This window comes from Nilaparvata lugens, chromosome 7 (genome assembly GCF_014356525.2).
Source record: "Nilaparvata lugens isolate BPH chromosome 7, ASM1435652v1, whole genome shotgun sequence".
In the NCBI taxonomy this organism is placed as follows: domain Eukaryota; kingdom Metazoa; phylum Arthropoda; class Insecta; order Hemiptera; family Delphacidae; genus Nilaparvata; species Nilaparvata lugens.
Window position 1 is genome coordinate 41,849,368 of NC_052510.1, and position 130,697 is coordinate 41,980,064.

Genomic DNA, 130,697 nt, shown 5'->3' on the forward strand with positions numbered 1-130,697 from the left:
ATAATATACCGTAATATTCAAACTGATAGAAGATAGATTAGTTTCCCCACACCTCCGATATCACAGTATAAGATATCAGCTTTATGGAAATGAAATTTTAAAATGATGAAGCCTTGAAATGGGATGGTATTATGAAAAAAGGGATTCTATTAATACAACAATTCTTCAACTATCATCGAATCTTTTTTCTTCTTTCTAGCCAGTTTTAGGCATATGATAAGTGTAAATTGGTGAAAATTCTTCTGACAAGAATAATAAATTCATCACTATCTTCAATAACTAGATAGTTCTCTTGATTATGGCTATTATTTTTAGTCTTTCCCGTGTATAGGCTATTATGAGCATTTTGACTATGCTGCATATAGGAATTTGAAAAAGTGATTATATTAATATCAATAATTACGATATAATAAACTTTATGCATTTATTAATAAATAGAAACTTCTCTTGCTGCATCATGCAAAAACTAGTGTTGCCCTTGGTTTCACTGTCTCTTTCTGTAGCTATATTTCTCATCCTTATTGAATGCAGTTCTTTGTTGAATGTGAAGTTTCTTCCTCTGCTGTATCTCTTCCTATAAGCCTCCAAGCTTTCTTTCTCTCTCACTCTCTCTCTCTTTTTCCTAGAATTCGATTATTTGTTGAGTTTGTATGGTTTATCACTGTATCTCTTCTCTCTCTCCTAAAATGCAGTTCTTTGTTGAGTGTGGCGCATGCATTCGTTGACCCGCCATGAAAATGCACTTGGCAATGCACTTTTGTTGTTGCACTTTCTGTTGTTGCATCAGAATGCACTTAAATTATTATTGATAGAGGGCGTTTGAAGGTGCAGCTCGCATTGGATGCAGTCGTTATGCGTGATCATAGTTAATAGTTGGCCTTCAACATGTTTTCTGTTGTCTATTTCCTGGATTTTCACATTGAATATTTTTCTCTAGAAGAGGAACAGATAGGTTTTTATTCAAAGGAATAAAATACTTAACGGGTGAAAGAACTATTGAAACTGATGGAGCAGCATTTGACAAATAATTTTGGAATTCAAATGAGAAATTTATTGGCCAACTCACTTTTTAAAAGTAGTTATTATTGAATTGTGATGTAAATGTTTATTGATGTATTTTTTTTTTTTGATGGAAATAAATTGAATTGAAATTGAAATTGAATTGAAAGAATCATATAGGATGAAGTTGGAAAGTGTCTATGATTCAACATTTAACTATTAAAATTTCCATACTGGACGAACAATGGGGTGGATAAATATGGAATGTGATCCTTATTATAAAAATATTAGTTTCCAGTATTTTATCCACCCGGTATGATTTCCTTGAATCTGGACTCATAATATTGAATAATGAAACACGAAAAAGATGATAATAGTGAGTAGCTGAGAATCTGTGAAAATTGAAAAAATGGAAAATTGATTCAAGGATATTTTTGCGATTGAACACAAAATTTATTTTCTTTTTTTCCTCCTAGGACTTTCATATTATTCAAAATTGATAAGTCTCCTGTTTCAATATTCCAGTCAATATATGTGGGCACTTTTTTCTGTTGCGTACCTATCGCTATCTTCGCCTACCTATCGCGTACCTTTTTTCTGTAGCATAGGCCTATCGTTCCACAAAGTTTCTGATTTTTAACGAAAGGTCACGAATGAGTTTATCAATAAAGGCATCCCACTATGCAATGAAGGTATTATATTTATTGCTAAATTTCTAGTCGTGCAAAAAGGAATTCGATGAGAAAGGAATCCTTTTCTTTGAGGTGAAGGCATATTTTGTTCCATACAAACCGTCCTTTGACAGAGATGTTGAGAGGAAAATGCTCGGTGGAGGAAATATTCTGAGCTCCTCAGAGAAAACCAATAGTATTCCATCTACTTTGAGAAGGATTGAGATTATTGGGATGAGGGAGAAATATTTCAATATCTTCATCATTATTTGTTTCTTCTATGTTTCTCCAACTAAACTTCTCACCCGCTAACAAAATCCCACTCTTCCTCCCCGATAATGCTACAGTTAAGACAATCATTATATTCCATCAATAATCTCACTATCATTCATTCCTCCTCCAAATCTCATGAGTAGCACCTGATGAGCAATATTTTCAATTATTTATTAATTCAATCCAGAAGTGTCGGTGTGATTTTTTCAAATAATTTCAATAAAATTGAACTATTGCTTCATGCTGGAAAGTTATTGAATAATTATGAATATGTGATAATGGTTATAACATTCAATAGCCTAATTGTAATTGTATAATAAATAGAAATAATAGGCTTATACATTTATGGGATAGGCACATTAGATAGAGACATAGACACACAGATAAACACATTACCACGTCTGAACTACTTGACTGATCAATTTGAAATTTTGCATATCAATTATTCTAAATTTACCGAGGATAGCTATAGGACTAGTTTTAACTCTTCGATGTCTCAGTGGGTCGAGTTTTGAAGTTTGTCAAGTTTTTAATAAGACCCTTGCGTAGCATGGGTTACCTGCTAGTACTTGATAAAATTCCAAATCATGATTTTTGATTTTTTTTTCATGCAGCCTATTGCTCTTTTGGTAATATTAAATTTGATAATCAATCAATGCTAATACAGTGATGGATATCTAGATAATCATTTCAGTAGTATTGCTGTTCTATTATGTCTCATAACTCATAGAATATTAATTCCATATTGAAATGCAATAATAATCTACAATATCTATCATTGTGGAAATCCACAAATCAGCAAACACTAGACACATTATAATACACCTCCAAATTTTCCTCTGCAAAAAAATGTTTTATAATTTTTTTTCAACAAGTACCAGTCTACCTTGAAGTGGAGCTCGAAGCAGAATAAAACTACTATCATTCCGCGCATGTGTAGTACGTCGTTTTGAAGTAGTGTGAACAGAAGTTCATTGTCCCATATTCGCCACACTACTCCAATAACCTTGATCTTGTTTACTAGCTTCTGGCGACCTTCATATTATAAAAAGAGTTATCACACGTTTCTTATTTCTCTCTTTATCTTTCCTCATTCACTGATTTATCCTCTCACTCACTCATACGTCATACAACTTCTCAATCAGTCAACTGTTGAGCTGCGTAAAACTTCACACACCAAAGGTTATAGACCTTTGTATTATTTTTGAACACCTACTACACTTTTCTCGTAATTTTTGGTACTGTGATAAATACCGGTCAATGTACTGACAAGTCTTTGATGGTGTGAATTATTTTTACCTGTCCCCTCCACCATCCAATCATTATTGTCAATTTCAGTCTGTGAAGTAATATCATAAATCATTATGTTGTGAGTGCAATAAAACTACAGACAGATGACAGGTCAATGACCCTCACAAATAAAATCAATAAATTATTCTTATTCACTGGTTTTTGAACACTCTAGTTATCGAATAGTTGAGATGGATTCTAATATGAATATGGTATATAAATTATTATATTATTATTTAACAAGCATTGGAATCATGAATTACCTTCTCTATCAGTTTGTAGCTCTAGCCTACTTTTTGTCCTGGAATGACTCTAACTTAATTTTAACTTGGAATTATAAAAAAGTAATATTATTTTATATGGAATCAATGCAGGATTTTTTACAGAAATATTATTTTTGGATTGTTGTAAATAGGCCTATGAAAGATCGAAATATTAAACCTTCCGGTGAAAGCGTTCTTTAGATTAGATGGAAGATGTATTTTTGATGATGAAGTAGTATTAATAGCTTAGTATTAATATTATCAAAGTAGCTTAATATGCTCTTCCATTATAGAAAAATTCTGCTTCTACCACTCGTAAATTGGGGCGCTGTAGAAAAAAAATCTTCAGTACGGTACCACACCTCAAGAATTGGAGCCAAATAGAGTCACAATCTGATTCGAAATTATTATCCTGTACACGATCTGTCAATATCTGATTATTATAACACGATCTGTCGTGTGAAAAGTGGTATTTTACAATGGAAACCTCTATTCAAGATTATTTTCCGAATGTTTAGCCAGAGTGCGCAATAATGACCTTTGTCAACCTACTTATCTGCCTGTCGCTCTGTTTGCACATCCGGTTCAGTACTCCAAATTAAGTCATAATCTCATTCAATTCAAAAATTAGTATAATCCTGTTGACATAATAGGAGCAGTCGCGTACTAATACATTATTGTATTAATATTAATAACTATTACATGGTTGTAAAGCTATTACAATCTTTACTTGCTTCTGAGTATGACTTGATCTTGTTGACTGAAACATGGCTGAATTCTGGTTTTTCTGATAATGAGGTCTTTGATGAAAGATAATATGTAATCTATCGCCGGGATCGCCCCGGAAGTGACTCATGTCGGGGAGGGGGGGTTCTGATAGCAGTTCGTAGGCAAATCCGTTCTGAAGAGTGTGTCAACATCAACTCATCTTTCGATTGTCGGAGTTTTGAGAGCTTGATGATTAAAATATTTGATAGGGATGGTCCTATATATTATGTTAATGTTGTTCACTTCCTCAACTCTGCCAATTCTGAGAGCTATGGAAAGTACTTTGACTGGTTTGAAGGATATGTCCACTTGATTGGAGATCGACTGCTTATTACTGGTGACTTTAATTTGTCTGAGGTAACAGATTGTAACTATGATCTTCACGATGGTTCAATAGCAGCTAAAAGGTTGGGACATCTTCTAAATTTCTTCGACTTGAAATCAATCAATGAAATAAAGAACTCTAACCTACGCACTCTAGATTTGGTTCTCTGTGGTTTACCCGTTATAAACGTTGAGCATGACTCTAATGCACTGGTACCAGAGGATATTAAGCATCATCCAGCCCTGAATCCTGAATATAAGTTTGATGACTGAGATTTCTGTAAAACGGCGATCGCCCATTAATGCTCCTCCTGTCTATGATTCCCGTAGAGCGGATTATTTCGCACTGTGTAATTTGCTCAGAGATTATGACAGGAATGATTTGTACAGAATTGAGGATGTTGATGCGGCCGTTGACTAGTTCCACAGTGTCATTTATGAGTGTTTCAATGCCACGATTTCCCTTAAAAGCATCTCAAGTGAGAGGTCTAAGTATCCGCCTTGGTTCACTCGCCAAATAATTGACTTGGTTGAGAGGAAGAATGTGCACGTGAACAGCGATCTTCAGTTCGTTACAAAGATGAATTTGTGAGACTGAGAAGAGAACTGAAGTCTTTGATTGCAGTTGCCTATTGGAATTATTTGCTGGAAGTTGAGTCTGACCTCGGTTCCAAATCCAAGAATTTTTGGAAGTTTGTTAATGATAAGCGCAAGTCTGATGGTTTTTGTGAGAAAATGACTCTGCATGACAAAAATTTCGTTGGAGATGAAATTCCTTCAGGGTTCGCCAATTATTTCGGAACTGTTTTCTCACCAGTCACCAAAGCGCGCTTTGAGGAGGGTGATGGGATTGAGTTTTTGCACGATACAACCAATAGTACTCTGGAAATTGCATCATTATCGGAGAAAAGGATTCAATCTGCAATCAGGCTCCTGGGCCTGATTGTATTCCTTCCTTCATTGTTAAGGGTTGTGGTGAGCTGTTAATAAGACCGTTGAAATATTTATTTGACCTGTCACTGAGAAATGGAGTCTTTCCAAGAAGATGGAAGGTCTCAAAGATAATCCCAATCTTCAAGTCTGGCAGGAGAGATGACATCATGAACTATGGACCAATCAGTATATTGTCTGTCTTTGCTAAGGTTCATGAAAGAACTCATTATGATGTGATTCTATTGTATTCACGACCAATACTGTCTGAAAATCAGCATGGTTTTCTTCCTGAAAGATCTGTTGTAACAAATGTACTGGAGTTTACAGTATCTGCCTCCGATGTACTTGATGCCGGTGGAAAAATGGATGTGATCTATACTGATTTAAGCAAAGCCTTTGACCATGTTAATCATTGTATATTGTTGAACAGGCTGTCACAGCTGGACTTTAGTAGTGCTTTGGTTGATTTATTCAGAAGTTACCTGTTTCAAAGAATAAATTTTGTAACTGTTCAAGGAAGGGCGGCTTCTCATGCTTATTTCAGTACATCTGGTGTCCCCCAGGGTAGCAATCTGGGGCCCCTCTTGTTCTTTCTATCAATAAATGAGTTACCACTTCAGATACCCAGCTCCAAGTGCTTGATATTCACTGACGATATGAAGATCTACAAAGAAGTCAGAGGATCGAATGATTGCTATTCCTCGCAGGCTGATGTTGACGGAGTTGCATTGTGGTGCCATGTGAATAAGCTTGATATCAATGTAAAAAAATGTAAATGTATGACTTTCTCCAGAAAGGTTAATCCAGCTCGTTATCCCTACTCAATCGATGGTGTGTGCTTGGAGAGGGTAACAATGTGTTGATCACATCATTGGCAGAGCGAATAAGCTATTGGGGCTTTGTTCTGAGAAACTCTACTAGCTTCAATAATGTTGAGACTGTTGTAACTCTCTATCAGTCGCTAGTCAGAAGTGTCCTTGAGTACGGATCTATTGTCTGGAGTCCCTCTACTCATCAGGATACATTAAGAGTCCAACAAGTACACAATAAGCTTCTTTGCTTCCTATTTTATATGCAATTTAGAAGAGCCTGTCGCTTGGGGTTTCCTTCTGGACGTTTGAGATCCCTTTTTAATATGGACTCTTTGAGGGCTGGACATTACAGGTTTTCATTGTTGTTTGTGGTGTCACTTTTGAAAAATTACATTACATTTAATATTCACCCGCTCTCCTCTCAAGGATTGGTTTCCAGGTACCCACGTTCAATGTCAGAAGAGTTACCTTTCAAGGATCAAGGACCCTTCATAACTTCTGCTCTCCACTTGACAGAGTTCTGAGGCTATTCAATAGCGTTTGTGAAGGTGTTGATGTGCATGGCCCTGTTAGTGAGGTTAGAAGACGTATTATTGGGGCTATTCATCATTGAATTTGAATTCAGTTTCAGAATTGATTCAATTAATATGATGTCTGTGATTCTTATCAGTTTTATAGAGTTGATCAAACCTACAGTTCAAATCCCTTAACTTTTATACTTGAATATTATTTGTTGTTGTTAAAACTTTTTCTTTTTTCTTCTCTGCTTCCATCAATTTTCTTCCCACAGTGGCACATGTTTTTCCTTAACCTGTTTCTATGCTCAATTGCATGTATCCTTTCTATAACTTATAAGATAAGTTAGATTAGTTTTTATTCTGTATTTATTACTTATGCTTAGATTACTTCCAATTAGGCCTACTTATGCTTTCCTCATACTTATCAACTCTCTTATGTATTTGTGAATTGCATGTATTGTATCTCTTATTTTTATTTCTTTTAGTAACTCACTTTATTCGATTGTAAATGGTAGTGAAGACTGTTTTGGGCGTAATGGCTGTAGTATTTTTTTTTTGTTCTGTAATAATAATAATAAATTATTGAACATGTACTATAGCAGTTTTAAAAATTTTCAGTCAATCGGTTTTTGAAAGAGCTGAGAAAACTCTGAAAACCTTAGAGGATACTATAAATTGATAATTACAATTAAAACAATGGAGTTTCATGCATTGAATAATTTCTTAATAGACAAAGATAATTCAATGAATAAATATACACCCCACTATAAATTATATGTGTTGGGGTATAAGTTATTAGTTGCTTGTTGCGTGTTATAATTACTATTTACAAACTCCATTCACTGATATGGGATTGAAGTTTTTTATAATGAAATAAGTGAAAATTCATAATACAAACTGAATTTTGAAATAAATAGATAAATATGAATGTTCTATTAAGGATAAGAAAAAGAAAGTTAATTTTTAGAAAAAAGAAAAACTAGTAAAGGAGAAGAATGAAGAATAAATAGTTTCAATATTTACAGTCTAACTAAATTTCCACAATTTTCTACTCCAATATCAACTGACCAGGAAAATAAACTTCTTTTGAACCTTTGCCTATTGAATTCTTCCCTAATGTAACTTGGTATTGAATTGTGAATTTTTTGTCCCAAATATATTATGTAGTTTTTTTTGCCCAAATGTAGTGTTCATCCTTGGTACTATTAAATTCGTGTTTCTCTGCCTTGTTTGATGGTTGAGATCTGCCAGTCTTATGTGTTCGTTGTTTCTCCTCATTCGCGTGATGATAGCCTGGATGTAGAGTTTTCTTACACTCAGTACTTTACTGTCCTTGAAAAGAATGTTCGTTGGGAATTGATTCTACTTGAAGCCTATTATTTTTAGTATTTGTTTTTGAAGTTTTATAAAGAGGTTCAACATGTATAAAATTCGTAGCTCCCCGAAAAATTATTACAATCGATTGCACTAAAGAAAAAAAATCTGGTGTGGTACACTCACACAACTTTCCTTGCTCATTGAACTGCAAGCCTCATTCTCAAACGAGAATAATTTAGGGGAATAACATAATGACGATTGGCGGCAACATATTCGCATCTACGATCAGACTACTGTATATGTGTATATTATAATTGTTTTCAGAGTACTTTTTCCTTTGTGTAAATTGTGAAATTCGATGATTTTTTTAAAAAGTCGTCAAAACAGCTGTTCTACAGATGAATAATATCTTGACTATGACTGTGCTCTTTTTATAAACTGCTCTACCTACCTCATGCACGAGAAGGAGGTTACAAAGTCCATTTCTCAAGGATAGGGTGGACCCCCAATTAGTTTCCCAGGAAAAAGACTCATGCCAGTTGATAGAGCTGATAAATAACTATACAGGGTATGAATTTGAAAAGTAATTTTTCTCAAGAATATTATGGAGCTCCTGAAATTTTCCCAGAAATGAGACTCATGCTAGTTGATAGGGCTTATGAATAGCTATCCATGGTATAAATTTGAAGAAAATCGTTAGAGCCGTTTCCGAGAAAACCGTGAAAAACATGGAGTTTTAGTCATTATCCGCCATTTTTCTCATGAATATTACGGAGCTCCTGAAATTTTCCCAGAAATGAGACTCATGCCAGTTGATAGGGCTCATGAATGGCTATCCATGGTATAAATTTGAAGAAAATCGTTAGAGCCGTTTCCGAGAAAACCGTGAAAAACATGGAGTTTTAGTCATTATCCGCCATTTTTCTCATGAATATTACGGAGCTCCTGAAATTTTCCCAAAAATGAGACTCATGCCAGTTGATAGGGCTCATGAATAGCTATCCATGGTATAAATTTGTAGAAAATCGTTGGAGCCGTTTTTGAGAAAAACGTGGAAAACATGGTTTTTAAGTAACTATGCGCCATTTTTTCCGCCATCTTGAATTGAATTTTATCGAATTTCTTATTGTCGGATCCTCATGGTACCAATATCAAACCTCAAGTTTGAAATTTCAAGTCAATCGGTTAATTAGGAATGGAGTTATTGTGTTCACAGACATACACACATACACACACACACACACACACACACACACACACACACACACACACACACACACACACACACACACACACACACACACACACACACACACACACACACACACACACACACATACACACACACAGACCAACACCCAAAAATCATGTTTTTGGACTCAGGGGACCTTGAAACGCATAGAAAACTTGAAATTGGGGTACCTTAATTTTTTTTGGAAAGCAATACTTTCCTTACCTATGGTAGTAGGGCAAGGAAAGTGATAAACAGTTTTTGATGTCTCATAGTTGAGGATTTTACGGAGTTGATAGAATTTGTAGAAAAGCTTCCTGATCCGGGTAATTGATAGATTAATGTGCTTGTCTCATTTGAATTTGTTGTCCACTATTGTTCCCAAATAATGTTTTATTCCATTGACTTGTTGAATTGAAGGGCAATCACACGGGTTGTTGGTGCTTCCACAGTGGTGTACAATTATTGAAGAATACGTTGGTCTCGTCCGTACCGTCAGAGAAAAGGCTAAAAATTTCGTTTTTGTTGCATTTACTGTGAGCAAATTTTCTCTCAACCATTTATCGACTTTCATCAATTCTTCCTGTGCCAGATTAAAAACATCCTCCCAGGTGTTTCCTTCAAATAGTATACACGTATCATCAGCAAAAGCTATGATTCTCCCTCTTATCTTAATTGAACATAACTCATTTGCATATGCCAAATAAAGAATTGGCCCAATAATTGGGATTCCTTGGGGAATCCCAAACTTCATCGTTTCCTCTGAACTCAGATGTTCTTCATCCTTGACTTTCTGACGCCGGTCACAGAGGTATGATCTAAGACATTCTAGAGGAACTCCTCTAATTTCCATGGCTTCTAATTTCTTCAAAATTAGAACATACTCAGAGATACGTCAAGTAATCAGCGTTTTTCTGCATTTTCTCACTTTTTTCAACAATGATTGATAGGAAACATTCCAATTTGATACACAGGTTCAGCTGAGGAGGAAAAATTATGTATCAGAAAGGCTCTGGAATAACACCAAAGATAAGCCCAGAACCACTGTTTTTTATATATTTTCTTGCGATCTCTTAGCTCTTTCGTGACAAAATAGACAGGAAACGTTCAAAATGGGTACTGAGGTACAGAATCAAAAATCTTTATGTTGGGAGGACTTTGATATTTTGCCAGAAATACACTCAAAATTATTGCCGTTTTTCCATAATTATCTTATTCCTTTATACAGACATTGTTTCAATTTGATACATAGTTCCATCTAATATTTTTTGGGTTAGGAGTACCTTTTCAGGAATAACTGAACTTAGATTTAAAATCCGTTACTAAGTTTCAAGGGAGCAATGCCAAATGAAAGCTGATTTTTTATTATGCAGCCGTTAGTCCAGGGCTTTACAGATAAGGCAAGGGAAGCGAGCCTGCCGGCTAGTACTACATAAGATTGAATCTTATAAATAATTATTAGTTCATATTAATATATTGATGTAACGATCAATTTACGGTAGTTCATTTATTCGTTAAGATGACTACCAAAAACCAAAATGTACACCTCCAACTTCAAAATCAAAACACACCAAAACCCACATGTTGACTTGGTTGCTTGTTTACCTTGTGGCAGAGAGTGGATGAGAGAGTGAGAGTGAGAATGAGATGAGTGAGCGATTTGCAAGGTTGATTGTACAAGTTCAATGTCAAGCATACCCCCTCCCTTCCCCCAATCAACGCAACAAGAGTCACTAGGCCAAGCAAGGTCAGTATTAGCACTGCACTAACTATATTGCTCAATCTTCATATGATTCAACCAATCAACAAACCGGGGTTAATGACACGTTACGTAACGCACTGAACAAGTATTCACTCACGAGCATTTCCTACAAAGTGCATGAACCCCTTGAGGGGGAGGGAGAGTCAAGTACACCTTGAAGCTAGCCCTGTAAGTGCAAGTACTTGTGTGTAATATAAAAGCACCTGTTAACTAAGCTCAAGCATTAGTTCACCAGTGTACCTTCGATTGGTTAGTTGTATTAGGGGTTTGGAGTGTTGTCAGTCCATCTTACCCATCAAACTAATGAATTCATCTCTTTATATTAGTACTAATAGTGTCTCTTGGTGATCCCAGTAATAAGTGTGAAATTTATTTAGAAGCATCAAGAACACAAGAATCAATCTTCTATATGCAGGTCTATACATCCAGGAGCAAATTTTCCATTCTCCACTATTGAACAAAACATTTTTATTTCAGGTGAGTTAAATTCAATTAAATTAATGTAGATTATTTATAATAAAATATAATTATAACGCGAGTAGAATATAAGTTGTCTCATGATATGTGGAATAATATGTGTTGTCTTTTTATGGAATGTTCCACTCATTCAAAAACTTAATCCCTAAAAATAATAGTTAAAAATCTTGAATGCTTTTTCATCAATCATTATCATTGTGAAATTTCTTAATTGATTATCAGAAAAGGACCTTGAACATTTTGATGTTCATTAAAGTCGTGTTGATGGCTATTGAATACTTTAACTTGTTCTCCTTTTATATAATATATCTTCAGTCTTCAGTCCCTGCTCATCCCTTTCTCTTCCCCTATCATTTCTCATCTCTTACCTGATTATCTATCTCTATCCTACTTCTAGATCCTAGCTCATGTCCCCTCTTTCACTCTCTCCACAATATCCATTCCATCATCCTATTTCTTTTTCCATTCCTCATTATCTGCGCTCTTTCGTTCTACACCATATTATCCATTCTATCTGTTCCTCTTTAAATTTCATTCATCTATGAACAGTAGATAGTTTTATCTTCAAATCGATCAATAATTCTCCAATAATTAGTTTCCAAAAATCCAATCCATACTTGAATCAATATTGTTATTTTTATCTCCAGATACTGTTTATGATGAAATGTAGTGGGAATTTATCGATAATGAAACACTAGAATATTGTCTAATAAATAATTACATACATGTTTCAATATCTTGAAATGGTGTCAAAATTCAAAACTTAAAAAGGATTTGAAGAAAGTTTACTACTCATAAATATATTATTTATAAAATATTTGAAGATTGAGGTTAGATAGATGTATTCACAGATCGGTGACCTAGAGATCGATCAAACCGAAGAACGTAGAATCTGACCAAAACCCCTTGGCAGAGCTTTATTGCATTCGGATGGTGTGCAATGTGAAAAAACACCCGTCCACGTGGCTAATTATTAGTTAGCATGGAATTAATATTAATATATATAATATTAACTAGCATGCAAAGAGCATAAATATAAAACCAAATAAAAATAATTTAATGTATTCAGGAAATAAGAGTTACCAGGCGCATGAATACCTAATAAAATTTGCATGCACCAATAGTAAAACGGCAGTTAATAGGCGGCAACTGTAGGCCAATTCAAAAATATTTATATATATTTATATAATTGTAGTAGATTTTGTGTAAAAATTTGTGTAATCTATGTTATCAATATGGCTCGAATGCAAAGAAATTATTAATCATATAATCTAAGCAATATTTTGGCATTCTTTGTAAGATCTATTTGAATTTAATGGCGGAGGATTGAGATATTTAAATTTTATGCTAATTTGAAAGTCGGAAAGAGGATCTGTAAAACTTGAGAAGGAAGAACCAGCACTCGCCAGCCAGATGCCACCATAAGAGGACCCCAAATATTTTAGAGCGAAGTACCTTATTAATAATTTTGTAAAAATTAAAGTTAAAGTAAATTATTAAATTTCTTAAAAGACTTCGTGATGCTATTGTGAAGCAGAAGTCATTTTTCATTTTTATTAAATTTATAACCCCTGGAGGAGACGATTCCGGCTACCATATTCCCGGACCGCATGGAGTTGGATCGACATCGGCGGCTTACAAGAAGATTTTCGACACGTGAGTGATTTAAATTTGAATTTAGTGATGGGCGCCCTAGTGCTTCGAAATAATCTGATGATCAAAGCTAGCTCGCCGAAAGGGTTATTATAAATTAAGAAATTAATAAGATTAATACTTGCGCAAGTAAAAATTAGTATTAAAGGTATCTAATTGAAAGAAAAATATATAGATCAATATTTTAGAAATTTCTATTTAATCAAAGAAGTACGAAATCTAGGCTATCAAACGTATGCATACAATATTTAATTTTTGCAATACAATTTGCGATAATTTATCATAGTTCTAATTCACTAGATGAATGGCTCTACCTATTCCGTCAGGTGCCGAATCTTGCACCCTGAGATAAAAATATATATTCGATACAAATAAATCTACTAAATACTAGAGATTTTAATATATAGATATATTTGGATATTAGTGGCTAATTTATCAAGCTGATCTTAGAGCACATATTTATGATTGAATTATCCAAGCCGACAAGTATTAGCAAGTACATGTCACAGCTACATGCCAAAGATTGCATATGATTTCAAGATAAAGGCACATGGTAATGATTCGTGCCATAAATCTAGAATATAAAGTTAGCCTGTGATATTTTTATTGATTTCAAATATTGTTCTATTTTTATATTATATTTTTTATCGCTCTATATATATTTTTTGCCTCGACTGATCTTTGCATTATTTGTACAATATATGTGTAAAATTTTCATGGTGTGCAATTCATTTTATATTCCTCATCTCTGTAGTATAAGTATCATTTATATACATATATATATTTATTATTATTGAATTACAAGAGTTATTGGAGAAGCCCATATCTAGGCCTATCAAGATTTTTTAAGACTGAATACTATTAGAAAAACCACGCCCTAATTATATTAAATCTCATGCTTTACCGACTGATGCCAAGCAGGAGGCTAATCGTTATTTTATATAAAGAATAACGTGACATAAATACATGTCGTGCCAACGTGGGACTGATGATGAGAGCCAAGCTCATTGAATAATTACTTGAAATTAGGTCAATAACCATAGTGAAAATTATAGATAACTTATACGAGTTGTGAGGAAAACTGGCGAAGGAATATTTGTATTACTTTTTGGGGAAACAAGAGCTTTAAATAGAGAGAAATTATATGTTTTAAAGAAAATTTTATATTATTAGTACTGTGAAAAATTACATGTTTATAGAGAGAGATTATATTTTATAAGCCTAAACTGCTATTACTTTCTAGTCAAAAATATATTAGGTGTTTAAGCCGGTTGGAAAATAAGTCGCAGCCTGTAAACTAGCCAAGAATAAATCAACAAAACATTGAGGGCGCTAGAGCATTGTAAAAAAAAAAAAAAACTTAAGTATAAATACCTGGTTGTAAGAGTATCCAAACACATTACACATCACTGTTCACTGTAAGTCCCGGTTGTGTCTCTTTTTTAAGCATTTTCGCTTATCATTTTTATCACTGTTTAATTAGCATTTATCACATTTGACATAATGAATCACACTCCCGCAAACTCTGAAGTTTCATATATGTACGGCGGTTGCACAGATCCCACTTTGTCGACTCCGAGCACATCAAACCCCACCACGGTAGATGCCAATACGCCACGAGAAAGGGAACCAGGAAGCGTCGGGTCGATAATTTTCGATCCACCAGGTCTGCAACCTCTATCCTCCACTCGAATCGACGCCGCTGACACACCATTGAATCAACGGATAGTAGAGATCAATTTTGAAGGGGGCGAGGAGCAGCCTGCAGAACCCGCATCGCCGGAGGCCGAGTCACACCTGGGCAAACAGAGTATGTTTTCAACCACAGAACTAGATCCGCTTCAAAAGGTAATAATGGAACAAACGAGTAGCACTTTCAACATTATGTTACAAAAAACAATGGATAGTATGATGCAGGAAATTAAAAAGGAGATTGCTACAGTAAAAGAGGAAAATAAACAGACAGTGGAACAGGGCATGAAAGAGACCACAGGCGCTATAAAATCAGTAGAACAACGGTTGGATAATATTGAAACTAAAGTAGAGAGTCATAGGGAAGAGTTAAAAGCAATGATAACCCTACAAAAAGAAAGTCAAGATAAAGTTACGGCAGGATTATCGGAAAGGTTAGATACGGTTACATGTGAACTCAATGAAAGGATAGACAACTTAAATACACAAATCACTACACCTATTCAGGATATAACAAATAACATTAAGGCCGATTGCCACCAAGAAATCCACAAACAAATTACCGTTGCCAATCAAAACTTAACAACTACAGTTGACAAAAATATTAACAATATTAAGAAATACAAAACAAACAGATTAATATGTCCACAAAAATGAACCAACTGCAAGGTAGCATCAATCAAAACACTGAAACCTGTAAAGCTTTAAATGGAACTCTACTAATTCAGAAATCCACTCTGACTCAACTAAATCAAGAAATAAACGCAAATAAAATTACACATGATAGTCAATGGCAGATAACACAGGAAAAAATAATAGCATTGGAAAATCATATTCAACAACAACCTCAAGGAATTCAAACAGACAACCTCAACGTACATAGTATATTACAAGGACTAGGAAAATTTGATAACACTGATCGCCATTTGCAACCTCAACCATTCATTGATCAGATAAAATTAGTACAAACTCTTGCACCTACCTCTTGGAATTTTTGGCGTCTCCGTTTGACTAATTTATTGATTGGCGAACCCCTGATGTTTTTTCGGAGTAGAGCCCATGAGTTTACATCATTGGATGAGTTTGTCGCTGTCTTCCTGGAACAGTATTGGAGCAGAAGTAAACAGTTGGACGTGCTAGCGGACATCATATCATGCGATTTCAACCCTAAATTAGACGGTGCATGTACCACTTTCGTCACTGCCCTACAGTTTAAAAATTCTCAATTGAGCGAGCCCATTAATGAATCGGCGTTAGCAAGCATTATTTTAAAGAAGCTACCGTATCAAGTTAGAATGGCACTCGCCACACAACCCATTACTGATTGCAAGCAGCTAATTAATCATTTATATGGCATACAGTCTGCAATGGCAATATCAACCCACCGCTCAGACCAGAGATACGCATCAAATCAGCATAATTCAAAATTTAATCCGCATAACAGCCAAAATTATGAACCGGTATCATATGATCGCTACCGATCTGCTCCCCAATTTGAACGCCGCTATGAGCACAGGCAAAATGGTAATTGGAATAATGAAAAATTTCAAAATCGTACAACCAACCACTATGCCCAGCAGAGCAATCGTAGGAATCACTATGATGGCCGTGATCGATTAAACTCACATAATAATAATACACAAAACAATTACAACAGAAATTATAAACCACCACCTCAACAAGTAAGTACAAATTATACACTAGCACATGCAATAGGTTTGAATCAACAAAAAACCCGGAACCCAACACCCAACGACCCGCCACCAGATATACAGAAAACTACAGCTAATAAACCAGGACTATATGATACCCCCGATATAACAAGCACAAGCTCAAATGAAACAAACCAAGAAAAGCAGGATATTTCAACGTCATACACCACATTCAGAAGTGATTTACCGGAAATATTATTAGAAGAACAAAAGCCAATACCAGATAAACCACCACCAAAAACCAGCCGCAAGTATCAATCCCTACTAAGCATCCTGTTTCCCGACGAAGACCCATCACCGCCAGAGAACACAAACAGCCGCCAGGAGAAGACCGCCACCATGCACCCGCGCAATGAACCTACAACCGCCTATCAAGGGACACCACCGAAGCAAACCACTGACCCCATGGAAGAACGAGAGGACGGACTACCAGATAAGAGGAGCGACCACCGTAAGGCCCGGAGACGGAGGCGCCTGAGGACACCGGACGGCCGACATCAGGACGAGGAGGACGGCATTCGGGAGAGCATGCATCGTAAGGCCCGGAGGCGGAAGAAACGGAGGAACCGCGCGCGCCGATGGAGGCCGCATGCACGCTTCAAGAGGCCAAGGAGGATTCCGGACCGGTACCAAGGAGGACAGGAAGAGATCGCCGACGTCATGCATCCGCGGCATATTCGTTTCAAGGAAGATGATCAACGATGTGACCGGAAGAATGGGCTAAGGAAACGGGATAAAAACGGATCGAATGAATGGGATAAAAACGGAGCTACTACTATGACTACTACTGATTCATGCCTGGATAAAAATAAAGTGGACTATTTATGGAGGTTGATAAAGGCTAGAAAGCCAATAAGATTGGAAGAATTAAAAAATAATATTAAAAAAAGTGGAAGTACCTGGCTATATGTTGAGTGATTATATTGTTGGGAAGATGATAAATGTTTGGATATGGTGTTTAATGTTTGTAATAATGGCTGTGATATTAATAAAAGACTGTGTTGTGGATAGGACGAAAAATATTGTATTGTTGTTGTTAAATGGATCTATTATTGATGATTGGAAATTTAATATTATAAGAATGTTTATTGTTACAAACCTAATGAGTTATAATGAGCCGAAATTAAGAATACTAGATGAAAATAATGAAAGGAAGGATGAGTTAAGAGTACAGATTGATTGGAAAAAGAATGGATTAAAAGGAATTATCATAAATGAAGCTTGGAATTATTTAAAGGAATACACCAGATACCGGGGTTTTATATTCATGAAGATAAATTAATAATAGGACAGCCTCAACAATCAACAAATGGATAGCAGATAACCCAACCAGCCTACAGTGTAGCTACAAGCAGAAAGCCTAAAGATACGGGCAAACCACAACAATTCTACATGAAATATCATCGAATTTCAAATAAATATGATAAGAAGTCAAAGGAAAACAACACTATCAAGCCAATTACTAACCTTCCTTAATAAATTTAAAATTGGTATAGGACCTCGTGGCAACAATCCAATGTTTTAATTCCTTCCAGCCGTCAGAAGCCTGCAATAAGGAAAAGAACAATTTTTAAATATGTAATTAATTATATACATCAGATAAAAAAGGACACAAGCGGGGATAATAAAATTAAAATTTGTTAATTACCTTTTTAAGAGAAAAAATTGAGCAGTTAGGTTAGTTATGAAAGTCGATAGCAAATTCTGCTGTAACATGTAACACTATGAATTGTAGAACAGCGAACAGCTGACCAAAGCCACCCAAATCAAATGAATGTAATATCTGTTGAACATATGTTTATAAAAAGAATTACTGTACCCAAGAGTTATTTATTATTGTTATTTATTATATTTATTAATGTCGATATTTATTTATATGTTTTTATATTTATTACTTTTAATTATGCCACGTTTGTTACCTGAAAAGATTTAAAGTGAATACCAATTACCAAAACCAAAGAGCCATTAGCAAAAGAAAGTATTGTACCTGATGTATAGAAAATTATTTATATTAAGACCTAAGAAATACTATAAGATATAAGCCCAGAAGTTTATGAATCGAAATTATTGTCTAAAAGGAATCATTTATGAGAATTATGAAATGTGTGTAGTTAAGTTGGCAGCCCTGCAAGCGGCGAATTCAAAAATTACTGTGTTGTAAATGGTGTCAGGAGGAGTGCGTTTAGAAGTTTATATTTATGATATTTTTATGTGTGTTGAGGAGGAGAATTTGTTATTGTTTTTGATAAAGGTATAAAGGAGATGCAGCAAATATGACTGCGAAATGTGATAGAAGTAGGAGAGTATAATTTATAAATAAAGTATAGTGTATATCAGTGTATTTGAAGGGTGGGTTTTCATTAAAAACATTGTGATTCTCAAATATTTTGAATTCAAACCCAGGGGCGTGTGTAAAGGTATCAAATTTGGGTAGATAAAAAGCCCTAACAGAAATAATAATAGGTCTAAAAATAAAGTAATTGGCTAATATCGCCAAGCAGATAATAATCAAGATAAGATAGCATCAGCTTGTTCTGGCTAAATGGTACAAGAACTTAAAAAGGATTTGAAGAAAGTTTACTACTCATAAATATATTATTTATAAAATATTTGAAGATTGAGGTTAGATAGATGTATTCACAGATCGGTGACCTAGAGATCGATCAAACCGAAGAACGTAGAATCTGACCAAAACCCCTTGGCAGAGCTTTATTGCATTCGGATGGTGTGCAATGTGAAAAAACACCCGTCCACGTGGCTAATTATTAGTTAGCATGGAATTAATATTAACATATATAATATTAACTAGCATGCAAAGAGCATAAATATAAAACCAAATAAAAATAATTTAATGTATTCAGGAAATAAGAGTTACCAGGCGCATGAATACCTAGTAAAATTTGCATGCACCAATAGTAAAACGGCAGTTAATAGGCGGCAACTGTAGGCCAATTCAAAAATATTTATATATATTTATATAATTGTAGTAGATTTTGTGTAAAAATTTGTGTAATCTATGTTATCAATATGGCTCGAATGCAAAGAAATTATTAATCATATAATCTAAGCAATATTTTGGCATTCTTTGTAAGATCTATTTGAATTTAATGGCGGAGGATTGAGATATTTAAATTTTATGCTAATTTGAAAGTCGGAAAGAGGATCTGTAAAACTTGAGAAGGAAGAACCAGCACTCGCCAGCCAGATGCCACCATAAGAGGACCCCAAATATTTTAGAGCGAAGTACCTTATTAATAATTTTGTAAAAATTTAAAGTTAAAGTAAATTATTAAATTTCTTAAAAGACTTCGTGATGCTATTGTGAAGCAGAAGTCATTTTTCATTTTAATTAAATTTATAACCCCTGGAGGAGACGATTCCGGCTACCATATTCCCGGACCGCATGGAGTTGGATCGACATCGGCGGCTTACAAGAAGATTTTCGACACGTGAGTGATTTAAATTTGAATTTAGTGATGGGCGCCCTAGTGCTTCGAAATAATCTGATGATCAAAGCTAGCTCGCCGAAAGGGTTATTATAAATTAAGAAATTAATAAGATTAATACTTGCGCAAGTAAAAATTAGTATTAAAGGTATCTAATTGAAAGAAAAATATATAGATCAATATTTTAGAAATTTCTATTTAATCAAAGAAGTACGAAATCTAGGCTATCAAACGTATGCATACAATATTTAATTTTTGCAATACAATTTGCGATAATTTATCATAGTTCTAATTCACTAGATGAATGGCTCTACCTATTCCGTCAGGTGCCGAATCTTGCACCCTGAGATAAAAATATATATTCGATACAAATAAATCTACTAAATACTAGAGATTTTAATATATAGATATATTTGGATATTTAGTGGCTAATTTATCAAGCTGATCTTAGAGCACATATTTATGATTGAATTATCCAAGCCGACAAGTATTAGCAAGTACATGTCACAGCTACATGCCAAAGATTGCATATGATTTCAAGATAAAGGCACATGGTAATGATTCGTGCCATAAATCTAGAATATAAAGTTAGCCTGTGATATTTTTATTGATTTCAAATATTGTTCTATTTTTATATTATATTTTTTTATCGCTCTATATATATTTTTTGCCTCGACTGATCTTTGCATTATTTGTACAATATATGTGTAAAATTTTCATGGTGTGCAATTCATTTTATATTCCTCATCTCTGTAGTATAAGTATCATTTATATACATATATATTTATTATTATGGAGTTGCTAGAAGTCTTGTGTAGTACAGGTGATAGTTTTGAAATTGATGAATGATTACATCGAGTTAGGTGTTGTTATGCTGCTTTGTATCCTATGCTGTCAATAATACAGAGTGATACAGAACTTATTCAAGCTATTAGGCTCACTAAAATGTTGTGATTAATATTAACTCTGGGCTTAGAACCACTAATAATATTATATTTCAGTCAATCATTAACTGAATATTTCACTCAATGTACAGTATACTGTAGAATAAGTAAGCAATTGTGTATATTGTATCAATATTAATTTGGTTTCTGTTTTTAGATGGTTATTGTATTTGAATAATTGTGTTATAGTGGTATTCACTTCATACTGTCATCAAGGATTGAATGGGGAGAACTGATGTTATGTTCAAGGAATGCTTCCAGTTTGAAGTGTTTTGCACCATAGTGAATTAATTGGAACGGAATAATTAAATCCTTGATGGCAAAAAACAGTAAGAGCACGCTCTTATCCTATTGCACCACTGTATATAATTCATTTTCCAGTTGAAATGAGTGGAGTTCATAGTTTTATTACCTTATGGCTCAAAATTTTCAATGTTCACTTAATAGCCCACTTTTTCACTGATTATTGAAGTTGGTCATTTTGATTCATTTAATTAAATGAACTTTCTTCATTGAAAACCGTCCATCTTCGGAACAAAAATAATCATATGTGTTTGAAGTGTTGATGGAAATGGATCACTTTTGGAGATGGAATAGTAGGGTCTGAACCTGTTTTCTCGAAAATTGTCGATCATTTTATGATTATGTGTACGTATGTAATTGACGGATAAATAAATGATTTTGTGTGATCAAATGCAGTTGAAGGTGGCATTGACGTTGGAAGAGCTGTCGTTTGTGGTGAAATGTCCGCTTCAAGGTCACAGAGGTGTGGCGGTGCAAGAGGCCGGCATATGGGACAAGGAGGTGGCCATCTATGTGACCACACTGCCCACGCTGACTGACCTGTTGGGAGGAGATTCGGTCGCCCCACGGCTGATCGCATGTGGGCCTGGTGGCCAGATTGTGCTCCAGGTATGTAAAACACGCTCGATATTTGAATAATGTTTTTAATTTTCAGTTGATTAGTAGTCAGGTAATTATTTTGGGGGAAAATTACGTGAAAGTCTAAGGAGTGCTTCCAATAAAATCAGGGATTTTTCTCTGGGATTCATTCACTGGGATCATCTTTTCCTCTTTTCCTCTTCTCCTTTTTCCCACTTCTTCTATTTTCCTCTTCCTTTCTTAAACGTCTCAAACGTTTTTCTAATGAAAATATTCCTCAAATTAATAAGCATTCTACGCTATTCAGTTCAGCCATCTCCAGTTTTAGCCGATTGGGTTGGAGAACTCGCTCAAGAACTGTTGTAGGCATTGTAATCTTTAAAACCTGCAACTTCCAATTCTGGTACACGATTTGATGAGAATTATGAAAACAGCTAAATATTCCTCTTACCAGAAAATATCTTTTCAATAAATACTATGCATTCTAGGTACATTGGTTCCCCTCATCTATTCCAATTTGCATCGGACTATTTTTATTCATGCGATTGACTCTAGACACTAAAGCTTCTCTATTCAATATGCATGAACAAGGAAGCATCGCCCCTCTTTTTATACGCTGCAGCATTCAATTAAAACAATAATATCAATAATAATGTTAGTGAATTATTATTCTATACTGCAATGAAACTCACTTAATAGATGTCATCATTCCTTACTAATAATACACCAATACTGACCGTTTAAATTGAATGTAACCAGCTTATAGCAATCCATGTAGTTGTTTCTCATTCCATAAACGAAGGATTGAGTTGTGGATTAAAATGAATGAATGAATTATATTCATACAGATTTTCAACCTATAATCATATGTACGTATAATCATATATATATAATTATTCACGTATATCCCAGGATATGTCAACCCGCGGTTACAAAACGGTGCCGCGTCTCGTGCAGTTGGATTATTGTCACAGTGTGGTGGCCGTGCAAGCGGTTGCCAAGCTCCATGCGGCGTCGCACGTCGCCATGGAAACGGGCGTTGGTGACGTCACTCTGGCTGGACGGGAGGTGCTCTACTGCGACAGGCTTGAGAAAGAGATGACTCAGCATCTTGCGCCTGTGTTCGCGTGTCTCGCTGATGAGGTAAGGATCCAATAATTGGAATAGAAGGATTGAGAAAATTTGACTCGGAACTGAGAAGGAAAGATTATATTATCATAAATTTTTCTTCCCATTTCTTTTAGAAAGTTGATGAAATAATTTTCTCATTTTTAAACGGAAAAGTTCAATTTTTCAAGTTTACGATTCTTTATGATTTCATGTTTTAACATCTTTTGAATCAGTGAAATATCCTAGTCTCCTTCCAACTACTTCACCCCCTTTTTATCTTTTCTTTTCCTCTTCTCCTCTTCTCCTCTTCTCCTCTTCTCCTCTTCCCTCTTCTCCTCTTCTCCTCTTCTTCTCTTCTCTTCTTCACCACTCCTCCTCTTCTCCTCTTCTCCTCTTCTCCTCTTCTCCTCTTCTCCTCTTCTCCTCTTCTCCTATCCTTCTCTTCTCCTCTTTTTCTTTTTCCCTCTTCTCTTCTCTTCCTCTCATCCTCTTCTCCTCTTTCCCTCTTTTCCGTTTTTATAATAAATTTTCTAAATTATAAGAATTTTGTAATTTGATTGCATATTAAGAGATGTAGGATCTCTCTATAATTGAAAGAATAAGACGGTGATGCTGTCAACACCACTATATACTGAATATTAATTCAGTTTTTAAATGAAAAAGACTGAGAGATTGTTAAAAAACCACAGATTTTTTAACCGGTTTTGGTTATTACACCATTGTCAATCTCTGATAAACTACAGTATTTAAAACTTGTCAAACTCTGACAATAACTAATTAAGTTATTGTTGTATTCGACAATTGAATGATGAATTTGATTTGGTTCCGATTTGAAAAAGAATCAAGTAGATTTTTCTAATTTTTCTTTTGAAAACAGCTAGAAACGTGGTCAGGCCTAGAGCACTACGCCACAAAGATCCGCTTACTGGCTGCCAACATCTTCCAACACTTGAAACAAGCAGCCAAGCCTTCACAACATTTTAACGTGCTCAACCACGGTGATCTCTGGGCCAACAACATCATGTTCAAGCATGACAAACATGGCCGACCGCGCAAGGCGAAACTCGTCGACTTCCAGACATCTCGCTGGACTTCTCCAGCTCACGACCTCCACTATTTCATTGTCTCCAGCATGGATCACGATTCCTGCACCACAAAACTGGACAACTTCCTGGAGGCCTACATATTAACCCTCAACCAACACCTCGAAACCATGGGCTCTCAAAAACAGCTGACAATGCAGATTTTAGAAGCGGATCTGAAGCGAACTGCAATTTATGGGTTGTATGTGGCCGCTAGTACTGTAGCAACCAAAATGGCGGATGAAAATTTGGATTTTGATTCTTGTGAAGGTGATTCGAGCCCCTATCTGAAGGCTATGAAGAGTATACGCTACAGGGAGATTATGCCTGGTCTATTGGCGTATTTGGAAAAGTATGGTGTATTTGATTAGAATATTTCTTCAACATTTTCCCTTAATGATGAGTTATTCAAATCAATAGTTCAAATCTATAATATATATGGCTATATTTCGCAAATAGTAAGGCATTCATTAATGTCAATGCTTACTTTTATTTTTACTCATTGTTATGATTATCTTATTGAATGACTATACCTATAGTTTCCACGTTGAAACATGAACTTCGAGAAAACATTATTTATTTAAAAAAACATAGTTCTATTCTTGTCACATCCACATTCGTTAGACTTGTACACAGGAGCGCAGTTTCGTGTATAGTGTTCAATAAAATAATGTGTATGTGACAATAATAAAACGGTGTAGCCTAATCTCCATAATGTATCAATTCCACATTATCAATAATTCTTATTCAACAAATTTTATCATTAAGTCTTATTTCTCATATTCACGTTTCCATTACTGTATATTATTCTATACAGAAATACAGATCAATGATAATGTTTTTTTTCAGTGACTATGAATCTTTCATGAATATTTTCGTTTCTCAGTTTGAAAATAGATCTCGTTCCCTTTTAATTTAGTGTGAAAACTTTTCATAAATTTTTGGTTGTATAGATTACAAGTTAATTTTTATTGTTTCTCAGTTTGAACGATTTATTTGATAATAGAATCCACTGATATTTTTGTGATGAGAATGTCACTCTTGCATGTACCTGAAATGCTTCAGCTTTGAATATTAATGTATTTACGAAACTGATATAGAAAAAAATATTATAGAATAAGAAATGGAAGAGTATATTACAACATCTTAGAGAATAGTTTCATTGTTCATAGAGTGTAAAGCCTATCTGTAATTGTAATGTTTGACCGAGAAAAACATGAGAAATGTGATTCTAAGTCGGAGTAGGAGTTGCACACTATTTTACAGTATTAACTATGTATTCAATACTAGGCTAACTGGGAATATTCGAATGTAGGCTTATCGATACCTGAATATTCTCATAACATACTAGTTAGACATTATTAGACCAATTATAGTGTATCATTTCTGCAGATGTACCTGAGAAAATGTGTTATAATAATAGTTTATAATCAATTATTGATGCTTCAAAATCGTTGTATAAACAAGATGTAAGTTTCTTTTAATAATTTGATCATACTAGATCAGAGTTACTCCTCTTAAATATGGTATTAAATATAGTATGGTATTAAATATAAGAATGGTATACAGTATTCATCTACCATTGTGTTTGTAACTTACTAATCTCGAGAGAATATCCAATAAAGTTTTGCAAACCAATAATAATGGATCATTATTCAACTGCTACTCCTGAATCCATCCACAAATATACAACTTACCAGCAGTGGCGTAGCGAAGCGAGGGCTCCAGGCTATAATCCCCCCTCTCATAATCCCAACAATTTTAGATACAAGATGCACTAAGTAAAATTACCTCCAAAAAATGTGTTTTCAACAATATTGTTCGCTGAACGTTGAAAATTATTAAACTCATTCAAATTATTTGCGATTCGCTACAGCAATGACAAAATCTCATTGGCGCTATAATGAAATGACCCAAATGTGTAATTCAAACACACGTAGAAACACAACAAGAAAAAATTTACAATAAAAATAAACACGAAAAATCAATTGCCAACATGGTAGGTTATGCTACATAAAATAGACATGCTATGCCTCACCAAGGCTATGGTTGTCAATATAAAAGCCATATAGAGGGCAAAAACAGTTTGATGTTTGGATCGAAAGGTTCGTGGAAAAGTGGAAACCAGCGAGGAAAGAGAAGAGATGGAAAAGAAAAATGGTAACGAGTCCACTAATAACTTAATACTCATAGGTATTGAAAGCAGACGAATCTAAGAAACAATGGAGTTAAACAATGGCAATAAGTATTAAATTAATTTTAAGTGACTGAACTTACGAAAGACAATTTCAGTACTCACTGTTCCCCTATTTTGCTTTCTCTGATACCAAACACGAGAAGAGCTCTGCTCAATTGTGTTTTAAAGATAAAAGGTTTGTGGGGTTGAGTATTAGCTTTTAAATAACAATATGTTATTATTTGGAATGTGTTGATAATTTTTACTTTCCTTGCCCTATTACCATAGGTAAGGAAAGTATTGCTTTCCGAGAAAAATTAAGATACCCCAATTTCCAAATTTCTATACGTTTCGAGGTCCCCTGAGTCCAAAACAGTGGTTTTTGGGTATTGGTCTGTATGTGTGTGTGTGTGTGTGTGTGTGTGTGTGTGTGTGTGTGTGTGTGTGTGTGTGTGTGTGTGTGTGTGTGTGTGTGTGTGTGTGTGTGTGTGTGTGTGTGTGTGTGTGTGTGTGTGTGTGTGTATGAGTGTATGTGCGTCTGTGTACACGATATCTCATCTCCCAATTAACGGAATGACTTGAAATTTGGAACTTGAGGTCCTTACACTATAAGGATCCGACACGAACAATTTCGATCAAATGCAATTCAAGATGACGGCTAAAATGGCGAAAAAGTTGCCAAAAACAGGGTTTTTCGCGATTTTCTCGAAAATGGGTCCAACGATTTTGATCAAATTCATACCTTGAATAGTCATTGTTGAGATCCATTAACTGCCACAAGTCCCATATCTGTAAAAATTTCAGGAGCTCCGCCCCATCTAGGTAAAGTTTGATTTTAGATTTCCAGTTATCAGGCTTCGGATACAATTTAAACAGAAAATTCCAAAATGGAAAAGATTTAGCATGAAAATCTCTACAATTAATGTTTTGTAACATTTTCACCTAAAATTCAAAATAAGCTCGAAATTCGAGAAAATATTATTATTTCAATTGCAAACTGTTGGCAACTGTTGATTCTATTAAACTATTCACTATGAAGAGATAGCAGACTTCATGTGTCTCCAGCGTTATAGTCCTGTCACCAGCTGGCTTAGATCTTTGAATAGTAGTCTTGAGATGCGCGGGAACACTAGCGTCAGGTGATTAATTTTCATAACGGCAAGGAAAGTTGTGTGAGTGCGCATCACCAGATTATTTTAGATAATAAACAGAAATTACGAAAATTTAAAATTCTCCCACAATATTGAGATATCGCACTAACGAATGACACCCTACTTTAGGCCTCACTCCACACCACAGGCGCAGTTGGCAGTAGTTACCTTAATCCTTCACCTTTCAGTGCCCTTCTTTGCCCTTCTTTGATTCATTCATATTGAAGATTTTGTATGAAAATATCGTTCTCACAGTAGCCAGGAACCATGATTGGTCGCTTTCTGATCATGTTCTCTATCTTCATTGCACATTTTTTATTTGTTTTTGTATGAAATGTCTCATAAATTTGAATTTCCAGAGAATATGAGCAACAAATGAGATGCGATGTTCAAAACAGCTTAGAAAATAACGAACTTGAATAAAATTCAATTTATGTCAGTACATCAAGTTTTCAGTACGTCATGATTTCAGTATGTCAAGGGTTCATTTCGTCAAGTTTTCAGTTTATCAAGTTTCAAGTGAGACAAGTTATCATTTAATTAAGTTTTCAATTTATCAAGTTTACAGTTTGTTGAGATCTCATTTTGTAAGTTTCTCAATCTATTGAGTTTTCAGTTCATCAAGTTTCCAGTACGACATGTTTTCAGTCTGTCAAGTCTCACGAGTGCTTCAAAAAACTTAAAAAAAATGCTGTATATCGGTACACTATTTCATCTACGACCGGTCAAGCAAAGAATCACATTGCATACTTTCAAGGTTAGATAGAAATCAACCAGCTAGCCTATATGGTAGAAAGATTGAAATAACTATTGGAACAAAGCTACTCAGAGAGAGTTAGCGGTTCAAATTCAAATATGTTTCATTGCTTCAGGTATTTCACAGTGATACAAGAATTAAACTTAATATTACGAAATTCCTTCACAGAGACTAATCGTCTGCGAGAGTTCCATAGACAACACAACGAATCACAAACTAAAATGATTACAATAGAAAATATGAGCTTAGGAATAAAATAATGATAATAATGAGTTTGATACAAACAGTACACTTAAAATACTGACAACAAGACAAACTGGAAACTATACAAACTGAGAACATGAAGAACTGAAAACTCCATTAACTAGAAAATTGATGAACTGAAAACTTGGCGAAATGAAAACTCGACAAACTGAAAATTTGATAAGCTGAGAAATTGATAAACTGAGAACTTGATGAACTTAAAACTTGAGTTAATAACTTGAAGGGCTAAAAAAAGGGCAGCAAAAACCTGACGAATAGAGAATTCGATGGAATAAAAACGTGCCGCAATGAAAACTTGACATACTGAAAATTTCATAAACTGAGATCTTGAAGAATTAAAAACGTGTAAACAGAAAAATTGATTTAGTGGTAACTTGACAAACTGAAACCTGCTGACAGCATCGGGAACCGTGTTTTAATGTTCAAGTCGTTGCATAATGTTATCATTATAGTATACTTTTTAAAATCCATTGCGAAAAGACCTCTGTTTTGGGGTTGATTGTAATGTTCACATTATAACATGGTCTTAGATGAAATATATTTGACCGTGTAATGAGCTCCTTAAAGAATACTGGATAAATTAATCCAAAAAGCCTTAAATATAATAGCGTTTCGCACTCATCGTAGGTATTTGAGGCTATAAATAAATCTCCATATTTTTGTGGATGAATCATTTCTATTTACAAATCAAATCCTCCACGCTGTTCAATATGCTGCAGCCTCATGGGAATCACATCGCTGTAGGTCTTTGTCCTGAAATACTTCTTAAGCACGTCATTTTCGGTGATATTCTTGAAATCATCCTCACAAAGGTCTTTCAAATTCAGTGCGTCTTCAGGATTGCACAGGAAAACAGGAAGGTAGGCAATAAGTACGTAGAGGGCGAAGAAAAGAAACTCGTCCATTGCTTTTTGCAAGCTTTGCATGCTCAGCTGACGGTCCACTCTGCACTCGAGCAGTGCTTGGTTCAGCTCTTCTAGATAGATGGAGAGAAGCTTTTTGTAGCTGGATTGTAGGACCTGGAAAAGTGAATTATTCAAGTTGAATTATTACAGAGAGATTCGTGTTTCGGAGCTTTGGAGCTTGAAGAAATTATACAAATCATAAGAAATTACTTGGAGTTGTCATAAGTACTTATTTTTCATTTATTGAGAAACTGGAGGAACATCGTTGGTTCTTATACCAGATACATAGTTCTGTGAGAACGGAGATATTAGTTTGAAATCTTTTCAATAAAATGCCAAAAAAATCTTCCAAGAAAATTCATTATTGAATCATGAAAGGATATAAACTTGAACTACTTTCTTGGTGAATGATCTATATTTGAGAGAATAGATGATCATCATTAACAAAAATCAACAATTATTAATATCAGATTTGAGGTATCGGGATAACACTCGAATCACAGCTATAAATTGTAGATTGCTATGTGGTGAGGTGTGAGGAAAGTGAAAGATGGCGTTCCTATAAGTTTAACTGACTTTATAATCATTTCAATCTCACTATAGGCATAGTTTTCCTTTGCAATAAACTAAAATATGCAAACTATAAATTTTTCAAAATGACTAATATTTTTAACTTGGAAAGTCTTAGGATGATATACTATGCTTTTGTACAGTCTTTAATTCAATATTGTTTAGTTGTATGGGGTGGAGCCTATGACACTCACCTTCTTAATTAATGTTTGCTTCAAAAATACATAATTAAGACAATTTAAAAAAAACCTAGGTTATATTCAAGTGAATCCCTCTTTGTTGAATCCAATGTAATGACAATAAGGCAACTTTATTTCAAAAGACTTCTTTAACATATTGTTAAAAACAAAGAAACATTTATCAGAACTGACAAACTGTTTTATAACTTAAGACCTGACACATCTTTGAAATATTATTATCCACGATTCAAAGTTGAGCTTTATGAGAAGACAGATCATGTATATGAGCACTAGATTTATAAATATTCTACCATTTGATTTTAAATTGAAAGTCCGAGATAGAATGATTGATACTCTGATTAAGGAGAGGTTCTTTTTTCCATGGGAGCGGAATGGTGGTAGTGTCAATTTGATTTGTCTTTTTTATCATTTAATTTTGTTTTTCATTCGTTTTCAAGCTATCTATGTATTTACTCGGTTATTCTTTTTAGTTGATCTACTTTTTTCAAGTTTTTATTTATTCATTTATGTAAATACTCCCACCAGCGGGCAAGATGTTTTTTCTTTTGCTGGTGGCGCCTAAAAAATTCTACTTTATCTTAGGTTTTCATGATTAGTCAAGTTCTATTCTATGTTATTTCTTAGTTTAAGATATTGTATTTTTGTTAGACTTGTCTATTTCAAATTTTTGTGATGTATGAATTTTTTGGCAAATAAATTTCAAGTTTCAAGTTTTTTAAAGATAACGGACTCATGTTTTTTTCTCCGTTCTACAGCTAATGTTCGATTCTCTCAAATCGAATGAAATTGAATTCCAATAGTCCATTCTGATAACAACCGATATAATACAACCAACAACATACATATCCATGAATACAGTATTATTATTATTATTATATAGAACAGTCAACTATTGATAATCCAAACTTTCGATAATTCAAAACTCTCGATAACAAGTAGAGAGTTTCTAGTCTCTTGAAAATCTCTAGATAATTCGAAGAAAATCAATGTATTTTTGTACGTTCAATAAGAATTGAAATACAGAGCCATTGACGAGAACAACACGCGATAATTCGAGCTTTCTAATAACGCTCAATAACTCAAACTTTCAATGAGCTGTAATGCAGTTCTATCAGTCCATCTTGTACATAAGTAAACAACTTATAGAAATTATTCCTATTGTAGGATAGTGTACAGATGTTTCAAACTGAGAAAAATCGATTGAAAAATGTCTTTTTTCCATTAAAAATTCCGATAATACGAGCTCTTGATAATTCAGTTTCTTGATACAAATGTTCTTTCTGGCTCCTTTTATATTCGTATCATTCTGAGAGATGACTGTGATTGCATTTTAAGACTGAAAATGATGGGAGGACTCTGATGTCCTGACTTCCCTGATAAAAATATGATTTGTGCTTTCGTATTTTTACCTCATTCTTTACGCTGCTATAAAGGAAGTAGGTGAGATCCAAGGCAGGACTGTTGTAGCGAGGGATCTGCAGATCTATCAGTCTCACATCTGTGGCATTCTGGTTATCACTGTACTTGAACAGTATGTTGGTGCACCACAGATCACCGTGGTTCAGCACATTGAAAGAGTCCGTTTCATCCTTGTTTGGTTCCATAAGGTCGGCAATAACTGTCCATGATCTGTTAGGAAAAGATTTGGGTTCAATTTTTGGTTTTGTTAACAGAATTTCATTATTCTCTTTTGCAAAGAAATAAATTCTTCATAATTATATATTTTTATCATTATCAGTTCTTTACAGTGTCCGGGATGAAATTTTTGGTTTTCGATGTTCAATTTCAGTTTTCTGGACTTAAATTTTTGTTTTATAGCATAATTATGTTTTATATTTGAATCTCTAAATAAACAATAATAATCTGAATAATAGATTTGAACTCAATATTTCAGCTTCATAAACTGAACCAAAGATTTATTTTTCTACAACTGTGCGTAAAAAAAAAATTTACATACTCAATTCTCCTCGTAAAACAGCTTATTTCTGAGGAGAATCTACTTTTACGCTCGCTAACCATCCGCGCATGCGCAGTGAATTTTCTTTACACTCGCAAATCATTCGCGCATGTGCAGAAGAGTTTCTTTACGCTCGCCAATCAGCTGATGGTAAGCAGCTCGCCAAAAGGTCAGATCTTAACCTAAAAAGTCGGTAATTGTAACTCCGCCGATATAAGTAATTTAACAGGTTTGGGCAGTTGTAGGAAAAATTTTGTATGTAATTTGCGCATAATGCTTCTTGATTGCTCTTGCAAAATTATCACGCTCCACTTCACGTCGTGTGATAAAGTCGCGCATTACGCTCCTAATACATAAATAGCTATTTTGTTGATTTAGTATATGACTGAACTTGGACCAATCAACCTGATGTTTATAATAGTTGGAGAGAGGAATATTGTTTCTACTTCGAAACATCGATTCTCTTTGATATATCGGTTGTATTATCGATGTATGCATGATTGTAAACCTTAGACCAGTTATAGAATAGACACGGTCTATTGTATACTTTCATACTGAAAGTCGATGAAGCCAACATCTACTGCCATATCGCCAAATTGTGATGTCATAATCGTATAGAAAACTTTTCTGTAGAGTTTATTTTTTATTTATTTGTTTGTTTACAATTTTTTCCATAGCAAATTGTGTCTATTCCAGCGGGAGCGCAGAGGGAGTTTACCATTCTGATAAATCATAATTTTTCTACAACTGCACGTAAAAAAAGAATTTACATACTCAATTCTCCTCGTAAAACAGCTTATTCCTGAAGAGAATCTACTTTTTCATCCCACTTGGATGTAATGAGCTGGTTTACGTGCGTCATATGGAGGCCGAAAGTGATGGTTTTCTGACCAGGCCGGTAAAATTTTTACGGCCCTAGGGCTGTAAAGTAACCTTGAAGTCAGCTGATTCTGATTTGATGTGAACGTGTTTACAAAATAGTTTATGAAGCGGAATCAGTTTATGCTTCTAGAATGGAATGAAGTATTCTGCAATATACTATCATTTCATTTGGATGAATGAAATACAGATAAGATATATATTATAAACTATTCAAATTCGATTTTCAGAGTAGGATAGAACTTCTAACCTAAACTTCCTAAGTCGATGACAACAAGCATTGTTGACGTTGACATTCAGATTGGCCAAATTTCAAGTGTGCTAAAACAGCTGATCAAAATACTTTTCATTATTTGTGTTTATAATTCAATAATTAGAACATTTATAATAATATCATCTTATTGTCATTTGAAAGAATAAAAAAGTATAAACTCAACCTCCCACATAATTGAACATAATCTTTTGGGTTATTTAGACAAATCAGAATAAAAAATAAAAATACTTGGACAATTTTTATCCTGATATTCAGATTACCTCAGATTTGCTAGAGCTATTACCTTTCACTTTTGCTTTTGGAAGTGCTTAATGAACAATAAATTATTCTCATTTATACTGTTTATTTTTCTGTGTGGCGAAAAATAGCATTTGCACCAAGGGCAAAAATGTTTTTCCGGCTCTCAATCTTTTTCAGTCCGAGGCCGTAGGCCGAAACCGATTTCGAGCCGGAAAAGTCTCATTTGCGGCCCTAGGTACAAAATATACTATTTCGCTCGCCAACCATCGGCGCATGAGCAGTAGATTTTCTTTACGCTCGGTGTTCATTCTCGCATGCGCAGAAGAGTTTCTTTACACTCACTAATCAGCTGATGGTAAGCAGCTCGCCAAAAGGTCAGATCTTAACCTGAAAAGTCGGTAATTGTAACTCCGCCTATAAGCCGATATAAGTAATTTAACAGGTTTGGGCAGTTGTGGAAAAAAATGTGTATGTAATTCGCGCGTAATGCTTCTTCATTACTCTTGCAAAATTATCACGCTCCGCTTCGTGTCGCGTGATAACTGTTTTGCTCAAGCGATAAAGTCGCACATTACGCTCATTACTACATGAAATTGCTATTACAAAGCGAGACTGAACTGAAAGAAACAGCCTACCGGCTAGTGAGCGCGACGCACTCAAGTGAAAGAAATACGAACTGAACGAGGAGCGCGCGTCCAATTCAAAAACGAAAAATGAAAACTAGAGCTGGCTCCAACATCCCCCCCGGCTGAAAAGCTATTTTCAGACAAGGCTAGAGAACAAAGAAACGAAAAAACAATGAATAAACGACGAAAGAAATAAAAATAAAACAAAACGAGAATAAAACAAAAAATGCAAAAGGAAAATTATTGAGTAGGCAACGGATACAACTTTGTAGCCGGCCTTTTGAAGCGACCATTGGCGCACCGCACCATAGCCACTCGAACGACACCGTCAGCACCGGGAAATACTTCCTCAATCACCCCCAGAGGCCATTTCAACGGTGCGACATTTGGTTGATCCACTAGGACGATTGTACCAACCGTGAGAGGGGTGGAATCCTTACACCATTTCACACGGGTTTGTAATTCATGTAAGTATTCTTTGCGCCAACGACTCCAGAAAGACTGAACCATTTGATTGACTAATTCAAACCGATCCAAGCGATTCATTGGACGATCTTCCACATTTAACATAGGAAGGTACTTAAGAGGTGTCAAAGTGAGAAAATGAGCCGGTGTGAGGGCGAGGGGTTCACTCGGATCCGCGCTCATTTGACATAACGGGCGTGAGTTAAGTACAGCCTCAATTTGAACTAAGACAGTGTTCAATTCTTCGTAAGTCAACAACTGGTTACCAATAACTCGAAACAGGTGTGACTTTACTGATTTTATATTCGCCTCCCAAAGACCGCCGAAGTGAGGTGAACCTGGCGGGATGAAATTCCACTCAATGCTATGATCAGCAAGTTCATTCTGGAGCAGGTTTTGATATTCCTTGGAGTTCAGCATCCGTGACAATTTTATTAGCTCATCATAGGCGCCGACGAAGTTGGTACCATTATCGGAATACATGACCTTACAAGGACCTCGTCGAGCAAGGAAACGGCGAAAAGCTGATAAGAACATTTGGGTCGATAAGTCCGAAACTAATTCAATGTGAACGGCTTTAGTTGCCATACAGACAAAAAGACAAATGTACGATTTAAATATGAAAGGATTCCGACGCCTGGCCATGGTGATTCGAATGGGTCCACCATAATCAACTCCACATTGGACGAATGGTTTAGACGACAGAGTTCTACAGGCTGGCAGATTGCCCATTTTCGGCGGTGTAAGAGTGGGACGATAGTGAAAACACTTGTTACATTTTCGTACATGACTCCTTATAAGGACACGGGCTGATAAAATCCAATATTTTTGTCTCAAAATAGACGCCAATAAATGAGGTCCAGCGTGACAGTGCTTTTCATGAAAATAATCAATCAAAAGCGTGACCAATGGATCATTTTTCGGTAATATAATCGGATGACAGCTGTCATAATTCAACTCAGAATTTTGTAAACGTCCACCCACACGAATAATATCATGATCAAGAAAGGGTGACAGTTGTTGAAGATGAGAAGTACATTCTACCCCAGCTTTCAATTCCAGTAATACTTTCAAAAAATGAATTTTTTGTACGACTTTACACAAATGTTTTTCTGCCAAATCGAAATCCAATTCATGAGGTTTAGGCAATAGACGAAGTACTTTCAATATTAACACCATGATACGCAATAGACGTTGGTAGTTGGAACAACGAGCAATTGAAAGATGAATCGAATTAATAGATGAATTTTCCGACTGTACTGCAGTGACAATTGAGTGAACCTTGACCTCAGGTAGACACTCTATAGGTTCCAGATCGACCTTGACGGGCCAATCACTCTCTTCTAACATTAGCCAAGAGGGGCCAGACCACCACAAATCATGATTAATTATTTCAGAAGGGGATAAACCTCTCGAAATGGGATCAGCTGGGTTTGAATTTCCTGCCACGTGTAACCAGTCGTTGATAGGACAGTCTTGAATTTTCGTAACTCGATTAGCGACGAAAGATTGCCATCTAGATGGACAGCCCCTGATCCAATGTAAGACAACAGTTGAATCCGATAATGCAACAACGCGAGTCACGTGACAACGAAGGCTCAAAACAGAGACAACAACCTGTATTAATTCAGCGAGCAAGAGCGCCGCTCATAATTCAAGCCTAGGTATGGATAAAGTCTTAGATGGCGCGACTTTTGATTTAGCGCACAACAATGTGATAGTTGCAGGTTGCATATCCATTTGAGATTTTATGTAGATCACACCACCATAACCTAAAGTCGATGCATCACAGAAACCAATGACAGTAATTTTCGAATCATTCATCACTCCTAAATGATGTGGTATGAAGAGATTGGACAATAAAGGGAACTCCTTCTGACATGTCTCCCATTGAAGCGCAATAGAGGGAGGTACTGAATCGTCCCAATCAAGACCAGCATTCCATAATTGTTTAATTAAACATTTAAGAAACAAAGTTAGGGGTGACAAGAGTCCCAAAGGATCAAAAATGCGTGCTACTACCGATAAAATGTGACGTTTGGTAGGAACAGACTGATTAGGATTCACTGAAAAACAAAACGAATCACTACCAGGTTGCCATTTCAAACCTAGGACAGCCAACAAATTTCCCATCTCGAAATCTTTAGACAAGGCCGATTTTTCATCTTCCGAGAAATCATTCATCAATTCAGGTGAATTGGAACTCCATTTAGTAAGTTCGAATCCGCCTCTCTCGAACAATTCTTTAGCCTGACTACAAAGACGATTTGCTTCACCTAAAGAAGACACACTTGTCACCAAATCATCCATAAACATGTCACTCGGAATACGAGCTTCAGCATCAGGGAAATTTTCACCTTCTTCTTGAACAAGTTGATGGACAGTTCTGAGAGCTAGAAACGGTGACTCACTCAGACCAAATACGACAGTTTTTAATTCAAAAATTTGTATGGGATCATTGGACGAAAATCTCCATAACAAACGCTGAAATTTGCGACACGATTCATCGACAAGAATCTGTCTATACATCTGCTTTATATCAGCAGTTACAGCGATAGGAAATAACCGAAAATTGACTAACAGAACGAAAATATCCGTTTGCAACTTGGGGCCGATATGAAGTATATCATTCAATGATACTCCAGTAGTAGTTTTCGCGCCTGCGTCAAAGACAATACGCAAAGGCGTTGATTGACTCTGAGTTTTGATTACAGCATGATGAGGTATAAAATAACCACTTTTATCACTCTGATTTTTTATCAATTCCATGTGTCCTTGTTTGAGATAATCCAAGAGGACATCGTGATACACTAAACGCATGTTTGGATCACGTGCCAGTCGTTTCTCCAAACTGATGAGTCGACGTTCTGACATAGCATAAGAATCACCAACACAATCAGGGGATTTTGAAAACGATAATGAGACAACGAATCTACCCAAATTTTCACGACGAACGGACGATGCAAAATTCTTCTCGCATTCCAACTCATCAGCAGTGAGTTGTTTTCCTACATCTGGAACGCTTTCCACTTCCCAAAATTTTCGAACTAACTTATCCAACGGTGATGTTAGACAAGTCATCAAACACGTTGAATTTTCTGAAGATTGAGTTAAAATAGGGGCTCTACCCATCAAAATATAACCGAAAACACTTTCCAAGGCCATCAAATAATTCGAATCAATTTCCACACGACCATTTCGGAAAATATGAGGCACTAATTCAGCTCCTATAATAGCGTCAATTTCGCTGGGAATGTGATAACTTTCATCAGCAAGTCGAAGACCAAACAAATTTGATAATTTAGAATTATCAATTTTACTAGTGGGAAGCTGTTCCATGATTTCTTCGACAACTAATGGTTCAATGGAAAATTTAACACTAGAATCGAGTCGAGATTGAAGCGTGACAAAAGTATGACCAAAAACTGATTGCGAATTTCCGCCAAAACCATTCACAATTAATTGGAAAGGAGAAATCGATAGTTGCAATTTACGACAAAGTTTACGAGTAATGAAATGACTTTGACTAGCTGAATCAACTAAAACTCTTATTTTGTGCAATCTACCTCTCTTATCAGGTACCTCGACTTGAGCAGTTGATAGTAGAACACTATACGGTGCCGACTTCGAATCGATAGAACAACAGGTAATAGTATTATTTTCTACCTTTTTCGCATCCGAATTTGATGACGAATTTGAAGCATTTCCGAAATGTAAAAGCGAATTATGCTTCTGACTACATTCCTCGCAGTTGGAAGAAGTACAATCTTTACTACGATGGGCTGGCGAGAAACATTTCAAACAGCAACCCTTCTCCTTAACAAAACGAAAACGGTCCCAAGGTGATAACTGACGAAAAACACGACAATTGATCAATTTATGCTTTGTCATCGAACATTTCAGACATTCTGATATTTTTACCGGTGATTTGGTCACTTGCGAATTCGATTGAACAACCAACACTTTGGATTTTGGTATTGGTTTCACTACTGGCTTGCATTGTTTAGACGATTCGTCATGCAGTAACGATTTAATCTGCCTTTCGATGAATGAAACAAAATCAGTATATGTGGGATCATCCTTAGTATGAACTGAAGCTTCAAATGCCTTTCGAGAAACAGGATCTAAAATTTTCAATGCTTGGAACAGAAATATTGCATCAGATACATCTTCACCTCGTAGGCGTTTTAAAGCAGTAATTGAACCACAGAACTGATCGACTATAGAAACTAAACCTGCACGAGACTCAGATTTTAGACAATTGAATTCGAAAATTTGTTTCAAGTACATATTCGAGAGTGAGCGGGGGTCATTGAACCGCTTAATTAATGCATCTCAAATAATTTCATAATTATTAGCAATAGGTGGTAGATGATGTGAAATATTAGCCGCTTCTCCAGATAGTTTGGACACCAGATATTGGACCTTTTGTTGATTTGGAATCGATTTGTTGTCATGAATCATGCATTTAAACATTTCGTAGAATACCGCCCATTTTGATTGATCTCCGTCGAACACAGGAATTTCAATTTTCGGTAAAATATTAGACGAATCCTTATTGGAAGATACAGGTTGAGCCGGGGTAGAAACACTAGGTACAACCTGACTGCGTTTTTTCAATTCACTAGCAATTGCTTCCATATGTTCGAACATTTCCATATGTGAACTACTAAATTTGGGTACAAATTCCGGGTCTTTTTCCATTTCAAGCTCCTGTATTTCCATTTCAACAGCTTCATAATCCTGAACAGTTTTAAGAGTGGAACTATAGAGAATTAGAAATTGTTTAGCACTAGCTTCTTCTTTTAAAGCCTTTTTCGACAAATTGAAAGTACGTTGAATACAATAGAAATATTGCTCAAGTTTAGCTCGTTTGAGCTTTAACTTCTTTTCACTCATGATTGGATATTGGAAAGGTCTTAATGATTTTCATTCACTAATTTTCGAATAAAATTACGAATGCAACAATGAACGATTTTCATTGATGATTCAAGCAAGCAGAATGATAATGCTAGTACAAATTGAACAGAGAAAGCTCAATAGACGAAGCAAGCTAAGCGATAACGTTATCAGCATTGCAAAGTAACGGTTCCGATCGGACAATAGAGATAAGAGTGAACCAACTTGATCGGCTCAATTCATAATGTACAAACAGGTTTGAACCCTAGCATGCACAAACGATTTACAATAAAATTGGATAAGTGCTTGCCAAATATTTGAATAAAAAATAGCCAATAAAATTCGGCCTGGATGACCAATGTAAACTCTAAGGTTCAACTTTACGAAATTTATATTGATTTTAAATTGGTAATCAATAATTTTGATGTAAAGTGGACTGTATTGAATAGAAAAGAAACAAGTGATATCTCTACAGAAACAAGTACATGCAATGAATATATAAAAGAACAACTCACCGAAAATCTGCAGAGTACCTAATGTAATATTTATATTATTGAGCTTACAACTCCCAGGTAAGGTATTCAGGTGTCCCCGAGGTAGGAGATGAATCAAGGATGGTGAAAAGGCAAGCTTAATTGTCATCTACTGTTGGTAAATTCGGCTTCCATCATATAACGTTGCACATATATTTCTGACAAGATATTTACAATGTCTTTAAAGACTATAGATCGGTGAACTTTCCAATCAAAAAATAATAGTTTAAATTTTTCAACTAAAGGGAGTTTGGCAAACACTCTTCCAAACGTAGGTTTATGGTGTACGATTTAACATTAACGGAAAAATAATAATTTGAAGAACGATTTTCTTCTGGGAATGAACGACGAATAATATCAATTCCCGACTCGAGGCAAGCTATTACAAAGCGAGACTGAACTGAAAGAAACAGCCTACCGGCTAGTGAGCGCGATGCACTCAAGTGAAAGAAATACGAACTGAATGAGGAGCGCGCGTCCAATTCAAAAACGAAAAATGAAAAATAGAGCTGGCTCCAACATCCGCCGATATAAGTAATTTAACAGGTTTGGGCAGTTGTAGGAAAAATTTTGTATGTAATTTGCGCGTAATGCTTCTTGATTGCTCTTGCAAAATTATCACGCTCCACTTCACGTCGTGTGATAAAGTCGTGCATTACGCTCCTAATACATAAATAGCTATTTTGTTGATTTAGTATATGACTGAACTTGGACCAATCAGCTGATGTTTATAATAGTTGGAGAGAGGAATATTGTTTCTACTTCGAAACATCGATTCTCTTTGATATATCGGTTGTATTATCGATGTATGTATCATGATTGTAAACCTTAGACCAGTTATAGAATAGACACGGTCTATTGTATACTTTCATACTGAAAGTCGATGAAGCCAACATCTACTGCCATATCGCCAAATCGTGATGTCATAATCGTATAGAAAACTTTTCTGTAGAGTTTATTATTTATTTATTTGTTTGTTTACAATGTTTTCCATAGTAAATTGTGTCTATTCCAGCGGGAGTGCCGAGGGAGTTTACCATTCTGATGAATAATAATTTTTCTACAACTGCACGTAAAAAAAGAATTTACATACTCAATTCTCCTCGTAAAACAGCTTATTCCTGAAGAGAATCTACTTTTTCATCCCACTTGGATGTAATGAGCTGGTTTACGTGCGTCATATGGAGGCCAAAAGTGATGGTTTTCTGACCAGGCCGGTAAAATTTCTACGGCCCTAGGGCTGTAAAGTAACCTTGCAGTCAGCTGATTCTGATTTGATGTGAACGTGTTTACAAAATAGTTTATGAAGCGGAATCAGTTTATGCTTCTAGAATTGAATGAAGTATTCTGCAATAATATACTATCATTTCATTTGGATGAATGAAATACAGATAAGATATATATTATAAACTATTCAAATTCGATTTTCAGAGTAGGATAGAACTTCTAACCTAAACTTCCTAAGTCGATGACAACAAGCATTGTTGACGTTCAAGTGTGCTAAAACAGCTGATCAAAATACTTTTCATTATTTGTGTTTGTAATTCAATAATGAGAACATTTATAATAATATCATCTTATTGTCATTTGAAAGAATAAAAAAGTATAAACTCAACCTCCCACATAATTGAATATAATCTTTTGGGTTATTTAGACAAATCAGAATAAAAAATAAAATTACTTGGACAATTTTTATCCTGATATTCAGATTACCTCAGATTTGCTAGAGCTATGACCTTCCACTTTTGCTTTTGGAAGTGCTTAATGAACAATAAATTATTCTCATTTATACTGTTTATTTTTCTGTGTGGCGAAAAATGGCGTTTGCACCAAGGGCAAAAATGTTTTTCCGGCTCTCAATCTTTTTTAGTCCGAGGCCGTAGGCCGAAACCGATTTCGAGCCGGAAAAGTCTCATTTGCGGCCCTAGGTACAAAATATACTATTTCGCTCGCCAACCATCGGCGCATGAGCAGTAGATTTTCTTTACGCTCGGTGTTCATTCTCGCATGCGCAGAAGAGTTTCATTACGCTCACTATTCAGCTGATGGTAAGCAGCTCGCCAAAAGGTCAGATCTTAACCTGAAAAGTCGGTAATTGTAACTCCGCCTATAAGCCGATATAAGTAATTTAACAGGTTTGGGCAGTTGTAGAAAAAAATGTGTATGTAATTCGCGCGTAATGCTTCTTCATTGCTCTTGCAAAATTATCACGCTCCGCTTCGAGTCGCGTGATAACTGTTTTGCTCGAGCGATAAAGTCGCACATTACGCTCATTACTACATGAAATTGCTATTACATCCTTCTGAAATAGACACAATCTGAAAGTTTTCTATCCGATGACGACGTCACGATTTGGCGATATGGCAGTAGATGTTAGCTTGAGAGGCTAGATTTCCCAGCGTGTCTATTCTATAACTGGTCTTAGTTGTAAACATGCTAAGAATCGACCAGTTCTCGCGTAACCTATAAATAATGCGTGTGTAACCTATATGTTCTCTTGGTTATACTTTTTGTTAGTTTTATTAGTCTTTTGTTCTCGACTTGAGTTTATGTTTTCTGTTAATGTTTGTTTATTTACAAAATGAATAGAAGTGGGGAAGGATCACCAATAAGTGAGGGGACTATATCTAGCGACTTTAGTGAGGTCCACGTTCTAATGACAGTATTTGATCAACTTTGGTTTTGCTATCCTTGTCTATCATTCGACAAAGCCGGTGGTACTATCTTTTTCTAGGTCCACAACGATGCCAATTATGTTTTTGACAGTGTAGACATATTATTAATTAATGCAGAGAATCGGAATCGCTATTCTTCTATCTTTATCCACTGCCATTATAACGTGGACCTCACTATAGTACCTTAGCGACAATAAATGTGGACTTTCAAAAAAAATATCTATATCTTCTACTAGACGTCAGGCACGCTTCACTCGCCATATCCGTCTAGCCAGGGGGCTCCGCCCCCTGGACCCTCGACTGGGTCGTCCAAAAATTAGATCAGCGGGCTCGCTTCGCTCGCCTGCATTTTCCATTTGAGCATGCTTCATTCCATCAGAAAGTCAAAGTACTGAGAAAACGCAGAAAAGCTGTGAAAAACGATGGAAAAACGCTGATTTTGGGCATATCTTTGATGAAATATCAAAGTCATCTTATTACAAAATTTCTAGACCATAGCTAAACCTCTGTACGAAATTTGAACATTTTCTGTCTATTACTTGATGAAAGAACTGATAAAACAAATAAAAAAACCGCAAATTTTGGGCGTATCTTTGGCGTTATTTCAAATTCCTTCTTATGCAACATTATAACACCCTAGCTGAGCTAAATTTGAACATTTTCTGATTAAAGAAGTTGTGCCCAATCAATTTTTCCGCGATAAATGCATTTCAATCTTCAACTTGGTGCCAACCTAACAAAGTCAACTCAACTTAATGCCAACCTGACAAAATTATTAATTTAGTTGCCAGTTAACAACTGTTTCGAAGAGGTACTCTATCCAGATTATAGTTCTATAGTAACATATGATACGGAAATTTCAATTATAATTAAGAGATTGGGAGAAAAAGAATATACATGCTAAACTACGAACTTTAAACCCTTAAAAACAACCCTTAGAGTTGAAATATTGCCAAAAGATTTCTTAGTGCGCCTCTAAAGGGCCAACTGAACATACCTACCAAATTTGAACGTTTTTGGTCCGGTAGATTTTAAGTTATGCGAGTGAGTGAGTGAGTCAGTCAGTGAGTGAGTGCCATTTCGCTTTTATAATTATATATAGATCCCTTCTACTACCAACGTTTTTCACATCACAAAATATCAAGTGGGGTAACTGGGTTACCCCAACAAAATTTCAGTTTTATATAACTATTTTATATCTTTTTCTGTTAATTCATTGATCAAATGCATTACTGAAGCTATTAATAGAATTAAAAATAAATTTCTTTTGTTGAAAAATATATATGTTTTCAATTAAAAAAATGACAGGACAACAAAACTGAGCATTCTATCATATTGTTGTAGGGGAAATATTGTCAAATAATAAAATTATGGTTAAAGAGATGCAATTTTTTTAAATTTGGATTCTAAGTTATCATTATGAATCAGGTTTGGCAAAAAAATAAGAATTGAAATTAAATTGATATTCGATGTATTTTCATGACATGGAATACCAAGTGGGGTAATAGAGTTACCCCTAGGATGAATCTGCTTATAATTTCAAAAATAAGAGGGAATGATTTTATGATGAGAAATAACTGAAGTGATATGTTTTTAACAAGTACTCAACGTTCCAATGAGAAGAGTATCTACAAAGAAATAGACAAAATGTGTGTTGGGGTAGTCCAATTACACCGCTTGGTAGTCGAAGGGATATTTACTGATCAAATTGTGTGATTTTCTTCTAATTTTTACAAAATAAATGGACTACGAAATAGAGTGGTGTTCAAGTGCTCATATATATTTTTTGTGACCAGTCCTTCAGATCAAACTTAGAATATTTACAAAAAACGAAGTTTCAGGGCAAGTTTTTTTCAAAAAATAATATTTTTCAATTTTTACATTTATCTTCATGGTATATTTAAACAATCTGTATACTTTTTTAACAATGTAAGCCTTACTTGGAGTGAATCGCTTTAAAAACAATTGAGATTAAACTTGAATTTTAAAAAACACTTTTGGAGTGAAAATGCAGTCACTTTGGTAGTGACGATCGTTCCGAACTGTTGTTGGTCATCATCATTTTAGACCAACAACAGGTCGAAACGATCGTCACTACCAGAGTAAGTGCATTTTCACTCCAAATGTGTTTTTTAAAATTCAAGTTCAATTTTAACAGTGAATAAGTATGAATATGCAACATAGTAATCACAATTGAGATATCATTATTTTACTAAAACGCTACAATTTCTGCTAAAAACCAGTGGCACTTTTAGCATACACAATGGAAAAATGACCTGGCACTCTATGCTTGAAAAAAACCTTGTCACTGAAAAAGTTAAGGAGAGAGTGGAGACTTGGGAAAAGTGACTAAGAAAGAAGAAGGAGAAGAAAAACCTTCTCATTATGTTTTTCAAGCAGAGCTGAAGCCGAAACCCAGACAAGTTAAAAGCTGAAAAAGAGAAAGCTCACTTGAGTATGGCTTAAGCTACAGCGAAAATTGACAACAGGAATTTCAGAAGTGTTAAGTCTTTGAGAGACTATAGTCTCCATAACAGAATAGAAGAAAATTGAATAGCCTATGTGTGGTCTCTGTATTGAGAAGTGTTTCATGGTGCCATCTAACGGGGAAAGTGAACATTTCGTTCAAAATTGTGACCATACAGTGAATGATTTTTAAAAGTTTGACTAACCTGAATTTGTGGAGAATAAACGGTTGATGGTTCACGGAAATGCCTAAATCTCTAAATTTGTCAATGTTGAGGTTCAAAAATAATTTATTCAGCGTGACTAAGAGCTTATGCCTGTACTTATTAAACACATTACATCGATTTGAACATCATTACTCGATAATTATGAAATATAATGAACTATTCCCATGTAACATTATATTTTCTACAAATTATGTCTCTTGTAATTTTCTGCTACGATCAATAATAATGCTGAATTTCTGATAAAACTGAAGGCATATTGATTATTCTGAGATTCTAGTTACAATTTCTACCGCTAGATGGTAGAGGCATACAGTTTTGTGAATGCTGTATTCATGATTCTGTCACAAGAGTTTGGACTGACCAGCACCAGAGAAAACTTCTATACTAGAAGTGTTTAAAAGTGTATACTATCTGGGTGATCCATTCTGTGCCAGCACCTAATTTCCATTATCAAAGTGAAGTGAAGCATGGTCTGAGCACAGAAAACAGAACCTAGGCCAATATTCCTGTACTCCGTGGTATGGAATTTCATCAGACTAGTTGCATTTCCAATTAAAGTAAAATTTGTAGTCTTCTCTGTTTTTATGTAAATAGCTTCTCAACGATGCGTCGAAGAAAAATTTTCTAATGATCATTCCTCCAGATTCTCTTATAGTGAGAAGAAAATTTTAGTTTCTTATCCATAAGTAAAGAAGGTACACAGCTTTGTAGAATAGTTTTCCTCATAAATTCTCCCGTTTTTGTTGTTTTGTCCCAATTGTCTAATTTCCTAGCAGAATGTTTCCATGAATAATTGAACTTGTTCAAAAGAAATTTTATCGTAAATTTCATGCATTTCCAAGTTATCTTGAGATACATATATCATCTAGGGTGGAGATTGAGGACTAGGCGAACGGTGAAGAGGATGGTGATGATTAGAAGAAGAAGAAGAGATGAAGAAGAAGTGGGGAAGAGTGCCGAAGAAGAAGAGTAAGCTGGCAGTGGAGAAGGAGTGAAGTAGAAGTAGAAATGTAAAATAGAATGAGTGGTTAAGATGAATTACTGAGGGAGCAGAGGGGGATAAACAGGTGATGGGCAAGTACAGCAGAAGAGAAAAAGGCGAATCAAATATTTACTGGAAAAGATTGATTGATTGATTGAATTGATTCTGTCTCCATTAGCAGTGTAAGAAATCCAGGTTATATTGATATGAATAGAAAAAAGAGATAATGAAATTGATGATTATTATTATTTGAGAGTGATGATGGTGAGAAACAGGAGATAATAAGAGAATAATAGATGAGGAGGTTGGATGAGAATTTGAGAAGTTCATTGGTTTGGAAGGAGGAGCTATTCTGGACATGAATAATAAGAGTTATATTCCAATTGAATGGAAAAGACTAAGAAATTGTCAAAAAACCACTGATTTATTGATAATTAGAAAAACCGGTTTCGGTTATTACACCATTGTCAATCTCTGATAAACTAGAACTAAATACAAGAGCAGCAGAATTTATACTAGTAGGCGAGTACTGCTATTGGTCGAGGGCCTGTCATTGGCCTAGCTAGACAGTCTCCTCCCACTCAACGGTGTGACAAAATGGCGGCTTAAGCAACAGAATCGCCATGATAATAAAATTTACTTTCAGTACAAAATAAGAACCAAGAAAACAAGTGTGAAAGATAATAAAACAGATATGTAAATTGAAAAACTATTGACTAATGTATGCCTACAATTTATTAAGTTATTTAGTTATGTCATTGATAATTTCATGATAAAACTAAATTCGTAGTGTTGTATTGGTTGAAATGAATCTGGTCATTTGAACTATACTGGGAATTTTCCTTAATTATTACTCTTGTTATTTCTAAAGCCTCTAGAATATTCTAAGATCTGCCTTTGTTATTAACATGCAGAAACTCAACATTCTCCTTAACTGTGAACTTGTGATTATTTGTTTCATGTTCTGCAAAGTTAGATTCCCCATTTTGTTTATTCCAATCTAACTTTGCAGAACATTTGATAACAAATAATAACAAGTTAACAGTTAAGGAGAATGTTGAGTTTCTGCATGTTAATAACAAAGGCAGATCTTTGAATATTCTAGAGGCTTTAGAAATAACAAGAGTAATTAAGGAAAATTCCCAGTATAGTTAAAATGACCAGATTCATTTCAACCAATACAACACTACGAAATAAGTTTCATCATGAAATTGTAAGCATACATTAGTCAATAGTTTTTCCATTTAAATATCTGTTTTATTATCTTTCACACTTGTTTTCATGGTTCTTATTTTGTTCTGAAAGTAAATTTTATTATCATGGCGATTCTATTGCTTAAGCCGCCATTTTTCACACCGCTGAGTTGGAGGAGACTGTCTAGCTAGGCCAATGGCAGGCGTCCATACCCTCGACCAATAGCAGTACTCGCCTACTAGTATAAATTCTGCTGCTCTTGTATTCAGTTTTAGTTTATCAGAGATTGACAATGGTGTAATAACCGAAATCGGTCTTTCTAATTATCAATAAATCAGTGGTTTTTTGACAATTTCTTAGTCTTTTTCATTCAATATGAATAATTACCACAATATCAACTTCTCAACTACACAAAAAGTATATTCCAGTTCATTCAGATATAATTATTTTGAATATATAGATAAACGTAACTTATACAGAGTGATTCTTAATTATTGTAAAATAATTCAATACGTGATAGTAGAGGTGAAAATAAGAGAAAATTCTCATAAACATATATCCATAAACGCTTCATTAGCGAGTTATACAGAGTGAAAGTTTTCACCCGGAATTAAGTTTCTCTGCTGGTGAAATACACCGATTTTTGGGGACTAGTTTTTGAAAAACTTATGCTGGATTCATATGGAAAAATACCTGAAATATTGAATAAAACTAGTCTGGAAGCTGTAGTGTGAGTAGTTTTTGAGAAAAAAGTTGGAATATGCAAACAATCTAAGTAGAAAAACACAGACTTTTACGTTTGATGCCCAATAACTTTCTTCAATGACCAGTAAACAAATAATTTTTCGCAATAAAAATTGTAGAGAATTTAATTCTGAAAAGAACTATGTAATCTGTGTGAACTTAGTTTCAATAAAAGTTGAATAAAATGTATTCTTATGTAGTACATTACACCACAAAAATTTGCTGTTTTATGAGGAGAGAACTAATAATTCATAGGTTGTAGCTGATTGCAAATAAAATATTCGGTTTTTATGAAAAGTTTTATTTCTATATGAAAGTAGCATATCTAAATGACATCAAACTTATACCAAAAGAGTAAAGATGATGTTCAAAGTGACCACCATTGTTCTGAATGCATATGTTCAGACGTCTTCTCATCGATTGTCGGACCCGTTCAAATATTTCAGGAGTCTGCTTCATCATTTCTATTCTGTTAAAAATCCTTAATCGGAGTTCTTCAATGGTATCAATCAGAGTTTTATATACTAAGGTTTTCAAGTGTCCTAAAGATAAAAATTCAAAGGATTTAAGTCTGGTGACCTAGCTGGCAATGGTACTAGCCCACCTCGGCCTATCCATTGATTTGGAAAGCTGTGATTCAGGTGTTCACGAGCAGCAACACTGAAGTGTGCTGGAGCTCCATCATGCATAAACCAAATGTTTTGGCGAAACTGAGAAGGTACATCTTCAAGTAAGATGAATAGCTCCTTTCTCAAAAAGTTTAAGTAGATTATGTCATTAAGCCTGGTATGGGAGGGAGCTCGAACAGAAGTAGATGATCTCCTATGATTCCTGCCCAAATGTTTACTGAAAACTGATGTTGTGGAGAATTAGGATTGATGGCATGAGGATTCTCATCTGCCCAAATATGTTGGTTGTGGACGTTTACGATCGCTGTTCTTGTAAAGTGTGCCTCGTCGGTAAATAAAACGTTTGTTAAAAAGTTTGGGTTAACATGTTTTGGTTAAAGACCATCGGCAAATACAAGCACGGGGAATACAGTCGCGTGGCGATAGAGTATGAACTTTCTGGAGGTGGTATGGATGTAATTGTTGCTCTTCTAGTATCCTCCAAATAATAGATTGATTGACATTAAACTGCACTGACAATTCTCTTGTGCTTTACTCTGGATGTTCATAAATTTCATTAATAACTTGTTCTTCTAACTCAACAGTCATAGTAGATCGGAATCTGCCTGCATAAGTGTGCTCTTTGGATATCAAAGAACCTGTTTCAGACAGACGTTGATGAATAGAGGCAAAAAACCTTGAACTTGGACATACTCGTTTGTGAAAGTTCTCTTGATACAAACGTCTTGCTTCAGTACTATTACAGTGTCCCATTCCATGAATTGAATGCATATCAGCTAATCCGGAGTATGAATAAAATTACATATCATTTTTTAAAAAGTTAACACTTAACACTAAATCAAAGTGGAATAGTTACAAATAACTGGTTAATATAGATTAAACAAAAAAATCTGGTGTGGCGCACTCACACAACTTTCCTTGCCGTTATGTAAATTGAACACTGACGCTAGTGTTTCGGCGCATCTCAAGTCTACTATTCAAATATTTGAGCCAGCTGGTGACAGGGCAATAATGCTGGAGACACACATGAGGTCTGCTATCTCTTCATAGTGAATGATTTAATAGAATCAACAATAATTTGCAATTGAATAATCACATTTTCTCGAATTTAAAGCTCATTTTCAATTTTAGGTGAAAATGTTACTGAACATTAATTGTAGAGATTTTCATGCTCAATCTACTCCACTAAATTTTTTTTGTTTCAATTGTATCTGAAGCCTGATAATTGGGGATATATCTGCATTGATGGGGCGGAGCTCCTGAAATTTTTACAGATATGTGACTTGTGGCAGTTGATAGAGCTTATCGATGACTATTTTAGGTATGAATTTGATCAAAATCGTTGGAGCCGTTTCCGAGAAAATCACGAAAACCCCTGTTTTTGACAAAATTTTCGCAATTTTAGCCGCCATCTTGAATTGCATTTGATCGAAATTGTTCGTGTTGGATCCTTATAGTGAAAGGACCTTAAGTTCCAAATTTCAAGTCATTCCGTTAATTGGGATATGAGATATCGTGTACACAGACGCACATACACACACACACACACACACACACACACACACACACACACACACACACACACACACACACACACACACACACACACACACACATACAGACCAATACCCAAAAACCAGTTTTTTGGACTCAGGGGACCTTGAAACGTATAGAAATTTAGAAATTGGGGTACCTTAATTTTTTTCGGAAAGCAATACTTTCCTTACCTATGTTTTTTTCTCAAAAACTACTCACACTACAGCTTCCAGACTAGTTCTATTCAATTTATTAGATGTTTTTCCATATGAATCCAGCATAAGTTTTTCAAAAACTAATCCCCAAGCAATTCAGCATCGGTCTATTTCACCAGAGGAACTTAATTCCGGGCGAAATCTTTCACTCCTGTATAGCTCGCTAATGAAGCGTTTATGGATATATGTATATAAGTACTTTTTTCTTTTTTTTACCTCTACTATCACGTATCGAATTATTTTACCATAATTAAGAACCACCCTGCATATTGTTTGCTGGGTCAATATACCTGACCCTAATAAAATAGATTACGATATATTATTAGGTACTATCAAATAATTCACCTATCAATGAGCTTCCTGAACTTGGCACCATATTTCTCTGTCTCTGGCCTGGATTGGAATTCATCAGCTGCCACTTGGAATGTGTTGTTGACATAGCGAGGCCTCTCTTGCCTGTTCTGCTCATTCAGTAGTACTTCTTTGAAGCCCTCCACTAGCACTGGATCCTCCATGTGCAATCTGTAGTCAAAGGAATCAATATCATAAAGAAACAGTATAAGAAATAAATATCGGGGCACCGAGCTTTGCTCGCTATTTTTATTTATTGATAAACAGAACACAATTCTATAAAATAATGATCGTGTTCATATTTCGCAACTGGCAATATAAATTATGTCATCTTATGAATTTCGGGGATGGGATATTTTGATTTTTCACATACTCACTCGCTCACTCACTTTTTACTATCCACAGCTGTTTCAGCCAAGGATGAATTATCCTTTCAATGTCGTTCAGCGAGTTTTCCCAAGGATGAGACCTAGTGCAATCGAATTCTTATATCATGAACCTACTATGTTCCAAATTTCGTGTAAATCCTTAGAGCTGTTTTCGAGATCCGTTAAACATAGATAACCATAAATAAAAATATATACAGAAATTGCTCGCTTAATATAATAGGATTTACGATTGATTCTTAAAATTATCAATTATTGATCACTTTCGACTATCATGATTACATTATTTGAAATATAAATTTTAAAATGTTATCAAAACTGTGGAAAAATATTTCGCCCATGGATGCTAAAGTGTTGCTTCGCGTTTTATGGGCTCAAGCTCATAATATCTAAAATGTAACTATAGACCATAAATATTAAGCTACACACCATATATCTTATTGTTTATGTAATTATAAAACGTTATCAAAACTGCGAAAAAATATTTCGCCTATGGATGCTAAAGTGTTGCTTCGCGTTTTATGGGCTCAAGCTGATAATATCTGAAATGTAACTATAGACCATAAATATTAAGCTACATACCATATATTCACCAAGCTCAGTAAAGAGATTTGAACATGCATGTTCAAACCATGGTAACGCTTCATGAGTTCACTGGAACATCATATAATTTCTATGGCAGTAGTTCAAATAAATAATTCCAGTGCACGCACTTGTAAATCATACCCTTTTTGAACATGTTAAAAGAATGTCTAGACTGGGCTTGTTAGAGCCGGACATGAAAGATTCAGTACAGGGTTGGGCAATGAAGTATGGAAGATTTGAAATAGCTGTAATATAGCCTACGGATTTCAAATGAAAACTCAACTTTATTCCCAGTATGTAGACTACCTTGCATGTTATTGCCATTTCGATAATAAGAGAGGGGAACAAATTGAAACATTAATCAAGTACGGTAGCAACATTGGAAAAACGTTGTCCGTTTTTCACCAAACACTCCTATATAGAAGTTGATGACAGAATGTGCCGTGTGAGAGTTAACCTTGCCTTATCTACGGTACTGTGAAGGAAACATTGATGGATCAAGATTGAGGTTTTCTGTTAAGTCGAAATATTGGTCCTTACTTTTATGAGAAAACATCACTGTCAATACATATCGTTATCTAACAATGCTGTCTGATTTTTTACTAAATTTGTGAAGATGACATATCAACCTGAATACTACATAATGCTTTCAACATGCCAATCATCAAGAGAAAATATTATATTTCTAAGGAAGAAATTCCGTGGTCGCCTTATTACGTTGTGTGCAGATGTGGAGTGATTTCCTAGTTCATCGGACATATCTCTTTCTGACTACTTCCTTTGGGACTACATGAAAGCTCGTGTTGACAACAGAAGCTCACTCACACTTGAAGCCCTGAGTGGAGAAATTCCCCTGATTACACAAGAAATTCGAGCAATGGCACAAACAACGCGCTCCAGAAGAGTATAGATAATCACAATAAGGTCCACATGAGTGTATGGAAAAGCGTAAGCTATCCAACAGATAAGTCATTTTTCGTCCTTGATGGATGTTTTAATTTTCTCAGCTCTATAAACTATCAAAATGTCAACATACAAGGTACATGCACGAGGAAAAAATCAAGACTAAGTATGTAACAGCTATTCTTATTTCTCCAAACTTCACTGCCAAACCCTCAAAGGAGTAAATAGTATTAGGCATATTTCACGAGAGGAAGCTTCATACCATAATACGATGATTGTTATCAACCTGGTCCTATCGTGTTTCTTACCCCTTCATTTCCTTCCCATCCTTTCCCATCATTTCCCATCCTTTCATACCTACCTTCTGTTTACTTTTCCTTATACCTTTGTTACCCTCTGAAGGATTGAAAGTTTTTCCAGTAGGCTACATGAATAACCAGTGTTGAGAAATCCTTCAATCCTTCCCACCCTCTTCTTCGTTCTGCTCCACAGTTCTTGTTTTGGTGTATTGTGATTGTTGTTGATTTGCATGTGTTCATTTGTTTATTTATATTTGTATTTTTTGTGTAAATAAGTTAATTGACTAAATTTTATTGAAAAAGTGGTCTTGAAAGCTTACAAGAATCTAACTTTCAGTATTTCAGGTAGTATTCGCACGACTATAGGCCTCACCTTCAACAGAGAATGAAATAGTAATATTCATATTCTGTGACTTGCAATCCCCAAAAACTCACCTGTAAGAGGCGGCATGAAACCGTGCCACAGTCTTCAGTACTAAAACAGCTTCCTCATAGTTGAGCAACGCCTGTCGGTCTGCCATTTTGAATCCAAGAGCACTCAAATCTTCCAGGACAATGATGTTGGGCCCTGGCAGAGGCCAGTAGCTGTCACACGTTAAGAGGTTGTGGCCGTCACCGTTAGATAGCGCGACCAGTCTTGGAATAACTAGTTTAAACATGTCCTGCTCCTGTTGCATGATACCCAACTTCAGTATATATTGTGACATGCCGCCTGTCTTTGGAATCTGCAATTTTGAATTGAAGTGAAAATTGGTGAAAACACACATATATTAAACTAACAAGGGTTTGGTTGCTACAGCATTATGTTAACAGTATTATTCAGAAGTGTAAAACTCAGGGACGTCCTCTCCCCTCCGCACAATTTAAAAAAAAAAAACATTACCCCCCTCATGTATTGTCAAAAAATGTCGTCAGTAGTTCATTTTGAGCACTGTTGAACTTGATTTTGAGAGATGATTTCAAACCTCCAATTCCATGGATAAAGTCTGCTTCACTCTGTTATTCTCTCTGATGATCATTTCCACCAAATATCACAGGAAATCTTTTCATCATACTATATTATATGAATAGATCATATGGAAATAAAGAATAGTTGAGTTTAATGTGGATAAACATTAAATTTATAGGCATTTTAATTCAACTCCCTCACTAGTCTACTACACAGTTTTTGTGCAATTTGTTGTAGTCTATTATTGTTGAACCTCTCGTTCAATAAAATAATAGGGAACTATCTTATTGTTTATGTGTATTCATAAAACTCCTCAGGGACTAATAATTTTATTCTTTGATGAATGCAAAGACTAACAAATGTCTATAATATGTCTATAAATTGGTCTATAATATGATGTACTATGATGTACTCGCTTCGCTCGCCTTATCCGGCTAGCCAGAGACCTCTGCCCCGCTGGATCATCCAGAAATTTAGGCTCGATTCAATCACCAGTTTTCTTTGAAAACTTTCTCAAGTAGTGCAGGGTTGCAGAAATCTCCAAGTTAATTTAGCAGAATTAAAAATATTTTGTTATTTCCCAATCAGACACTTGCTTAGAATATTATGAGAATTTTTGTATTTCAGTCTTATATTTCATTGAAATTTGAAACGGGAATGATTTGGATAACTTAACAAACATTCATATCTAACCTTCTAAAGTATTAATTTTCTTGAGAATTGTAGAAAAAGACATTGAAAATCAATGAAAAACTTGAGAAAAAAAGTCCGTCTGAAAAAAAGCTGGGAAGCTTGGAAAACACTTTTAAAGTGCTTATATTGGGCGTATCTTCGGCGTAATTTATAATTTTGAATTTTGTAGTATCAAATTTACACATTTTCTCTCAATTGATTCTCGAAAAATGTGAGAAAACTCTGGGGAACGCAAGGAGAACACAGTAAAATTCGCGTGATTCTTTGGCGTTATTCTGAAGCACAATAATGAAAAATGTCAATTAGTTTTGTTTTCAAATTTGATTACTGTCAATTAGTTTTTGAAAAGGCCTAGAAACGCAGGGAAAATTCTACACACTTCCGATCGTGGGCGAAAATCAGGCGTCGGAATCTTGAGACGGAACTCAACTTCTAATACATTTTTATTCCACAGCTGAGCCAGTGTACCAAGTTTGTACATTTTTCAACAATTAATTCTTAAAAAATCTGGTGTGGCGCACTCACACAACTTTCCTTGCCGTTATGAAAATTGATCACCTGAGGCTAGTTACACACACATCGATTTTTGGTCGTACGATATTTTGCCGTCACTATGAATTCTATCAGATTAAACGGAACTTGGCAAACATCATATGTTTGAAATCATCTGTTCAATCTAATAGAATTTATAAGGACGGTAAAATATCGTACGACCAAAAATCGATGTGTATGTAACTAGCCTGACGCTAGTGTTTCCGCGCATCTCAAGTCTAATCTCTATAAGATCTGAGCCAGCTGGTGACAGGACAATAACGCTGGATACACACGAGATCTGCTATCTCTTCATAGTGAATGATTTAATAGAATCAATAGTTGCAATTGATTAATCACATTTTCTCAAATTTCAAGCTTATTTTCAATTTTAGGTGAAAATGTTACAAAATATTAATTGAAGAGATTTTAATGCTCAATCTTTTCCACTCGAAATTTTTCGTTTAAATCATATCTGAGACCTGATAATTGGAAATCTAAAATCAAATTTTGCATAGATGGGGCGGAGCTCCTGAAATTTTTACAGATATGGGACTTGTGGCAGTTGATATAACTTATCAATGACTATTCTAGGTATAAATTTGATCAAAATCGTTGAAGCCATTTTCGAGAAAATCGCGAAAAACCCTTTTTTGACGACATTTTTGCCATTCAAGCCGCCATCTTGAATTGCGTTTGATCGAAATTGTTCGTATTGGATCCTTATAGTGTAAAGACCTTAAGTTCCAAATTTCAAGTCATTCCGTTAATTGGGAGATGAGATATCGTGTACACAGACGCACATTCACTCATACACACACACTCACACACACACACACACACATACACACACACCACACACACACCACACACACCACACACACACACACACACACACACACACACACCACACACACACACACACACACACACACACACACACACACACACACACACACACCACACACACACCACACACACACACACACACCACACACACACACACACACCACACACACACACACCACACACACACACACACACCCACACACACACACACACCACACACACACACACACACACACACACACACACAACCACACACACACACACACACACACACCACACACACACACACACACACAACACACACACACACACACACACCACACACACACACCACACACACACACACACACCACACACACACACACACACACACACACACACACATACAGACCAATACCCAAGAACCACTTTTTTGGACTCAGGGGACCTTGAAACATATAGAAATTTAGAAATTGGGGTACCTTAATTTTTTTCGGAAAGCAATACTTTCCTTACTTGTGGTAATAGGGCAAGGAAAGTAAAAATATGAGAAAACGCTGGGAAAACGAAGATTTTGAGCATATCTTTGGAATTTGAAGATGGTGATAATGGACGATGCTCAACATAGGGGAGATATGATTCACTTATTCAATTCACTATGGATGAATTATACAATATTTCTGGCAAATTAGTGTAAAAATCACATAAAAGGTATTGCGGTCTTGCGGTATAAAAAGAAAAAATGTATGCAATCCTTTGATGAACCCTTGATAAGACTAAATTTTGAGTGTTGATAGATATCAAGAGCTATTATTCAAACAGCAGGGATGAATAGGACTATATACCAATTGACCCATAGATCCAGATTACTAAGATTTGAAAAAAAACATATTCTCATTTTTCCCATCCAATCTCTACACTGTAGGCTATTGAATTTCAATTTTAAATACCTTTATGATGAGTGAAGTGGTCATTTTTTCCTCATGATTGTTGACCGTATAAGTAACTTGAACCCTTATCACGTCACATACATTATTGCTTCCCTTGGGGATGTCACATTTCACTGTGAAGTCACCAACTGTCACATCCGCCTTCAGTTTGTCCTTCAGCATTGCTGCAATACTCTCCTTTGTGAGCCAGTCTGGTTCAGTCATCTTGTCATTCATGCTAAATTGATAACATTAATAAAATTCAGATGAGGTGAAGAATTCGAAAATAAAACGTACTAAAATACAAGTCTGTGAGTACAATATCATTTAGGCTCATAGCCTACCAATAAAAATCAGTTCAATTCATATTTTACTTGAAAAATTTAATCTAGTTGGAGCCTATTCATGTAATGTAGATGAGTTAGTTAAGTTTTGATGTGAAGAGTGAAAACAATGAGATCGATCTATACGTTTAAAAAAATAATAGTCATATTGATATTGGGATTTTGATAATATTCTAGGAATATTATAGTCATAGTATTGCTCTTAAAAAATTGAATTCTATGTGAAAAACAGCAATCTATTATTGATGTTTATCACATATAACAGGATTTTTTCAGCCAAAAGTAATAGGATTGTCGTAGAATACCGTAAAGGATAGATGAAGAGCAATTGTTTCACTCAATGGTAGGATTTTTTGTGACTTATAGAAACACGAATAATGTGGTATATAAGATTCTGTAGTCGAATAATGTATTTGGAAGTGGAATGAGTAGCCTAGGTGATTTCATTGTTTGCTTAGAGTAAGATTCACTGTAATCTGTCAGTCCTATTCAGAATCTATAGGCTTTCAGAATAATTGTCTTGATTCTGTGAACTGTAGTTATTATAATCTTAAGTTGGAAATTCGTTTGATTTTTGAAGTGAGAATGATTCATTTAAAACGTAATTGTAACTTAAACTAGATTTTGATTACCGTATAAATTTTAAAAGGAACAGTTTTGGGCATAAGCCTGTTGTACAGCCTGTTGTACGATCTCATAATTACACATGACTAAATAAATAATAATGAGTAACAGTAATGAAATTATAAATATAGCTCCAAAGCTCTCCATTCAATAAATGCTCACAGTAGTTATCAAAATATTTATAAAATTTATTTTATAACTCATGACATTGAACAAATAAAGATTGAGGATAGATAGTCTATGGAATGGATAAATGAATAATGGTCCAGTAGAATCTGAATTCACCTGTTATTAGGGAGACACAGTATATTCTATTACTTTTGTTAGCCTTCTTCTAATATAGGCCCAGCGTTCATATGAAGAAGGAGAAGAACATGGACATTATTGAATGAAATTTCCTTTCATTTAATTCATTATTTTTATGGTTCATTTACCTATTATTATAAAGTAGTAAGATGCTTTCAAAATGAAATAGGCTACTATTAAGAATTGACATTAAAATGTCCACCATAAATGCAGTTATTATTTTATATATAAAGTAGGGATGTATTTCTAAAATGACATACAATTTTGATTTCACATTATAATTCTCACTATAAATAATGCAATTATTACAAAATTATTCTAACTCAGTCTTTTCGTTGAATTATTATGCAGTTATTTATTGAACAATAATTATCAGTGTTTCTATAATCTTCGAATACTGTTCTTTTATATATTAAAAAAAGTCTGCAATATTTTAAAATCTCATTCCTGACGTACCGGTATATAGGGGTAAAGTAACATACCTCATTTATAATATCATGATAAGCACATAAATTGGGTGTAAAATAACATTATAATATCTGAAGAACTCACAAATTTGTTGATACATAGACTGAAAAGTGATGTTAAGGCTATGCAAAGGCTAAAAATAAACTCTCTACTCGTGATATTTTTCCAAGTTTTCCGATTTGTATATCAAGCTATCAAAATGAAAAAGTTTTCTCAGGAAAACATTTTTTTCCCGACTATTACTTTTTGAGATATGAGCACCTAAAGATTGAGTTTTTGGGACATAACATATCGGTAACAGATAAATCCATGAGATTAAGAGGATAGATCCTTCATGGTATTGTTGATCTAGTAAAACGAAAATTTTCTAAAAATATCAACTTTCAAGATAGTTATTCAATTCACTAAAAATAACATTCAGCTGATTTATTTTTGTAAATTGAATAACTTTTTCAAAAATTGTTATTTTCAGAAAATTTTTGGTTTACTAAATCAACAATACCATGAGGAATCCATCCTCTAAATCTCATGGATTTATACCTTACCAAATTTGGAATGTTCTGTCCCAAAAATTCAAACTTCAGGCGCTCATATCTCAAAAAGTAATAATCGGGAAAAAAATGTTTTCGTGAGAAAACTTTTTCATTTTGATAGCTTGATGGTATACAAATCGAAAAACTTGGGAAAATATCACGAGTAGGAAGTTTATTTTAGCCTTTGCACAGCCTTAATCAATAATGGATAAGTCAAAGTATTTTTTAATAATATGTTTGTCCTTTCCAGAGTTAATAAACGAGCTGTTTCGCTCTTTTGCTTAGTTCTGTGACTCCAATTGGGCATTCCAGATTAAAACTATGGGAAATACAATATTTTTCGATCAACTATATTAACAATTAACTATATTAACAATATTAACTGTCAACATAGTATTGCCATATCAAAAAAGTGCTTGTTACATGACTAGAATTTTATCCCGAACATGATCTTTCATTTTATCCAGACATAAATTGGTTCAGAGAAATGAAAATTATAGTCTACTTTAATCAAACACTATTCAAAGGTCTCTCAGATACTATGGATTATTATGCACAAGAATTTTAAGAATGAAAAACTTTTAAGTTCAAGTTTGTTTGATTCCTGTAAGAATAGTAGAATATTGCTGAAATATTTGAGGTGAGTCCATAGAGGAGTAATTTTAAATAGGAGGCTCTTGTTATTGAACTAGAGCTGCCAGTTAGCTGGTAAACTTCAAAGTGGCTATCTATCAACCACTGCACGAGGAAATTGAAAAGCCTTCCTTCCTTTCTAAAAATTACTCCACTTACAGTAGTTGAGGAACAGCTTAGTATGTCATTTCAACCTGGTTTATTTCATTATAGTCATTATATCTCTGCTATACTCTATTCAATAATAATCTCCATCTAATTTCTATTTTATCTTATTTTTTCTCTGTCATGTAATCCATGTCAGAGGTATTAATTGAAAAAAAAAACCAAAACATTTACAATATGGAAAAAAGTATGTTATATACTTGGATTAATCTTCATAAACTAACGTGTAGCATCCCACTATAGAGTAAATGATCTGATGAATGAAATTATTGCTTATTAGAAGGATTCGTATTGAAAACAAGGTGGAACATCACCTCTTATTTTTTCTTATAAAAACAATGAATAAACATGATATTATTATTATGATAATAATGATGGTTGAGAAGGAAAAAAATTGCAGTTAAGCTCTAGGAAAAAGTAGAGCACTATCTTTTCAAACTAGCTGTATTTGTAACTGTAATCACCTTTGCAAAAATATGTTAATATATATTATTCCAATAACAAGAAGAAGGATAGATCCAATTGAGATTAATTAATGATATCAATAAATGAGAATATTGATGAAGTTTGTAATAAGCTCGTAGAAAAAACAAGGTGCAACAATCAACATCTCTTCGAATCATATTGATTTCAGATTTATTGAATATGTTATCACTCACCTCTTGTGAAACTACACTCGAAAGTGACTCGGCCAATGAACTGTGAGTAGGAAAATGGAGCGTATATCCCACTACTGTCAGCTCTGGAACGCAACTGACAACTGACTGACTGATTATTATTTTGAGTTGCGATGCTCTTAGCACGATTATTTGCTAATAGAAGGCCGCACTACAGTCAGAGTCACTCCATTCTGTCAGCATTTTGTATTGATAGCTCCCCATCCAACCAATGCTGACAGTGAACACTTCCACCACACACGCGACTGCTCAGCAAAGCCTCTGCGATAACAGCCTCTCATTTCATAAGTAGTTTTTCAGTTTTTGAAGACCTTCAAGGTGTTTTGCGAAAGGGTTTTGCACTCTGACAGGTGAATAGAAATCATGAGTTCATTACGGTAATATTATTAGTTGTTTATCTGCAGTAGCCTACCGTATAGTAATGAATTTTAGTATTTCTGAGACATTCCGAGTATTCTTTGAGAGGTTTTTGAACTCTGGTAGTCCAACACAAATCGTTTGTCCTGTGATAGATATTATTCTTTTTCCCATTCTATGGGACTACTTTCAAGTTTTTGAGTTGGGAGGCTTGAGACACAGTCTCTCATTGGTTATGCTTACTGGCTCAAACCTCCCTCTAATTTTCCCTTGTGATGAATCGATTAATATTAATCCTTGCAATCTTTTGTTTAAAGATGTATGCAGAACTGTATCATTATTGCAGCCATGAAGAGTCACACTAATAATATCCTGACTTATGATAAGGTAAAAAACACAAAAGGAATAATGAGAAGAACTATATTCTGAAGGTCGTCGTTTGTGATGTTACTGAGAAAGAAAAATACTACTGATGTAGCCTATGTGAAAAGTGACTTCTCCCTCACATTATCTGGAATACCTAATCATTATTATTTTCTCAGTTGGAAATATAATTCTAGTGAGAAGAATGAAGGCTACAATTCGCTATCGGTTTATGTTTTCATGAAGGACTATATGTTTATAGAAATCATATTTTTTGATAGGCTATTAATAGATGTGAAACATTGATAATAATATCACTAGTCGAGTGCTTTTTCAATTCCTCTCAATAAATATTATATCAGTTGTATAGAAATTGAGTTTTCTCTTGTAATTTCAATTAGTGTCTCAAGCCTCCTTCCATTTGTGTCAAGGCTCTTCCACCCTACAAAAACATAAGGAAGGTGAATATTGAATAAAAATAAAATAAAAGTTCTTATAACAGGCAGGAAATGCACAAATGATACTCGAAGGTTAATAACTAGAGTGGATTCACTGGATGAAAATTTGAATTTTCCAATTTAGAATAATCTAGAGCATAAAACATGAGATATGTCTCAAGCCTCCCACTTTTCCCCTAAAGGTTATAAAAATCCTTGAATTATTTCATTCCAGACATTATTTGTATCGGGTGAACTGGTGAGCTTACAATTGAATGGCAAGTTTGGCTGGAACTAGTAGGGAATAAAATAATATTCTACTCATGGTAATCCTCTAATTCTTTGAATTTGTACTTTCAAGTTGCTCTATCAAGAAAATTACATGAAAAATACCGAATTTGTTAATTTATACTGTATTATATACATTCAAAATGACATCCTGTATTTGTATCTATGACATAAAATGAGATCAATAACCTTCTACAGTATCTTTGAATAAGTATTTACATTTGGAACAGACTCTGGATGATGATCTAATAACAAATCAAATACAGTACACAAATAGGCCTACTATTATTATTTGCATAGTTACACTGCTGAACTCTACTATTCAATATATTGTGATCAATTTTAACAAAGCAAATTGACTATACGATGTAAATTTGGATTCAGAGAGTATTTGGCAAGATCCTATGATATCAATTTTGAGGTTTTATATAATGATTCAAGCTATTTGTAAACAGAATTTGATTCATGGAGCATGAAATGTCCATTTTCGAACAAAACGTTCGGTTATTGAAAGCTGTTAATTGGTATGAAGATGATATCACAAATTATATGAATAAATCTGTAATATAAAATACAATACTAAATTTGGGAGATACAATACTAAATTTATCTAAATTTGGGAGAGAAATAGTACAAGGAGTATCCTTAGTTTTTCTCTCCCAACAGTGCTTCTTTGTAAAAACTTTAAAGTTTTATAATATAAATATAAACAGGATACACACGACACGGATAGATTAAAAACACTTAAAAACTTACATTTAAACGAAAATTTTCGGGAGCTGGGCCCCTTTGTCAATCAACCAGGAAGTCACTGGTAATTGATATTTATATCAATATATACTCTCTACACACTCTTCACAGGATATATATTTTTTACTGATGGTGCATGAACTTTTTACTTTGTATTGGTAATAAAAAAGGATTAGATGACAATAAATAACAGGAACAAACAACTATTTGCTTTTGGAAATCCCTAGTGGAAGAGATCCATAGAGATCAATAGAAAAACTCTATATTGATATCAATTATAGATGCTCATGGATATCAATAGATGTTCATGGATATTTAATAGAAGTTCATGGATATTGTAACAATCATCTCAGGCCTTGGTTTTCTACAGGCAAAGATAGTTTTCGACTTCCAACTTTCTGCCTCAAAACGTACAAAAGGAACCAGCTTATGGCAAAGGGGGTAGAGGTTGAAACAATGATGGTCAAAAGTCTAATGGTGAAATAACCAACGCTGACCAGTGACAAAAGGGTGGCAGCCAGATGCCAGGCGTGAGTGGAGTGCTATCAGATAGGGGGCAGCACCAACTGGGGCAGTGATCCAAGGAGGAACAATGGTTCGAGGGTTGGTGAGCACATGGAGTTGGGAACACGAGGAGACTTTCCGGTGAACCACTGCGAGAGTAAGATGTCTGAGGAGTGAGCAGCATGCAGCCCGCAGCCCTAGGGGCTGAAATGGAGTCCTGTTTCCGGAAAACCACAACCACATCAATACCACCACATTGAAACCACCATTGAAGAAAAATAATTGAAATTCATAATTTGTGATGTAAAGTGAGCAGTTTAAAAGTGCGCGAAAGGCCATGGTCCGCGTGGTACTCATAAAACATAAGGTTAGAGTAATTTTAAGTTGTTGTTTGTTTGCCACACTGGTTATTTTCTTGTATTATTGTTGTTTGAATAGGGTTTAGGTTTTGTGATTCGTCGTATTATTGTGCATTATTCAATGTAAATATTGAGACTCTCAATAAACATTATTATTATATTTCATAAACGGTAAAATCATATTTCATATTTCGGTGTTCTGCTTAACAGAGTTATTACTAACATTTCGAAGGACAGTTGATTCATTTAATCAACATTAAAAATCTCATTTTTTTCCTTGTAAAGTGTCAATTTCAATTTGCCTTTTGCTTATTTTCATTATAATATTATCTAATGATTCAAAATTGTCTTGTGTTGTTATTTCACAAGTATCATTAGATCCCCTCCCTTCTTTATTGTTTTAATCATGTAGTGAAGCAATATAGTTGGGAAAGATGTGTAGTTCTACATTCATTGATTGCTGGGCTGCATCTTTATTAAAGTAATGTACATTTTTTTTATATAGTTCAAATAAATTCATGTCTCTGCTAAAGAGTTATGCTGTGGTAGTTGCTTATTCAAATTTCGAGGGTCGTTCCCTAATAATTAACGTGGCGCCTGGGTTATAAATTTCAAATTTTATATTATCAAATTTTCATATTACTATTCAAATTTAAAATTCACCATATTATATTAAGCGATCAGTAAGTGTAGATCTAGACAATATCAATAAACATCACAGTAAATACAGTCAATGAACAAAAATTATACTACTATAATACAATACAACTTTTGGCTGGAACTAGTATGGGATGAAATAATATTCTACCCATGGTAATCCTTTAATTCTTTGAATTTGAACTTTCAAGTTGCTCTATCAAGAAAATTACATGAGAAATACCGAATTTGTTAATTTATACTGTATTATTTACATTCAAAATGACATCCTGTATTTGTATCTATGACATAACATGAGATCAATAACCTTCTACAGTATTATATGGTATCTTTGAATAAGGATACAAATTGCCAAATTGGATTACAGTAGAAATCACTGTTCGTTTAATGATATCAATAGATGTTCATGGATATCAATAGAAATAATGGTAAATACAGTCAATGAAAATCTATTGATATCACTGAACGTTTAGTGATATCAATGAATGTAAACGGATATCATTAGAAGTAAATACAATAAACAAATAGACATCATGGTAAATACATCAGTCAATGAACATATATTGATTATATTAAATCTTCATCGATATCAATAAGGACCGGTTTCTGAGCTCTCAGGATGATATTACCCATGTCAACAAACAATATGAAAATCACGTTTTTATAATGTGAATAAAAAGTGAAAATGTTAAAAGTGAAAATCAAACATTTTTTCAACTCTCAATTCAGGCTTTCTAACCAACAGCTCGGATGTAAAATCGAATTTCAACCTCTTTCTATCTCTTGTAAAAATCGTTGACAACACACTGTTATCAAGATAAAAAATGTTTCACTCCAATAAATTTGATGGAAAATTCTTTTAGTTCCCTGCAAAAATCGTCTACAATGCACTGTTAACGATATATAGACCTTTTAGGGTTATTTTCAAATGCAGTAAGAAATGAATAAATTCTGGCAGATTTTCAATTTTCCCGAAACAATGTATTTTTAATGACTAATTTGGGTGAACAAGTGAATTTCCAGCACTTTTTTCCTCTTGCAAAAATCGTCTACAATGCACCGTTAATGATATATAGACCTTCTACAGTAATTTTAAATTACTGCAGTTAGAAACTGAATAATTTTGGCAGATTTTCAATTTTCCCAAAAAAATGTATTTTTGATGACTGATTCGGGTCGAGAATTAAATGTCCAGCACATTTTGTCCAATGCAAAAATTCTGTCAGACAAGCCATTAACATGTTACTGACATTTAAAATTAAAAAGAAAAAATAATATTTGATCATGAAAAATTCTGAAAAAATCATGAACGTTGTTGTTCATATTATCGACCTTGTCCTAGGATTTCAAATGATTTCATCCGAAATTTGAAAAGTTATATCACTTTTTCAAATTAGATCACAGTTTATGAGGAAAATTATCTCTACTTTGTAGTAGATGAATGAAAATTAAATCATTTCAAAGTCATTTCACCTACTATTATTTTATCTTACAACAATTAAAAATAATATAAATTATTGCACAAATAATGCAATAATTATGTGCTTTAACTGCATATGTATAGTCATCAATAGGTCTCTACAATAATACTTCCAAATAAGCCTTTATTTTCATGTTTGGTGTGTGACTGTCCTTAATAACTCACTACCGTTTTAGAAATTGAGTTTTACAGTCAAAGAAATATACATATACAGGGTGATTCATAATTATGGTAAAATAATTTAATACGTGATAGTAGAGGTAAAAATAAGAGAAAAGTACAAATAAACATATATCCATAAACGCTTCATTAGCAAGCTATACAGGCTGGAAGATTTCGCCCGGAATTCAGTTCCTCTGGTGAAATACACCGATGCTGAATTGTTTGGCGACCAGTTTTTGAGAAACTTATGCTGGATTCATATGGAAAAATATCTGAAAAATTGAATAAAACTAGTCTGGAAGCTGTAGTGTGAGTAGTTTTTGAGAAAAAAGTTGAAATATGCAAAAAATCTAAGTAGAAAAACACAGACTTCTACGTTTGATGCCCAATAGCTTTCTTTAATGACCGGTAAACAAATAATTCCTTGCAATAAAAATTGTAGAGAATTTAATTCTGAAAAGAATGATGTAAGCTGTGTAAACTAAATTCAAATAGAAGTTGGATAAAATGTATTCTTATGTAGTACATTACACCACAAAAATTTGCTGTTTTATGAGAAGAGAACTAATACACATAGTTTGTAGCTGATTGCAAATGAAACATGTTTTAAATAAGAAATATTTAAATAAAATTATCAGCTGAAAATTATTTTCAGAAATATTTTAGCTCACTGTTGAACAAAAAAAAAAGAAACTGTAAGTTAGGCCTACTGTAACCGCTCTGTATTTTTTGTTTAATCTATTAACCAGTTAATTGTAACCATTCCACTTTGCTTTTGTGTTGAGTGTTTACTTTTTAAAAAATGGCAGGTAATCTTAGACATTATTCATACTCCGAATTAGCTGACATGCATTTAATGTATGGAATGGGACACTACTGTAATAGTACTGAAGCAAGACGTTTGTATCAAGAGAACTTTCCTAACCGAGTATGTCCAAGTTCAAGGTTTTTTGCCACTATTCATCAAAGTCTGTCTGAAACAGATTCTTTGATATCCAAAGAGCACATTTATGCAGGCAGACCCCGATCTACTATGACTGTTGAGTTAGAAGAACAAGTTCTTAATGAAATTTATGAACATCCAGAGAAGAGCACAAGAGGATTGTCAGTGCATTTTAATATGAATCATTTGGAGGATACTAAAATAGCAACAATTACATCCATACCACCTCCAGAAAGTTCATACTCTATTTCCACGAGACTGTATTCCCCGTGCTGGTATTTGCCGATGGTTTTTAGTAAAACTTGTTTACCCAAACTTTTTAACAACTGCTTTATTTACCGAGGCACACTTTACAAGAACAGCTATCGTTAACGTCCACAACCAACATATTTGGGCAGCTGAGAATCCTCATGCCATCAATCTTAATCTTCCACAACATCAGTTTTCAGTAAACATTTGGGCAGGAATCATGGGAGATCATCTACTTCTGTTTGAGCTTCCTCCCAGGCTTAATGGCATGATCTACTAGTCTTTTGGTATAAGTTTAATGTCATTTAGATATGCTACTTTCATATAAAAAAAAACTTTCATAAAAAACCGAATATTTTATTTGCAATCAGCTACAACTTATGAGTTATTAGTTCTCTCCTCATAAAACAGCAAATTTTTGTGGTGTAATGTACTACATGAGAATACATTTTATTCAAATTTAGTTTACATAGCTTACATAATTCTTTTCAAAATTAAATTCTCTACAATTTTTATTGCAGGAATTATTTGTTACTGGTCATTAAAGAAAGCTATTGGGCATCAAACGTAGAAGTCTGTGTTTTTCTACTTAGATTTTTTGCATATTTCAACTTTTTTCTCAAAAACTACTCACACTACCGCTTCCAGACTAGTTTTATTCAATTTTTCAGATATTTTTCCATATGAATCCAGCATAAGTTTCTCAAAAACTGGTCGCCAAACAATTCAGCATCGGTGTATTTCACCAGAGGAACTGAATTCCGGGCGAAATCTTTCAGCCTGTATAGCTTGCTAATGAAGCGTTTATGGATATATGTTTATATGAACTTTTTTTCTTATTTTTACCTCTACTATCACGTATTAAATTATTTTACCATAAGTATGAATCACCCTGTATATAATATTTTCTATAAAAAATACTATATGAGAGCTCACTCTGTTCGGTACCAGACATCACAATCTTGATTAATACACACTACTGCTTCAAATAATAAGTTAGCAATCAAAATAAATATTTCCAAGTCATGATATTATATATAGACAACAGCTTCAAATCATGTTTAAAATTGATATTGATATTTCAAATTAAATAGGTGGTCTACAGGATTCATTGCCATTATAGTTGTTTGTTGTTTGCCTGAATAGGGTACGGTACTAAAATGAATTAATATGAAATAATATAATTTATCCTTTTTGGGAATATCCTATTGTCTGGCTATTTTGTCTAATACCATTCTGTTTGGTTTCAGATTTTTTAAATATTGTGGAGTAGCGTACTGATTGACAAACTACAATATTAGTGGAATATAGAAACTCAAATTTGGCAATAGGTTATTCTGATTTTTTCATTTTCCCCAGATTTTTGTTGGTAAATTTTTCAAGGCTACCCTTCTTTCTCGAACTCAATCAAACGATCAGCTAAACACTCAACAAACCGCTCATTTTCAAAATATTTATTCGCAGAACTACCTCCATCACCACTGAATTCATCCTCAGATACTTCCGACAGATCATAAGCGTCTGATTCATATGCCAAAACGATAGGCAACAAGTCAACCATTGCATACAATGAAAATATTCACATGTCCCTCAAATATTTTTCCAACTCATCCCTGTGTAAACGTTTCCTAATTCTTAATTTTCCTAAATTCAGATTGAGCTCCAATAAATATTCAGTAAGGAGTTTGTTGTATCTTATTTGTAATACTTCTTGTCTAACACTCCCTGTGAATAAATATGTTAGATCTTCAGCAAGTGTATTGTAGCAGGTATTTTTAAAATCAATCAGTCTAACATCCTCCACCATTACACCATCCTTGGAATACTTGAACAGAATATTGTTGATCCGATAATCATCGTGATTAAGAACATTAAAATTAGATTTGTCAATCATTGCTACATATAACAACAAATCCCATGCTCGCTCTTTGTAATCTAATAACTTTGAACTGGATCTCTGCAGTTGAGACCATTTTAACGACCCAGTAGCAGTTCCGAAAAAAAATTTCAACTGTCTCAGGTCCAATTCGTCGAATTCTCATAGGGAGAAGGACATTCTCAACGAGAAGGACATTCTCTCATTTAATCTCAAATCTGTGAAACTCTCAATCAGTTCCGGGGTCTCTTAATGGCACTTAACAGAAACCGCATGAAATTTAGCAAATGCTTTCATGGCGGCTACACTCTCCTCGAACGATAACTGACTCATCCTGTCGGTCATTTTAAATCCTAGAGCACACAAATCCTCAAAAATAAGGACATTCGGAGAAGGAGACTTATGAAGAAATGATGTGAATACCACCAAAAACACTAACTAATTTGCTGGGGACAATCAATTCATAGAACATTTCCTCTCGTTGAATCATTCATCCTGTCTGCATTATAAACTCACTCATTTCTCCTGTTTTCGGTAGTTTCAAAATAAATGATAACATTTTACTGTCTCCAGTAGATTTTTTATCAATTTTGTAGAGAACTGTGGTTCGTAGGATATCGCAAACATAGTTGGTACCCTTGGGTATGGCTGGTGCCACCTCGAACGATTCCACATAAACCTTTTTGTTCTTGAATTTGTCAGATATTGTTCTCTCTAAAACTCCATTTGTTAGCCAGGATGTTGCAAGGGTTTGATTTCCAGTCATGATCTGGAACAATGTATATTATTTGTGGAATAAATTGTGGAGAATATTAAAATTCAAGTTGACTCATGCTATTATATACCTATAAAGGTTCCAACGGTAGAATAAGTATAGTAAGAAAGTTAGAGTTTCTTTTAACGTTTTCAAATTTTCAATAATTATTAATGCAGCATTTTTCAGTTATTAGATATGATTCAGTGAAGTACCTTTTCTTATTTAATTTGGTTTTCAACTTTCCTAAATTCTAAATCCTAGTTTTTGAATATTTTGGACTCAAAATTGGACAAAAATCGTGAAGAGTAAACATAACCTATTTTTGGACGATTTCTAACTAAATTTGGGAAAGGAACAGTTTTGGGCTTTAAGCCTGTTGTTCCTTTCCCATTCATTCATAGTTGAGAATGATATTGTAACCTATGTATATATATATATATATATATATATATATATATATATATATATATATATATATATATATATATGGTATTGATATAGCAATATCAAACCGAAGGCTTTATCATATTATCAATATCATATTTGCGGTTTTATCTATATTCAATTATTACTCTTCAAAATTATTCTCCAGACAATATTATAATCGGAATATGTAACAGTAATCAAGATTCAATATTATTATATAGGACTATAGCCTATACCGTTACTGTGAGACTGCTCTTCACTATGATCATTGTCATAAATAATCTTCGCATAGAATTATATTTAATAAATACCGGTACTGAAAGATGCAAGAAATTAATCTTATCTGCTTTAGGCTATGTTATATTGAGAAATAATATATTGGTTTTTCACTTGAGTGGGAAATTATTATTCTTCAGAGTAATTATCATTTTCAGAAGATTGAATATTATTGTCATAAGACTGAATCCTACTCAAAACATCAAATACAGTACGGTACGTTTTACTTTGATAGTAAGTGCTTATGAGCACAGTATTTAATCAACAGTCGTCACATTTATTTATTTTCTACTCATACAACAAATAAAAATTTTTGACTAGGCTATTCTTAATCTATAGATGTATTGAACATCCGTTATTGCAATGATAATCATGTGCAGCAGTAGGAGAGATTAATGAGTTATTGATATTACACAAGGAGTTTCATAAACGGTCTCGAAGGCGGATGAGGAGTAATCCCAACGGCGGAGAGAGCGGAAGAGCCTAGGGAGAAAACCCAAATAAAATCCAGGGTGGGCAATGCTCTGTAAACTGTGGTGAAAGTAGTTTGCCTAGGAGAAGAAAACTCTACACAAATTGACTGGCCCTCCAGGTTGGGGGTTGAATCGTTAGGCCAGCTCCCTGACATTCACAAAAATTTTACTTGCTAAAAATCCCAATAACAAGCCTCGGAATACGGACTGGAATCAACGGAAACAAAAACATAGGACACGGAAACGATTGATGAATATTGGATGTTGGAACATACAGGGACTGAACACCAAACAGGAGCAGGTGTTCAAAGAACTCCTCCGGTACAAAATGGATATCGCAGTACTGAGTGAAACTAAGAAGAAGGGCCAAGGAAATAGCTTCAAAGATGGTTACATATACTTTTGGAGTGGAGTGGATAAATCAGCTAGGGCTAAGGCTGGTGTAGCCATGACAGTAAGAAAGAACATGGAGAAAAATATAACAGACTGGAATCCTGTAGATGAAAGAATTATTACGGTTGACATGATAATACGGGGAAGAGAGGTGAAGATATTTGGTATTTATGCACCCACGGATGACTCTGATGCAAACACAAAGGAAGACAGGAAAAATTATAATAGAATTAAATTCACAGTGAAAAAGGAAATAATAAAAGCGAAAAACCAAACTTGGGATGAAAAATGTGCAGAAATAAGCTCAATGATTGGAGGATCTAGGTCTAGGGAAGCTTGGGCCACTATAAACAATCTAAAAAAAATTTGAATGAAAAAAGAAAAATTAATCCTATAAGAATAGAACAATGGAAGGAGCATTATAATAATCTTTTGACAGAGCACCGTACTGAATATCTAGAGACAAGAGTAGATGTGGAGGAAATAGTAATAAGAGAAGCAGAGCCAATTAAGTTGGAAGAAATAAAAACAGCACTGCTTAAAATGAAGAATAATAAAGCCCCAGGACCAGGTGATTTGCCTATCGAGCTAATTAAAAACGCCACCATGAGAATGCTGGAACTGCTGGGTGAAATTTTTAACAGGTGTTTGAAAGGAGATCAGATTCCTAAAGACTGGAAGATATCATATATACATTCCATTTACAAAAAGGGAAATCGAAGGGATTGTAATAATTATCGAGGTATTAGTGTAACATCATCCATTGGAAAGCTTCATGAAAGAGTTTTAAAAAATAGAATAGAACAGGAAATAATAGAAAGAGAGGAGCAAAGTGGATTCAGACCAGGCCGTTCCTGTGTGGACAATCTATTCACCCTGAGACATCTAATAGAAAAGCGACTAGCAAGAGGTATGGAATTGCATGCTACTTTTATAGATCTGTGTAAAGCATTTGATTCAGTTCCATTACAGAAGCCTTTTCTCAAACCAAAGGGGTCAAACAGGGTTCCTGCCTCTCTCCAACCCTATTCAAAATTTATATGTGTACTGCTCTAAAGAAATGGACAAAAAAATGCAGCCCAATGGGAATTGAGCTGGAGGATTCCAAGGTACATACATTCCTCTTCGCGGATGATCAGGTAGTTTTAGCAGAAGATCATCAGGACATGACCTATATGATAATAAAATTGATAGAAGAATACAAAAAATGGGGCTTGGAGGTTAACACAGAAAAGACACAATATATGCAGTTCGGAGGCACAGGACAGGATATTGAAACTGAAAATGGATTGATTAGAAATGTTAAGGAGTACAAGTACCTCGGCGTTGTTATTAGTGATGATGGAAGGGATAGAGTAGATATCATGGGGAAGATAAGGAAGGGAAAAAATATGATAAGAGCACTACATCCAATCCTATGGAATAAAAACATAACCAAAAATACAAAAAAAAATATATACCAGGCAATGATTGAGCCAGTCATGACGTATGGGTCGGAAGTGTGGTGTGTGGACAAAATAACTTCTCAAAAACTTCTTTCAGCGGAAATGATGTACTGGAGGAGGAGTTTTGGATTGACGTTGCTGGATCGAATCAGGAATGATATAATAAGAGAGAGAATGAGCGCAAAAAACACGATAATGGATGTCATTGGAGAAAAACAATTGAAATGGTATGGACACCTGCGCAGAATGAATGAAGGAAGACTTCCTTTGCAAGTATGGAATTGGGTACCAGCGAACAGAATAGGCGTGGAAGACCGCGAAAGAAATGGGTATCCAATGTCCACATTCAAATGGAGAGTAGAGGTCTCTTTGAAGGAGACTGGATAAATAAGGAAAGATAACGATTGGGGTGCGAGAAGCGACACAACTGAAGTTGCAAAAACTCGCTATATATATATAGTTTCATAAACATGATCTCTTCCTCTCGAAAAATATAATATAATTAATACAGGTACCGTATGTTTATAGATTTTCATTAATAATTATTGTATTTTTGCTGAAACTCTGCAATTCTATGCTCGGTCGGTTACTCATTACTTCTGAGATAATTTAAGATCAATTACACATCAATGTAGCCTACCTATGACATCATGTGAATAGAATTCCATTCTCTTGTTCAAAAAACGAGAAGATACTGCAAGGAATAAATGTAGGATTTTTCTATTAAATGATTATTCATTATCAGTGGATGAAAATTAAAATTATAAATCATTACAAATATCACTTACCTTGACACTATTATTCTAAGCTCATTCGGAAGAAATATCCATCCAGTTTCCAATTCACTTGTATAGAAGTTATATAGGCAGGCCTAATAATTGAATAAATATTCATAATCGTTCCTAACAGTACAATAATATTTATCAGAACAGATTTTAAAGATTATTAGGTCATGTCATTCTCTGTATTTCAATACACACTCCTCAGCTACGGTACTATGAATTGTGTAGACTGACAATATTAAGAATATTATGTACCTATATATTCATCTTTAAATTATTATTGAAACAAATATCCCAATAATAAGCGAGTCAACTATCTTGGATTATGTATAGCCTACATGGAACACAGTGAAGCATCAAACTGAGCCCAGAGTCTTCTCTGATCTTTGTCAGAGATGCTTACAGAGCACCTGAGACTTATTCTATTTGTAACAAATAAATAAGTACAGTCATATTTAATGAGAGCAAAGCTCCATTCAGAACTGATAACAGGCTTTAACGAAGTAAGTCTATTCTTATAATAGTCGGCCTACTCATTTTTATTCAAATTTTAAAATGTCAGAAGAAAATTCCAATACTAAACATACAAAACTCTAGAAGAGTTCATAGTGTCTCTATGAATCAATAAAGAAAATTATCACTATCATCATTGAAGGTATCCATCAATTTACAATATTTCAACTATTGAGATTCAATCATTGAATTTATATACTATACTCTTCCTATGAATGAACTCTATGCTATGAATCTATGAACTATTCCAGAGTTTTCTATAATGTGTATTTGGCTGAAATCAATTGGTAAAATCATAGTCAATCAATTATTAGTGGTGGTTAGTAAAATCAGTATTGATAATAAAATAGAGTCAAATTCATGATAAAAGTTGATAGAATTAGTTAATACAAGATCATTATTCATACTGATTGGGGCAACTAAAGATAAATTGAATTGTATTTCAATTATTATTATAATCACAAGTATTGTCTCTTTTTAGTGAGATTCAAGTTATAGAATCAGCATGTCCGAATGACATCAGCTTGTATCTGTCATAAGACGAAACAGATAATATCATCCTTTTCTAGCTTTGCACCTTTGCCAAATTAATATTCTGTAGACTACCACTATCCACTATAAAGATATGAGCTACAATACCAGAATATCGAACTCAATAATCGAAAATTCATCATATGATATCATATAAAGAGACAATATCGTATTTTCATTTGGAGTAGAACTGATCTTTTATTGAGAAGGATCAACAATTGAGATTATTTCAGATATACTGATATGACACGAATCATAGTCATCTACTACAGAAGATGATAAAAAACAAAAATTTGCAACATGCATGCAGTTCTGTCATTCCCACTGACTTCCAAGTTATAACTATAATTATAAGTTGATACTCATTAATTATTATATGAATTATTATATATTAATATAATTAAATATGAATTATTCAAAGAAGAATAGTCAAGTCAACAATACAATCATTCCCGATGGGAGAATAATGTAGGCATAATTAATCAAAACACTTGAGAATAATGTATTTTTATTGGTAGAATCGAATTCAATATTACAAAATGATGTTTATATTATACACAGAATTGTATCACGATATAGCTTCCACATAACTGCTTACTTAATTCACATAATTGTGCTGCAATTAAGGTGATTTGAAATATTTATTTCCATTGTTTTACTTTTCATTTTATTATTATGTTACCGTATATTTATTATAATGTTATGATGCATTCCAAATTACAAGTACATTTTTTCATTAGGCTATTCGTATGAAATCAATATGTATTATCAATTTATTCAATGGTTTATCAAATGTAGACCTTCAATAAACATTGTAATTAGTGCAGCAGTGATAGGATATAGTGCAATTATATTTATTATTATTTCCCAAGTCGAAGTTTCATTTATGCTATTTTATCAATAACCTATTAACGATAATAAATTTCTTCAACACCGCCGTGTCATAATATTTGTCTGCATGATGATTAATTACTCAATTTTATTGAAAAAGTTCCAGAAATAATTTTTATTATACTCATTACTCATTCGAACAATAATTCAAATTGATTCATCACTCATGCTCAAAAAATCAAGTTGATGATGCATTACAGTGAATATACTTTTACTGATAGTGAATTCCCTATATTTTTATTGATGAGATGATACGGTATTCTCCATGACATACATTAATAGAGCTCCAATACAGGTTGCTATGATTTTATTCATACCATTAATATATCCAATACTTACTCTCCACATATATCATAGATAACCTTATAAAGTGAATAATGAATTCTATTTTTAAAGAACTTTTACAGTTTCATATTTTTATGATACTTATGCATTTTAATATCACTGATTATTGATTGACACAATCCTTCATATAAGATCTTTATATACAATCTTTTAACTCTTTTATTATATAAGAGTCTTGCCTTATGTATAAAATGAATACTGGTATTTTTTTAAATAACTTGTACACACATGATCTAGTCATAATTGTAAAGAGTCACATATCCTATTGTCATACTAATCATAGGCCTGCTATTACTAATTGTGGAACAATACTGCACTTTATAATATGGCATATCAAATCAATAGGGGAGTCTATAATAGAATTATTGTCACTTTCAATCAGAGTCTGAAAACTATTACAAATATCTTTTTTTTCGTTTATGAGAGTTGGATCTTTATATTTCATGTGAAGGCATACCATACCATTGTCGCATATAAAATTATATAATATGGGTCTTCAAATTGTTGAATTTGTATTGATCGATTATTGCAAAATGTAATATCATACAATAGTCACTGTTAAATATAACAAAGGTGATATGATAATATCATTTTAAGAATAGGTACTCTCAAATTAGAAGATTAGAAGTTTCAAGTATCTATAGAAAGTTGAAAACATAAACTCCTTCAATCTTCGACAGAATGGAGCTTGTACAAAATTTAGGTGTAATAAAATGAATTGATAAATCAATGGTGTCCACAGTAGCAGGGGAAAGACGTAGACTACGTCATTGATATTTTCTATGGGAGGAGGTTCAGAAACCCTCATATAACCCATATTTCTTATGGAGGGGTTCGGTCAGCAGTGTTTAAAATAACTACTGACAACCAGTCTGCGGAAGTTTCTTATTTTATCGGAGAGATACTGAACTTGGATGCTCAGAGGGGTATGTTATCGGGCTAAGGGGGAGGTCAGTGTCACCCCTTAATAAATTGGACGTATTCGATACTTCCTGTTAGAACAATAAAATATTATTCATGAAACAAAGATAGTACCTATCTAGAATATTGCATTATATTATATATTTTATCTGGTTAACCCCAAAAATTAAAAAAAAAGAGATTTCCGTTTTCAACGAATACATGAGCTCTTGAGGCTGGCATACACATTTATTAGACACTCACTTCCACTTGCACCATATTGAATGAGATTTTTCATATTAGATAATCATACTCAGCATAACATAGCAACAAGAACAATACAAAGCTACCAATCTGATTATTTTTCCACTTTTCAAGATAGAAAAATACACAATAATTCATATATTTTTATATTTTAGACCTATCACTGAACTTGAGCTTGATGCAAGCCATAAATAAAAAGTTCTTCATTGGCTTGCATTTTGTATGGACACTACTCTAATAGAGCCAGAGACAAACAAGAAATGAGAAATAATGTTATTTCTTGAATTCACTTGAGAAAAACATAGTTGTTCGAGATAATTCTTACACACAACACATAAATGAGTGATCAAATTTATAATATAGAACATTGATATATTGATAAAATTCAACTTATATATCATATATGAACTCACCTTACAGTATTCTTAACTTCACAATACTAAGAATTAATAAAATCAGTGATTAAATTTAAAACTTATTATAATACAGGTATCAATCAATATATCTTATACATTGATACAATTCAACTCAATATATCTTACAAACTTACCTTACTGTAACTCACTTACTTACAGTAACCTCAACTTCACAATACTATGAATTGATAAAATTAATTTTTTTTAGCATCATGGCCATCCATGTTTGTCAAACTCATTCAAACGACTAGCAAGATTCTTGACAAAGCACTCGTTCTCAAAATACTTGCCCACAATCCCTGCGATACCCTCATCCTTCTTGAAATCCTCCTCATTCATCTCAGAAATCTCGAAAGCTGCTTCAGCCTGACACAAAATAATCGGCAACAAAGAAATCATCACATACAACGCGAAAAATCTTATCTTATCCATGTAGGTTTTCAATTCATCTATGCCCAAACTTTTCTCCACCCCACATTTCCTGAGACATTTGTTCAGTTCCTCCAAGTAGACCTTTAGGAGATCATCGTATCTGGTTGCTATAATTTCAGGACGCACACTTCCATAGAAAAAGTAGGTTAAATCCACGGCGGGAGTGTTGTATTTGCAAATTTGTAGGTCGATTAATTTGACATCAATGGGTTTATTTTTGTCATCGTATTTGAACAACATGTTGGTAACCCAGAAGTCTCCGTGGTTCAACACATTGAAATTGTCTTCATCGACTTTCAAAGACTCAAGCAACATATCCCAGGCCTTACTTTTATAAGCTCGAAACTTCTCACTAAACCGTTCTAACTCAGGCCACTTGAGGAACCCATCAGCGGAGTTGGGGAAAAACATTTCGATCCATTCAGGGCTACTCTCGCGGAACGTCTCGTTGATGAGGATATCTGTGAAACTTTCAATCAAATCGGGTTCTTCTTGATGGGTTTTCACGGACGCAGCGTGGAACTTGGCTAATGCTTTCAATGCTACGCAGCTCTGATCAAAAGATAACAACGCTTTCCGGTCGGCCATTTTAAATCCCAGAGAGTTAAGGTCGTCAAAAATCAGCACGTTGGGTACGGGTGCATCGTAACAACGAGCCGTGAACACGTTTTCGCCGTAAGCGTTCACAAATTTCGGGATAACCACGCTGTAAACAATCTCCTCACGTTCGATAACTCCCATTCTCATGATCATGTCGCTCATGCCTCCTGTCTTGGGGATTTTCATGATGAATGAAGCCGACTCCTTACTACTGTTGACATTGTAGTCGACTTTTGTTCTGAGGATGTCGCACACGTAGTTGTTGCCCTTGGGGATTGCGCTGGTCACCTCGAAGCCGGTCACCTGCACAGGTTTGCCGGACAGTTTGGAAGAGGTGATCTCCTGTAGGAAGTCCTTGGTCAGCCAAGCGGGAGCGAGCGGTTTGTCTGTCATTGTGGCTGCTCAAAACAAAGTTCAAATAAATAAGTCAAGTTATTGTTTGGTTATCAATAAAATAATATCAAAACAAATCTCTATTCGTCAAACAAAATATAATTCAATTCAATTCCAATTTATTCACAACACACAAAAATACAATGAGTGGATGCAATATACAACAAAACAATAACGGTAACAATAACAATGATATTAACACATTAAAAGACAATATTGCTAAAATGATGTGTGCTGGAAGAAACCCTAGTGGAAAAGATCCATAGAGATCAATAGAAAAACTCTATTGATACCAATAGATGCTCATGGATATCAATACATGTTCATGGAAATCAATAGAAGGTTATGGATATCAATACACATCACGATGAATACAGTCAATGAACTTGTACTGTACGTTCAGTGATATCAATAGGTGGTCATGGATATCAATAGAAATAATGGTAAATACAGTCAATGAATATCTATTGGTATCACACTGAACGTTTAGTGATATCAATGAACTTATATGGATATCAATGGAGTAAATACAAACAAATAGACTTCATGGTAAATACAGTCAATGAGCATCTATTGATTATATTAAATCCTCATTGATATCAATAAGGTCAGGTTTCAGAGCTCACAGGATGATATTACCCATTACAACACACAATGTAAAAATCACGTTTTTTTCACGTGAATAAAAAGTGAAAATCAAAATTTTTTTCAACTCTCAATTTAGGCTTTCTGACCAACAGTTTGAATGTAAAATCGAATTTCAACCCCTTTCTATCTCTTAAAAAAATCGTCTACAACACACTGTTTATCAAGATAAAAAATGTTTCACGCCAATAAATTTGATGGAAAATTCTTTTAGTTTCCAAAAACGTCACACTTCAGGCTTCTGTTAATTAATTAAGGTGCAGAATTGAAAGAATTTTCGTCTCCTGCGAAAATCGTCTACAACGCAGCGTTAATGATAACGCTTTGCTTTGATTAATAATACGTTTACTTTTTACTGTATTTTCAAATGCAGTTGAAAACTTTGAATAATTTTGGCAGATTTTCAATTCCCCAGAAACAATGTATTTTTTTTTTGTCCTATGAGAAAATACTGTCAGACATTTAAAATTTGAAAGAAATAGTATTTGATCATAAAATATTCTTTAAAAAATCATGATCGTTCCTGTTCATATAATCAACCTTGTCCTAGAATTTCAAATGATTCTATCCGAAATTGAAAAAGTTATATCACTTTTTCAAATTAGATCACAGTTCATGAGGAAAATCATGCAGTATCTGAATCATACTCACAGAGATTTTTAAATGATTTTTGGTTTTCAATTCAAATAATAACAACAACCTACTATTTTATTGATTCCAACATTATTTCAGTGTCAAGCACAAATGTCCCCCCATGAAAAATCATCAATCTCCACCTGAAATATCAGAATAATGTTTCAATAGCAATAACTTTGTCAATACTGTATCAATAATTTTGAAATTGCCACCATCACTATGGTATCGAAAGAAAATATCAATATACTATCAATATTGATACTATGAAATGGAAATATCAAAGTTTTAATAATCGATATATCAAACTAATTCTATCTTTTTTGGGGTGAGCTGATTCTAATAGCATTACAAAATGTTAGAAATCAGGATTGTATTCCACTTTCACTTATTTTTAATTATGTAATTTGAATAACTCATTTTCAAACAAAGATTTAAATGATGTTTAAAATATATAATTATCGTTTATCGATGTATTGATAATAGTATATCAACATTTTGGGTTTATCGATAGTAGGATGCCGTGGTGGCACGCGGTGGCTGTTTGGTTTAACGGTTTTTGGAATGAGTTGGTTGTTTCTTGTTTGTAATTTTTGTGATTACAAAAGTTAATGATTAAGACAACGAAGATTAAGTCAAGTGATTTTGTTTTTATTGATGTAATGTATAATGAATAAATTTATTATAGGTCTAAATACTTGAATATATTTTAAATGATAATCTTCTCGAAAAGCTATAGGCCCCTCATAACATAACCTCATGACAACACAAAAGGACACAAACATGATAAAATTCTCTACTAAGTTTCTTGAATCATCTGCCAAACAATCGTAACAACATTTATTGGTCTTTATGGAAAGGTCCTAATAATCAATCACCTAAAGAAAAAATCACGTATAAGAAATAGAGAAACAGAAGGATAATATTATTAGAGCCAATCATTGTATTGATTGCAAGAAACTCAACAATCTTCCGTCCAAGACAATAATTGGAATGGATACCGGTGATTTGAAACTATTATTACTTATTATTTTTTCCATTCAGCAACAATGAAATAATGTGATGGAGAAAGATTGAACATGCTTTAACTCAAGGAGACGGCTTCAATCCTCAACTTGAAATAGGCCTACAAACAGTTGATTTTGGATCCTGCATGGGATCCAACATAGACTATATTGACCTTCGATGAAATAATATATTATGAGCAGTAAATAGATATAGTAAGTATTATCAGTAGTAGTATAAATGTAGAAATCAATTTTACGAATTGAGATTCAACAATAAGAAGACGTTCTTTCCATTAAAAGATGAAATCGTTCAACAAAATGGAGTCCATTATCATTCTATTGGTGAGTTGTCATCAACCAATGAGAGCGCGTTGTGGGCGTGGACTTGCATACTCTCACGTGATTGCTGATTGATGGACGTTGAGTGACGGTGAATCTCTGAAATTGGCATTCACCAATAGAAATAACTAATAACTGAATTTCAATTTAAAAAATAGTGGTTATGTTCTATTTTGTTAATAACTTTGGTGTAAACCCAGCTTTAGTCTTGCGTTTTTTTTTATCTTCTCAGCTTTCTCGAGAACTTATTTATTTCCTAGAATATATACTCCACTTTTTTTACACAGGTATGAGAAATTGTGTGATTCGATGACTCCTTATTTTCACGCCAGTAATCAACGTTTCTCTTGGTTTTCTTTGTGTTTTGATTTTTACAACGCTTTTCTCCCTTTTCGACAATGACTTAACGTTTGAATTATAGGCAGCTTTTAGAGAGTCATCATGAATATTTTGAGTTCCGTAAGAAATATTTTATCACTTTTATCAATAGAGCAGCCTATTACAGCCAATAAACAATATTTGAATACACGTTTCTTTGTCACAGAAATTAAAATATTAATAACAAAATATTTCGTGTTTAGTTAAAATTTTTAAGAAACTTCATTGATGAATAAAAAACTTCAGTTCCATACTCAGGAAAAGTTGGATTGGTGAGTTTCCGGGGTAGGCCTATCATCAAATAACGCTAATAACGGTATGTTACGGTAAATTACGGTGCATTTTCCAGTATTTCTATGCGTTCCCAACGTGTTTCTCACTACTTCCCAAATGAAATGCAATGAATATACCCATACTATCTACTACAGGACTATACACATACTATCCATATACCCATACTATCTATCATTTTCTATCTACTAGGCATACACGGACAAGGTGAGTGAATCAATCTTGTCCGCTATTTTTACAATACATTCGTAGAGCGTAAAAAGTAAACTTTGTAGAGAGTAGAGCTTGAACCAGTAAAAATTCGTATTGCTTCTTTTTACCAGTTTAATGATTAAAGGAAGCGCCAACATTTCAACCCATTACATATAATGACATATCACTGAATTTTTAATTATTTACTTAATTGCTTGTGACCTTACTCAACAATAGCAATTATCTGATGCACTCTTTTCCTTTGTGAATCGTCAAATAAGCCAAAATTACGTGAATTGAGAAGTCAAGGTTAGGCTTCGGCCTACACTTGAAATGAAACGTTGTGCTGTCATTATAGTATGAAGTGTGATTCACTGAAAGCTGTCAGTAGAAACATTCACGTTATCTATAAGGAATAATTTTGATGGTTTGAGCTTTGAAGTGAATCTGACCAGAGAGAACCTAATAGATACTCGTACATCTCTGATCTGACTAAGCTTATACCTATAGTACTCTGCTTATGAATGCATGGGCTCATATTTATAGGCCTACTATTCACTTTGTAATGATCTTTAAATGGTAGCAGGTCTGAGCTATATACCTGTATATTCTTATATACAGTTATATAGGTTTATATTCTCTGATTTATGCTGGTTTATTTTCTGGGTTTATTATTGCTTACTTTAAGCGACTAGTGTCTAAGTTGAAGTTTGTAGGAAAGGGAAAACCAGAGCTTTTAATGTTATTGATTATATTCTCACACTATAGTTGAATGATCTCCCAGAGCCATTTTTGAGAATGATTTTCAAGAATATACTATTGATATAAAGCAATCAATAGTACGAACCAATCAGAACGATTGATTTAGTTGGTGCCTAGCCACCAATAACATGAACCAATAAATAGAGATTCTTTTGTTTGGTAGCTAGGTAACCATCCAAACTTGACTGAATTTCATCCAGTCTTCTCTTAGCCTGGAGATCTCCGGTTCAAACCCGCTCATCACCAAACGTTTTTGACCAGGTTACACATTTTATCGGATGGCAACGTTAAATTGTCGGTCCCGGCTGAATAATGAATTGAATCGAATGCTAATGAATTGATCTATAATTCAACTATTGAAGATTATTTTCTAGTTTCTGCTAAAAATTCGACCACTTTTTACATTCTGATCACTTCATATTCGATTCGAATTCTTCTGTGTAACTAGACTATCCTATTGCCTGCAGCATCCTGATTTCTTCTTATCTATCAACAAAATCAACTCAAATCCGTTCTTTCCTCATAGCCAATTCATATCTTCGTAGCAAAGCTGTTTTTATCAGGATTGAGTATGGAAAAATATCGATGAAAGAAACGAACGATGTAGAATCTTATCGAATATGCTTATAGAATACGCAATTTCAATAAAACGGAAATCCCGAATACAACTCATTTCATGGAGGATCAAGAAATTATCATCTCATTACTTCTTATGAAACTTAGGTGCTCCTGATGCCTGATCTATTTCGAAATGCTTCTTCCATGTGGAATTATTGTGGGAGATGGTTGATAGCTATATGGTTATAGCAGTTGGTTGATAAAGCAGTCAGTGTGACAGTCACTAAAACTGAACACTTCCGAGCTGTCAACTCCACTTGACTTTAATGTCCCACTTATAGCCACGACAATTTATATGCTATGATGAAACTTATCTCGACAATAATTGCTCTAATAGCTGTTCATGCTTTTCAATTATTTTACACTTTTCATACGTATTTCACACTTTTTCGAATACGTGATATAATTATAAAGATATATTCTCGCCTTAGAATTCAAATAGTATTGAGTGAGTTCATTATTAATGTTTCTTTGATAGAATAGGAACGATCAATGTTTTGCTAAGGGTGATCAGTACATGAGCTCCACAGGCTTGTGCGTGGGTGATGGGAGAAATCATGATGAGATGGCCATCAGCTTTATAAGTTCAAGTCGATATGGAAGATTTCAGCTCACTATCTATATCTATCATCCTATTATATTAAGCGAGCAAATTCTGTAATATATATATATATATATCGAAAACGGTTGTAACGATTTTCACGAAATTTGCAACATAGTAGGTTTATGATATAAAAATTCGATTGCACTAGGTCTCATCCCTGGGAAAACTCGCTGAACGACATTAAAAGGATAATTCATCCTCGGCTGAGACAGCTGAGACTTTTGTCGTCTGTGGATAGTAAAAAATGAGCGAGTAATTCTGTGGAAAATCAAAATATCGCATCCCCGAAATTCATAAGCTGACGTATAGCCAGCTGTAAAATATAAACACGATCATTTTAGAGAATTGTTTTCCATCTATCAATAAATGAAAATAACGAGCGAAGCGCAGTGCCCCAATATTATTCATAATATCAATTACTCGAAATGTTTCTATCATTGTACTTTACCACTGTTTAGAGGCATCTTCACCGCGGTTGCTCGCACCTTGCTACTGCTGATGAACTGCTGAATTTTCCTACATCATAATCTAATATCGGGGCACCGAGCCTCGCTCGTTATTTATTTATTCACTTTTGATAAACCAAACACAATTCTTTAAAATGATTAGGGAAGTACTAACAGCACATCCCAAAACTGTTTCTTTCTCGAATTTTAATTTATACACAATAAATATTCCAGAAAGTAGGTTATGCTCCGTACACTTGAAAATTCAGGTTCAATTTTCTGGTCAAACATTTGAGAACTGAAAAATTATAATTTAGATTATATACAAATCAAATTAAATAACAAAATAACACTCACTAATCACTTGAAATAATTGTCAAATAATAATCAACTTTGAAAATTATGATATACTCTAGTTTAGGAGGATTATCATGACATGTCAACAAATCAGATTATGTTGATCAAATCGACTAAATTATCTAGTTAGATTAAATTTTTCGCTGATTGAATATTATAACACAGCTGGAAATAATTCTGTCTCTCTCCCACACAGGCACACGCATCTTCTGTTATCGAGAGACGACGAAATTATCATTTGTTTTCCAAGGATGAATTTTCCTTTCAATGTCATTCAGCGAGTTCTCCAAAGAATGAGACCTAGTGCAATCGAATCTTTATATCATAAACCTACTATGTTCCAAATTTCCTGAAAATCGTTAGAGCCGTTTTCGAGATCCGTAAAACATAAATAACCAGATATAAAAATAGCCAGACATAAAAAAACCAGATATATACAGAAATTGCTCGCTTAATATGATAGGATTACGTAATATATTATTCTATTAAAATCGTTTGACGTCTTGAAATTTATAATAAAGGAAAGAACTGGCTTTTACACGTACACGATAGAAAAGATAAGACTACCGCATTCTTTACTATATTATAGATGAAATTATAAATTATATTCTGAGTGTATATTGTATTGAATTGATAAAGACTGTGAGGTTGTTATAGCACCAACACTATGGAACATATTATAGAATGTAATATTAGTACAACACATAGGCCTACCTATCTTTATGATACAATTAGGAGTAGGAAATTAATAATCCAGTTGATAAATTAGTGGAAGAAGGAGAAACGAAAAAGTTGTAGAGATTGTAGATAACAATAAGGAGTTATCGGACTAAGAAGAAGAAGAAGAAGAAGAAGCAAGATATTATATTTGGTTGCCCACTCTGGAGTTGTCAATTATTCATTCATGGAATTATAGAATTGATGGATACTAGTTGAACATAGAGTGTTCCTTGGAATTTTTCAAAATAGTTATCTCTCTTTTCAACTGGAATAGTCCATTCAATAGCCTGAGACGCGAGCGTGATTTTGATTTGGGCTGCTATTATCATTGGGCTCGAGGTTTAAAGTGTGTTCCAAACAGATTATAGAGAATTATACCATTTAAAAATGAATTAATTAATCATCGTCATTAAATTCTAAAAGAGAAGAATGTTCCCTTAAGAAGAGTTGAGTTGAAATTAAATTGAACAAGTACTTGTTGAATAAAATGAAGTATAAAATGTTATCAAGACTCCATTTTTATCAATTATCAATACTCATAATCATTTATTATTGTTGATATCGTTCCTATCAAATCTAAACCAAGGTAAACAAAGATAACTTACCTCAACTCTGCTTTTTCGCAAAAACGGTATTGTGGGGAAAACCACGGTATTTAGATGAAAATATACCGTGGGGAAAACTACTTCTCTTCGGTTTACAACTGTTACTGACTGGGATCTCTTAAAAACGTTTGAACTCTTTTTATTCCTACATGCAGATACACAGTTCTCTCTGGCTTGATAATATTATCCTGTTTTACTTTTAGGAACTTGACGTTTGAGATGGGTACTTGACGTTGCAAAGCACATAGCACTGCTCTGTTGCGTTGCTGATACACGTTTGGAGATTTCACAACATGGAAGAAATATGTGGATATTTCTGAGAGATTATGATAATAAATTGATAATAAGAAAGATAATTTATCACTTGACAGATTTTTTGGAATTAGTTCAAGGTTCAAGCTGATAGACTTATAGTCTCATTATTGAGATTCACTTTAAACAGCATTCCTCATTAATAATAATATCGAGGATTACCACTCATCATTCAACCATTTCTGATAGTTTTAAGTGAACCTCACTAAATAAAAGCCATCACCTATCAAATGAACAAAAACTTATTATCACTATTTACTTATTACATGCTAATTATTGTTATGTAATCAGAATAATCACATGAGCTATAGCCTACCTATGTCATAATACCAGAAGAAATACTCTAGAAACTTTTTTATCATATAATATTATTGTTAATGGAAACAGGGCATGTGTGTACAATGTATTTTCTCAAGATAAGAGTGATGCTCATATGAGCTCAAGACTTGTGCATGGGTAGGGAAATATGGTTAAGATTCACACTCAGATTCCTTCATTCATGTATTTAACAAAACAACATCCAACCAATGTTCTAGCTTTGAAAATAGTTATAAAATATTTAGAAATATATAATTGAAAAATAGTGGTGTGAAATTATTGAACCTACATTTCGTTACAGTACACGTGAGAGAAGATAAAGAGATCTAAACTGTTTGCAACATTGCTTGAGTGGGAGAAAATGTGAATGATAACATGCTTTGATGCTCCAAAGAATAGAGTTTTGAGTGTGTCTCTGAGTCTCATCATAGTCTCTCTATTTCCTATTCATTTGTTGACTATTTGCTGAAAATTAGTGGTGCCAGCTAACAATAAGCTGTTACCCTTCCGTCGGGAGTACCTCGTTTGACTGAGTGGATATGAGGTACACAGTAGTACCACACTGGTCGTGGTATCGTGATTCATCAAGATTTTTTCAAGATTACAAGATAACATTTGTATCTTTTCAAGTAGCAACAGTGTATCAAGCACTCAGGCATTCCTGTCTGTAACAAGTTATTCGCGTGTTTTCGCAGAACCGGTGAGTATTCATACTGTTGCAATTTCATTCACAATTCGCTGTAATTCACTATCATCAATTCGCGTAATCTCTACTATACTCTACTCTCCTGCTCGAAAATAATTATCCTTCTCCATCGTGCTCTTTTTGGAAACAGTTGCGCAATTCTCACTCTGCTTATTTCAATTAGCATGTCCCTCTACTCTTTTTGAAGTCGTGAAGTTATTTTTGTATTTTCTCATTTTTTAAATGGGAGTTTCTCATTTTTTTATTCTTTTCTTTCAATGATGATGAAGAATTAAGTGAATAGAAACCAAGGGAACTTTGATTTCCAGCAAATTAGGATACTTTAGTCACAAATAAATGGTAGCACCAAGGCATTTTCAAATGCATCTCCAGCAATACAACCTAAAAAAATCAGAATTTAAGCTTTAAAGTCTTGTGAAAGTGAATATTGTTAATGTGATGAACATAGCCCTACTTTGAATATTTTGAATAAACAATTATTTTGGGCGAATAGCACCTGTTTTCTCTTCCAAATATTGTAATTTGTTTATTTGAATGAATAGATGGATGAATGAATATATATGTAATTATCATGTGATAAATGAAGGAGACTTAGAAGCGTGAATACTATTACAGTCTCATATCTTCATGAAACGTACCAATGCATTCTGATATCACTAATTATTGATTAGTCTTCATATTAGTCTTGCTTAATGTATAAAGTGAATACTGATATTTTTAGATAACATATACAAACATGATCTAGTCATAATTGTAATAATTAATATTTTCTATTGTCATACTAATCATAGGCCTGCTACTACTAATTATCGAACAATACTGTACTTTATAATATGGCATATAAAATCAATAGGGTAGACTATGATAGAATTATTGTCACTACAAATCAGAGTCTGAAAACTATTTCGAATGTATTTTTTTCGTTTATGGGAGTTGTAACATATTTCATGTGAAGGCATACGTAGGCCTACTATTGTCGCATGTCGCAAATAATTATAATAATATGGGCCTGAAAATTGTTCTATTTTTATTGATCGATTATTGCAAAATATGATTATATCATACAATAGTCACTGTTAACGATAAAAAAAGCTAATATGATAATATTATTTTAGTAATAGCATTTTAAGAAGACTCTTATATGAGAAGATTGGAAGTTTCAATTATCTATAAATAGTTAAAAACATAAACTCCTTCAATCTTCGACAGAATGGAGCTCATACAAAATGTAGGTGTGATAGAATAAATTAATAAATTAATGGTGTCCACAGTGGCAAGGAAAAGACGTAGACTACGATATCGACATTTTCTATGTGGGAGGGGGTACAAAAATGTGTTACACACATTTATAATAATAATTCTTGTGGAGGGGTTCGGTCAGCAGTGTTTAAAATAACTACTGACAACAGTCAGTTTGCGACAGCTCTTCATTTTATTGGTGAGGTACTGAACTTGGAACGTTTAGAGGGGTACGTTATCAGGCTGAGAGGGATGTCAGGTGTCACCCCTTAATAAATTGAATGTATTCGATACTTCCTGTTGGGACAATTCAATATTATTTATAATACAAAGATAGTACCTATCTAGAGTATTGCATCACATTATAGATTTTATTTGGTGGACTCAGGACTAATTTTAAAAAAAGATTTCAGTTTTCAACGAATACATGTGCTCTTGAGGCTGCCATTAACATTTATAAGACACTCACTTCAACTTGCACCATATGGAATGAGATTTCTCTTGTAAGATAATCATACTCAGCATCACAAAGCACCAAGAACAATACAAAGCTACCAATTTGATTATATTTCCACTTCTCAGGATAGCAAAATACACTATAATTCCTCTGTTTTTATATTATATCACTGAACTTGAGCTGGATGCAAGCCATACATGAAAAGTTCTTCTTTGGCTTGAATTTTGTGTGGACCCTACTCTAATAGAGCCAGAGACAAACAAGAAATGAGAAAAAATGTGAGAAAAAATGTTATTTCTTGAATTCACTTGAGAAGAACATAGTTGTTAAGATAATATTACACAACACATAACTTAAATCGGTGGAAAAATTTATAATAAAGAAATCAATCAATACATCGTTTACATTGATACAATTCAAAATAATACGGTATATCTCACAAACTCACATTACAGTACTCTCAACTTCACAATACTAAGAATTAAAAAAATGAGTGATTGAATTTATAACTTATAATACAGGTACCTATCAATCAATACACCTCATACATTGATACAATTCAACTCAATATATCTGACAAACTTATCTTACAGTAACCTCAACTTCACAATACTATGAATTTATAAAATAAATATTGTTTTAGCATCATGGCCATCCATGTTTGTCAAACTCATTCAAACGACTAGCAAGATTCTTGACATAGCACTCGTTCTCAAAATACTTGCCCAAAATCCCGGCGATACCCTTCTTGGAATCCTCCTCATTCATCTCAGAAATCTCGAAAGCTGCTTCAGCCTGACACAAAATAATCGGCAACAAAAAAATCATCACATACAACGCGAAAAATCTTATCTTATCCATGTAGGTTTTCAATTCATCTATGCCCAAACTTTTCTCCACCCCACATTTCCTGAGACATTTGTTCAGTTTCTCCAAGTAGACCTTTAGGAGATCATCGTATCTGGTGGCTATAATTTCAGGACGCACACTCCATAGAAAAAGTAGGTTAAATCCACGGCGGGAGTGTTGTATTTGCAAATTTGTAGGTCGATTAATTTGACATCAATGGGTTTATTTTTGTCATCGTATTTGAACAACATGTTGGTAACCCAGAAGTCTCCGTGGTTCAACACATTGAAATTGTCTTCATCGACTTTCAAAGACTCAAGCAACATATCCCAAGCCTTACTTTTATAAGCTCGAAACTTCTCACTAAACCGTTCTAACTCAGGCCACTTGAGGAACCCATCAGCGGAGTTAGGGAAAAACATTTCGATCCATTCAGGGTTACTCTCGCGGAACGTCTCGTTGATGAGGATATCTGTGAGACTTTCAATCAAATCGGGTTCTTCTTCGTGGGTTTTCACGGACGCAGCGTGGAACTTGGCTAATGCTTTCAGTGCTACGCAGCTATGATCAAAAGATAATAACGCTCTGCGGTCGGCCATTTTGTATCCCAGAAAGTTCAGGTCGTCAAAAATCAGCACGTTGGGTACGGGAGCATCGTAACAATGGGCTGTAAAGACGTTTTCGCCGTAAGCGTTCACGAATTTCGGGATAACAACTTTGTAAACGATCTCCTCACGTTCGATGAATCCCAATTTCATGATCATGTCGCTCATGCCTCCTGTCTTAGGGATTTTCAAGATGAATGAAGCTGACTCCTGACTACCGTTGACACTGTAGTCGACTTTTGCTCTTATAATGTCGCACGCGTAGTTGTTGCCCTTGGGGATTGCGCTGGTCACCTCGAAGCCGATCACCTGCACAGGTTTGCCGCACAGTTTGGAAGAGGTGATCTCCTGTAGGAAATCCTTGGTGAGCCAAGCGGGAGCGAGCGGTTTGTCGGTCATTGCGGCTGCTTAAAACAAAGAGTCGAGTTATTGTTCAATTGTCAATGAAATTATATCAAAACAAAACTCTATTCAACACACAAACATATAATTAGAATAACAATGGTTGGGAAAGAACGGAGAAAAATTGAACATAAAATGAACAATGAAATACCATTAAATAGGATAAAATATAAACATCCCTATTGAACGGAAAATCGCTGGATGCAAGGTTCAAAAAAACCTGAGCGTAGAGGCATAAAGAAAAGTGATGGACAGTTAAAAATTACATGAAAATCAGAGTCTGTTTACTAAGTTAGAGCTTAGTATAGGAGGAAATTTCTCTAGATAAAAGCTACTACTTCCACTACAATCTCACTGCTCGAAATTATGTATTGTATTGATTCAAATTACTAGTTTTCTGTAACTTTTTTATAAACTATTCTCCCCCCTGTCTACCCTGAAATTTAGTGGCAGGCATCATCCTCTTGCTTTGAAAATTTCGCCCATGAAGCTTCTCTTATTCATACCACTGATATAATCTCGCAATACTTGATCACCTATTTTCAAACTGTAGTACATGAGGTGAAATTGAGAGTTCGCGGCCCTCTTCCACCACTCTATCTGAATCTTACGCCGCGATTTATTTACAACTTCATTGCATTTCACACCCCACAAATTCGGTCCAACTATCGGATCCACCCACTCTTTCCCATATTGATGAAATAAATCGTTCGACTCTCTTAACCATCCACTCTTCTTTCGTGCCATTAGCGATAGTTATCTTTCTAGGGAATCTCTAATCAGACATAGCAATTGTTTTCATCATATATTTGGAAAATTTATTAAGAAAGAAGAAATTATAGGGCCGGTTTCTGAGCTCGGGATTTGGCTAAGTTCTAGACTTTAAACAGCTGGAGTAAGAAAATTGTCTTTCCGAAAAGAGGCGTAGTCGTAGTCTTTGTCAAAGTCTTGATGGAATTAAATTTCAAAAACTGAAAAACTAAACACAAAATAAAATAAAGAGAAAATAGTGTAAAGTTCCAGCTATTTCGAATAATTTAGAAATGTTTAATTCGTCAAGGAAAAACGTTTCCAATTACAGAAATGAGAAAATATACAACGAGGCGATATACATTAATACATTGTATAATTTTTATAGGTTATTAGTTGTTTCGTATATACAATAATTAGCCACGTGAGACGTTTAGTTCCTCAACTTGAAATAGGCCTACAAACAGTTGATTTGGGATCCAACATAGACTATTGACCTTCGATGAAATGTATCTTCAGTAGTAAATAGATATAGTCAGTATTATAAGTAGTGATATAAATGTAGAAATCAAATTTACAAATTGAGATTTTACAAAAGGACTACATTTTTTTTATTGAGAGATGAAATCATTCAACAAAATGGAGTCCATTATCATTCTATTGGTGAGTTGTCATCAACCAATGAGAGTGCGTTGTGGGCGTGGACATGCATACTCACACGTGATTGAAGTCTGATTGGTGGACGTTGAGTGACGGTGAATCTCTGGAATTGGCATACACCAATAGAAATAACTACGGGCATTCCATACCGTTTGTTTCTTATTTGTAATTGTGCTATTTCCTCATCCATCATTTCAATGAACCAATATAATTTTCCAATTGAGTTTCAATTGAAAAAAATAGTGGTTGGGTTCTATCATAACAGAATACTCTATTCGATTCTATGTGAATGGGCTATTTTTATAATAATTCAAGTTTATATAAAAAATTTAGTCTTCTGATATCACCTTCAGTCTCGCGTTTTTTTTTTTTTTTTGTATTTTCTCAGCTTTCTCGAGAACTTATCCATTGACTAGAAATTATACTCCAATCTTTTCACACAGGTATAAAAAATTGTGTGATTCCATGACTTCTTATTCTCACGCCAGTAATTGTAATATTTTCTAGTTAGATGATTGTAATCATAATTTATCTTTAAGAATTTTTAAACTTTGTAAAAAGAACATGCATGATAGCCCATCATCATAGCACTAATTCAAATAACCCTGTCAGCAGAAAATTATTCAAAACCTGTTTATCAAATCTTGAAACTGTACTGTTTATTAATTATTATTACTACTCATTATATTTCAAATTTAATTCTTATTTCCTGAGTTAGATTATTTATTTAGCCCTTCAGATTTTGTGTTTGGCACGTTTGTACTTGTTAAGCACCGATCAAAAACGATCATTGAAATAATTGATCCAAATCTGGTTCAAGGAACAGATCAAAGTGGAAATATTAAGTGGGGTCAGATCGAGATCATACGTTCTCTGTCCTTAACTGCTAATATCTCAGCTCCTATCTGTGCCCTACAGCAACTTAGGAATAAATATTCCTACCGTAGAGCAGAAACAGTTACAGCATAAAGAATCGCACAATAGAGCCTGAAACTTGGAAAGATTCCATCCGTTAAGTATCTTCCGAATGGCATTTGGTCTATCAAACCTATCCTAGACCGTCGGAATGTATTAGTGGCGCAATCCCGCAAATTATATGCACCAAGTTCCTTGCTCGACCTGTTTGATTTTGTACACTGTCTACAATACAGGTAATAATTTGAGGTCTCTGAATCTAGTGTCTAGCAATTGCTACACTATGATGCATACTTGCGAAGAATATTATTCTCACACAGATAGTCATTGAACAGATCAAGGGTGTGCAGGAGTTTGTGCCTCCCGCGATTTGGACTATTAGATTAGATCTTATACTGAATCTCTCAGCCTGGTGTTCTATAGTATTCATCCACATACTCCTAAATTTAAGATTACAACACCGAGGATTCAGTGTAAGATTTTATACCTGTGTGACGTCTCCGTCTGGGGCATTATTCAAGTTAAAATCCAGGAGCCCCTCAAGGAGCATTACATAATTAATTTGCCGACTCAACGTGAGGCATTTAAATAGGACCACCACACTATTCATCAGGGCTCTAATAACATGATAATCCTATACTATTAAACTAGCAATTTCTGTTTATATGCTTAGATGTTTATGTTTGTATTTCACCGGATCTCGAAAACGGCTCTAACGATCATCACAAAATTCAGAACATAGTAGGTTTATGATATAAAAATTCGATCGCACTAGGTCTCATCCCTGGGAAAACTCGAAAGGATTTATTCATCCATGGAAAAACAGCTGACGATTTCGTCGTCTGTTGATGATGCAAGTGAGTGAGCGAGTGCATGTGTGTGGGACTGAGAAAAAATTATGACTCCGCTGTTGATCTTTTTAGTCATTCAATCAGGTACTTAATGCCTGTTGTACAAAAGCCGGTTAAATTTTAATCGTGATTAATTAAAGTAGAACCAATCAGATAAGCTATCTTTTTGAAATTGTCTTCTCTGATTTGGTTTACGTGAATTTAATCAGGATTAAAATTTAACATGCTTCTGTGAGAGAGATTTTTGCATTCCACTGGGAATTGATCTCAATTCACTGTTATTAGATAGGAGTGATCCATGGTCTAGGGGATGGAGTGCTTGAATAGTAACCTAGAGATCCCGGGTTCAAACCCCACTCAGAGCCAAAAGTTCTTGAACAGGTCACTCTCATGTTATCGGATGGACACGTTAAACCGTCGGTCCCGGCTGTAGTATGACAGTCGTAAGGCCCATTGACGACTCAAATGAATATATCCAGGCGAGGTGGAACTTCCATCAGGAACTCCCCACCAATAAAAGCCATACGAATATTATTATTAGATAGAACCTTTCTGTATGAACTATAGATATATATTATGGGCCGGTTTCCGAGCTCGGGATCTAGCTAAGTTCTAGACTTTAAACAGCTGGAGTCAAAAAATTAGCTTTCCAAAACGGGGCGTAGTCGCAGTTTTTATAACAGTAGTAGCAGTTTTTATTTTCTCATTTCTGTAATTGGAAACGTTTTTCCTTGACGAAATTAAACATTTCTAAATTATTCGAAATAGCTGGAACTTTACACTATTTTCTCTTTATTTTATTTTGTGTTTAGTTTTTCAGTTTTTGAAATTTAATTCCATCAAGACTTTGACAAAGACTACGACTACGCCTCTTTTCGGAAAGACAATTTTCTTACTCCAGCTGTTTAAAGTCTAGAACTTAGCCAAATCCCGAGCTCAGAAACCGGCCCTATAATTTCTTCTTTCGTAATAAATTTTCTATGCTTTTGTACTCCAGATCGGAGCTCGGTGCCCCGATATTCCCAATAACATGAACCAATTATAGAGATTCTCTTCTTTGGTTGCTAGGTAACCATTAAGACTTTACTGAATTTCAACCAGTCTTCTCTTTCAGCCTAGAGATCCCCGGTTCATTATTGACAGCTTTTCAAAGATTTTTGAAACGGTGATTCTTACTAGACTGGTGACTTATCTCTCTGAACATAATCTAATTTCACCAAACCAGCATGGATTTGTAAAGAACAGGTCAACTAGTACAGCCCTCATCGAGGTTTTTGAAGGTATAATAAAAGATATCGAAGGTGGCAACTACACTTCTGGAGTAATGCTCGACCTCTCTAAAGCTTTCGAGTGTGTAGATCATCAGTTGCTTTTGGAAAAATTAACTAGGCTTGGTTTAAGAGGAAAAGTGCATGATTTAATAAGATCTTACCTTTCTGATCGGTATCAGTATGTTACAATTCATGGTAGTGACGGACAAACAGCTTCAAACCTAATCAGAATAACATCAGGGGTACCACAGGGATCTATTCTGGGACCACTTCTCTTTATACTGTACATAGATGACATCTGTTCACTTGTTCCTCTTAATAAACTTACCTTATACGCGGATGACACATCTTTAATTTTTTCACACAAAAACGTGAATGAGATGGAGATTAATTGTAACTTGATATGCAATAGGATGGACACGTTAAACCGTCGGTCCCGGCTGTAGTATGATAGTCGTAAGGCCCATTGACGGCTCAAATGAATATATCCAGGCGAGGTGGAACTTCCATCAGGAACTCCCCACCAATAAAAGCCATACGAATATTATTATTAGATAGAACCTTTCTGTATGAACTATAGATATATATTATGGGCCGGTTTCCGAGCTCGGGATCTAGCTAAGTTCTAGACTTTAAACAGCTGGAGTCAAAAAATTAGCTTTCCAAAACGGTGCGTAGTCGCAGTTTTTATAACAGTAGTAGCAGTTTTTATTTTCTCATTTCTGTAATTGGAAACGTTTTTCCTTGACAAAATTAAACATTTCTAAATTATTCGAAATAGCTGGAACTTTACACTATTTTCTCTTTATTTTATTTTGTGTTTAGTTTTTCAGTTTTTGAAATTTAATTCCATCGAGACTTTGACAAAAACTACGACTACGCCTCTTTTCGGAAAGACAATTCTCTTACTCCAGCTGTTTAAAGTCTAGAACTTAGCCAAATCCCGAGCTCAGAAACCGGCCCTATAATTTCTTCTTTCGTAATAAATTTTCTATGCTTTTGTACTCCAGATCGGAGCTCGGTGCCCCGATATTCCCAATAACATGAACCAATTATAGAGATTCTCTTCTTTGGTTGCTAGGTAACCATTAAGACTTTACTGAATTTCAACCAGTCTTCTCTTTCAGCCTAGAGATCCCCGGTTCAAACCCGCTCATCACCAAACGTTTTTGACCAGGTTACCCGTTTTATCGGATGGGAACGTTAAATAGTCGGTCCTGGCTGAAGTATGACAGTTGTAACGTCGTAAGGCTCATTGACGGCTTCAATGATAAATATTCTTTATCACTCTTCTCTCTTCTTTTCACTGTTCTGTGACTTTTTACGAGCTCCTTATCAGTGCTTTGATACCAATCAACTAGAATATTCAATGCTCTACTATAACATTAATCTGAAATTAATCACTGAATTAATTTTTCAAGATGAGCTGTAATAATTGATATAGTATTGAAGGATGCAATATTATTATATTAGTACTAGTAGTTCTGCGAACAGTAGACCTCGCTCATGAATACAACTTTCAATCTAATGAGAAGGGCCAATACAGTAAGTACAGTATATTGTGAAGATCTAGTCATGTCATCCATTATTTTCTCCATTGAAAGTGCTAGAGACACTGTTTGCAGGGACACCGGACTTATCAAGGAGGTGCCTTCATATCGTCTTCATATTTACAATATAAACATATATTACAGCCTTTATAATGAATAATTATAAGAAATCGGTCAACTGACGGAAAAATGGAATATGCAGTAGGCAATTTAGATTATGAATCGTCTCACAGACGATGGTGAGATGGAAAATGATTCTAAATAAGATGGTTTGTTGCTGACAATGATAGGACGTTGCTAATGATGTTTTTCATGAAAAGTGGATTCAATATTATGGTTTGTTATGCCTATATAGAATGTTAATGCTCACAAATCGGTTTCCGATCTCATACCAAAAGGAAAACAAAAGACTTGACACTGTAGAGTGACACAAAACTGCACAAAATATGCATACAATACAATAATTATTATACCTGATAAACTGAAAATTCAGTTAAAAAATAACTAAAATAATAACTGATAGCTATGAATATAAGAAGTTTGAGATCAAATGAATGTTCATGATGTTAAATACTGTCTACAACTAAAATAGTTGTTGATTGATTTATTAGTTGATTAATCTTTATGATTATAAAAATTGTCCACAACTAAAATAGTTTAGTTATCTGTAACATAGACAATAATAGTTATCTATGTATTGATATTAACGATTTTTTAAATATAATTTATCCAATTAATTTGATAAATCAATTCAATAACAATAATAGGATGATCCAATTTAATTATTTTATATAGGTAGTCATAATAATTATTTTATAATGATACTAGCAGGGCACCCGTGCTCTCGCTACGGGAATTGAAAGATAAGATTATTTTTGTGAACCATTTATAATCTAAATTCTACCAAAATGGTTATAATCGTTTTTGTGATTAGGCCATAACTTGGCATGAAAACTATTGAGTCGAATCATTCGATTGATCATTGATGTCTTAGAAGTGCTCTGTAGAATAGTAATCCAATTGCAGCGAATTTCGTAGAATATTGGGCGGGGTTCAAGAGTCAACGTCGACTTAATTCATTGGCAATTAATATTTCCCGTTGACAGTTATCAAATTAGCAGTGATCATGTTATTTTTGTTTTTGCTTGATGCAATTGGAGATTAAATTCCAAATCAAGTTGATTCGGAATTTGATGACTCTGGTATCCATGGATCTCTTGCTTATTCTGAATTTTTGGCATAGCCTGTCACTTACTTTTCGTTTCACTTATCCGATAGTGTAAAAGCTGCCAATCCACTGATTCTTTCTTCCATGGAAGTCCATTTATACATAAGAGTCCATTCATGTAGTAATAGAGTGAATGTAATAGAGAATTACATTTATTGTAGCTGATTTCTCATGTCCTAAACTTTACTATCATAAATATTGAAGTGGAATCATTTTAATGTGAAGTTGCATGAATCTGAATAGAGATCATTCACTTTGATTATTGACTTCCATTATTTATGATTTCTTTCTGATCTTAGATTGAAACCAAAAGCTTAGGGATGAAAATTTGGATGTAAACTAACATTTAACTCAATTTTATTTTCATCCAAATCGACAACTTTAGTTTATACTTGTGATCTATCAATATCAATAGGTTTGTCTTGTGTCATATAATGACATCATGAAGGGAAATGGAAGCAGCTGATGAAATATTATGTTTTTTTTTCGATTTAATTTTCAGCTGATTTTGAAACATGAAAATATCAGGCCCAGTAGCACAAAAGCATGTTCAATCTCAATCAGGATTGAATTTCATGAGAATTGGTCAGAGCAGGGCTTTTTTTTAATAGATGGCTTTATCTCATTGGTTCTTGTGGTATTTAGTCCAGAATAGGAATTAACAGTGCAACTGGCTCTCTCACTGAAGAAATTAGTCGCTCTTCTATCACCTCACAATGAACATTACATTCAACTACCATATGTATGGAGAGATCGATTATAAAATTATTTTGCTTCATCCTGTCACTTTCTGAACCTATTCTTCCAGATGTTCCATAATACTGCAATGTTTTAAAATAAGGTCGCCAAATTTGCTAACTCAACTACAGCTATTATAATCTTTTTCATTTGCTCACACTCTCTTATGTTTTCAACAGACTATGGAAAACTCTTTTCTGATCAGCTGCTACTTGAGGGACCAATAATCCTCTCTCAAGGTACTTCAGCGAATTTTCCCAGAGTTGAGACCTGTTCCAAAATGATGTTTTCTTTTGCAAACACACTATATTCCTGATTCAATCAAAATCGTTACATATATATCCATCCACAAATACACATATTCAAACAGAAATTGCTTTCTAAGTATAATTGACTTCAATGATTATGATTTCATCCAATGAGAGCTTATTTCACATAATAATAACAGCTGGAATCAAAAGCAAAAATGTCAAACATGTTTGAAATTGAAACAGTAGCAATCATCAACATTATTATCTTCATCTGATCTGAAGTAATCAAGTTATAGTGAGATTCACATCAATATGCATTGTTTGAATGGGGAGCATTGATGGTAGATCTATTAATGAGAAATACTGACAGTCAACGAACTGTTATGCATATTCTCCAATATTTATAACGAAAGCTACCTTCTATTTTCTTTGGTAAAACAATCAATGTTTGAGAATAATATTGATGCTTGAGAAAAAAGCCTTACATCTACGGAAGATTAATTAATAATTAATTTCAACATTAGGAAAAGGAACAACAGCTATTTGGCCGTTTTGATAAATAACCCCTTTCTTTCGCCCAAGTTAAATTTTGGCCGAGTTTCCTCATTCTTTGCAAACAGATTACACAACGGACACTTCTGGAGTTTTAAAAATACCCTTCATATATCATTCTGAATTATTAAAATTTCATCGAAATTGTTTAAGCAGTTATCGCGATCGGATATACAAACAAAATTAAATTAGTCTTGATAGAATAGGATCAATAACTATTGATAAAAGCAACTCCGGTCATTAAAGTTTGTTTTATGAAAAATAAAAACTATCCATACTTCCAGGAACAGCTCCGATTGAAGCAGCAGTGCCCAATCAATTTGTTCTCAATAAATGCATTTTGATTAGTTCTTCAACTTGGTGCCAACCTAATAAAGTCAACTCAACTTAATGCCAACCTGTCAAAATTATCAATAATTCAGTTGCCAGTTAACAACTGTTCCGAAGAGGTATTCTCTCTAGATTATAGATCTATTATAACATATGAAATGGACATTTCTATTTTAACTTTCCTTGCCCTATTACCATAGATAAGGAAAGTATAATTGCTTTCCGAAAAAAATTAAGGTACCCCAATTTCTAAATTTCTATGTTTAAGGTCCCCTGAGCCCAAAAAAGTGTGTGTGTGTGTGTGTGTGTGTGTGTGTGTGTGTGTGTGTGTGTGTGTGTGTGTGTGGTGTGTGTGTGTGTGTGTGTGTGTGTGTGTGTGTGTGTGTGTGTGTGTGTGTGTGTGTGTGTGTGTGTGTGTGTGTGTGTGTGTGTGTAAATGTAAGTTGCCTTATTTCATGGTTTTGTAATAGAAATTCGAAGCTAGAGAATATAGACATGCTTAGTGTAGATGATTTTGACATGACTGACTACACTAGACATGGCCTGCACTTCAACAGGTACAAGGGAAAACCTAAACTCAGGAAAACATTTAAGAACTGCATTCTGAAAAAGCATTTTGTCAAAGACAATGAGGTTTCCACTCTAAAATCAGCCGAACTACTCAATGACACAAACAGGACTATTCAAATTTTAAATTATTGTGAAAATTTTTTCTTATAGGTTTCAAACTATTTCATCTAAACTCTCAAGGCCTCCCCAATTCTAAACTGCAACTTCAATTTTTCTTGTCAGATGAAGTTTATGATATAGATATTTTATGCTTTACAGAGCATTGGATGAATGAAAATGAGCTGGACGTGTTTTCTCTATCCAATTATACATTGTGTTGCAAAGTATAATAATAGGTCCCATTTCGCTCGTGGAGGATCATGTGTATTTGCTATTAAATAACTATTTGGAACTGTTTCCTACGCCAGGTGTGTAGGCTAGTTATTGCCCCATTATGTGACGTCATGTGTGATAATTCCTTTGTTTCTTAGTCCAGAAGAATCCTGTCTAAGAGATTTGAGTTAACTCTAGATGACTCAAGCATTATGCAATTCTGTATGTGAACTGATCTTATGGAACCCTGAAGGTGATAACCATATGAAATATTTAAAATAAATAATATCATGTAGGCTGTAATAATTACTAATATTTTCAAAATAAATTCTGTGAATGTCACGAAGAGAGTGATGGATAAAAAGATCCTCAAAAATGACCCAGCCATACCAGTTAAGGGTTAAATGGGAGTTTCTCATTTTTTATTCTTTTCTTCCAATGATTATGTAGAATTAAGTGAATAGAAACCAAGGGAAGATTGATTTCAAGAAATAAGGATACTTATTGGATTAAGAATCAAGGATACTTAGTTGAATATCGTTAATGTGATGAACATAAAGCCCTACTTTGAATATTAAACTGTTTCCCACTTGCATGTACCCTAGGAGCACGATATTGTTATATTACTTCTTGGCTTTCTCATAATCGATTGTTTGAAATCTTCGTAGAGGAAGTTACACACGTAACGACAATACTTCTAGCTCTATTAAAATATCATTGAGTGGATATATAGCCTTCACAGAACTCTCAAGGAAAATCGTAACAATTATTGATAGGCAATTCCATGAAAAATGCATTCTGGGTGAAATTTGAGTTGATAAAAATTTTTAATGTTCATAACACAAGTTGGAGTGTAAACTCTCAATAAAATTCAATATAATAAATAATATTATGTGAGAATTTTCAACTCAGAATGTTTCTTAAATGACAGAATGAAATGGAAATATTTCTCTATACCGTACCACAGTTTTTGATCTTACATTGGCTTGTGTGTGAAATAATGACAAACAAAGAATTATGAACTCAAGAAAGAGACATAAGTCGAGCAGAAATGACTACACGGAAATTATTTTGATAACAATTAAAATTTTGTGACCAATATGAGTAGAAACCCGATTCCTGATAAGAATAATTTTTCATCTTAATCATTACGTGTCATTCTCCTAATTATTGAACTTTAATATGCTGGTAATATCAGAGTTACTATATAACTTACTCTTTCATTGTTCGAAGAGTATATACATTTATTATCTTCAGCCTTCATACATGACCTTGAAGCTATTAATGTATTCATGTCATGATTTATTGACATGGTTTCATTTTCATGACATCATTTTTAGTTTTAGTGAGTTTTTATTTGATCTACCGAATTGCTCATTTGTAACCCAGATCAACAAATTTTTGATGTAGCCTATGTATGACACTGCACACTTTTTGTCGCTGGCGTACGCAGTGGGGGGAGGGGAAGGCTCATTGGTGGTTCGTAGTCTGTAGTCTACATTAGCAATCAATGGGAATGCATCGGTATCGGTATGTCAATAAGTTTCATGTTCATCTGGACTCGAGAGTCTATGTCGCTATGTTCAATCTCGAATCGAGATACTCAGAGAAATGGGAAATTTAGTCATTCAGTACGTTGAGTCTTCACAGCATCAAGTTTTCGTTGCAAGTTGATACACACAATCAGCTACACTGTTGCACACTTGCTAAACTGTTTGCACTGGACTTCTGAGTGCAACAGGAACTTGACGTATCGTACCAGAAAATGGATATACTCAAGTTGTTGACCAGGGTTGGTTGTATGAACCACCCAAACTTAAAGGCTTATTGACATTTCAAAAACATGATTTTTGAAAGTGATGTGATTGACCTCAATACTATATTTTTTATTTGGTATAAATATCGTTACAAGCATCGTTTTAAAATCAATCTCATGAGGTTTCTACCCAGGGATAGTATACAGAGTGTCCCAAAAGTAAAGTGCCACACGTCGGAAATAGGTTCTATGGTTCAAAACAAAGAGAAAATGTGGAATAAATTTTTTCCCAAAATGCTTCACTCATGAAATATTCGCCAATAAGGATTTCCTTATTCAAGCACAAGAAAATCATAATTGGATGTCAATATAGACTGGTGGGCTTCCTTGCTATTTACAACAAATTGATGTTTTGCTGCCTAGTAACACACAATTCATTTTATCTCTGTTATGCTTTGTCCGATTCCTATTTCTTTGGTGTTGACTGATTGTAAATAAAATTTTCTAAAAAAATTGTTCTCGGTGAATTTGTCCATCTATCACCGTTTTCCCGCAATTTCGGATTGGAAGTTTAAAATGGCCGCCATTTTGAATTTTAGAATTGGACAAAGTTGAATATTTTTTCTACAGTTCATCTCTCTTATTCGAACATACCGATTTCTATAGCGATCGGTTGAATAACTTTGAAGAAAAAGAATATTTTGTAAAAAATACAAAATGGCAAATACCTCATGAACGAAGCATTTTAAGAAGAAAAATCTGGTGTGGTACACTCACACAACTTTCCTTGCTCATATTCGAAACTACGATCAGACTTTTGTATATGTGTATATATAATTGTTTTCAGAGTACTTTTTCCTTTGTGTAAATTGTGAAATTCAATGATTTTTTTTAGTCGTCATTTTTTTAAAGTCGTCAAAACAGCTGTTCTACAGATGAAATATCTCGACTATGTGTTCTTTTTATGAACTGCTCTACCTACCTACCTCATGCACGAGAAGGAGGTTACAAAGTCCATTTCTCAAGGATGGGGTGGACCCCCCATTAGTTTCCCAGAAAGGAGACTCATGCCAGTTAATAGAGCTGATAAATAACTATACAGAGTATGAATTTGAAAAAAAAAGGTCAAGTTATTTTGAAAAAATCGTGAAAAACATGGTTTTTTAGTAATTATCCGCCATTTTTCTCAAGAATATTACGGAGCTCCTGCAATTTTCCAAGGAAAAAACTCATGTCATTTGATAGGACTTATGAATAGCTACCCATGGCTTGAATTTGAAGAAAATCGTTAGAGCCGTTTTCGAGAAAACCGTGAAAAACCTGTTTTTTGGTCATTATCCGCCATTTTTCTCAAGAATATTACGGAGCTCACAGAATTTTCCCAGAAATGAGACTCATGCCAGTTGATAGTGATTATGAATATCTATCCATGGTATGAATTTGGAGTAAATCGTTAGAGCAGTTTTCGAGAAAACGGTGAAAAACATGGATTTTTAGTCATTATCCGCCATTTTTCTCAAGAATATTACGGAGCTCCTGAAATTTTCCCAGAAATGGAACTTATGCCAGTTGATAGGGCTTAGAAATAGCTATCCATGGTATAAATTTGAAGAAAATCGTTGGAGCCGTTCTCGAGAAAACCGTGAAAAACATGGTTTTTTAGTCATTTTCCGCCATTTTTCTCAAGAATATTACAGAGCTCCTGAAATTTTCCCAGAAATGAGACTTATGCTAGTTGATAGGGCTTATAAATAGCTATCCATGATATAAATTTGAAGAAAATCGTTAGAGCCATTTTCGAGAAAAACGTGAAAAACATGGTTTTTTAGTAATTATCCGCCATTTTTTCCGCCATCTTGAATTGAATTTTATTGAATTTCTTATTGTCGGGTCCTCATGGTATAGGGACCTTAAGTTTAAAATTTCAAGTCGATCGGTTAATTAGGAATGGAGTTATCGTGTTCACAGACATACACACACACACACATACACACACACACACATACACACACACACATACACACACACACACACATACACACACACAGACCAATACCCAAAAATCATGTTTTCGGACTCAGGGGACCTTGAAACGTATAGAAAACTTGAAATTGGGGTACCTTATTTTTTTTTGGAAAGCAATACTTTCCTTACCTATGGTAGTAGGGCAAGGAAAGTAAAAAGTACTCTGAAAACTATTATATACACACATATACAGTAGTCTGATCGTAGTTTCAAATAATTATGTTGCCGCCAATCGTCATTATGTTATTTCTCTAAATTATTGTCGTTTAAGAATGAGGCTCCCAGTTTAATGAGCAAGGAAAGTTGTGTGAGTGTACCACACCAGATTTTTTCTCTTCTCCATCACACCCAAACACAAAGCCCATGGTTTTTTATATTTGTAAAATTTTATTGTGTTTTATTTGTTTCGTAATTCTTTGTAATTTTGTTTTGTCTAAGTAGTAATTTTGTTTAAGTAGAGGATGACGTCTTTAAATAGCAGTTAATCACTGTTGAATTTTGTAAAATGTTCATGCAACCTACATTAAAATTTTATCTACACGTGGCTTCTTAGTGAGATTCACGTGTTAAAGTCAGTGGAGATTATAGGAATTAATTGTTGCCGGTTTTCCGTTTTCACAGCCTTCTACAGTAGCCTTCTGCTCTCCTTAAATTCATCGAACTCATTCAATTTAAGACATCATATTATTTCATTCAGCTTATTCAAGCATTAAATTATTGTGTATAGTGAGGTCCACGTTATAAAGGCAGTGAATAAAGATTGGAGAATAGCGATGCCGATTCTCTGCATTATTTAATTATATTTCAACACTGTCAAAAACATAATTGACATCGTTGTGAACCTAGAAAAGGATAGTACCACCGGCTTTGTCGAATAATAGACAAGGATAGCAAAACCAAAGTTGATCAAATACTGTCATTATAACGTGGATCTCACTATATATATTCAAATAGAAGCTTCTTGCATGTACTATACAAATTAAAAATCATAGCAATCTTTTAATTGTTTTCAAATGGTGACACTCAGACCAGTCGATTCTAGTCTCCGCGACCTCATGACCTCGAGACTGAGCCGAGCGTCGACTCGACATGTTGGTCGAGCCTCGTCTTGAGTTGCATAGTATCGTCCATTTTCTATGAATAATACGAATTATTTTGATAAAATAATTAATATAAAATTTGTTAGGCTACATGCAAATTAGTGTCGAATTAGATCTCATATTTCCAATAAAGTATGGTTAGAAAATAGAGTAGCATGGAACTGAATAGTGACAATGAGTGAAAAAACGTAAGGTCGAGAGACTGGAGTTGTACGATTCAAGTCGAGAGACTGGAGTCGTAAGATTCAAGTCGAGAGACTGGAGTCGTAAGATTCAAGTCGAGAGACTGGAGTCGTACGATTCAAGTCGAGAGACTGGTGTCGAAGGATTCAAGTGGAGAGACTGGAGTCGTACGATTCAAGTCGAGAGACTGGAGTCGTAGGATTCAAGTCGAAAGACTGGAGTCGTACGATTCAAGTCTAGAGACTGGAGTCGTACGATTCAAGTCTAGAGACTGGAGTCATAGGATTCAAGTCGAAAGACTGGAGTCGTAGGATTCAAGACGAGAGACTAGAGTCGTACGATTCAAGTCGAGAGACTGGAGTCGTAGGATTCAAGTCGAGAGACTGGAGTCGTACGATTCAAGTCGAGAGACTGGAGTCGAAGGATTCAAGTCGAGAGACTGGAGTCGAAGGATTCAAGTCGAGAGACTGGAGTTGTAGGATTCGAGTCGAGAGACTGGAGTCGTAGGATTCAAGTCGAGAGACTGGAGTCGTACGATTCAAGTCGAGAGACTGGAGTTGTAGGATTCAAGTCGAGAGACTGGAGTCATAGGATTCAAGTCGAGAGACTGGAGTCGTACAATTCAAGTCTAGAGACTGGAGTCGTAGGATTTGAGTCGAGAGACTGGAGTCGTACGATTCAAGTCGAGAGACTGGAGTCGTAGGATTCAAGTCGAGAGACTGGAGTTGTAGGATTCAAGTCGAGAGACTGGAGTCATAGGATTCAAGTCGAGAGACTGGAGTCGTACGATTCAAGTCTAGAGACTTCTATTTTTCTTCGGAAAGAATATTCAAAATATCCTCACCACTAACTCTCTACCAAAGAGGGAGAGAGAGATAAAGAGAGAAATAGGGAGAGAGAAAGACATTGAATTGAATTTAATTGAATAGCTGTCTTTATTCAAACCCTACTAAGAGGGCGAAGTTGGAGCGCAGCCGGCCCTCTCTTACACTTCAACCCACAATACAATTCACGATACAAGAGAGAGAGTGAGAGAGTATGAGAGACAGTGAGAGAGAGAACGAGAGCTTCGTCAGCAAAAGTGGAACTCACTTGCGTGTCGAGTATTGTCGGATTCACCAATCAGCACTGCTAGCATGGGGAGCAATGCTGTTGCATATACTGTATGCTGACACTTTTAAGTGAACCTAAATATAGGCCTACTTAAAGCTGTCTCTGCAAATCATAAACTGGAGTAGGTCTACGAGAGTGCGTGTGTATATGTGTGTGTGTGTTTGGATGATATTAAAGTCATTTATTAGATTTCTAGCCGATAGTGGAACGACTTTTACCGTGTGTATGTGTCTGCGTGGGTATTGTGTATGTGCGTGTATTTGTGGATTTGAAGGGTGGATGTATTTTGCTATTTTGCCGCTTGCGTATCTTCTGACCTCCCCTATATATCGAGTTCCACATCACGCAACGGTTCTTCCGTAGGTACTACGCATGCGCAGTAACTGACAATAATTTATGCTATGTTTTTGCACACAAATTGGGAAAGCTGGAGTTTTTGAGGGGTTGAGAGAAGGGGCAGAGATTCGGCAACGCTGTTCCCCTATCTTTTTCCACTGTCATTATAACGTGGATCCCACTATAGCATTAAGTTATGGATGCATGATTTTGGACCGCCCTGACCAGCCGAGAAGAATGAAGTGTAGTACGATGAAATCTGAACATTGTGTCAGAAGTTATAAATGTTTGAAATTCAGATCCTTGAGGTGTCCTCAAGCACGCCTTTCCACTAGGAAATACTGAAATGAAGTGAATCTAAAGGGTGATTCCCATAGAACATAATCTTATGAACTTATGTCATTGTGCGAAATATCAATGTGAAGACAATGTAGTTGGTGATGATGGTTGAAGCTGAAAATTAGGTGTTTTTCACAATACAAGGAGCATTTTTGTCAGGTGTACCTGGAAATCTAAATGAGATAGAGCGCTTTCCCTGATCTCAGATTGTAGAGCACAAAAACAAGCCCAGAGGGATTTTGAATTCTCCTGGAAGCAGGGTGAATTTGATGAGAGAGATAAAAGTATCATTCATCCTATACTATTGAACGAGCAATTTCTGTTTAGATGTTAATAAAATGTTTAGATGTTTATATGTTTAGATGTTTAGATGTTTTCATGTATATATTTATTGACCGAACGAAGTGAGGTCTAAGATTCAAGTCGACGGTTTGGCATTTCTCTTAATGTATAAATGTTTATATGTTTATATATTGCGCATTTACGGCGAAACGCGGTAATAGATTTTCATGAAGTTCGACAGGTATGTTCCTTTTTTAATTGCGCGTCGACGTATATACAAGGTTTTTGGAAATTTTGCATTTCAAGGATAATATGAAAGGAAAAAGGAGCCTCCTTCATACGCCAATATTAGTGTAAAAATCAGACTAGAGAATTATTCATCATAAATCAGCTGACAAGTGATTACACAGATGTGAGTTGAAGCCAGTCTAATGCTGTATTTCCATAAAGTCTATAGTTTCAATCAGGTACTTGTGGATGAGAATACTGCGTGAGGTCTACTGTTCACAGAACTACTAGTATCTATATGTGCATTGATCTCGAAAACGGCTCTAACGATTCTCACGAAATTTGGAACAAAGTAGGTATATGATATGAAAACTTGATTGCACTAGATCTCAACCCTGGGATAACTGAAGGACATTAATAGGATAAATAAGTACTTGGAAAAACTGCTAGAAATTTTGTCATCTGTCGATACCGTAATGGAAGTGAGTGAGCGAGTGCATGTGTGGGTTATTCCTCAGCTGATCTCACGAGAAGGATAAAAAATTTAGCAAGAAAAACTTATTTTTGTTATTTCTCTTCTTTTTAGGAAGCATATTTATTTCAGAAAGTCCAAAATGGTAACTAGATGCTGTTAGTGTAGAATATAGTACATAGTATATTAACAAATAGTGTAGCAAACATAATATATCATTCTAAATCGAATTCATAGTATATCTATTTGTAATTGATGATGATTGTGTTTGTTTGAAGTGTAAATAAATTTTTATTTTGATGAGTGATAGTAGTTTAACCTATATTTTGATTTGGACTGTAGTATAAATTTGAAAAGGGACAGTTTTGGGCATAAGCCTGTTGTGCCTCCTCATATAACCGTAATAGTATATTTCGCACCTAGGGCCGAACATGAGACTTTTCTGGCTCGAAATCGGTTTTCAAGTCCGAGGCCGTAGGCCGAGGACTAGAAAAGATTGAGAGCCGGAAAAACATTTTTGCCCATGGTGAGAACGTTATTTTTCGCCACACAGAAAAATAAACAATTTATATATGAGAATAATATTGTCTATTATAAGCACTTCCGAAAGCAAAAGTGGAAGGTCATAGCTCTAGCAAATCTGAGGTAATCTGAATATCAGGAAATTGTCCAAGTATTTTTATTTTGGTACACTCACACAACTTTCCTTGCTCATATTCGAAACTACGATCAGACTTTTGTATATGTGTATATATAATTGTTTTCAGAGTACTTTTTCCTTTGTGTAAATTGTGAAATTCAATGATTTTTTTTAGTCGTCATTTTTTTAAAGTCGTCAAAACAGCTGTTCTACAGATGAAATATCTCGACTATGTGTTCTTTTTATGAACTGCTCTACCTACCTACCTCATGCACGAGAAGGAGGTTACAAAGTCCATTTCTCAAGGATGGGGTGGACCCCCCATTAGTTTCCCAGAAAGGAGACTCATGCCAGTTAATAGAGCTGATAAATAACTATACAGAGTATGAATTTGAAAAAAAAAGGTCAAGTTATTTTGAAAAAATCGTGAAAAACATGGTTTTTTAGTAATTATCCGCCATTTTTCTCAAGAATATTACGGAGCTCCTGCAATTTTCCAAGGAAAAAACTCATGTCATTTGATAGGACTTATGAATAGCTACCCATGGCTTGAATTTGAAGAAAATCGTTAGAGCCGTTTTCGAGAAAACCGTGAAAAACCTGTTTTTTGGTCATTATCCGCCATTTTTCTCAAGAATATTACGGAGCTCACAGAATTTTCCCAGAAATGAGACTCATGCCAGTTGATAGTGATTATGAATATCTATCCATGGTATGAATTTGGAGTAAATCGTTAGAGCAGTTTTCGAGAAAACGGTGAAAAACATGGATTTTTAGTCATTATCCGCCATTTTTCTCAAGAATATTACGGAGCTCCTGAAATTTTCCCAGAAATGGAACTTATGCCAGTTGATAGGGCTTAGAAATAGCTATCCATGGTATAAATTTGAAGAAAATCGTTGGAGCCGTTCTCGAGAAAACCGTGAAAAACATGGTTTTTTAGTCATTTTCCGCCATTTTTCTCAAGAATATTACGGAGCTCCTGAAATTTTCCCAGAAATGAGACTTATGCCAGTTGATAGGGCTTATAAATAGCTATCCATGATATAATTTGAAGAAAATCGTTGGAGCCGTTCTCGAGAAAACCGTGAAAAACATGGTTTTTTAGTCATTTTCCGCCATTTTTCTCAAGAATATTACGGAGCTCCTGAAATTTTCCCAGAAATGAGACTTATGCTAGTTGATAGGGCTTATAAATAGCTATCCATGATATAAATTTGAAGAAAATCGTTAGAGCCATTTTCGAGAAAAACGTGAAAAACATGGTTTTTTAGTAATTATCCGCCATTTTTTCCGCCATCTTGAATTGAATTTCATTGAATTTCTTACTGTCGGGTCCTCATGGTATAGGGACCTTAAGTTTAAAATTTCAAGTCGATCGGTTAATTAGGAATGGAGTTATCGTGTTCACAGACATACACACACACACATACACACACACACATACACACACACACACACACATACACACACACACACACATACACACACACAGACCAATACCCAAAAATCATGTTTTCGGACTCAGGGGACCTTGAAACGTATAGAAAACTTGAAATTGGGGTACCTTATTTTTTTTGGAAAGAAATACTTTCCTTACCTATGGTAGTAGGGCAAGGAAAGTAAAAATATTTCACATTTTCTCTTTGTTTTGAACCTATTCCCGGAATTTGGCACTTTACTTTTGGGACACTCTGTAGAGCTGCTGCTATTATACTGTATTATTCTATATACTATTCTTGGCTTCTGCTTACATATTCTATTGATGAGAGTGAAGGTTGGTATCGAGTGGTTGATTGATTAGTTGTCTGGATGATGTTGAGTAACTACTTGCGCATATCCAAAGACAAATAAATGGGTAAAACAGGAACATAGTAACTTTACTCTATGTTGTATCATTCATTTATGATTTTCCTTTACTAACAGAGTTTTTCAGCGTCTCTTAATTTTGATTTTATTCTTCTTGATTATTATTTAATCCTATCTTCTTGCCTCTTGGGATTTCAAAAGAATGGAATAGAATAGAATAGAATAGATGTTTATTCCATCAAAAACAATTTCAAAATACAATAATTATACTTTCTATCAATTGGATGACTATAGAAAGTACCATACAATAATCAAAATATTTTTATAATGGCAATACTATGATAGAAGTATCTATAAACAGTAAATCACAGAAAACATTTACTTTATAGCACGTTTGTTGACTATACTACAATAATTCAACAAAACATTCAAAATAAGCAAATTTCTAGCATTAAAATTGATCATTAATAATTATAATTTGAAAATAAATAGATCATTCCAGGCACAATACTATTATCATTAGCCACTATATCAAATAACAAGAAAAAAACAAACAATATAGATGAAATAAAATACTGACTCGCAAAGTGATTATATATCACTTGAGGGCAAGCAGGAGTCAGATATTCAAGTTAATTTTGAGAAAAATCATGCACGCACACATACACACACACACACACACACACACACACACACACACACACACACACACACACACACACACACACACACACACACACACACACACACACACACATACATACATACAAAACAACTCCATCACTTCAAAGGCAGGAATAAACAATGAACAATAACCCAATACAAATAATTCAAAGAATAATAATAACTTTGAAAAGAGAACAGAGAAATTCCAAATTCTACTCACATCCGTTTATACTGAGTCATATAACCACAATAAACCATGCATCAACTGCATCTGGAGAAAACTCCCAAAGACAGGCTTATTCTACTCTTTTTTTTTATTTTTTTCAAGAACTTATCTTTACGTATATCGAGTGGCAAAAGGTTGAAAAATTTTGGCCCAAGAAACAGAAAACATTTTTGAAATAATGTACAATTGGCTCTTGGGCACATTACAAACTGTTGAGTTAATTGACCTATCCTCCCCAATTTTGTAACTGCCACCACTTATTCTATAGAACAGTGCAAGCACCTTGAATATGTGAAGGTAAAGAAGTGGAAAGGCTATTATGATCTGCTTAAAAAGCAGAAATGAATGTGTTAGTCTATGCACACCAAGTATGACCCTCACCACAGCCTTTTGTGAAGTTACAATTGGTCTGAAATGGGAGATATAAGTTGAGGCCCAACATGCAATTCCATAGTCTAGTTTAGAATTGACAAAAAACAATTATAACTGGCGCAAAACACTGGAGGGCAGGAATTGTCGCAAATTATAAATCTTTCTTAAAATAATTAATATGTATTTTCTCAGGCTAAGCACATGCAAGTTCCATGACAACTTTTCATCCACAATCAGCCCAAGATACTTGATTGACTGTGTTTGCTCAACGTTGCAGCAATCACATTGCAACTCATTGAATCCAATTACATGATACTTGAGAGGGATATCAAATACAAAAGGGTTTGACAAGGTGAAATTTAAAAACTTTGTTTTAACTGCATTTAACGATAACCTATTGCAATCGAACCAAAATCTCAAGCTATTTTGATATAGTTGCATCATCTTTTGTAGTTCATGAACATCTTCAAAAGTATAAAAGTATATAAATGTAAATACTGATTGTTGGATAATTTCCATAATAATATAGTGCATCAGATTAAGCTAAGGCTAAGCACACGTGAGGAGGCACGGCTTGGTGATAGAGAGATTTGATCTTATGGAGATTGCATTATCACACCGTTCCACGCCATGCCAGATTCAGTGTGTGTGAGTTCTTCCATTCAAACCAATAAGCAAGAAGTACCTGGATGCGAAATTCCGCATCGCGCCTCCTGAGGTGTGTATCAAGTTAAAGTTTGTCATGAGATGCATTAATTATTTGGCGGTACGAAGTTTGCCGGGCCAGCTAGTAGTATAATGAATATTCTATACTTATTATAAGGTTGGCACGACTGCCATGTATTGAATAGTTAAACTAAACTTTGCTCTGTCAAAATTGTTAGTTATTTATTATCTATAGGTGTTAAATTCAATCATTATTATCAGTAACTGAACATACTTGATCATATAAGTTCTTACCAGTGAAGTGTGTAGGCTGTGTAGAGTTTGTTTGGTGATTTACTAATGGTGCTGAGGAAGGTTGACAACTCGTTTTGTGGGTAAGAGCTTTGATTGTCTGTTCCTGTTAGTGAATAAACTTTAGCTAAGTGTTTGTGTTATCGGAGCGAACAGAACAACTTGTTACCGGTCCGGTTTCCGATTAACTAAACTATTAACGGAACAAGCAAAGTGGGCCTGAATCTTTATCTTGACTCTGACAGGATTATCACTGCTGGCCGCGTAAGCAACAGTAGACGCGTCCTTTTGGTTTCCATGGCAACCCACCTCTTATCAGCTTGTCGACTCTCACTCTCAATACATTTTCTAAAAGGCGGGTGATTTTAAAAATACCACTTGGCTATGACTTCTACAACTTCTTTAACAACTTTTAATTGTTGAGTTGGTGCGTTCTATGTGTGCGCTGTGTTGAAGGACTTACTGACAGTGACTTCTGATGCTGACTACCACGTTTAAAATAAACTGTTGTTTCCTATTCTCTTGTCAGTATCCTTCTCCTGTCATCCTTTTTCTTATTCAGGAGCTTCCACATTTCTTCCCCGCCTTGTTCGCTCTCTAGGCGCTACTATCTCCTCTTTTACACTTCCCTACAGAATATTATAGTCAGCTGGTTCGTCTAGTAGCGGAATCAGATTCAATATCGAGAGAAAAATCTTCAAAACTCACTCTCAATGAATACTGTAATATTCCTAATTAGAAAAAAAATGACTTCTCAAATCGAGACATACAGAACAACAAAGGACAACCTGGCCTTGTACTTATGCCTGACCTTTTTTAAAAGAGGATAAAAAAGATAATTTTGAATAAAATTTAGAATTTAGAAATAGGCCGACACATCTAGAAAATACCTGAGTCTATACCTAATTCATGCAGGTGAACGGGCTAGAGTCAAGAAAACATCAATTAATCTTGCCATGCCTGATTTACTAGGTTTCTACTATAAACTAACACTACACTTTGAAATAATTAAAAAAATACAAACAACTTCAATAAACATTGGCAACTAAAATCGAACAACAGAAACAACAATATTGTGCCGAGCACTAATTTTAATTCAGGCCTTTTCCCAAGTTATAATAGTAAATTTAATATGCAATAGACTAGAGCCATCATTGTGAGTTAGCGAAATAAATTATTTTCTCTCTCTATTATGAACGGCCATGACTTCGAGTTTCCCATGATAGATATTTAAAAATTGTGGCTCCGAGTCGTCGAGGAATGTAGATTATGGAATTATCTCTAAAACTTAGCCTTCGTGTCGCAACATAGAGTGCGATAAGTGGGAAAACAGCAAGCATTGAAATTATAACAAACCACCGATTTTGCAGTTACTATTTGGTCCAAAGGCTCTAGAAGCCACGCGACGATTGGTCAAATTGATTCCTTTCGCCCAATAGGAGACCTGTTTCTAAATACAGTAGTGGGGGGATTCCCCAACCGCGAGACCAGATTACGTTTCGGAGGACACTTTGCTAGGAGCACTACGAGAGTAAAGATGTAGTCACTATGTTTCGCCCTTTTTGGGCAGGTTTATAAGTTTATTTCAGTAGTTAATGTAGGAGCTAGTTTTATTTTTTATTAATGTTTAAATTTACTAGTAGTGCCATGTCCTGAAAGGTTTAATTGTGTTTCTTGATCATGTACGAATAATTGTTTCTTCAAATAACCGCTAAGGTACGTAAAATAAGGTTAAAATATAATTTAGGGAATTTAATTGATTGAAACTTCCATAAGAGTATTGAATTAATTAAGCCTGTTATTTTTCAAGTTAATAATATTGATTGAGAATAATCCTTTTGATTTTATTAGTGATGGAAGATAATTATAATTTTTTTTTTTCTAAAGAAGTATAGAAAGTTTTCAGTTACGTTACATTTGAGTTATTGTTTCTGGAAATATATTATCGTAGAGTATTGCTGAAAGTCAGGAAGATAGCCTTTAAATTGGAATGAAATTTTTAAGATTATGTTCATATTGAGTTTATGACATTTTATATTTTTCAGACTCTGTTTTCTTATGTCATTAAGGCTTTCGAATGATTTAGTAAATTTTTTATGATAGAAATCTTAATAGACGAAGAAGAAAGTTTTTTTTCCATGAAATTAATATTAATAAATGTTGGCTAGCGCACAAGTTTCCAACAATACTAGCCGAGCTACTATATGAAAAATTATATTTGATTTAGCAAACCAAACGAAAAATATCATATAAGTTAGCATCATTTCAATTTGAATTATTTGTGAAGAAAGATCCATTAATTCTGATAAAAAAAATCAGTAGTTTAAAGATAAAAATCTATATAAAATGAGGATTCAAATAGAATGAGAGAATTTAATTAATTGTAATCAATAGATAACTCCTGTTTGAGCTTTTGATGAATTGTAGGAAGAGTTAGAAATTAATGCTGTAATACATTTATTTACAGCGGTTCATGTGTGTCCCCAAACCAACTTCTTGTACTACCACCCCTTTGGTTCCGCAACTTTATGTAACACCGCTTCAAGACACCCGTTCAGACGACAGGTCTAGGGACGTAAGAGGACGTCGCCGTCAAGCCAAATTCAACCGGTAAAAGCTCACCGCCAAAAACAAGGTACTGTAACCCCGACGATAAAGCAACGTACAGACCAACGAAAGTGCAGTGTAGTGAAACAAAGGTTCATTCGAGAATGTCATCAAAAGTGGGGATTCAAAATTATTATGAAATGGGTTATATGGGTTACTATCGACGAAACTTGGGTTCAACGGGCTTTTCTTTCTTGAGTAATTTTATGTTGAAGTTAATTATTTGTTATTTGATGACTGATATTGTTTGGTTTTGTGACGTATTGCTATCTAAACGGGGATAGTAATGCGCCCCCGAATCAGATGAAGAATGTCAACAAAGTAACATGAAATTGTTGTTTCTGTTGTTCGATTTTAGTTGCCAATGTTTATTGAAGCTGTTTGTATTTTTCAATTATTTCAAATTGTAGTGTTTTTCTATAGTATAAACCTATTAAATCAGGCATGGCAAGATTGATTGAAGTTTTCTTGACTCTAGCCCGTTCACCTGCATGAACTAGGTATAGACTCAGGTATTTTCTAGATGTGTCGGCCTATTTCTAAATTCTAAATTTTATTCAAAATTATCTTCTTTGGCACAATATCATGTTACTTTGTTGACATTCTTCATCTGATTCGGGGGCGCATTACTATCCCCGTTTAGATAGCAATACGTCACAAAACCAAACAATATCAGTCATCAAATAACAAATAATTAACTTCAACATAAAATTACTCAAGAAAGAAAAGCCCGTTGAACCCAAGTTTCGTCGATAGTAACCCATATAACCCATTTCATAATAATTTTGAATCCCCACTTTTGATGACATTCTCGAATGAACCTTTGTTTCACTACACTGCACTTTCGTTGGTCTGTACGTTGCTTTATCGTCGGGGTTACAGTACCTTGTTTTTGGCGGTGAACTTTACCGGTTGAATTTGGCTTGACGGCGACGTCCTCTTACGTCCCTAGACCTGTCGTCTGAACGGGTGTCTTGAAGCGGTGTTACATAAAGTTGCGGAACCAAAGGGGTGGTACATGAAGTTGGTTTGGGGACACACATGAACCGCTGTAAATAAATGAATTACAGCATTAATTTCTAACTCTTCCTACAATTCATCAAAAGCTAAAACAGGAGTTATCTATTGTTTACAATTCATTAAATTCTCTCATTCTATTTGAATCCTCATTTTATATAGATTTTTATCTTTAAACTACTGATTCTTTGTATCAGAATCAATGGATCTTTCTTCACAAATAATTCAAAAGTTCCGTTATAATTTAATAAATTAGCGTTCAGTTAAAAGCCTTAACGCCATGAGAAAACACAGTCAGAAAAATATAAAATTGTAAAATGTCATAAACTCAATATGAACATAATCTTAAATATTTCATTCCAATTTGAAGGCTATCTTCCTGACTTTCAGCAATACTCTACGATAATATATCTCCAGAAACAATAACTCAAATGTAACGTAACTGAAAACTTTCTATACTTCTTTAGAAAACAAATTTATAATTATCTTCTGTTAGATTTCGTCTCATGTTTTAGCCAGTCTTATGGTCGTCCATCTTGTTTTTGTAGCATTTGAATCTACCGCTGCTACAGTCCGCAGACAACTTTCTCATGTGTCATGCGATCTCTGACGTCACAGGTTCATTGATCGCTTGATCGATAGTAGCGCTAGTTGTCGTCTGCTTCTTTCAATGTTTTCTAGTTTAATATTCGTCTATAAGTATTTTGAATTGTATTTTCATTGTTTTTGAACCTCCTTTGGTATACTTCAACAGTCACTTCAACCTCAACACCTTCAGTTCGCTTAATATCGATTTTATATGTTCACTTCATTCGTAGAGTTTGTGCTCATGACTGCCGTGGACGTCATGTTTCCGCTATTTGGGCAGTTCCTGTTTCGTCAACCAGCAAGCAAGAAGGGTCACTTCTTTTGTACAGTCATACGATGTAACATCTCAATTTAACGCGTCCATCTTTGGAAAACTTTATCCATTTTCATCATTCATTATGTCCTAGTTTGTGTGCTTATTCAAGAACCATTCAACGCATTTTTCATCAGTGAACGTTTTTCAACCATATTTTCTATGAATTTAACTTACCTTTCGGGACTTTTCTACTAAGCGTCCTTTTTTGCAATTCACGCCATGCTTTCTGCGTACAACGTTTTTCAATTATTCATCACATTATTATTATGAACTGTAAGTAATTTCAACATGAATTCCACATGAACTTTCAACAATCCTCAATATGAACTTTTGATTTATTATTTATCACTTCAATTTTACTGAGCATCAGTACACACTTTTTAGCGGTTACATTCATTCATCTTGTATGCTCATAGGAGATACATTTTTCAACTTGGGAAGTCTTGTGCAAGTGCAGCTTACCTTATTCAATATTTCAACTCAGGAAATTTGCGCAAGTGCAGTTTGCCTTTCATTGTCAACCGCTACTCATTTTTAGCTACTCAGTCTTAGCTACTCATCAGTTATTTAGTCGAACTTTGTCAATCTCAATTCTTACTGATGCCAGTGATTTCATTTGTCAAGAACATTTTATCTCTTTTTTCAAATATTTATTCACTGCAATTACATCAACTTTAGGACATAACCTCAAACATTAAATTATTCTACTTAACTCATGGTGGAACCTTTTTTCCAATTAACATTCAACCAGTGAAACTCATTCAATTTGTGAAGTGCCCATTCGTCGTTATATTCATTATCAATTTTAATATTGGAACAGTCTCAACTTTCAATATCTCAACGTACTCAAATCAAGTTCTCTTCCGCATCGGTCATCGTTTATCAGGATATAATCAAGATATCTTCATCGTTCAACTTCTATTAGCCCAGCAGCTGTCTGCAACTACAATGTACTTGACAGGAGTCAAGTTCCATCCTCGGATTTTGAGTCACCGTAGGCCTATCACTTGGCAACACATCATTAATTATTCAGGGAAGTCTTATTCTATTATTCACATTTTTGTACTTACCCTCTCAGAGGCACTGTGTTTACTGGTAGTCTTCATCCCATCAATTTTGTTCCTGATTAACTTTTATTCCTAAATAATAACTATTTTAATACGATCAATCATTCAATTTTTTATCTTCTATTATTATTATTACTTATGTGTTCTACATATAGTAATATTCCCCATGTAACTTGACATGCGTTAAGCTGTCATTTTCCCAGCCCGCTTATGTAATACAATATGCTGAGCTTTGTCTCCTTTCAATATTGTATTTGGTATTTTTCAACCTTTTCTATTTTTAATTATTAATCGAACCTTCAGTTCTGGACAGACTTTCTGCTCCTTCTGCTTACATTATAGCCAAGTTGCTATATTGTCCTCTTTCAGTGTTACATAGTCAACAGCTTGAAAGCTTCAGGTACGATTGGATTCTACCTAAACTGAATTCCTAGTTTTCATTTGTTGTGAAATTAGGTAATTGTTCATATTCATATAATTTCTGTTTTTTCTTACCTTTAAGATTACTAAGAATTTTGCAGGACTTTTATCTAGGATTTTTGTCTCTCGACTGTTTTATTAGTCAGGTTAAGATTCTCATATTTACGATCTTTTTTCAAGTATTCTAAATTTTATTCATTTTTAAACATTGCTAAATTTTGTACGTTCAATTCAATCATTACTCATTGTCATTATTGTTCTATTATTAGTTTCAGCATCATATATTCTTTTGCGCTCACAGAGGTAACATCGTTTTGAAACATTGTATCAGTATTCTTAAACGTACTAGCAAAAAGTCTAGGTACAATAAACTACTTGAGTGCATTCCTAATTCTTTTTATTTTAATTACAACTACATTAATTTTAAGCATTCCAATAGTTACATTCAAATATCAGCATTACATACGGATAATAAGAAACTTATTATCTATTATTCTTTAATTATTAGTCATCATTATTGCACTACTTTTGTGCATTTTACTTGTGCTCAGACGCACAGTAAACCAGAGGTATTTTTTCGGATCTACACATTCAAGGTTTGTAAATCCGCTCATAGCAAATAATGAAAAGCTGTCAGTGCCTAGATCAGATATAGATCTCATCTATACACTTTCACAGTCCACTACTTTGCAGATCGGCCTTACAACCCGGTCTACTGACAGTCAACATTATTTCTTGGTCCTCCGGGCCGGATTATTTCTTGGTCCTCGTACGGGCACGGATCGTCTGGCATCCTGTGGTGATTCGTAACTATTTTATTGGATTGCTAATTTTCAAGTTTTCTCTTTGGGTACCTTAATTCTTTTTAAGTCCTCTGTAGTTAGTTGAATATACCCAATACAGGTAGAGCAGTCAGCGTCCATGTTTATCAACTGCATTCTAGCATACATTAGTCTTACATCATTCTGATAATACTCGTATATATTTCAGTTATCGAAGGGTGAACCAGCACTGTGGCCAGAAAGGTACACTACGTTGTATCGGCGCAGTGAACCAGCCAACCTGTAAACTGTTCGTGGACCCAGACCTGAGCGAGAGCCGATTCCAAGCACAGAAGCATTCAGAACACTGCTGCACCTCGCATCTTGCCAAGTCTAAAGGCAATTCATCTGGGGACCGAATCAGTCGCTGGCTATTCAATTTGTAAGACCGAACCATTTATCAACTCTGTAAATTCATTTTACCGACATACCTTTTGTAATATCTTTTCTCTGTGAGCGTCATAAATTTTTTAGGATTACTATCAATGCTTGCTATTTCAAGAGACTTATCTATTCATCAATTTACTTAATATTTTTAAATGCATTGAATTCATGCAAATATTAATACTTACCACGCATTTGGTGCTATCTTGACAAGCAATTTTCATTGTGCAATTATCATTAATTTTTACGCAATTAGTCAACAAACCATTGACGACATTCATTTATTTCAAACAATCAACCGATTAGTTTCATTGACAATTTCTATAATCAACCATTGTGTACTTATTGCGCTAGTTATTGTGTTACATCGTTTTATTACGTCCATTCAACATTATATTCATATATCTATTCTTATATTACTCAAATATTAATTAATTTTTTCAAGTCTATATATTTTGTACAATTCAGTATGGAGAATCCAACGACTCGCTCGTCACCTTTGAAGGTGAAGTTTCTCAAGGTGAGGTCAGACAATGTCCGTCTCCCACCATTCCTAACAATCTTGACACTATCAATCAGCAATTGATTCGATTAATTCAAGATGGTGTTATCAAAGAAATTCAAAATCGTAATGACTATTTTTTTGCTGAAGATCTCAAACAAGAGATGTTAATGCTTAAGGAAAATTTTCATAGTACTACTGAAAATTTTTCCAACAAAGGTTTGCCTGTTGACATTGAATTGTGTCACCAAATTCGCCAGAATTTTGGTACTGTTAATTCTGTACTCTCCAATGCCATATATGAATATGAATTGAAAACTAAAAGAGTAAGTGAAGTCAGCTCCCCATCTCACTCAAATCACGTTGATTCTCCTCACATGGTGAGTGCTCGTCTACCGGACATTCCATTGCCAAAATTTGACGGTAGTCTCAGCGCTTGGCTCAATTTCAAATCGACCTTTACAAGTCTTGTTATCAATAACCGTAACCTTGATAATACATTGAAATTTCATTACCTGCGTCAAGTCCTTTCTGGAGAAGCACTTAATAGAATTTCTAATTCTCCTTCTGGAGATTTTGAGTTAGCCTGGGAACTCTTGACTCAACGTTACGATAATTCATTATTGATTGCCGAAACTCATATTTCAGCCATACTCAACCCTCCTAAACTTGACTGTAGATCATCCCAATCGTGGAGATTATTTATTGACAATCAAAAGACAAATATCTCTGCTCTTGAAGCCCTTGCGCTCAATATCAGTGTGAAAGATCTCATTTTTATTTTTCTCACTGTGTCACGATTTGACAATGCTACGATTAGAGATTGGGAGAGATTTTGTTCTACCAAATCTCAACTTACCATTGATTGCCTTTGGGACTTTTTAGAGTCGCAACATAAAATCGCACAAGCAATGTCAAGCTCATTCAACAACACATCAGTGCAACGCAATACGCCGGCTAATAACCAGCCTAGCACCAGTCGACAACCATCACAGCCCAAAGCCAATATCATGAATTTCAACACTTCAAATTCACCAAATGTTTTCAACAGAGCATCAACTTCTGAGTGTTATTTTTGTCGCAATGGCTCTCACAACATTTTCAATTGTAATCAACTTCTCAAAATTCCAACTTCAGAGCGAACCTCTGCTGTGTTGAAAAAATCCTTGTGTGTCAACTGTATTCGGCCATGGGATCGAGCTCACCAATGTCAAGGTTCCTGCAAGACGTGCAATTTACGACATCACACGCTACTTCATGGGTCAAGTCCTGTCCCTAAGAGGTCCAACTATGTCACAACATCGAACCATGCGCGCAATCCAGTGAAAAATCTGTCGCAGAGCATGCCGTACTGTGAGTATAACATACCTCATCAGTCACAACAACAATTAAGGTATGATAATCAATACAACCAGCCATCGCAAATGTCATCAGTGCATCCAACATCAATGAACTCCAATTCAGCAGTGCCAATGACACACATGGTTTCACCTGCGCCGCAAATATCAACTAGCCTTGTCCAGCAGTTGCCGACTTCTAGTGTTGTTGTCAATTCAATTCCCTCTAGACCTCAGTCATCAAATTCTGAGGGAAGTCGTCAATTTGATTCATCTCAATCCAGTTTGCAGCCTGCCACAAATGTGGTTGAATCTCACAATCAGACAGTCAGCTATGCCCACAGCGCACCACAAATCAAATCCATTGATAGCAGACGCACTTGCATCATGCCTACAGCCCAGCTGATCGTCTTTGACAAGAGTGGTCAAGCTGTAATTTGCCGCGCACTCCTCGACAGTGGCTCTGACAGCTGTTTTATTTCACGTCAATTAGCTACTCAACTTCAATTACCCACTATTTGTACTGGCAGCACAGTTCACACTGTGTCTGGCAGTAATGCTACCTTATTGAATTTGTCATCTTTGAGTATTCACTCACCTGACCGAACTTGGTCAACTCACATTGATTGCATTGTCACAGAGAAAATTGTTCCTAGTGTTCCACCATCTGGACTTAATTTTTCAGATTTCAATATTCCCCCCAATGTTGTTTTAGCCGATCCTACCTTCTTCAGAATTTCAGGAGTGGATATACTCTTAAACGTTGATGTCTACGCCATGCTTCATTTACCTGGTCAAATTCGCCTGTCCGAAAGCTGTATTCTTCAGAATACCAAGTTAGGTTGGATAGTCTGGGGCTCCATTCCTGCTTATAAATCATCTGTCACCCATCAACACATTTCCAATTTCGTTTCTAGCATTGAACATGTGTCCAACGCAGACATCTCTAAGCAATTGGAAAAATTTTGGCGAATTGAAGAAATTGATACTGAATCCAGCACGCCAGCAGAACACGCACAATTGAGCAGCACTACATTGAGAATGTTCAACGTCAAGATGATGGCAGATTTTCTGTAGCCTTGCCGAAAAAGGATTCATTTCATTCGTTAGGTCAATCCTTCAGACAAGCATTGACTCGCTTTCACTCGCTGGAGAAACGTCTTGATACTCATCCTGAACTCAAGAAACAATATATACAATTCATGGATGAATATATTGATTTAGGTCACATGTCTCTTGCACCACCTTCATCTCCATATGATCCATATTATCACATTCCTCATCATCCAGTTTTCAAGCCAGATTCCACGACTACCAAACTTCGAGTTGTGTTTGATGCTTCAGCGAAGTCCACTTCAGGATTATCACTCAATGATGTTCTTCACATTGGTCCAACAGTGCAGCCTGAGTTGTTTGACACAGTGCTCAGATTTCGTATGCATCGTATCGCATTCATTGCTGATATAGCGAAAATGTACCGCCAGATTCTTGTTCATCCAAATGACAGAAATTTTCAACGCATCTTTTGGAGATCTGATCAGAATCAACCTATTCAAGAGTATCACTTGAATACTGTCACTTACGGCACATCCTCAGCTCCATACCTTGCTACACGCACACTCAATCACTTAGCAGATGTTGAATGTTCACTGCAATCAGCAGTTCATCAAGCCATTAAGGAAGATTTTTACGTGGATGATCTTATCAGTGGTTCATCTTCACTCTCATCAGCCATAGAGTTGGCTCATCAATTGCTTACTACACTTAATAAAGGAAATTTTGAACTCAGGAAGTGGTTGTCTAATTCGTCAGAATTACTTTCAACGATCCCAGCTCATCTCATCGAGACAGCTACATCACGACCATTATCTGATTCAAACGACAGTGTTGTTAAGGCACTTGGTCTCATTTGGAATTCTACGGCTGATCAACTCACTATTTCATCCAACATTTCAAAAGTTGTTCATCAAACATCTTTCACTAAACGTCAATTATTGTCATGCATTTCTAGCATATTTGATCCGCTTGGACTCATCTCACCCATTGTCATTCGTCCCAAATTGTTATTTCAAAAGCTTTGGCTCCATAAACTTGATTGGGACCAAAAGCTACCATCTGAGCTTCTCACAGAATGGTTATCCATACTTCATGATTTACCAAACATTGCGAATGTTTCTATTCCACGTTGTGTTTTGCCACCCTCTTCAGAGGTCGATTTGGAACTGCATGCATTTTCTGATGCCAGCGCAACAGCATTTGGTGCTTGTCTTTATGTTCGCAGCTCATCATCGGACGGGGTTCAAGTTAGATTGCTTACGTCAAAGTCCAAGGTAGCGTCCATAAAACCATTGCTCACAATTCCTCGTTTGGAACTCCAAGCAGCATATTTGTCATCGAAATTAGTTGTGAAAACAATTCGTGCTTCCAAGCTCAAATTTTCCAGGGTAATCTTGTGGACTGATTCCAAGGTTGTGTGCGATTGGCTCAAGGCTTTGCCAAACAGAGCAGATATCTTTGTTTCGGTTCGCGTCTCTACGATTCAGAATCTTACAGCAGATTTTACATGGAAACATGTCACTACGAAACATAATCCTGCTGACCTAATTTCGAGAGGCTGCACTCCAACAACACTCATCAACAGTTCACTTTGGTGGAACGGCCCGTCTTGGTTGTCCAAGCAAGAAGCTACATGGAATGACATCTCCTGTAATGTTGCAATCATCCGTCCTATATCATCACATGCCACTAGAGTCACAACTTCAGTGTTGAACAATATCATTCATAAATTGTCTGATTATCATCGCATCACCCGTTCAACAGCATACGTTCGTCGTTTCATCCATAACATCACTCGACGTCATCATCCTGATCAGCGCAGATGTGGTCTACTCACAGTAGAAGAAATTCAAGAAGCAGAAATTGCGATCATCCGCACGGTTCAAGCAGAAGCATTCTCAGAAGAGATTCGTCTTCTCCATCAAGGCAGAGAATTGCTTCCATCTAGTTCCTTGAAAGCGCTATCGCCATTCATTGACAATGACTCATTATTGAGAGTTGGCGGCAGATTGAGTCAATCGGACTTGCCGTACGACTACAAACATCAAATCATCTTGCCTTCTAAGCATCGTTTCACTCGTGCGCTCATCATGTCATATCATCGACGTCTTTCTCATGATGGAGTTCAGAGCACCATGACTTCATTACGTCAGCGTTATTGGATACTATCTACTCGTCGTACAGTCAAATCAGTTTTGAAATCCTGCCATTTATGTTTTCGCTTCGCCAAATTTCGTTCGGAACAAATCATGGGACAACTTCCTCCTGTCAGAATACAGTCTGATTTTCCATTCTATAACTCTGGCATAGATTATGCTGGACCGTTTTCATTACTTGTTGGTTCCAAGAAATCACGCACATATTCAAAAGCTTATTTAGCTATCTTCGTCTGCATGGTCACGAAAGCAGTACACGTAGAAGTCGTCTCAGAGTTGACAACGAAAGCCTTTATTGCGGCACTCATTCGCTTCTCATCACGTCGTGGTATTCCACACTCCATATTTTCGGACAATGCAACCACGTTTGTAGGTGCAAACAATGAACTACAAGATCTACATCAGTTTTTTGAGTCATCTAAAACTCAACAAGATATTCATAACTACACGTCGGTTCTCAATATCAAGTGGCACTTCATTCCACCTCGCGCCCCATCTTTTGGAGGTCTATGGGAGAATGCTGTCAAGAACTTCAAGAAAATTTTCAAAGTCGTCACATTCAATCATATTCTTAATTTTGAAGATATGACTACATTCGCAGCTCAAATTGAAGCTATCCTTAACTCTCGTCCACTCGTACCTCTTACAGAGGACCCTCAAGATCTTCAGTATCTCTCGCCAGGTCACTTCTTAGTTGGTCGCCCATTGACTGCGTTGCCTTTCCATTGCCCGCCCACCACCCATGTCGATAACAGGTGTCGTTGGAAACTTCTTCAAAAAATCACTCAAGAACTTTGGGACAGATGGTCTAAGGAGTACTTAGTCACACTTCAACGCAAGCACAAATGGCTTACTGAATCGGACAATCTCACAGTTGACACCATGGTTCTTCTGAAAGATCTCAATTCTGCTCCTTCCACATGGGAGTTAGCTCGCATCATTGAAACCCATCCAGGTGCCGATGGAAAAGTTCGTGTTGTTACAGTGCAGACTGCACATGGTAGGTTCAAGAGAGCAATCTCTAGTCTCGCTCCGCTTCCAGCACTTGAAGATGATTAATTTTGGTAGTCTTTCACTACTTGTCCTTTTTGTATTAGCATTTATTCATCATGTTATCCACCTATTATTCGTATTGCTCGTGTATTTCTATTCGACTCATCTAACATATATGTATTTTTTCGTACTCATCATTTTTTTGCACTCGCTACGTCTTGGTTGACAAGACTTGTTCCTGCATCGAGGGGGGAGCTTTATGTTAGATTTCGTCTCATGTTTTTAGCCAGTCTTATGGTCGTCCATCTTGTTTTTGTAGCATTTGAATCTACCGCTGCTACAGTCCGCAGACAACTTTCTCATGTGTCATGCGATCTCTGACGTCACAGTTTCATTGATCGCTTGATCGATAGTAGCGCTAGTTGTCGTCTGCTTCTTTCAATGTTTTCTAGTTTAATATTCGTCTATAAGTATTTTGAATTGTATTTTCATTGTTTTTGAACCTCCTTTGGTATACTTCAACAGTCACTTCAACCTCAACACCTTCAGTTCGCTTAATATCGATTTTATATGTTCACTTCATTCGTAGAGTTTGTGCTCATGACTGCCGTGGACGTCATGTTTCCGCTATTTGGGCAGTTCCTGTTTCGTCAACCAGCAAGCAAGAAGGGTCACTCCTCTTTGTACAGTCATACGATGTAACATCTCAGTTTTTTTAACGCGTCCATCTTTGGAAAACTTTATCCATTTTCATCATTCATTATGTCCTAGTTTGTGTGCTTATTCAAGAACCATTCAACGCATTTTTCATCAGTGAACGTTTTTCAACCATATTTTCTATGAATTTAACTTACCTTTCGGGACTTTTCTACTAAGCGTCCTTTTTTGCAATTCACGCCATGCTTTCTGCGTACAACGTTTTTCAATTATTCATCACATTATTATTATGAACTGTAAGTAATTTCAACATGAATTCCACATGAACTTTCAACAATCCTCAATATGAACTTTTGATTTATTATTTATCACTTCAATTTTACTGAGCATCAGTACACACTTTTTAGCGGTTACATTCATTCATCTTGTATGCTCATAGGAGATACATTTTTCAACTTGGGAAGTCTTGTGCAAGTGCAGCTTACCTTATTCAATATTTCAACTCAGGAAATTTGCGCAAGTGCAGTTTGCCTTTCATTGTCAACCGCTACTCATTTTTAGCTACTCAGTCTTAGCTACTCATCAGTTATTTAGTCGAACTTTGTCAATCTCAATTCTTACTGATGCCAGTGATTTCATTTGTCAAGAACATTTTATCTCTTTTTTCAAATATTTATTCACTGCAATTACATCAACTTTAGGACATAACCTCAAACATTAAATTATTCTACTTAACTCATGGTGGAACCTTTTTTCCAATTAACATTCAACCAGTGAAACTCATTCAATTTGTGAAGTGCCCATTCGTCGTTATATTCATTATCAATTTTAATATTGGAACAGTCTCAACTTTCAATATCTCAACGTACTCAAATCAAGTTCTCTTCCGCATCGGTCATCGTTTATCAGGATATAATCAAGATATCTTCATCGTTCAACTTCTATTAGCCCAGCAGCTGTCTGCAACTACAATGTACTTGACAGGAGTCAAGTTCCATCCTCGGATTTTGAGTCACCGTAGGCCTATCACTTTGGCAACACATCATTAATTATTCAGGGAAGTCTTATTCTATTATTCACATTTTTGTACTTACCCTCTCAGAGGCACTGTGTTTACTGGTAGTCTTCATCCCATCAATTTTGTTCCTGATTAACTTTTATTCCTAAATAATAACTATTTTAATACGATCAATCATTCAATTTTTATCTTCTATTATTATATTACTTATGTGTTCTACATATAGTAATATTCCCCATGTAACTTGACATGCGTTAAGCTGTCATTTTCCCAGCCCGCTTATGTAATACAATATGCTGAGCTTTGTCTCCTTTCAATATTGTATTTGGTATTTTTCAACCTTTTCTATTTTTAATTATTAATCGAACCTTCAGTTCTGGACAGACTTTCTGCTCCTTCTGCTTACATTATAGCCAAGTTGCTATATTTGTCCTCTTTCAGTGTTACATAGTCAACAGCTTGAAAGCTTCAGGTACGATTGGATTCTACCTAAACTGAATTCCTAGTTTTCATTTGTTGTGAAATTAGGTAATTGTTCATATTCATATAATTTCTGTTTTTTCTTACCTTTAAGATTACTAAGAATTTTGCAGGACTTTTATCTAGGATTTTTTGTCTCTCGACTGTTTTTATTAGTCAGGTTAAGATTCTCATATTTACGATCTTTTTTCAAGTATTCTAAATTTATTCATTTTTAAACATTGCTAAATTTTGTACGTTCAATTCAATCATTACTCATTGTCATTATTGTTCTATTATTAGTTTCAGCATCAATATATTCTTTTGCGCTCACAGAGGTAACATCGTTTTGAAACATTGTATCAGTATTCTTAAACGTACTAGCAAAAAGTCTAGGTACAATAAACTACTTGAGTGCATTCCTAAGTGTTTGTATTATCGGAGCGAACAGAACAACTTGTTACCGGTCCGGTTTCCGATTAACTAAACTATTAACGGAACAAGCAAAGTGGGCCTGAATCTTTATCTTGACTCTGACAGGATTATCACTGCTGGCCGCGTAAGCAACAGTAGACGCGTCCTTTTGGTTTCCATGGCAACCCACCTCTTATCAGCTTGTTGACTCTCACTCTCAATACATTTTCTAAAAGGCGGGTGATTTCAAAAATACCACTTGGCTATGACTTCTACAACTTCTTTAACAACTTTTAATTGTTGAGTTGGTGCGTTCTATGTGTGCGCTGTGTTAAAGGACTTACTGACAGTGACTTCTGATGCTGACTACCACGTTTAAAATAAACTGTTGTTTCCTATTCTCTTGTCAGTATCCTTCTCCTGTCATCCTTTTTCTTATTCAGGAGCTTCCACATTTCTTCCCCGCCTTGTTCGCTCTCTAGGCGCTACTATCTCCTCTTTTACACTTCCCTACAGAATATTATAGTCAGCTGGTTCGTCTAGTAGCGGAATCAGATTCAATATCGAGAGAAAAATCTTCAAAACTCACTCTCAACGAATACTGTAATATTCCTAATTAGAAAAAAAATGACTTCTCAACTCGAGACATACAGAACAACAAAGGACAACCTGGCCTTGTACTATGAACCATACTGTTTTAGAAAGAGTCATACTCTGGTTTGAGGAGAT

General features: G+C 34.8%; 4 protein-coding genes across 6 annotated transcripts; 2 read left to right on the forward strand and 2 right to left on the reverse strand.

Annotated features, from left to right (window-relative positions):
• The first annotated feature begins 21,687 nt into the window (after positions 1 to 21,687).
• On the forward strand, positions 21,688 to 25,797 carry LOC111057282. The gene is made up of 3 exons (XM_039432804.1): positions 21,688 to 21,997; positions 22,880 to 23,110; positions 23,955 to 25,797. The coding sequence occupies exons 1-3, from the start codon at positions 21,761 to 21,763 to the stop codon at positions 24,528 to 24,530; spliced, it is 1,044 nt and encodes a 347-aa protein (XP_039288738.1). The 5' UTR covers positions 21,688 to 21,760; the 3' UTR covers positions 24,531 to 25,797.
• Positions 25,798 to 28,942: 3,145 nt separating this feature from the next.
• Positions 28,943 to 74,168, reverse strand: LOC111057281. Of its 3 annotated transcripts, none has more exons than XM_022344708.2 (6): positions 60,910 to 61,284; positions 57,199 to 57,415; positions 53,683 to 53,972; positions 51,069 to 51,245; positions 31,592 to 31,811; positions 28,943 to 29,526 (listed from the first exon to the last, which is right to left on the reverse strand). In XM_022344708.2, exons 2-6 carry the CDS (start codon positions 57,412 to 57,414, stop codon positions 29,188 to 29,190), a joined length of 1,242 nt encoding a protein of 413 aa, XP_022200400.2. In that variant the 5' UTR covers position 57,415; positions 60,910 to 61,284; the 3' UTR covers positions 28,943 to 29,187. The 3 variants fall into 3 exon arrangements, with proteins under 3 accessions (XP_022200400.2, XP_039288740.1, XP_039288739.1); XM_039432805.1 differs by lacking the exon at positions 60,910 to 61,284 and adding an exon at positions 73,911 to 74,168 and having other exon boundaries at positions 29,164 to 29,526; XM_039432806.1 differs by lacking the exon at positions 57,199 to 57,415 and having other exon boundaries at positions 60,910 to 61,283.
• Positions 74,169 to 75,439: 1,271 nt separating this feature from the next.
• Positions 75,440 to 114,352, reverse strand: LOC111056990. The gene is given in 4 exon segments (XM_039431938.1): positions 75,440 to 79,194; positions 90,466 to 90,813; positions 90,816 to 91,679; positions 114,160 to 114,352. Coding segments are annotated over 3 exon segments (2,424 nt in total). The 5' UTR covers positions 91,672 to 91,679; positions 114,160 to 114,352; the 3' UTR covers positions 75,440 to 77,974.
• A 12,312-nt stretch (positions 114,353 to 126,664) lies between these two features.
• Positions 126,665 to 127,486, forward strand: LOC120352205. The gene has a single exon (XM_039431939.1). It carries the CDS (start codon positions 126,665 to 126,667, stop codon positions 127,484 to 127,486), a length of 822 nt encoding a protein of 273 aa, XP_039287873.1.
• Positions 127,487 to 130,697: the final 3,211 nt, after the last annotated feature.

Coding starts and splice junctions, on each gene's coding strand:
- LOC111057282 (XM_039432804.1), top strand. CDS start 21,761: ATGATTTTGTGTGATCAAATGCAGTTGAAGGTGGCATTGACGTTGGAA. Junction 21,998..22,879: donor GTGGCCAGATTGTGCTCCAG/GTATGTAAAACA, acceptor CGTATATCCCAG/GATATGTCAACCCGCGGTTA. Junction 23,111..23,954: donor TCGCGTGTCTCGCTGATGAG/GTAAGGATCCAA, acceptor TTTTGAAAACAG/CTAGAAACGTGGTCAGGCCT.
- LOC111057281 (XM_022344708.2), bottom strand. CDS start 57,414: ATGAATGACAAGATGACTGAACCAGACTGGCTCACAAAGGAGAGTATT. Junction 53,973..57,198: donor CCACTTCACTCATCATAAAG/GTATTTAAAATT, acceptor TCAAAATTGCAG/ATTCCAAAGACAGGCGGCAT. Junction 31,812..51,068: donor TTCAGGAAGCTCATTGATAG/GTGAATTATTTG, acceptor TTTTCCTAACAG/ATCATGGACAGTTATTGCCG.
- LOC120352205 (XM_039431939.1), top strand. CDS start 126,665: ATGGTCACGAAAGCAGTACACGTAGAAGTCGTCTCAGAGTTGACAACG.